Source organism: Pseudophryne corroboree, chromosome 9 (genome assembly GCF_028390025.1).
Source record: "Pseudophryne corroboree isolate aPseCor3 chromosome 9, aPseCor3.hap2, whole genome shotgun sequence".
Lineage (NCBI taxonomy): Eukaryota > Metazoa > Chordata > Amphibia > Anura > Myobatrachidae > Pseudophryne > Pseudophryne corroboree.
This window is the reverse complement of record NC_086452.1, coordinates 71,682,457-71,826,635: the sequence shown is the minus strand read 5'-3', so window position 1 is coordinate 71,826,635 and position 144,179 is coordinate 71,682,457. Positions and strand designations below refer to the sequence as shown.

At 47.4% G+C, this 144,179-nt stretch overlaps 1 protein-coding gene and 1 pseudogene across 1 annotated transcript; one reads left to right on the top strand and one right to left on the bottom strand.

Moving 5' to 3' along the window:
• The first annotated feature begins 87,054 nt into the window (after positions 1-87,054).
• Positions 87,055-125,019, top strand: LURAP1 (leucine rich adaptor protein 1). Its single transcript, XM_063939510.1, has 2 exons — positions 87,055-87,609; positions 120,858-125,019. Exons 1-2 carry the CDS (start codon positions 87,409-87,411, stop codon positions 121,515-121,517), a joined length of 861 nt encoding a protein of 286 aa, XP_063795580.1. The 5' UTR covers positions 87,055-87,408; the 3' UTR covers positions 121,518-125,019.
• On the bottom strand, positions 109,753-109,871 carry LOC134963385 (5S ribosomal RNA; annotated as a pseudogene).
• Positions 125,020-144,179: the final 19,160 nt, after the last annotated feature.

The following is a 144,179-nucleotide window of genomic DNA, read 5'->3' as shown; positions in this document are numbered from 1 at the left end:
AAATTTGAACCTTAATGGACCCTAATTTTAGGCCCATAGACAGTCCTGTTTGCAGGAAATGAAGGAAACGACCCAGTTGAAATTCCTCTGTAGGGGCCTTCTTGGCCTCACACCACGCAACATATTTACGCCAAATGCGGTGATAATGTTTTGCGGTTACGTCCTTCCTGGCTTTGACCAGAGTAGGGATGACTTCTTCTGGAATGCCTTTTTCCCTCAGGATCCGGCGTTCAACCGCCATGCCGTCAAACGCAGCCGCGGTAAGTCTTGGAACAGACAAGGCTCCTGCAGTAGCAGGTCCTTTCTTAGAGGTAGAGGCCACGGTTCGTCCGTGAGCATCTCTTGAAGTTCCGGGTACCAAGTCCGTCTTGGCCAATCCGGAACCACGAGTATAGTTCTTACTCCTCTCCTTCTTATGATTCTCAGTACTTTTGGTATGAGAGGCAGAGGAGGGAACACATACACTGACTGGTACACCCACGGCGTTACCAGAGCGTCCACTGCTATTGCCTGAGGGTCCCTTGACCTGGCGCAATATCTGTCCAGTTTTTTGTTGAGGCGGGACGCCATCATGTCCACCTTTGGTTTTTCCCAACGGTTTACAATCAGGTGGAAGACTTCTGGGTGAAGTCCCCACTCTCCCGGGTGAAGGTCGTGTCTGCTGAGGAAGTCTGCTTCCCAGTTGTCCACTCCCGGAATGAATACTGCTGACAGTGCTATCACATGATTTTCCGCCCAGCGAAGAATCCTTGCAGCTTCTGCCATTGCCCTCCTGCTTCTCGTGCCGCCCTGTCTGTTTACGTGGGCGACTGACGTGATGTTGTCCGATTGGATCAACACCGCCTGACCCTGAAGCAGAGGTTTTGCTTGACTTAGGGCATTGTAAATGGCCCTTAGTTCCAGAATGTTTATATGAAGAGACGTTTCCAGGCTTGACCACAGGCCCTGGAAATTCCTTCCCTGTGTGACTGCTCCCCAGCCTCTCAGGCTGGCAACCGTGGTTACCAGGATCCAATCCTGAATGCCAAATCTGCGGCCCTCTAGTAGATGAGCACTCTGCAGCCACCACAGGAGAGACACCCTTGTCCTTGGCGACAGGGTTATCCGCTGATGCATCTGCAGATGCGATCCGGACCATTTGTCCAGTAGATCCCACTGAAATGTTCTTGCATGGAATCTTCCGAATGGAATCGCTTCGTAAGAAGCCACCATTTTCCCCAGGACCCTCGTGCACTAATGCACTGAGACCTGTCCTGGTTTTAGGAGGTTCCTGACTAGCTCGGATAACTCCCTGGCCTTCTCCTCCGGGAGAAACACCTTCTTCTGGACTGTGTCCAGAATCATTCCTAGGAACAGTAGACGTGTCGTTGGAATCAGCTGCGATTTTGGAATATTTAGAATCCACCCGTGCTGACGTAACACTACCTGAGATAGTGCTACTCCGACTTCTAACTGTTCCCTGGATCTTGCCCTTATCAGGAGATCGTCCAAGTAAGGGATAATTAAAATGTCTTTTCTTCTTAGAAGAATCATCATTTTGGCCATTACCTTGGTAAAGACCCGAGGTGCCGTGGACAATCCAAACGGCAGCGTCTGAAACTGATGACAGTTTTGTACTACAAACCTGAGGTACCCTTGGTGAGAAGGGTATATCGGGACGTGGAGATAAGCATCCTTGATGTCCAGAGACACCATATAGTCCCCTTCTTCCAGGTTTGCTATCACTGCTCTGAGTGACTCCATCTTGAATTTGAACCTTTTTATGTAAGTGTTCAAGGATTTCAGATTTAAAATTGGTCTCACCGAGCCGTCCGGCTTCGGTACCACAAACAGCGTGGAATAATACCCCTTTCCTTGTTGCAGGAGGGGTACCTTGATTATCACCTGCTGGGAATACAGCTTGTGAATGGCTGCCAAAACTGCCTCCCTGTCGGAGGGAGACTTTGGTAAAGCAGACTTCAGGAAACGACGAGGGGGAAACGCCTCGAATTCTAGTTTGTACCCCTGCGATACTACCTGTAGAATCCAGGGATCCACTTGCGAGTGAGCCCACTGCGCGTTGAAATTCTTGAGACGGGCCCCCACCATATCTGAGTCTGCTTGTAAAGCCCCAGCGTCATGCTGAAGACTTGGCAGAAGCAGGGGAGGGCTTCTGCTCCTGTGAAGCGGCTGCATGGTGCAGTCTTTTTCCTCTTCCTCTGCCCCGGGGCAGAAAAGAGTGGCCTTTTGCTCGCTTGTACTTATGGGAACGAAAGGACTGAGTTTGAAAAGACGGTGTCTTTTTCTGCTGATGTGGAGTGACCTGGGGTAAAAGGTGGATTTTCCAGCCGTTGCCGTGGCCACCTTTTATTCTAAGCAGCTCAGGAGAGCCACCTAGATTGCACCCTTCTCGGCCGGGCACAAAAATCTAACTGAGGCTTGGAGGAGGGTCATAGGGGGAGGAGCCAGTGCACACCACCTGATCCTAAAGCTTTACTTTTTGTGCCCTGTCTCCTGCGGAGCCGCTATTCCCCATGGTCCTTTCAGGAACCCCAGCATCCACTAGGACGATAGAGAAAAGATATTACCTGGACACAATGTACTCAATACAGGTTGAGTATCCCATATCCAAATATTCAGAAATATGGAATTTTTTGAGTGAGAGTGAGATAGTGAATCCAGGGGCGTTTCCACAGAGGAAGGGACCTGTGTGCACCTCCGGGTGGGCCCCCTCCTCTGTACGGCGCTGTAGACTCCGGCATTGTGCCAGTGTCTACTGCGCATGTGCAGGTCTCCGGAATTATGGCGCCCGCCATGATCCGGAGACCAATTTGGCTACCGTGCATGCGATTTCAGCCGCAATTGCAGGTCCTGGCGCTGGACTCCGGAACGGTAAGTGTTAAAATGGGTGCGGTGTGAGCCCCCCCCTGGACCCAGGGGCCCGTGTGCCACCTCACCTATTGCACCCATTACAGAAACGCCAATGAGTGAAACGTTTGTTTTCTGATGGCTCAATGTACACAAACTTTGTTTAATACACAAAGGGGTAAATTTACTAAAATGAAAATTCTATTTAAGATGGGATGTTGCCCATAGCAACCAATCAGATTCCAGGTATTATCTTCTAGAAGGTGCTAGATAAATGAGAAGTAGAAGCTGATTGGTTGCTATGGGCAACATCCCATCTTAAATAGAACGTACATCTTAGTAAATTTACCCCAAAGTTCTTAAAAATATTGTATTAAATGACCTTCAGGCTGTGTGTATTAGGAGTATATGTAACATAAATGCATTCTGTGATTAGATTTAGCTCCCAGCGCCATGATATCTCATTATGGTATGTAATTATTCCAAAATACGGAAAAATCCGATATCCAAAATACTTCTGGTCCCAAGCATTTTGGATAAGGGATACTCAACCTGTATAAGCAATAAAATAAGATTTTACTTACCGATAAATCTATTTCTCGTAGTCCGTAGTGGATGCTGGGACTCCGTCAGGACCATGGGGATTAGCGGCTCCGCAGGAGACAGGGCACAAAAATAAAAGCTTTAGGACTAGGTGGTGTGCACTGGCTCCTCCCCCTATGACCCTCCTCCAAGCCTCAGTTAGGATACTGTGCCCGGACGAGCGTACACAATAAGGAAGGATTTTGAATCCCGGGTAAGACTCATACCAGCCACACCAATCACACCGTACAACTTGTGATCTGAACCCAGTTAACAGTATGACAAACGTAGGAGCCTCTGAACAGACGGCTCACAACAATAACAACCCGATTTTTATGTAACAATAACTATGTACAAGTATTGCAGACAATCCGCACTTGGGATGGGCGCCCAGCATCCACTACGGACTACGAGAAATAGATTTATCGGTAAGTAAAATCTTATTTTCTCTGACGTCCTAGTGGATGCTGGGACTCCGTCAGGACCATGGGGATTATACCAAAGCTCCCAAACGGGCGGGAGAGTGCGGATGACTCTGCAGCACCGAATGAGAGAACTCCAGGTCCTCTTTAGCCAGGGTATCAAATTTGTAGAATTTTACAAACGTGTTCTCCCCCGACCACGTAGCTGCTCGGCAGAGTTGTAATGCCGAGACCCCTCGGGCAGCCGCCCAAGATGAGCCCACCTTCCTTGTGGAATGGGCCTTGATAGATTTAGGCTGTGGCAGTCCTGCCACAGAATGTGCAAGTTGAATTGTGCTACAAATCCAACGAGCAATCGTCTGCTTAGAAGCAGGAGCACCCAGCTTGTTGGGTGCATACAGTATAAACAGCGAGTCAGATTTTCTGACTCCAGCCGTCCTTGAAATATATATTTTCAATGCCCTGACAACGTCCAGCAACTTGGAATCCTCCAAATCGCTAGTAGCCGCAGGCACCACAATAGGCTGGTTCAGGTGAAACGCTGAAACCACCTTAGGCAGAAACTGAGGACGCGTCCGCAGTTCTGCCCTGTCCGAATGGAAAATCAGATATGGGCTTTTATACGATAAAGCCGCCAATTCTGACACTCTCCTGGCTGAAGCCAGGGCCAGTAGCATGGTTACTTTCCATGTAAGATATTTCAAATCCACCGATTTGAGTGGCTCAAACCAATGGGATTTGAGAAAATCCAAAACTACATTAAGATCCCACGGAGCCACTGGGGGCACAACCGGGGGCTGTATATGTAGTACTCCTTTTACAAAAGTCTGGACTTCAGGAACTGAAGCCAATTCTTTCTGGAAGAAAATCGACAGGGCCGAAATTTGAACCTTAATGGACCCTAATTTGAGGCCCATAGACAATCCTGTTTGCAGGAAATGTAGGAATCGACCCAGTTGAAATTCCTCCATCGGGGCCTTCCTGGCCTCACACCACGCAACATATTTTTTCCAAATGCGGTGATAATGTTGTGCAGTCACCTCCTTCCTGGCTTTTACCAGGGTAGGGATGACCTCTTCCGGAATGCCTTTTTCCCTTAGAATTCGGCGTTCAACCGCCATGCCGTCAAACGCAGCCGCGGTAAGTCTTGGAATAGACACGGTCCCTGCTGAAGCAGGTCCCGTCTTAGAGGTAGAGGCCACGGATCTTCCGTGAGCATCTCCTGAAGTTCCGGGTACCAAGTTCTTCTTGGCCAATCCGGAGCCACGAGTATCGTTCTTACTCCCCTGTGCCGTATAATTCTCAGTACTTTTGGTATGAGAGGCAGAGGAGGAAACACATACACTGACTGGAACACCCACGGTGTTACCAGAGCGTCCACAGCTATTGCCTGAGGGTCTCTTGACCTGGCGCAATACCTGTCCAGTTTTTTGTTGAGGCGGGACGCCATCATGTCCACCTTTGGTTTTTCCCAACGGTTCACAATCATGTGGAAGACTTCTGGATGAAGTCCCCACTCTCCCGGGTGTAGATCGTGTCTGCTGAGGAAGTCCGCTTCCCAGTTGTCCACTCCCGGAATGAACACTGCTGACAGTGCTATCACATGATCTTCCGCCCAGCGAAGAATCCTTGCAGCTTCTGCCATTGCCCTCCTGCTTCTTGTGCCGCCCTGTCTGTTTACGTGGGCGACTGCCGTGATGTTGTCCGACTGGATCAACACCGGCTGACCCTGAAGCAGGGGTTTTGCCAGGCTTAGAGCATTGTAAATCGCTCTTAGCTCCAGTATATTTATGTGAAGAGACATCTCCAGGCTTGACCACACTCCCTGGAAGTTTCTTCCCTGTGTGACCGCTCCCCAGCCTCTCAGACTGGCATCCGTGGTCACCAGGACCCAGTCCTGTATGCCGAATCTGCGGCCCTCTAACAGATGAGCACTCTGTAACCACCACAGAAGAGACACCCTTGTCCGTGGAGACAAAGTTATCCGCTGATGCATCTGCAGATGCGATCCGGACCATTTGTCCAGCAGATCCCACTGAAAAGTTTGTGCGTGGAATCTGCCGAATGGAATCACTTCGTAAGAAGCCACCATTTTTCCCAGGACTCTTGTGCATTGATGCACAGACACTTTTCCTGGTTTTAGGAGGTTCCTGACAAGTTCGGATAACTCCCTGGCTTTCTCCTCCGGAAGAAACACCTTTTTCTGAACCGTGTCCAGAATCATTCCCAGGAACAGCAGACGTGTTGTCGGGGTCAATTGAGATTTTGGAAAATTCAGAATCCACCCGTGCTGTTGCAGCACTACTTGGGTTAGTGCTACTACGTCCCCCAGCTGTTCTCTGGACCTTGCCCTTATCAGGAGATCGTCCAAGTAAGGGATAATTAATACGCCTTTTCTTCGCAGAAGAAACATCATTTCGGCCATTACCTTGGTAAAGACCCGAGGTGCCGTGGACAATCCAAACGGCAGCGTCTGAAACTGATAATGACAGTTTTGCACCACGAACCTGAGGTACCCTTGATGTGAAGGGCAAATTGGGACATGCAGGTAAGCATCCTTGATGTCCAGGGACACCATAAAGTCCCCTTCTTCCAGATTCGCTATCACTGCTCTGAGTGACTCCATCTTGAACTTGAATTTTTGTATGTACAGGTTCAAAGATTTCAGATTTAGAATAGGTCTTACCGAGCCGTCCGGCTTCGGTACCACAAATAGTGTGGAATAATACCCCTTTCCCTGTTGTAGGAGGGGTACCTTGACTATCACCTGCTGAGAATACAGCTTGTGAATGGCTTCCAATACCGTCGCCCTGTCTGAGGGAGACGTTGGCAGAGCAGACTTTAGGAACCGGCGAGGGGGAGACTTCTCGAATTCCAACCTGTAACCCTGAGATACTACCTGCAGGATCCAGGGGTCCACCTGTGAGTGAGCCCACTGTGCGCTGAAATTCTTGAGTCGACCCCCCACCGCCCCTGAGTCCGCTTGTAAAGCCCCAACGTCATGCTGAGGGCTTTGCAGAAGCCGGGGATGGCTTCTGCTCCTGGGAGGGAGCTGCTTGGTGCACTCTCTTACCCCTTCCTTTGCCTCGGGGCAGATATGACTGTCCTTTTGCCCGCTTGTTCTTATAGGAACGAAAGGACTGCGGCTGAAAAGACGGTGTCTTTTTCTGTTGGGAGGGGACCTGAGGTAAAAAGGTGGATTTCCCGGCTGTTGCCGTGGCCACCAAATCCGATAGACCGACCCCAAATAATTCCTCCCCTTTATACGGCAATACTTCCATATGCCGCTTGGAATCCGCATCACCTGACCACTGTCGCGTCCATAAACTTCTTCTGGCAGATATGGACATCGTACTTACTCTCGATGCCAGAGTGCAAATATCCCTCTGAGCATCTCGCATATAAAGAAAAGCATCCTTTAATTGCTCTATAGTCAATAAAATACTGTCCCTATCCAGGGTATCAATATTTTCAGTCAGGGAATCCGACCAAACCACCCCAGCACTGCACATCCATGCAGAGGCGATGGCTGGTCGCAGTATAACACCAGTATGAGTGTATATACTTTTCAGGGTAGTTTCCAGCCTCCTATCAGCTGGATCCTTGAGGGCGGCCGTTTCAGGAGACGGTAACGCCACTTGTTTTGATAAGCGTGTGAGTGCCTTATCCACCCTAGGGGGTGTTTCCCAGCGCGCCCTAACCTCTGGCGGGAAAGGATATAATGCCAATAACTTCTTTGAAATTAGCAGTTTTCTATCGGGGTTAACCCACGCTTCATCACACACTTCATTCAATTCCTCTGATTCAGGAAAAACTACAGGTAGTTTTTTCTGACCCCACATAATACCCCTTTTTGTGGTACTTGCAGTATCAGAGATATGCAAAGCCTCCTTCATTGCCGTGATCATATAACGTGTGGCCCTACTGGAAAATACGTTTGTTTCTTCACCGTCGACACTAGATTCGGTGTCCGTGTCTGGGTCTGTGTCGACCGACTGAGGTAAAGGGCGTTTTACAGCCCCTGACGGTGTCTGAGACGCCTGGACAGGTACTAACTGGTTTGCCGGCCGTCTCATGTCGTCAACTGATTTTTGTAACGTGCTGACATTATCACGTAATTCCATAAACAAAGCCATCCATTCCGGTGTCGACTCCCTAGGGGGTGACATCACCATTACCGGCAATTGCTCCGCCTCCACACCAACATCGTCCTCATACATGTCGACACACACGTACCGACACACAGCAGACACACAGGGAATGCTCTTATCGAAGACAGGACCCCACTAGCCCTTTGGGGAGACAGAGGGAGTGTTTGCCAGCACACACCCAAGCGCTATAAATATATAGGAACAACCCTATAGAAGTGTTGTTTCCTTTATAGCAGCTTAATATATCAATATCGCCAAAAAAGTGCCCCCCCTCTCTGTTTTTTTACCCTGTTTCTGTAGTGCAGTGCAGGGGAGAGTCCTGGGAGCCTTCCTCGCAGCGGAGCTGTGCAGGAAAATGGCGCTGTGTGCTGAGGAGATAGGCCCCGCCCCCTATTTCGGCGGGTTCTTCTCCCGGTGTTTGTGAGACCTGGCAGGGGTTAAATACATCCATATAGCCCCAGGGGCTATATGTGATGTATTTTTAGCCAGAACAAGGTATTATCATTGCTGCCCAGGGCGCCCCCCCCCCAGCGCCCTGCACCCTCAGTGACCGCTGGTGTGAAGTGTGCTGACAACAATGGCGCACAGCTGCAGTGCTGTGCGCTACCTCATGAAGACTGAAAAGTCTTCTGCCGCCGGTTTCTGGACCTCTTCACTTTTCGGCATCTGCAAGGGGGTCGGCGGCGCGGCTCTGGGACCGGACTCCATGGCTGGGCCTGTGTTCGATCCCTCTGGAGCTAATGGTGTCCAGTAGCCTAAGAAGCCAATCCATCCTGCACGCAGGTGAGTTCACTTCTTCTCCCCTAAGTCCCTCGTTGCAGTGAGCCTGTTGCCAGCAGGACCACTGAAAATAAAAAACCTAATAACTTTTTCTAAGCAGCTCTTTAGGAGAGCCACCTAGATTGCACCCTGCTCGGACGGGCACAAAAACCTAACTGAGGCTTGGAGGAGGGTCATAGGGGGAGGAGCCAGTGCACACCACCTAGTCCTAAAGCTTTTATTTTTGTGCCCTGTCTCCTGCGGAGCCGCTAATCCCCATGGTCCTGACGGAGTCCCAGCATCCACTAGGACGTCAGAGAAATAATGAATACAGCAACTACAATACACTATATGTCAACGCTGAATATAACATTAATAGCACTTCAATATATACCTGAAGTGCATGTATTTCAAACCCAGTGTCAATTAGTTGTACCCACTCAGTTAGTTGGAGTACTCTGATGTTGATGCACTTATAACTTTCCTCTTATTATCCAAAAGGAGTGATAGTCTATGTGGTACTGTATAGTTAACTTTCAATCACCTAAAAATGTGTTCCTTGTATGAACTCTCCTTAGAGATTACAATGCAAGGTGTAAAGTTCCTGACTCAGTGGCGCACCCAGGGGGGGTTTCCGAGTACCCAGAAACCCCCCTCCACTAAAAAAATAATTTTTTTTTTATTTTATTTTTTTAGCTGCATGAGTATTATTAATGACTGTCTAGCGTCCTCTGCAGCCTGCTGTCTTCCTGGTGGCACTTGCAAGTGCAATAAAAGTTTACTTTATTTTATTTATAGTACATATATATCCATGTGCATACATATATACACATGTATATACATACATACATACATACATACATACATACATATAAACACACACACATATGATATATATATACATGTGTATATATATATATATGTGTACTGTATGTGTGTGTACATATATATATATATATGCATGTTTAATATGCTATGTATATGTGTATATGTATGTGTGTGTGTGTATATATATATATGTATATAAATATATGTGTAGATATATGTATATATATATATATAGATATATATATATATACACACACACGCACACACACACACAGACACACTAGTTTTACGGACCCAGCATATACTGGGTCACCTCAGTCCCCACCCCCGTGATTGGCTCCGCCCAGTTCTGGGAACCCCCCCATGCAAATCCTGCGTTTGCCACTGAGACTGGGATTATTTCAAATAGTCCTAGTATAAATCCAGACGCAATGCAACAGTGTCTAAATAATTAATATTATTGGGTGGAGATTGGCCAAATATAGTCCCCTGATGAGGAAGATATTAGTCTCTTTCCTAGATTTCTACCTGATCTCTTCTCCTGGACTCTGGCTTGTCTCAAGGGGAGATTAATGGTCATAAGGCAATGCAAGGTGCTGTGTTAAATAGAGATGAGCGCCTGAAATTTTTCGGGTTTTGTGTTTTGGTTTTGGGTTCGGTTCCGCGGCCGTGTTTTGGGTTCGAACGCGTTTTGGCAAAACCTCACCGAATTTTTTTTGTCGGATTCGGGTGTGTTTTGGATTCGGGTGTTTTTTTCCAAAAACACTAAAAAACAGCTTAAATCATAGAATTTGGGGGTCATTTTGATCCCAAAGTATTATTAACCTCAAAAACCATAATTTACACTCATTTTCAGTCTATTCTGAATACCTCACACCTCACAATATTATTTTTAGTCCTAAAATTTGCACCGAGGTCGCTGTGTGAGTAAGATAAGCGACCCTAGTGGCCGACACAAACACCGGGCCCATCTAGGAGTGGCACTGCAGTGTCACGCAGGATGTCCCTTCCAAAAAACCCTCCCCAAACAGCACATGACGCAAAGAAAAAAAGAGGCGCAATGAGGTAGCTGTGTGAGTAAGATTAGCGACCCTAGTGGCCGACACAAACACCGGGCCCATCTAGGAGTGGCATTTTTGTTCTCCATATTTTAATAGGCACAACTAAAAGGCACCTCAGGTAAACAATGGAGATGGATGGATTGGATACTAGTATACAATTATGGACGGGCTGCCGAGTGCCGACACAGAGGTAGCCACAGCCGTGAACTACCGCACTGTACTGTGTCTGCTGCTAATATATAGACTGGTTGATAAAGAGATAGTATACTCGTAACTAGTATGTATGTATAAAGAAAGAAAAAAAAACCACGGTTAGGTGGTATATACAATTATGGACGGGCTGCCGAGTGCCGACACAGAGGTAGCCACAGCCGTGAACTACCGCACTGTACTGTGTCTGCTGCTAATATATAGACTGGTTGATAAAGAGATAGTATACTCGTAACTAGTATGTATGTATAAAGAAAGAAAAAAAAACCACGGTTAGGTGGTATATACAATTATGGACGGGCTGCCGAGTGCCGACACAGAGGTAGCCACAGCCGTGAACTACCGCACTGTACTGTGTCTGCTGCTAATATATAGACTGGTTGATAAAGAGATAGTATACTCGTAACTAGTATGTATGTATAAAGAAAGAAAAAAAAACCACGGTTAGGTCACTGGTATATACAATTATGGACGGGCTGCCGAGTGCCGACACAGAGGTAGCCACAGCCGTGAACTACCGCACTGTACTGTGTCTGCTGCTAATATATAGACTGGTTGATAAAGAGATAGTATACTCGTAACTAGTATGTATGTATAAAGAAAGAAAAAAAAACCACGGTTAGGTGGTATATACAATTATGGACGGGCTGCCGAGTGCCGACACAGAGGTAGCCACAGCCGTGAACTACCGCACTGTACTGTGTCTGCTGCTAATATATAGACTGGTTGATAAAGAGATAGTATACTCGTAACTAGTATGTATGTATAAAGAAAGAAAAAAAAACCACGGTTAGGTCACTGGTATATACAATTATGGACGGGCTGCCGAGTGCCGACACAGAGGTAGCCACAGCCGTGAACTACCGCACTGTACTGTGTCTGCTGCTAATATAGACTGGTTGATAAAGAGATAGTATACTACTAATATTATATACTGGTGGTCAGGTCACTGGTCACTAGTCACACTGGCAGTGGCACTCCTGCAGCAAAAGTGTGCACTGTTTAATTTTAATATAATATTATGTACTCCTGGCTCCTGCTATAACCTATAACTGGCACTGCAGTAGTGCTCCCCAGTCTCCCCCACAATTATAAGCTGTGTGAGCTGAGCAGTCAGACAGATATATAATATATATAGATGATGCAGCACACTGGCCTGAGCCTGAGCAGTGCACACAGATATGGTATGTGACTGAGTCACTGTGTGCTGTGTATCGCTTTTTTCAGGCAGAGAACGGATTATAAATAAAAGTGGTGGTCACTGGTCACTATCAGCAAAACTCTGCACTGTACACTACTGAGTACTCCTAATGCTCCCCAAAATTAGTAAATCAAGTGTCTCTCTAATCTATTCTAATTCTAAACGGAGAGGACGCCAGCCACGTCCTCTCCCTATCAATCTCAATGCACGTGTGAAAATGGCGGCGACGCGCGGCTCCTTATATAGAATCCGAGTCTCGCGATAGAATCCGAGCCTCGCGAGAATCCGACAGCGTCATGATGACGTTCGGGCGCGCTCGGGTTAACCGAGCAAGGCGGGAAGATCCGAGTCGCTCGGACCCGTGAAAAAAAACATGAAGTTCTGGCGGGTTCGGATTCAGAGAAACCGAACCCGCTCATCTCTAGTGTTAAACGGATCCTCTCTTATTACTGACTGCCACTTTACTGTTCAAGCTTTAATAATTAAACAATTACTGTCAGTTGACTCAAACTGGTTTACTTCCATTTTATTGAGAACTCCCTGGAGGTGTGGAGACTGAAAGTACTCAAATGTCTATTAACTGTCAGGATGCTTGCTCCTAATGCTGACTCTAAGGGGTACTGTACATAGCGCTGCAGCGGAGCAGCTTTTCATGCACAATGCTGCAGGAACTGTGGGGGTCATTCCGAGTTGATCGCACGTAGCAACTTTTTGCTGCTTGTGCGATCAACTTGACGCCGCCTATGGGGGAGTGTATTTTAGCATAGCCGGGCTGCGATCGCTTGTGCAGCCCTGCTATGCTAAAAAGTTTCCTGCAAAACAAAACCAGGGTCAGACCTACTTACCCTGTGCGACGGATCCAGCGACGAAGGTCCCGGGATTGACGTCAGACATCCGCCCTCCAAACGCCTGGATCCACCTGCGTTCACCTCACCACACCTTGAAAACGGTCAGTTGACGCCCCGGAACGCCTTCCCGCTGTCAATCTTCTTGCGATCGCGCTAGCAATCACTTTCTTCTTTGTTCTAGCCGCTGCAGTCGCCAGGCAACGACGCGCGTGCGCATTGCGCCCGCCATGCTTGCGCATTGCGCCCGCCATGCTTGCGCATTGCGCCCGCCATGCTTGCGCATTGCGCCCGCCATGCTTGCGCATTGCGCCCACCATGCTTGCGCAGTCCTGTCCCGTTCACCCCGCAGCAATGAACTGCTGCATGCGAATGGGTCAGAATGACCCCCTGTGTTGCTTCCTGTTTAGCTAGTGTCTATCAAGCTGAGGTGACTCTTCACTGTTCTGTAGTGTTAAGGCAATGCACGACTATACCTCTCCCGAGTCTGTATGAGGACTTAGGCTAGGGATGGCTATCGACTATCGATGATTCAAAATCATCGATGGTCGATGACCGATGTTGAATACTTTTACCATCAATGGGGTTAAACCAGCTGGTTTCCCACCATCGATTGTTGAGTGCTACCGATTCTTTTTTTCTCCATCAAAGTGTCAGGGCTCGGAGCTTAGCCCTGCCCTCTGGCACTCACGAAGCCATGGCCCGCATTTCATTCTACAGTTATTCAGGGGTGACCATCGATGGGTAAAACCATCGATGGTTACCTTACAGATGGTTTTACACCATCAAGGTTATCAATTGATGGTACCATCAATGGTGACCATAAATGGATAACCCACCGATGGCCATTCCTAGCTCTGGCTGTCAGCAGCTGTCAATGGAACGCCGGGTACTGTATCTCCTCCAATGGGCTGTCTTGGAAATGACATCTCTCAGCACTACTGCGTGTCCTGGCTCTCTCCTCCTGGAAGCTAACACACACCAATGCTCAGCTTGTAATGATAGGAGTGTCGGTAGGTCTCACTCTAGGCAAAGTTTATTTATTTACTTAAACTGCTGTGTCACACAGAGTGACCTCTGCTCTGTGCTCCAGCCCCTCAGCGCTCTCCCAGCCGTCAATCAGCAGCACAAAATGTCCTCCCAACCATTACCTGGGGGCTCCACCAACTGCCTTGCACTTCAAACTGTTTCTTCCTGTACCACCTGACACTGCTCATGTGATTTGCTCCTGACATCATGAGCAGCTGCGAAGGATGCTGGCCATTTTCTGCATTATAGATTAAAACAACTTTGGCTGACATTATATTACCATACCTCCCAACATGTGGAGCCCGCAAAGAGGGACACTTCTTGCGCGGCGAACCCGCCATGTCCGAAAAGGGGCGTGGTTTAAAGAAAGTTGCGTGGCTTCGTGGGTATGCTGCGATCGCGAGCCACGCCTCCAATTTTTGTAGCTACCACAGCGCTCTGTGAGCTGCTGGCATGTCTCCAGTCACTCTGGGGCAGATGTATAAACCTGGAGAAGGCATAAGGAAGCGATAAACCAGTGATATGTGCAAGATGATAAAGGCACCAGCCAATCAGCTCCAGTATGTAAATTAACAGTTAGGATCTGATTGGCTGGTGCCTTTATCACCTTACACATATCACTGGTTTATCACTTCCTTATGCCTTCTCCAGGTTAATACATCTGCCCCTCTATCTCTCATGAATAGACCACTGCAAGTGCAGGATCCTCACAACTGTTACCCCCCCCCCCCCACCCCCACCGCAGGACACTGTGGCTCGCAGGTGGGACAGTCCCATAAAAACGGGACTGTCCCACAAAAATCGGGACATTTGGGAGGTATGTATTACCATAAATAATGATCTATACACATACATATTATTGGAGCATGAGGCAGGACATATAAGCTCTCTTTTTTTTACCCTCTGTCAGGCGCACCTCTGAGACTCTCAGGTTCAGGCGCAGTGCGCCTGTCAGGAAATCATCATTAGCAACTAATTAACTCAATTCTAACGCTCTTAAAGTGATCAGTGACCTTCATTAGGACGTACAAAGAGAGAAATCGTAGGTTTTACGGGCCATTTCAGCACAAAATCTGAAGCAAAAAAGAGAAAACACAAACATGAGTATAAGTTTGGGCGCAGCGTGCCTGAGAGGAACCCTGGACAAACCTACATATTTCCGCAAAATATCCACAATCTTTGTAATTTTCACTCATAAAATGAGCAAAATAAACAATTAATAGATGAAAATAAAAACGAACCTTCAAAAGTTGGAGGAGTTTGGGCGCAGTGTGCCTGAGAGGCCAGGAGGGTCACTTCTGCACTCCACGCAGGCGGCGGGAGAACTAACTAGGGGGGTTTCCAACAGCACCTAGAGATAGGAAGGTACTAGGAGGGACAGGCCCTTGCGCCCCCTTGGGGTGGAGAGGGGAGCGAGAACAGCTTTGCGGCGCCTGTCAGGCCAGCTGCGCCTGACTGAGGGTTAAACAAGTGTGATACCCATTTATCTATACAGAGGGCCATTTGCTGGGGTATCACACTATGCTTGTGCCTCACATGCCTAGTAGGCAATCCACCACTGTTCCTATGCCAATGCTACAGAATTCCTGGTCACCAGCCTTTTGTTTTTGTGCCTAGACACTGTGCACCGTATATGTGTCCCTGTCCACCCTACAACTTTAATGTCTCTTTCGAAGTATGGTACAAAAAAAAAAACTTACACAGCTTCATCCCAGTGGGATGTTTAATGGGCAGGAATCATCAGTATGAGGTTTCATCCTGGAGATTGGGCGCACAGGCACCTAGGATGCTAATAAGGTGCGAAAACCACACTTGATTGTTACTTTAATGGTCAGAAGATGGCGAGGTTTGTAGAGCTGGGTCACCTAACTTTTTGAGGTCATTCAATGTGTTACTGGGCAGGAGACAGATGGTACGGCAACATTTTTGGGCACATTGGGAATGTTGACTTTGAGGTAATAAGGCAGCATAGGAGCTATGAAGCAATAAGCCCTCCTCTAGATTAGTCCACCTGCCAAAGTGGGTAAACATGAACCCTATAAGCAGGTGTGTTTCGCTAGTATCAAAGCACCTCAAGGGTGTAGCTACCATAGGTGCAGGTAGTGCAGCTGCTATGGGGCCCAGTACCTGAGAGGGGCCCACCTTCCCTGTCAAAATTACATATGTTGTACAGTATACATTTTCCACCATTGGTAGAGTGCTGAAAATGGGGGTCAGGCCACCCCCCTTCCCATGAGGCCATGCCCACTTTTGCTGTTACGCGCCGACAGCGCACACAGTAGGAACATTCAATGCACTGGGTGCCACAAGGCATAGAGACGCAGCTGTTAGTAAGAACAGGGCTGCATGTGAAAAGGGCAGTGACATGATGTGAGGAGGGGGGAATGTAGGCAGCAGGAAACCACCAACAGAGTAATATTGTGAAGGAAGCAGTTTACCCCAGCAGCACAGAGTACTGTATATCAGGAGATGAATGACATGTTAGTAAACTTATGGGCCCTACACACTGGGCGATAATACTGAAAGATATGAATGATCTCGTTCATTAATGAACGAGATACCGTTTATATCTTTCAGTGTGGAGGCACCAGCGATGAACGATGCGCGGCCCCGCGCTCGTTCATCGCTAGTGCCCCGTCGCTTGTGCATGCAGGCCAAAATGGACGATCTCGTCCATATTTGCCTGCACTGCTATGGAGCCGGGTGACAGGGGGGAGTGAAGAAACTGCACCCCCCCCATCACTGCCCTCCCCCACCCCCCCCGCCGCCGGGTCACCCGTCATCCGTATCCGCCGTCAGGCAGCTCGGCGGCGGATCTGTCAGTGTGTAGGGCCCATTAGGGCTGCATGTGACAAGGGCAGTTACATGATGTGAGGAGGGGAATGGAGGCAGCAGGAAGACACAGACTTAAATGCAGAGTTCTGAAAAATAATACAGCCCTATAAAAACAATGGTATTTTTAATCCTAATGACTACAGCCATTTTTTCCAAAAACCACTCAGAAATTGTTTTTTTTTTTAAAGTTTGAATTAGATCAAGACATGCATTTAAAACTTATCCAAAATGATTTAATAACAAAAAAAAATTACATTGTGTGAAATATTTTTTCAAAAATTGTAACATCACAACTTTGATTTCCCCAGCAGTTGCTCAATCTGAGCAGCTGCCAGGCAGGCCCAGCGACAGGTAGGGGGGACAAAGGGGACACCCGTACAGGGCCCCAAGGATAAGGGGCACAAAAAATGGGTCCGTATTGCTTTTTAAAGTGTTTGTTCCAAATGCTTAATTTAAGTAAGAAAACAATTAATAGTCCCCCTCCCCCCCTCCTCCTTTTACTCCGTCACTTGGTGTTTCTATCATGGGTGCAAAGTGTGCAATGCCAGGGGGGTCCACACCACACACACTGCACCCATGTTATTGTAATACCTACCTTTCCAGAGTTCCACGACGGACGCTGCAGCCGCCACAAAAATCCCACCAAAAATGTCCGTCGCACATGCGCAGTGCGAAATTTGTCATCGGACCATGGCATGTGCCATGTTTCTGTAGACCTGCACAGTGTCGGAGCCTACAGAACCATGGAGAGGAGGGAGCCCACCCGGAGTCTGCACACGGGCCCCCTCTACTCTTAAAACGCCACCATCTCTGTGCTGTGCTGCCATCATTATGTATGGCGCTTTCCTGTCTGTCGCTAACTCCACCACCGAAGTCAGGTTGCCCAGCAGGAAAACCACCCGCCAGGCTCACTGACAGTCGCGAGTCAAAGACTCCACACAGAAGACCCCGCAGCCCCACCCTGAGTCCCTTTACATACAGTATTTGTGTGTGTAGAATATGTATGTATGCAGGGACGGATTGGGAATAGGGTTGCCACCTCTCCCTGATATAATGGATTCTCCAGGATTTGGTGGCAACCCTCCAGGAGGCTTTTCCCTTCACCCGGTTTCTCCAGGAATAAGGGGACCCTGGGAGCACCAGCAGTGCTACTTGGCAGCCGAGGAACTCAGTGAACTACAGAGACTGTCTCGCGAGATGATGACATCAAATCTCGCGAGACTGTGTTCAGCCCAGACTGAGCCGAAGCTGCCGTGATGCTGCCATCGCCAGCTCTTCCACAGCGTTTCCCCGGGCTGCGGTGGTGAAGTAACGCCGGCTCGGCTCATGTGAGAAGAGCAACGAGAGCTGACAGGCCTGTCACACGTATATTTATAATATAATGAGCATGCATGAAACAAACAGAGGCTCAAGTTATATATAGATATATGTATATTTTTTAATCACTAACAGACACCTTTTAGTAGTGCATTTGTTTGTTTAACCTGTTGAAGCTTGATATTGATTAGGTTGTGTGCAACACTTACACTTCCATGGTTCTTCCCTTTTTCACACAATCTAGTTTTAAGGCACCAAATTCCTGTAGTTACCGAAGCCCTGGAAAAATGTGTAGAAGTGGCCTCACATGGCAGCACTAGACATATATCATGTAATCATGGCAACAGCACCACCCCTCACATGTCAACTAACAAAACAGGACCCTCATGTGCATCGGTCTGTACGTATGTGTGTACATTTTATTTATATATATATATATATATATATATATACTTTTTTTTTTTAAATAAAGCCACCCGCTGCTTAGGTTGTAGGGGGTCCCAGAGATATCAGTATACCGGTCTCAAGATTTCTGTTGCTGGGCCCTGACCCTAACCCACACTCGTAAACTGACCCTAATGCCTTAACTTTAAAGGCCAGACTGAATGGGCCATGTGGTTCTTATCTGCTGTAAAATTCTATCTTTCCATGTATATGGTGTATTGCAAGAAAATATCTGCGAATCTAACGGTACCGTAAGTGCGATATATAACTGCACCTGCTCGTGGGGCAAGAACTTCTCCCCTGATTGAATTCAGCCCTATGCAGGGGCGGAACTGTGGGAGGCAGTGGAGTCGGCTGCCGCCGGGCTCCTGACCTCAAGGGGGCACTTCTCCTCCACTGTCTCCCGCTGACGATCGCTCGCTGCTACTTTTTAAAAAAATGATTCTTACAGACGGAGGAGCTGTGTCCATGACACGGAAGCTGCCTCCTGTATATACAGAGAGCTGGCACTGGCTGCAGCTAGGGGGAGCTCCAGAGAGCAGCTCCTCCCAGGCCCTTCCAGTTAAGCAAGCCAGCCGAGGGAAGCTCTCTGTTCCTCCATCAGGCTGATGATAGCCAAAGGTAGGCACTGGCCTCAAGCTGCACTGTGGTGGGGAAGGTGTAGTTGGGGGTGCTGGGGGGGCTTTGATAAATGTTGGAAGCACTGTGTTTTGTGTGTGTATTGAAAGAAGAAGATAGATATACACCATCTAGCGCTAAGGAGAATACCACATTCACAATATATTTTTCTATAAAACACCACACACAAACGTCTGCCACCAATAGGAAAAATAACACAATTGGTAGTACTTAACGTTTAGAAAAGTGGTCAACATATGGGCAGGTGTTTCTTAATCCATGGATATCGACAATTTTGTCATGTGAAAAGAAAAAAACGTATAATTGTGCAGATTATTTCAAGTAGATTGCGAGTTTTATTAAATGGATCCACTTACAAGTGTAGACTTTAAATTGAGCCTGATTGAGTTCCAAAACTGGCAGAATACAGCAACGGACAGGTGCATCGATTTTCAAAGTCGTAGGGGGACTTTCATGCAGACTCCATAATGAGAATGCACAATACCATAAGGAAGAAATATAGATAGTGCAAGTATGTAAAAACAATCCACAGTTTTAATACACATATACACTTACAAAAACTTGATAGAAATACAGCATAACGGGTGCCCCACTGGCAAGACAGCAAAGGTGAGTTCCTGATGTTCGAGGAATAATCCAGCTCTCACTTCCGGAATGTGAGTACTGTACCAAACCCAAGGTCTTTAAGCCGAGCGGGGTGTCCCTTCCAAAGCCACGCTAGACGCGTTTCAGACCGAAGTCCTTCCTCAGTAGCATGGCTCATAACCTCCCAGAACCTCCATATATTGAGAGAGAAACAGGTGCTCCAAATCGCTGCTAATCGCTGTCTTCCTCGTTTCCGGCATGTGCGACACAACCGGAACCGGAAGTGACGTCAGGATTTGCGTTCCACACAGACAGGAAGTTCTCCATATGCGTTCCACATATCGTGGAACCGGAAGTGGGGAAACATTTATCATTCCGCTTGATTAGAGATAGTTTAAATACATTCCATAATTCATTATTATGATAAGTAGTACAAACGGAAGTCCATGGGTAAATTCTGTACACAGCCGGAGCTAAATAATCATACAAAACATATAAAAAAAAAACCATATATATATTTATAAAAGAACATATATATATATATATATATATAAAAAGACATATTTAAAAAGGCATATATTTAGAGATTGATATCATCACGAATCCAAAAAGAATAAATCAATAGAGTAATAAATATTTATATATAAATATACTAATAAATATACGAGGTCTATTCATATTAGGTTAAAAAGCATTTAAGCTCGAAGTCGACATTCAAGCCCTTGGGTACAAGGGTGCTTAGAGAATGTACCCACCGCATCTCAGCTTGGGATAATCGTTTATCTATATCGCGGCTTCTGGGTTTAGGTAATATTAATTGAATACCCCAAAAATTCTTTATGAAACATTCCTTTGATTCGTGATGAGTGTGAAAATGTGCAGAGACATTGTGAGTTAAAAGGGATTTCCGGATATTATAAATATGTTCGGCTGCTCTCACTTTTAATTTTCTAGTGGTCTTACCCACGTAGAACAACCCGCAAGTACATTGTAAAAGATACACAACGTTTTTAGAATGGCATGTAATAAATTCGTTAATTGGATATATTTTATTATCAATATTTAAACTACTACATTTTTTCTCTTTGATTTTCACAGTCTTACACATAAGGCAATCTCCACATCGATGGAAGCCCTTTGTTCTGACACTCTGTCGGACCTCTGTTGTTAAATTACTTTTTACTAAATGATCTTTTAAAGAGGGTGCCTTCCTATAAACAAAGGTTGGTTTATTAGGGATTGCACTACCTAAGATTGGGTCTTGTTGTAGTAGTTTCCAATTATTACTAATAACCCTTTCTATCTCGCGGTGACAATTACTATATTGGCTAAAAAAAGCCCATTCATGTTTGTTATATTTTGTGTTATCCTGTTTTGTTTTAGTTTTCAAAAGATCCTTTCTTTCAACTCGATTTATTTTATCTCTAGCATTTTGCAAAAGATCATCAGAGTAACCCTTTGCACTTAATCTCAATGATACCTCATCTAATTGCACCTCGCATATGTGATCGTCTGTGCAATTACGTTTAATCCGAGAAAATTGCCCAAATGGGATAGCGGTCAGCCAGTTTTTATGATGCTGGCTAGAAGTGTTTATAAAACTATTTGAATCCGTCTTTTTCCTAAAAGTTTTGGTTTTTAAAAGGCCATCCTCAATATATATGTTAAGATCTAAAAAAGACACTTCTAGAGGACTACAGGAGAAAGTGAATACAATCGAAAATGAATTAGAGTTAAGATCTGTACACCACTGGTTAAAAAGATCCGTGCCACCTCTCCATATAAAAAGCACATCATCGATAAAACGATGCCAGGACACCAGGCCCGCCGCCAGCACGCCACCCTGCCATCGGGCGGGCCTGGTGTCCTGGCATCGTTTTATCGATGATGTGCTTTTTATATGGAGAGGTGGCACGGATCTTTTTAACCAGTGGTGTACAGATCTTAACTCTAATTCATTTTCGATTGTATTCACTTTCTCCTGTAGTCCTCTAGAAGTGTCTTTTTTAGATCTTAACATATATATTGAGGATGGCCTTTTAAAAACCAAAACTTTTAGGAAAAAGACGGATTCAAATAGTTTTATAAACACTTCTAGCCAGCATCATAAAAACTGGCTGACCGCTATCCCATTTGGGCAATTTTCTCGGATTAAACGTAATTGCACAGACGATCACATATGCGAGGTGCAATTAGATGAGGTATCATTGAGATTAAGTGCAAAGGGTTACTCTGATGATCTTTTGCAAAATGCTAGAGATAAAATAAATCGAGTTGAAAGAAAGGATCTTTTGAAAACTAAAACAAAACAGGATAACACAAAATATAACAAACATGAATGGGCTTTTTTTAGCCAATATAGTAATTGTCACCGCGAGATAGAAAGGGTTATTAGTAATAATTGGAAACTACTACAACAAGACCCAATCTTAGGTAGTGCAATCCCTAATAAACCAACCTTTGTTTATAGGAAGGCACCCTCTTTAAAAGATCATTTAGTAAAAAGTAATTTAACAACAGAGGTCCGACAGAGTGTCAGAACAAAGGGCTTCCATCGATGTGGAGATTGCCTTATGTGTAAGACTGTGAAAATCAAAGAGAAAAAATGTAGTAGTTTAAATATTGATAATAAAATATATCCAATTAACGAATTTATTACATGCCATTCTAAAAACGTTGTGTATCTTTTACAATGTACTTGCGGGTTGTTCTACGTGGGTAAGACCACTAGAAAATTAAAAGTGAGAGCAGCCGAACATATTTATAATATCCGGAAATCCCTTTTAACTCACAATGTCTCTGCATATTTTCACACTCATCACGAATCAAAGGAATGTTTCATAAAGAATTTTTGGGGTATTCAATTAATATTACCTAAACCCAGAAGCCGCGATATAGATAAACGATTATCCCAAGCTGAGATGCGGTGGGTACATTCTCTAAGCACCCTTGTACCCAAGGGCTTGAATGTCGACTTCGAGCTTAAATGCTTTTTAACCTAATATGAATAGACCTCGTATATTTATTAGTATATTTATATATAAATATTTATTACTCTATTGATTTATTCTTTTTGGATTCGTGATGATATCAATCTCTAAATATATGCCTTTTTAAATATGTCTTTTTATATATATATATATGTTCTTTTATAAATATATATATGTTTTTTTTTTTATATGTTTTGTATGATTATTTAGCTCCGGCTGTGTACAGAATTTACCCATGGACTTCCGTTTGTACTACTTATCATAATAATGAATTATGGAATGTATTTAAACTATCTCTAATCAAGCGGAATGATAAATGTTTCCCCACTTCCGGTTCCACGATATGTGGAACGCATATGGAGAACTTCCTGTCTGTGTGGAACGCAAATCCTGACGTCACTTCCGGTTCCGGTTGTGTCGCACATGCCGGAAACGAGGAAGACAGCGATTAGCAGCGATTTGGAGCACCTGTTTCTCTCTCAATATAAGGAGGTTCTGGGAGGTTATGAGCCATGCTACTGAGGAAGGACTTCGGTCTGAAACGCGTCTAGCGTGGCTTTGGAAGGGACACCCCGCTCGGCTTAAAGACCTTGGGTTTGGTACAGTACTCACATTCCGGAAGTGAGAGCTGGATTATTCCTCGAACATCAGGAACTCACCTTTGCTGTCTTGCCAGTGGGGCACCCGTTATGCTGTATTTCTATCAAGTTTTTGTAAGTGTATATGTGTATTAAAACTGTGGATTGTTTTTACATACTTGCACTATCTATATTTCTTCCTTATGGTATTGTGCATTCTCATTATGGAGTCTGCATGAAAGTCCCCCTACGACTTTGAAAATCGATGCACCTGTCCGTTGCTGTATTCTGCCAGTTTTGGAACTCAATCAGGCTCAATTTAAAGTCTACACTTGTAAGTGGATCCATTTAATAAAACTCGCAATCTACTTGAAATAATCTGCACAATTATACGTTTTTTTCTTTTCACATGACAAAATTGTCGATATCCATGGATTAAGAAACACCTGCCCATATGTTGACCACTTTTCTAAACGTTAAGTACTACCAATTGTGTTATTTTTCCTATTGGTGGCAGACGTTTGTGTGTGGTGTTTTATAGAAAAATATATTGTGAATGTGGTATTCTCCTTAGCGCTAGATGGTGTATATCTATCTTCTTCTTTCAAATCACTCCCCCTGAGTAATACGGATGCGTTACTCTGATATACTTAACTAGCTGCATTATAGGAGGTTTTTTTGCGCACAAGAAACTGGTAACACTTTGTATACTTTTGTGTGTGTATGTTTTGAGTGAGGTGTGTGTGTGTTTTTAAGGAAAGTTGTGTGTTCAAGTAAAAGAGGCATGTGTGTGTGTGAGAGGCATGTGTGAGAGGCGTGTGTGTGTGTGTGTGTGTGTGTGTGTGTGTGTGTGAATGAGAGGCATGAGTGAGAGGCATGTGTGTGTGTAAGTGAGAGGCATGTGTGTGAGAGGCGTGTGTGTAAGTGAGAGGCATGTGTGTGTGTGTGTAAGTGAGAGGCACGTGTGTGAGAGGCAAGGATTAAAGAAGGCATTTGAGCATTTTTATAGGACTATGGGGGTCATTCCGACCCATTCGCACGCAGCAGTTTCTCTCTGCGTTGCGAACGGGTGCGGAATGCGCATGCATGGCGGATGCTGTGCGCAACATTGCCCGGCAACAGAGGTTGCCGGGTTATGTCGCGCCTACCGACGGAAGCGGTTGCAGAGGCGACCGCTAAGAAGATTGACTGGAAGGAGGTGTGGCAGGGAGGATCCGGACCGTTGGAGAGTGTTTTCGGGGAGTGGTGAGTAAAACGCAGGCATGTCCAGGACAACGGGGGGCAGAGGAGTGACGTCAAAGCCGGGCCCATCATCGCTGGATCCATCGCACAGGGTAAGTATGTCCAGGGCTGGTCTTGTTTTGTGTGAATTTTTTTTAGCACAGCAGGGCTGCACAAGCGATCGCAGCCTGCTAAGCTAGAATACACTCCCCCATAGGCGTGGACTAGTTGATCGCAGCATCAGCAAAAAGTTGCTGGCTGCAATCAACTCGGAATGACCACTTATGTACAGAGCACACACCTTGTCTGGGTACACGCTACCTTACAAATATATGGAGGGGTGTCCATTTCTGAGTGTGTGTGTGTGTGTGTGTGTGTGTGTGTGTGTGAGGTATGTGTGTGTAAGTGAGAGGCATGTGTGTTTTTAAGTGAAAGCGGCGTGTGTGTTTTTAAGTGAAGGAGGCATGTGTGTGTGTAAGAGGCATGTGTGAGAGGCATGTGTGTGTTTTTAAGTGAAAGAGGTATGTGTGTGTTTAAGTGAAAGGCGTTTGTGTGTTAAAGTGAAAGCGCCGTATGTGTGTTTAAGTGAAAGAGGCGTGTGTGTGCTTTTAAGTGAGTGAGGTGTTTGTGTGTTTTTTATATATATCGGCACACCGCTGCACCAAAACATCTCCATCGAGACCTGCTGGTGGGTGAGGGAGCACAGTAGGTGTACTATAAAGGTATGCTGGTATCTGTTTTTATTGTAATGACTGACTTGGAGTGCGTCAACTTTTTATGTGTATGTATATTACTATTGGGAAAGGTACCTGAGCACGCAGCTACTGTTCACCCTGAGTGCCGGATAGCTACAAATGGTGTGTGTGTATATGTAGGGGGACACCAACATTTACCATGCTTCTGGGCGACTGGGACGAACTTACGCCACTGGCCCTATGAATAGAGGTTGTGTGATCCCTGTGCAGCAGTCACAGAAAGGATTAATCTCTGCAGTATGTCACTCAATTTACATTGCTCTTTTTTTGTTGTTGCAAAAGCTGAGCTGGGAGCTGTAACCCACAGACCAGCTGCAATAATTACTCTTATACATAATACAGTCATACAGAGAAGAGATTTCTCTGCACCTGAATATCAATGATTATTTTAAAGGGAACATTGGACTCAATAATTGGAACAATTAAGTATCTATATTTGATAATGCCGTCCGTGTTGGGTGCCACCCCCCAATTACAAGAATATGTTAAATAACGGAAAAGAAAAAGAATTGGGTTTAATTGGGTGCACTCCGTCCCCTAAATTAAATTATTGTTAAAATCCAGTTTATTAGTTTTAATTTAAAAACAGGTATCAGCACCAATACTCTGTTCAACAGCCTGTGCAGCTTATAAATCGTGATCAGTATTTATTTTTATAAATTGAGCGAAGTAAAGAAATTTAGGGGGAAAAAAAGGGGTTGTGAAGGAAATACAAGAAATGTCAATAAAGATTTAAAAATATGCTGTGTGTCACGTCTCTTATTCGCCTATTATATTGATTCCCATATGTATGCTACCAGTGAAATGTAAGCACAGAGTGAATATGTGTACTATGATGTTTACTCCACACACAGGAGAATAGGTACCAATTTGCAATATAGTATAGCCCTCAATGGCTACATAATAAGTGGTACTTGTAACTTAGTATCAATGGGGTCAATTCAATTCGGCAACAGTTGAATAGCACCGGGAGTTTGCTCCCGGCGCTATTCAATACAGCGACGACTGACCCTTAATTGTTGGGAATTCTTCTCTCATCCCCGGGGGATGAGAGAAGAAACCCGTCAAAAGTGCTGCCGCGCGGCCGGCGCGAGGCTGATTCTGTCAGGATTCTGTCGGGAATCAGCATCGCCGCGGGTAGATAAGTCAGAGAATGCCCGTTCTCCCGACAAAACTACCTGTTAAGTCGGCGAGAACGGGCCATCGCCGACTTAACTGGAGCTGAATTGAATAGAGTCAGGAGCTAATTCCCGGCGATATTAAACTGTTGCCGAATTGAATCGACCCCAATGATTACTATGGTTTCCTGGGTCGTGGCTTTTGAATCCAACGACTAATAAATATGATGTTTGCAAATAGTTTGTTATTAGCCTGTAATTATGTAATGTTTTCATATATAAATTCAAATAGTTATAGTTGGGATTATACTTCCCAGCACTGAGTCACGTTGTTTTTAATATTCAGGTATTATAACGATCCATATACACCAACAATGATGTTAATGATAGATCCCTATAACCATAGTAATGATAATATTACATTCAGGCTCCTGTAATTATGGAGAATGTTAGTCCAGACCTTATTTAATCCTTATAACCATGTTTTTTTTTCACTATACAGGCTTTGTTGTAGATTGTTACATTTTACATTAATAAGTAGTGCTTGTAACTTTGTATCAATGGTTAGTTATATTTCTTGGATTGCAATTTTTATATCAAACAGCTAGTAAGTGTATTATTTCCCATACGTTTATATTTGGCCTGTGATCATATAATATTAATATATATGGATTCAAATGCTAGGGATTATGATTCTCAGCCCCTAAAATTTTTATTATTTTAGTAGGTAGCTGCAGCTATATGTTGGTGATATTGCATGCAGACTTCTATTCTTATAAATAATGTTCGTTTAGATATACATTAAACAGGCTTTCTTCTTGATAGCTACACTTAATATTCACAAATAATTTTATACTCCTGAATACATATAATTTCTAATATCTAATTCTATTGCTGGTAGAGCATAATGTTCATGTTTGGTGCAACAAACTTTCAGTGGGCGTCCCCGCTGTGTGGGGCCGTTATGATCAGACATCCTGTGCACCGCTCGGGTCTCTTATGGCTTTTACCGCTGCTATCTTAATAAAGACCGCAGCGGGATGCGCATGGAGCTGTGTCATAACAATTGGGAATGTATGAATATATATGAAATCGTAGACGTACTCACTACTGCCCTGAGGAAGCCCGACATGGAGCGAAATGTGCATTGGTGGCCACTGTGTCACGTCTACGATTTAATATATATCGATTTAATATATATTTAATATATATATATATATATATATATATATATATATTTATCAGCCAGCGGCTCCGGAAGCAGCTGCCATGTGGGGGTTGCAGTTTCGATGGTGTACTGAAGATACGTCTAAATACGCACATTGACGGAATGCACTGGTTTAAACTCTGCAATTGTGCATCGGAGTGCCATTAACATAAAGACGCAGATTCGTCTGCGGCAAAAGTCGTGTCTGCACCTATATCTGAATCCTGCCCTTATGATCTCCACAGTCCACACAGCTTGTCCAGGTTTAAACAACTAAATGATGTTTTAATGACAGCCTAGCCCACATTCACTATACTTACCATCTCCCTGTACCCCCCCCCCCCAAACCCTCCCTCCATGCAGCCTAACCTCCCCTCCCCCGCAGTCTAACCCTAAAGGGGGGTACACATGGGAGATTTCTTCCGGAGATGTGTGCTGAGCAATCTATCACAGACTGCTCAGCAGGGCCGTTTCTTGGGGCAGGCGAGCAGTGCAACCGCACTGGGCGCCCGCCGCGGCACTAACTGTGGCTCCCTGCATCCCCCTCCTATTTCTCCCCGAGTAACCCGCTCGGGGGGCGGAGTTTCACGGAATGACACGGTTGCGTCGTTACGTCACGACGCAACCCCGTCACTCCGCGAACCCCCCCCCCCCGAGCGGAGTACAGAGGGGGATCCAAGTTAGGAAGAGGGAAAGGCCGGCACGAGGAGCGACTGGTGAGGCGGGCCGAAGAGCGGTAATCGCCTCTGTAAGTATTCTCTCTCTCTCTCTCAATGTGTAAAATGGGGACACCTGCCGTAATGTGTGAAATGGGGACTCTTGCCTGCCGTAGTGTGGGGATTTAATGTATCAAGGGCATTGCGGTGTGTGGCATAATATGGTGCAGGGGGCAGTACTGTGTGGGGCTTAATATGGTAGAATTTTTTTTTCCTGTGATGGTCGTGATCTGTTGGAGCAGGGTCAAAAACTGGATTGTGAGGTAGTCTTTTCAGACGAGGCCATGGCCATTTAAATGAGGCCATACCCATTTAGATGAGGCCACGCCCCCTTGCCGGGTGCACGCGCAAGTTTTTTTTTATCTAGGTGTGTGTGTGGGGGGGGGGCACATTTTTTTATGTCATGGGGGGGCGCATTTTTAAATCTCGCACTGGGAGCCAAATTGGCTAGAAACAGCCCTGCTGCTCAGCACACATCTCTCTCCCTCACTCAGCACAGCGCGATGTGTGCTGAGAGAGGGGGGGACGCGGGGACCACTCATTTCACACAGCGGTGAAATGAGCGATCTACTAGATTTGGCATGCATAGGCGTGCACATGGGGGGTGCCTGGTGCGCACAGGCACCCCCTAATGTCCGGCACCCCCCTCACCATTACTGGATTTACCTATGCTGTCAAAGCGGAGGCATAGATCCCGACGAGTCAGAGCGGATCCCGCGGCATGCCTGACTTGAGTAGGAGCCGGCACTACAGCGTTCAAGCTGAAAATAAACTACAGCTCCCAGCAGCCCTTGCTGCCGGAAGCTGGAGCTGTACTTTATTTTCAGTTTAACCAAGTTAGTTCGGCGGTGCGCAGGGGCGGATTGGGCCGGTCCAAATGTCCTCGACCGTTAGTAGCGTTCTGGCAAGGGTGTCGTACCCTTACCCCCCGCCACCCTGGTGTTGCACCCGCGCCGGCCCGCCCACCATTGCGCCGATGAAGGCCTGTGGTGTTCGGCGGCATGACTTCACTACAGCAGTGCAGCTCCTACCTTGTTAGGACGGCTGCTGGGAGTGCGACAATGAAGCTAATGCTACTGCCTGACCTCACCATCCTCCATCTCTTCTTGGCTCCCAGAAGGTGAGGCGGCTGGCAGGACACAGAGACATAGAAGGTGAGAGGGGACACACAGAGACACATAGAAAAGGATGGATGGACAGAGAGACATACTGTACAATGAAGAGGGGGTGCGGGGAAGTGACAGTGAAACATAGAATAAAGGGTGGGGGGACAGAGAGACATAGAATGAAGGGGGAGAGACAGAATGAAGTGGGGGAGGCTGTTCGACACAGAGTGGAATGGAGGGGGCAGTGAGAGACGCAGGTGGAACATGATGGTTTGGCAGAGAGACACTGTTGTGAGATGATTATGTTGCTGAGAGATGACACAGTAGAGACAGAGATGATGGTGTGCTGACAAATGACGCGGGGGGTAGATGATGATGATGTCAGGGGCGTATCTAGCCATTGGCCAGGATGGCACTCGCCAGGGGCGCCAGCTGAGGAGGGGTGCCGCCTGGTTGTGCCACCCGTGGCCAAGGGGCAGATTCACTATGCCCCTGTGTCCCCCACCTGCAGGGATGCCCGGCAAAGACCATAGAAGGCAGCAGCGGCAGACACTGTTCTTCTCGCCAGGGTCCGGCACCGCTCCGCAGTCTGCACTACAGTCAAGTAACTCTTTAAAACTACAGCTCCCAGCAGCCATTGCTGCTGTGAGCTTCCGGCAGCAATGGCTGCTGGGAGCTGTAGTTTTGCAGAGTTACTTGATTGTAGCATGGACAGCGGAGTGGTGCCGGACTCTGGCGAGAAGAACAGTGTCTGCCGCTGCTGCCTTCTGTGATTTTTGTCGGGCATCTGACGACGACAACACAGGTCAGCAGCGGCGGATTGGAATGCCCCCTTCCCTCCCGATGACTTCAGTGGCCGTGCTCCGCCCCACTTTGGCCGATTCCTATATCCGCGGCTGCGGCGATATGAGCTTCTGCGTATGCGCAGAACAGAAGCTCATTCAAACTGGAGCCGCGGCAAGTGAAGCGAGTGTGTTCTGAGGCAAGTGACCAGGGACAGCGAGCGCACAGAGGGGCCAGGCATCCAGGGCCAGGCAAACGGTGTAATAGCAGGGGGTGCCCTGGAGCCATACAAGACTTGGTCCCTAGGACCCAGCAGCCTGCAGCAACTGGAATCGAGACCTTGTCCTCAGACGGAAGCATGTGCAGGTTAGTGATGCCCCCCAAACTCCCGCCAGGCGGCTGTGGCTTGCACTGTATCCTCCCCCTCCCCCACTTGGCAGCTGCATGCAGGGAGGCAAGGGACACACATCATGGGAAGCTGAAATAGCTTGTGTGTCAGCATCTGTTTGTGTGTCAGCGTCTGTCAGTGTCAGTTTCTGTATGTCAGTAAGTCAGGGTCTGTGTTAACATCTGTCAGTGTGTCAGCATCTATCAGTGTATCAGCATCTGTCTGTGTCAGCATCAGTGTGTCAGCATGTTTCTGTGTGTCAGTGTCAGCATCTGTCTGTGTGTCAGAGTCTGTCTGTGTGTCTGTGTTAGCATAAGTGTGCCAGCATCTGTCTGTGTTTCAGTGTGTCATTGTCTATTTGCATGTCAGGGTCTGTGTGTCAACATCCGTGTCAGTGTGTAAGCCTCAGCATGTCAGCATCTTTCTGTGTGTCTCTGTCAGCATCAGTGTGTCAGCATCTGTTTATGTCTCAGTGTGTCAGCTGTGTGTGTCAGCCCCCTAGACAGAGTACTCCCCCTACTCCCCTACGAATGCAAGAACATACACAGTCCACCCCATTTTTTATTTATTTTTGTAGGCCAATGTGTTTTAATATTTTAAATGTGGAAGCCAATTTTTTTTTTTCTGTGGGGGATAATTTTATTTATTTTTCCTGTTTGGGGTCATTGATTTTTTTTTTCCTGTGGGGGCCAATTTGTTTGTTTTTTTGTAGAGGCCAATGTGTGTGTTTGTTTTCTGTGGGTGCCAATATATGGTTTTTTTTTATGTGGGGGCCAATGTGTTTAATTTTGCTGTGGATGCCAATGTTCTTTTTATGTTGGGGCCAATGTGTTTTTTTTTATTTCCTACGGGGGTCAGTACAGTATGTTCATTTTTTTTTTCATGTCGGTGGTCAATTTGTTTGTTTGTTTTCTTGTGAAAGCCAGTTTGTTTTTATTTTATTTTTTCTGTGTTGTTTAATATGTTTTCTTTTCTGTAGGGCCAATGGTGTGTGTGTTTTTTTTTTCTGTGGGGGTCATATATTTTTTTTCTTTGGAGGCACAGCATAATGTGAATAACGAACATTATTGTGCATTGTAATGTGAGTAAGGGACACTACTGTGTGGTGTAATATGAAATAAGGGTACAATTGTGTGGCCATGCCCCTTTTTGGCACATGCGACTTCCATATTTTAACTATGAGGGAGGGGGGGGGGGGGTGCCAGTCCCTTACTTTGCCAGGGGTGCTCGGACCCCTAGATACACCCCTGGATGATGTGACTGAGAGACAAAACGGGGGGGGGGGGGGGGGTGATAGTGTGGCTGAGAAATGCAGCGGGGAGATGGTATGGCTGAGAAGCAACGCAGGGAGGAGAGTATAGTGTGGTTGAGAGACGCAAGGGGGTGGCTCATACTGTGTTGCGTAAAGTGAATTTGGCCCATACCGTGTGGCGTAATGTCAATTTTGGCTCATACTGTGTGGCGTAATGTGAATTCAGCTCATACTGTGTGGCGTAATGTTAATTTCAGCTCATAATATGTGGCGTAATGTGAATTCAGCTCATACTGTGTGGTGTAATGTTAATTTCAGCTCATACTATGTGGCGTAATGTGAATTTTGGCTCATACTGTGTGTAGTAAAGTGAATTTCAGCTCATACTGTGTGGCGCAAAGTGAATTTCGGCTCATACTGTGTGGTGTAATGTGAATTTCAGCTCATACTGTGTGTAGTAAAGTGAATTTCATCTCATTTTGTGTGGCGCAAAGTGAATTTCGGCTCATACTGTGTGGTCTAATGTGAATTTCGGCTCATACTGTGTGGCGTAAAGTAAATTTTGGCTCATACTGTGTGGCGTAATGTGAATTTCGGCTCATACTGTGTGGTGTAATGTGAATTTCGGCTCATACTGTGTGGTCTAATGTGAATTTCGGCTCATACTGTGTGGCGTAAAGTAAATTTTGGCTCATACTGTGTGGCGTAATGTGAATTTCGGCTCATACTGTGTGGTGTAATGTGAATTTCGGCTCATACTGTGTGGCGTAAAGTAAATTTTGGCTCATACTGTGTGGCGTAATGTGAATTTCGTCCCATTCTGTGTGAAGAAGGGGCACTACTGTCAGGAGCTGGTGAGCATGGGGATATGTTTGACAAATGCTGGTGTCCTACATATATAGAGAGCTTGATGGCGTAGAAAGAGGCAAATGTGGCTCAGATGGCATACTGTATGAGTAAAATGTAAACTTGTGTTATATTAAAACTCAAATGTTCGGCCCCCTAAATCTCCTGTACTTTACAGAGTGGCCCACTCTAAATAAGGGTGTAGGTGCAGGGGTTGCAAGCAGTGTGGGATGGGGGAGGGGGGGCTGGGCGATGTATATGCACCTAGACTAGGGGTGGGCAAAATACGGCCCGCGGTCCGGATGCGGCCCGCGAACCGATCCTGCCCGGCCCGCTGCCTCCCACCTGCATGCAATGACAAGCGGCCCGACAGGGCCGCTTGTCATTGTCCCGGCCAGCTTCCAGCCCAGGTCACTAGCAGCGGCTGCGAGCTGATGCCTGCGGCAGCGGGGCTCTCTTAACCGCAGCCGGCACTATGCGATCTCTCCCCCCCTGCTCCCTGTCAGCGCAGCTCCTCCTCCCCCTGCTACTCTCACTCACCCAGCCAGGCAAAGCTCCGCCTCTGAGACAGGGTGAAGGACTGCTTGCTTTGCCGTGCGGAGAATGGAGGGCTCTCAGTAGCAGGGGTCTCTCGGGGCATGTGTCCTGGGCCCCCCTCCTTCAATGGGCCATCCCTGATTATCAGAAGGAAGAAAGAAGGAGGAAGTAGTGTCCCTGCAGGGGGCGGGGCTATCCAGCACGGAGCACAGCCCTGATGCTCCTGCACTTTATTATGCATGGCAGGTAGGATGATGGACTTCCAAAGAAGTCAAAGTTTTCATGCAGTGACATTCTTTCATTTAAGGTATGAGGGACCATAACTTATATTATGTCTGTGTAACTGTAAATGATAATGTGCCTGTAACTCTGTGTATGTGTCTGTATATGTATATGTCTCTGTGTAACTCTATATGTGTCTATAGCTCTGTATATGTGTCTGTAGCTCTGTATGTGTCTGTAGCTCTGTATACGTGTCTGTAGCTCTATATGTGTCTGTGTAACTCTATGTATACTGTATGTCTGTAACTCTGTATATGTGTCTGTGTAACTATGTATATGTAGCTCTGTGTATGTGTTGGATCAGTATGATTCACCGCCACTTGGGATCCCGTCGGTCAAAATACAGACGCTGGGATCCCGATATCTCGAAACTGACAGGGGTGAGTAAGGGGTGTAATCCCTTCTCACCCAACCCCCTAACCCTCCCTCCCCGCAACCTAACCCTTGCTGCCTAACCCTAACCACCCCCCATGGCTGCCTAAACCTAGGGCCCTTTCCCCAGTAGCCTAACCCTAACCCTCCGAGGGGGGTGCCCAACCCTAACCTCCCCTCCCCGCAGCCTAACCCAAACCCTCCCCCCCCCCCCACCCACAGTGTGTAAAAGAGAGCTCTACCTGCTGTAATGTAAAAGGGGCTCTACCTGGTGTAATGTGTGTAAGTGGCGCTACTGTGTGGCATCATTTAAATAATGGAGACTATTGTGCAGCCTAATATGAATCTGTATGATTTATTGGCCACGCCCCTTCCACACAAGCCACATCCCTATATTTTTGGCGCATGGAGGAGGAGGGGAGCTGCTATTTTGTGTGCGGCCCTCGAATACTGACAGGAAAGTGTCAAGTGGCCCCTCAGCTGAAATAATTGCCCACCCCTGACCTAGACCCACCACTCTCTAGTTCCGTCACTAGGTCAAGGATAGGTTGGGGAAGTGTAAGCAGCGATAGGGTGCAGCAGCAGCTAGGACTCAGGATTACAGTATGTTGTGGCGGACAGTCAGTACCAGCCGGTGGTCGCACCATTATGTTTTATTTCATTTCTCTGGGGTGTATTATATTTACTTGTATTATTAGTAACTAGGGAGCAGTGTCGGACTGGGGCATGAAGGGCCCACCAGGGAATGCAGTGGTAGGGGCCCATGTTTAGGGGTGTGGTCAGTCTCCAGTGGGGGTGTGGCCAGGTGCTACATTGGTTTGCCTAACCATTAGTGAGTGCATGGGCTGGGCCCCTTGACAAATATATAAATACTGCTAGTGCGTGCATGATTATGTACAATATAAATATTGGCAATGCACTGTAGAGAATACATCATAGTAATGTGCAGTATAAGGTAACATGGTGGTCATTCCGAGTTGTTCGCTCGCAAGCTGCTTTTAGCTGCTTTGCACACGCTAAGCCGCCACCTACTGGGAGTGAATCTTAGCATAGTAGATTTGCGAACGAAAGATTAGCAGATTTGCGAATAGACACTTCTTAGCAGTTTCTGAGTAGCTCCACACTTACTCTGCCACTGCGATCAGTTCAGTCAGTTTCGTTCCTGGTTTGATGTCACAAACACACCCAGCGTTCGCCCAGACACTCCCCCGTTTCTCCAGCCACTCCCGCGTTTTTCCCAGAAACGGCAGCGTTTTTTCAAACACTCCCATAAAACGGCCAGTTCCCGCCCAGAAACACCCACTTCCTGTCAATCACACTACGATCACCAGAACGAAGAAAAAACCTCGTAATGCCGTGAGTAAAATACCAAACTTCTTAGCAAATTTACTTGGCGCAGTCGCACTGCGGACATTGCGCATGCGCATTAGCGACTAATTGCTCCGTTGCGAAAAAAAATAACGAGCGCTCAACTCGGAATGACCACCCATATGTATAATGTATCATTCAAGAACACAGTCTGGAACCTGATCACTAGAGAAGGAGGAGAGCCCCCAGGCAGTGGGGCCCACGGGTGGTTTCCCCTGTACCCCTGTGGGCCAGTCTGACCCTGCTAGTGAGAAATTAGATTAAGCCATGTGATTTTAATGAGAGAATGTAAAATAGTGCTAGCAACGCCCAAAAGATGGTGCACCCCCTAATAAAATTAGCTGCGCACGCCTATGCATGCATGCATGCCAAATCTAGAGCCGGCGATAGCGACGTCTGGGCCGCGCATCGCTGTCGCCGACACCCCTACACACAGAGCAATGTGTTCTTAATTTCCAAGGAATCTAGTCAGATTGCTTAGAAATTAAGTGAACATCGCTCGGTGTGTACCCCCCTTAACCCACCCCCTAGTGCCTAAACCTATCCCCTCCCCCCACCCCCCAGTGGCCTAACCTTAACAGTCCTCAGCATACTTACAATCGGGATGCCGGCTTTTGGGATTCCGGCAACGGCATTACGAATGGTGTCGGGATAGCGGCACCGGAATTTCAACTGCTGCATCCCGACCGTCAGTAAGCTAGACGCACCCCATAGCAAAAACCTGCCCTGATTATCAGGGTCCATCAAACAGGGTGCTTCCTAAAATTCGAGGTCAAGCCAAGCATCCAATTCCAGATGCGTATGAGGCCCCTGCACTTCATACATGTCTCCCTACTGAGGAGGTGCAGGTGTGAGGCACATGGAGACACAATTTGCAGTAAAATGTGTACTCACTCCGCTGTCTGCACCACTGTGTTGGGAACCGGGCAGTGTGTGCTACACTCTCTGGAGGCCTGGAGCCACCTGGCCATTCTGGGAGAGTAGCCCAGTATGTGCATAAATGTTGGAAACCTTGGTGGTTTAACCCTGTGCAAATTTACTTCTAGGTGGTTGTTTAAAAAGCTAACAAAAATTCTGCTTTCACTGACAAGCCTAGAGATCTGCAGAATGCTGCTCGGAGCATCTGGCCAAATTCCTGACCAGCTGAAGTCTTAATTGGGCCCCTTAACACAAATAAAGGAAGTTATCCAAATAATGTAGAAATTGACTATTTGGGGGAGTATATATCATTCTCTGTGGTCATATTTGATGTGTTATATGATATTACAAGGATAGGACAGAATACAAATTACATATAGGGATCAATTCCTTTAGTGCATGGTCGGATTAAGGGTTGCATGGTCCTAGAGCTAAATATGATGAAGGGCCTATTGTGGGAAGGTGAGGAGGTATGATCAGTGCTGTGTGGGTGTGGCCAGAACTGTGTGGGTGTGACCAGTGCTGTGTGGGTGTGACCAGCGATGTGTGAGTATGACTAGAGCTGTGTGGGTGTGGCCAGGGCCACGTGGACATGTATACCCCTACATTATCAGTCCCAATGTCTCCTAAATGGTATCCGGACTCCAGGTCGACAGCACAAAGGTCGACACACCTTAGGTCGACGCCAATTGGTCGACACACCTTAGGTCGACATGGACAAAGGTCGACATGGACAAAAGGTCGACAGGAACAAGGTCGACATGAGTTTTTCACGATTTTTTTCTTTTTTTGAACCTTTTCATACTTAACGATCCACGTGGACTACGATTGGAACGGTAAAGTGTGCCGTGCGAAGCGGTAGCGGAGCGAAGGCACCATGCCCGAAGCATGGCGAGCGAAGCGAGCCATGCGAGGGGACGCGGTGCACTAATTGGGGTTCCCGGTCACTCTACGAAGAAAACGACACCAAAAAAACATAAAAAACTCATGTCGACCTTTTTCCATGTCGACCTTGTTCCTGTCGACCTTTTGTCCATGTCGACCTAAGGTGTGTCGACCAATTGGCGTCGACCTAAGGTGTGTCGACCTTTGTGCTGTCGACCCTCAGTCCCAGACCCCTCCTAAAATATGTAAATGTTTAAAAATTGCAGCATTTTGAGATAAAGTAGAAATGCAATTTTAACACTTATGATGTATGGCCGACCATATGCCCAGCAGGTTGGCAGATCGGCTTCTTATAACTTTAGTTGTAGATTTGTGACCCATTTTGCATTCATAGGATTGTGGGTAATCACTGCTGGCTGATCACCAAGCAGTGGCTGCTGTGTGGGAACAGGCCTGGCTGTTGTGCAAGAATTTGCTGGCAGACTCTCTGATGTGCTGCCAAGTCCTGTGTGCGTTGTGAGGAGTCTGTGATGATGAAGCTCATTCAGTGACTAGTGAGCAATCTGTCTCTGACTAGAAGAAATCAAAAAATTTCCATGTGTTTTCCTCTTTCCCTAAAATCTGCAAACCATTGTCACAGCTGTAGTGGTAAAACATGCAAGTATGGCTGCACTAACCGGCCAATCAAACTTATTTAGGTGTTTTATGGGCCTGGTTGGGATTTGTATGCAGACTTGATGGTTTGTGGTCTGTGTATGTGCAGAGTGGGTCTTACGATAACGTTCGCAGCACCCCTTCCCTTAGCTGCGGTTTTTAGGGGGTGGCAACCGGCACCGCTGTGCCAAACAAGGGCGTGTACAGCCTCCGTTTTGTAGGCATGTTGGGCGCAGGGTCTGCACTGTCGTATGCAAACTTCCTGTACCTGGCTGACTGGATCCGACAGACAGTCTAAGTAAGCTTCGACTTCCACAGACTGACAAGACCTGCTACCATACCATCGTGAGTCACAACCAAAGGTTGCGATGGTTATCCGTTGCTGTGTCCTCAGATGCAGCACTGGATCCCGTAGTTGCATGCAGGAGACCTCTATCAACTACAGATGCCTCCTGCTAAATTTGTATTGAAGTTGTATGGAATTGCACCACACATATTCTTATATTCTTCCATTTCAGGGGGAGCTGTTTCACTGGAGTCAGTGGCTGATATTCCATTTTATCTGAGCAGAGAAAACAGAATGGAAGCTCCCACTAGTGTTAAGAAATATAAATGTATATACAGCATGTGAAGGAGAATACAGTGGAAATAAGCAGAAAAAGATGAGAATGCATCATTGGAGTAAACCCAGCGTAAAGAAAACGCATCTCGGAAGCATCCAGTCTGGTTGCTTGGAACAGCCAATGAACGAAACCTCCAGTCATGAAAGGTCATTTAACAATGGTGGTCATTCCGAGTTGTTCGCTCGCTGAATTGTTAACAGGCTAAAATCCGGCAGTTCTGCGCATGCGTATACACAGCAGGGCGCACACGCTAAGCAATTTTACACAAAACTATGCTATTTTACTCACGGGCGAACAAAGCTTTTCAATCGCTCTGCTGATCGTAGTGTGATTGACAGTAAGTGGGTGTTTCTGGGCGGAAACTGGCCATTTTCAGGGAGTGTGCTAAAAAACGCAGGCATGCCAGCAGAAAACGCAGGAGTGGCTGGAGAAACGGGGGAGTGGCTGGCCGGACGCTGGGCGTGTTTGTGACGTCAAACCAGGAACTAAACGGACTGAGGTGATCGCAATCTAGGAGTTGGTCTGGAGCTACTCAGAAACTGCAAGGAATTATTTATTAGCAGTTCTGCTAATCTTTCGTTCACTATTCTGCTAAGCTAAGATACACTTTCAGAGGGCGGCGGCCTAGCGTGTGCAATGCTGCTAAAAGCAGCTAGCGAGCGAACAACTCGGAATGAGGGCCTATGTGCGACAGTGCTGGTGCGCCAACCTCTCTATTTCACAATTTACCCTAACCTTTCATCCATTGCATTCATCATTGCACACCTATGTCCTGGAGTTGAATTCCAATGGATTGAATTCCATCAGTGTCTTGGAGGAGATGTATCAAACCTTGGGAAGAGATAAAGTGGTGAGAGGTAAAGTACCAGCCAATCAGCTTATATCAGCCATGTTTCAAGCTGTGTTTGAAAAATGTCAGTTTGGAGTTGATTGGTTGGTACTTTATCTCTCTCCGCTTTATCTCTCTATAGCTTTGATAAATCTCCCCCTAGATTTCATAATTTACACGAGAATAGTCCATTTAACAGTTGTTTATAATGTGCACCATACTTACACCTTGTTCCTAACATACAGCTCAGGTCTTATCACATCTGGAACTGTAATTCCCTGTAAGGTGCTGCTAGAAGACTGGGAATATTCCCCATTATGGGGGTGATATGATGACTCTGTATCGCAGAACTATAGCAGATCACTCAGTGATACCATATACTGAGTTGACTTCTGTAACTCCTAATTAAATAAAACTCTACTATAGTACTGTAGTATAGATACTAATATTGAGAAAAAATACCTGTAACTCCAATCTGCAAGTTAAAAAAAAACTTAAACACATAAACATACATGACCCATATGGGTGTGATATAAAAGATAGACAGACATTAGGTCGACAGGGTCAAAAGGTCGACATGTAAAAGGTAGACAGTACAAAAGGTCGACAGGGTCAAAAGAACGACGGTCAAAAGGTCGACATGAAAATGGTCGACATAAAAAAAGGTAGACACCATGTTTTTTGCAATTTTGTGGTTTGTGTGGATAGTTTTGTCATCTGGGACCCCAAATTGTAGAAAGGCATACCCTCGCTTCACTCGCCATGCTTCAGGCTCGGTGGCTACCATTTTCCATGTCGACCTTTTGACCCTGTCGACCTTTTTCACCCTGTCGACCTAATGTCTGTCTAACATATGGGGGTAAATTTACTAAAATTCGTATTTGTACCAATTTGGAGGGAGATTCATCACGAATGACATCGAATGTGTGAATTTGCAACCTTTTGAAAATGTTAAGCCTCATTTACTAAGCTGTCGTATTTGTATTTTTCGTGTTTTCCGATGTCGATGTTATTCGTGGTTTTGTAAGGTAGAATGCGGCCGATTTAGTGGTTTTGCGGCCGTGCTGTGAGGTTTTTTTTTTACGACTGCGTCACATTTCTGTTACGGCAGTGTTTATCCGTTCCCGGCCGCGTTTTTTTTCTAAGTTTCGTTTTTGTCACTCGTCCGTGATTGCTTTGATTCGTGATGGAGGAGTGTCTGTGCTCATTACTATAAAAACGCCCCAAACCATCCGCACCTCGTGGGTTTAGCTAGTGGAGAGGTGAGAGGAAGGTGTGTTAGGAGTTGGTGAGTAGTTTGGAGTTTGTGGCGGATTTGAGGAGGTTCTTTTCGATTGTTGAGTGCTGTACTGTGTGTGTAAGTAGTCTTGTCATACTTGTTGTGTAGTTATTTAAAAGTCTGTCAAGTTTTTTGTCATTGTATTTTTTTTAACGTCTCTTGTCATTGTTTGTGAGTGTGTGTGTGTGTGTGTGTGTGTGTGTGTGTGTGTGTTTGTGTGTGTTTGGTGTGTAGTGGTAGTGGAGGAGTGTGTTTACTGTTTTTTTTCCTCAGTGTTATTTGTTGTTTGTCCTGATTATGTCCCAGTCAGAGGTGAGTGTGGTGGAGGAGGTGAGTGAGAGGGAGGAGGTGAGTGAGGTGGAGGAGGTGAGTGAGGTGGAGGAGGTGAGTGAGGTGGAGGAGGTTAGTGAGGAGGAGGGGGAGGTTGCTGCTGCGGCCTCCAGTAATAGTGATAGTGATGGTGTTGTGGCTCCGCAGCCACGCACCACTACAAAGACAGGCCGCAATGTTAAATTCAGCTACGCTGAGAATATGGCATTGGTGCGGGAGCTGATGAGGCATCATCGACAGTTGTTTGGCCATGATGCTGCAAAGGTGTCGTCACGCAGGAAGACTGTTCTGTGGGGGAAGGTCGTTGCGGCTGTTAATAGTGAGGGTGTGGTGAGGCGGACCGAGGGCACGTGTCGTAAGCGATTCTACGACATCAAGCGCCGTGTCAAGGCTAAGATGTCGAAGGAGGCTAAATCAGCCCGCCAAACCGGGGGTGGACACCCCTTCCGAGCGTCTTATCGGGATTGGGAGGAGCCTGTGCGTACTCTCATTTCGCCAGAAGTGGTTGGTGCGACTCATGTCCGGGATTTGGATCGGCCAGGGCAGGATGGTGAGTTTTTTTTTTTTTTTTTATAAAAATTTAAACATCTGTGCTTTGTCCTTAGTTGTCTGAAATGTCTTCTAGCTAATTGTGATTGTAAGTTGGTTCATTCTTCTAATGTGTTGGTGATGTAGTGCAGGCCTGGCCAACCTGTGGCTCTCCAGCTGTTGTAAAACTACAAGTCCCATCATGCCTTGCCACAGTTTTGCTATTATGGAATGCTAAAACTGTGGCAGGGCATGCTGGGATGTGTAGTTTCACTACATCTGGAGAGCCACAGGTTGGCCATGCCTGATGTAGTGTTAATATCAATTATGTATGTTTTTATCCTTTGTATTGTCAATTTTTCTGCTTGCCTTGGCCTTTTTCTGGTGTTTTATTTCAAAAGTAAATGTTTGTAGGTGTATTTTAAAGAAGTGTGATTATTATGTTTTATGCAAAGTTTTTTTATTTAACAATTTCAATGGATTTATGTTTATTGTGTGTTGTTCTGGGTAGTCCTTTGTGTGCTTGATGTGATTTTTCATGCATATTTGGTTTTGATGTTTACTATTTTGTGCAGATATTTGTGGGTAGTGTTTTCTTGTTAGCATCAAAAATTGGTAACTTAGTGTGCAATATTGTGGTTGTGTCAAGCTACGACGTTTGGGTTTTAAAAGTAGTATAATATTGTGCATTATGCGCCTTTGTGTATGTATTGTTTGGTGAAAATGGTTCTTATTTAAAGTATACACACCCAATGAAGTCAGGCAGAAAAGCATAAGCATCGTATAGTTTACTTCTCATCAGGTACCACATATGTTTACATCACAATAAGGAATTTGCATAAACATATCATCAAAATAGTATGTTCATGAGGACATTCTTCATATTTCTACAGTACGAAAGAGAAGCAGCACAGCCAGGCCACATCCAACACTGCCAAGAGATGCAGATGGTGGCAATGCAGGTAAGATTTTACTGTAAACACATATTTTGCAAACACATAGAAAAACAAAATGTTAATGTTTATCTTATCACATAGGTTCTTCTTCAGCAAACCCCCCTCCACTAAGGCGCCCATCACAGGGCTCGGTTACTGTGGCTAGTAGGCCAACCAAGAGACGCCGTCTTGAGGCTGAATCAGCAGCACCATCATCACCACCCCAACGGCGCATCTCCGCAGTGTCGGCCCTGCCACCACAAGCTATTTTGGCCAGCCCACAAAGTGAGGATCCACAATCCCCTCAGTTGTCTGGTGAGTAAACATAACAATTACCTGTAAAGCAGGTAAAAAACAGTGGATTAGATGTATTAACCTGGAGAAGGCATAAGGAAGTGAAAAACCAGTGATATGTGCAAGGTGATAAAGGCAGCAGCACAAAAAAAAATAACTGTAAAGTTACGTATTGGAGCTGTTTGCCTTGTGCCTTTATCACCTTGCACATATCAATGGTTTATCACTTCCTTATGCCTTCTCCAGGTTTATACATCTGCACCACTGTTTGTGCACAGCAAAAAAATAAAAACACATGAACAGTCATCCTTGTAATAATCACCAACAGCAAGCACATGGTGGTAAGGTTTTTTTTAGATGGTTAATTGTCAGATGTGATGTTGGCCATATCAACAAATATTTTTACTTTTAATCTTTGCTAAAAACACCTACATATATGTTAAGTCTCATCCAATTGTTTAGCATGGCCAACATCACCAGTTCTAAACATAGGGCACCTTAAGACTTTTTCACCCATTGTTAATGTTTACATTTTAGACCACTATTTCTCTGACGTCCTAGTGGATGCTCGGCACTCCGTAAGGACCATGGGGAATAGACGGGCTCCGCAGGAGACTGGGCACTCTAAAAGAAAGATTAGGTACTATCTGGTGTGCACTGGCTCCTCCCACTATGACCCTCCTCCAGACCTCAGTTAGATTTCTGTGCCCGGCCGAGCTGGATGCACACTAGGGGCTCTCCTGAGCTCCTAGAAAGAAAGTTTATTTTAGGTTTTTTATTTTACAGTGAGACCTGCTGGCAACAGGCTCACTGCATCGAGGGACTAAGGGGAGAAGAAGCGAACCTACCTGCTTGCAGCTAGCTTGGGCTTCTTAGGCTACTGGACACCATTAGCTCCAGAGGGATCGACCGCATGGAACTGGCCTTGGTGTTCGTTCCCGGAGCCACGCCGCCGTCCCCCTTACAGAGCCAGAAGCAAGAAGAGGTCCGGAAAATCGGCGGCAGAAGACTTCGGTCTTCACCAAGGTAGCGCACAGCACTGCAGCTGTGCGCCATTGCTCCTCATGCACACTTCACACTCTGGTCACTGAGGGTGCAGGGCGCTGGGGGGGGCGCCCTGAGGGCAATATATGACACCTTGGCTGGCAAATCTACATCATATATAGTCCTAGAGGCTATATAGATGTAAAATTACCCCTGCCAGTATTCCAGAAAAAGCGGGAGAAAGTCAGTTGAAAAAGGGGCGGGGCTTCTCCCTCAGCACACTGGAGACATTTTCTCTTCACAGTGCAGCTGGAAGACAGCTCCCCAGGCTCTCCCCTGTAGTTTTCAGGCTCAAAGGGTTAAAAAGAGAGGGGGGGCACAAAATTTAGGCGCAATATTGTATATACAAGCAGCTATTGGGAAAAATTCACTCAATATAGTGTTAATCCCAAAATTATATCGCGCTCTGGTGTGTGCTGGCATACTCTCTCTCTGTCTCCCCAAAGGGCTGTGTGGGGTCCTGTCCTCAGTCAGAGCATTCCCTGTGTGTGTGTGTGCGGTGTGTCGGTACGGCTGTGTCGACACGTTTGATGAGGCTTATGTGATGGCAGAGCAGATGCCGATAAATGTGATGTCGCCCCCTGTGGGGCCGACACCAGAGTGGATGGATAGGTGGAAGGTATAAACCGACAGTGTCAACTCCTTACATAAAAGGCTGGATGACGTAACAGCTATGGGACAGCCGGCTTCTCAGCCCGCGCCTGCCCAGACGTCTCAAAGGCCATCAGGGGCTCAAAAACGCCCGCTCCCTCAGATGGCAGACACAGATGTCGACACAGAGTCTGACTCCAGTGTCGACGAGGTTGAGACATATACACAATCCACTAGGAACATCCGTTACATGATCCCGGCAATAAAAAATATGTTACACATTTCTGACATTAACCCAAGTACCACTAAAAAAGGGTTTTATGTTTGGGGAGAAAAAGCAGGCAGTGTTTTGTTCCCCCATCAAATGAGTGAATGAAGTGTGAAAAAGTGTGGGTTCCCCCGATAAGAAACTGGTAATTTCTAAAAAGTTACTGATGGCGTACCCTTTCCCGCCAGAGGATAAGTTACGCTGGGAGATATCCCCTAGGGTGGATAAGGCGCTCACACGTTTGTCAAAAAAGGTGGCACTGCCGTCTTAGGATACGGCCACTTTGAAGGTACCTGCTGATAAAAAGCAGGAGGCTATCCTGAAGTCTGTATTTACACACTCAGCTACTAGACTGAGACCTGCAGATAGTGCTGCTGCAGCGTGGTCTGTAACCCTGTCAAACAGGGATACTATTTTGCGAACATAAGACGTCGTCTTATATATGAGGGATGCACAGAGGGATATTTTGCCGGCTGGCATCCAGAATTAATGCAATGTCCATTCTGTCAGGAGGGTATTAGAGACCCGACACTGGACAGGTGATGCTGACTTTAAAAGGCACAGAGAGCCTTATAAGGGTGAGGAATTGTTTGGGGATGGTCTCTGGGACCTCGTATCCACAGCAACAGCTGGAGAAAAAAAAATTTTTTACCTCAGGTTTCCTCACAGCCTTTGAAAGCACTGTATTATCAGGTACAGTCCTTTCGGCTTCAGAAAAGCAAGCGGGTCAAAGGTGCTTCCTTTCTGCACAGAGACGAGGGAAGAGGGAAAAAGCTGCACCAGTCAGCCAGTTCCCAGAATCAAAATTCTTCCCCCGCTTCCTCTGAGTCCACCGCATGACGCGGGGGCTCCACAGGCGTAGCCAGGTACGGTGGGGGGCCGCCTCAAAAATTTCAGCGATCAGTGGGCTCGCTCACAGGTGGATCCCTGGATCCTTCAAGTAGTATCTCAGGGGTACAAGCTGGAATTCGAGGCGTCTCCCCCCCGCCGTTTCCTCAAATCTGCCTTGCCGACAACTCCCTCAGGCAGGGAGGCTGTGCTAGAGGCAATTCACAAGCTGTATTCCCAGCAGGTGATAGTCAAGGTGCCCCTACTTCAACAAGGAAGGGGTTACTATTCCACACTGTTTGTGGTACCGAAACCGGACGGTTCGGTGAGACCCATTTTAAATTTGAAATCCTTGAACACATACATAAAAAAATTCAAGTTCAAGATGGAATCGCTCAGGGCGGTTATTGCAAGCCTGGAGGAGGGGGATTACATGGTATCCCTGGACATCAAGGATGCTTACCTACATGTCCCCATTTACCATCCTCACCAGGAGTACCTCAGATTTGTGGTACAGGATTGCCATTACCAATTCCAAACACTACCGTTTGGACTGTCCACGGCACCGAGGGTCTTTACCAAGGTAATGGCAGAAATGATGATACTCCTTCGAGAAAAGGGAGTTTTAATTATCCCGTACTTGGACGATCTCCTTATAAAGGCGAGGTCCAAGGAGCAGTTGTTGGTCGGAGTAGCACTATCTCGGGAAGTGCTACAACAGCACGGATGGATTCTATACATTCCAAAGTCACAGCTGGTTCCTACCACACGCCTACTGTTCCTGGGGATGGTTCTGGACACAGAACAGAAAAAAGTGTTTCTCCCGCAGGAGAAAGCCAAGGAGCTGTCATCTCTAGTCAGAGACCTCCTGAAACCAAAACAGGTATCGGTGCATCACTGCACACGAGTCCTGGGAAAAATGGTAGCTTCTTACGAAGCAAAATTCCATTCGGCAGGTTCCATGCAAGAACCTTTCAGTGGGACCTCTTGGACAAGTGGTCGGGATCGCATCTTCAGATGCATCGGCTGATAACCCTGTCTCCAAGGACCAGGGTATCTCTACTGTGGTGGCTGCAGAGTGCTCATCTTCAAGAGGGCCGCAGATTCGGCATACAGGACTGGGTCCTGGTAACCACGGATGATGCCAGCCTTCGAGGCTGGGGGGCAGTCACACAGGGAAGAAATTTCCAAGGACTTTGGTCAAGTCAGGAGTTGTCCCTACACATAAATATTCTGGATATGAGGGCCATTTACAATGCCCTAAGTCTGGCAAGGCCTCTGCTTCAAAACCAGCCGGTACTGATCCAATCAGACAACATCACGGCAGTCGCCCATGTAAACCGACAGGGCGGCACAAGAAGCAGGATGGCGATGGCAGAAGCCACAAGGATTCTCCGATGGGCGGAAAATCACGTCTTAGCACTGTCAGCGGTGTTCATTCCGGGAGTGGACAACTGGGAAGCAGACTTCCTCAGCAGACACGACCTACCCCCGGGAGAGTGTGGACTTCATCCAGAAGTCTTCCAACTGTTGGTAAACCGTTGGGAAAGGCCACAGGTGGACATGATGGCGTCCCGCCTAAACAAAAAACTAGATATTGCGCCAGGTCAAGGGACCCTCAGGCAATAGCTGTGGACGCTCTAGTGACACCGTGGGTGTACCAGTCGGTTTATGTATTCCCTCCTCTGCCTCTCATACCAAAGGTACTGAGAATAATAAGAAAACGAGGAGTAAGAACGATACTCGTGGTTCCGGATGGGCCAAGAAGAGCTTGGTACCCAGAACTTCAAGAAATGATATCAGAGGACCCATGGCCTCTACCGCTCAGACAGGATCTGCTACAGCAGGGGCCCTGTCTGTTCCAAGACTTACCGTGGCTGCGTTTGACGGCATGGCGGTTGAATTCCGGATCCTAAAGGAAAAGGGCATTCCGGAAGAAGTCATTCCTACGCTGATAAAAGCCAGGAAAGAAGTAACCGCAAACCATTATCACCGTATTTGGTGAAAATATGTTGCGTGGTGTGAGGCCAGGAAGGCCCCAACAGAGGAATTTCAGCTGGGTCGTTTTCTGCACTTCCTACAGTCTGGGGTGACTATGGGCCTAAAATTGGGTTCCATTAAGGTCCAGATTTCGGCTCTGTCGATTTTCTTCCAGAAAGAACTGGCTTCACTGCCTGGAGTTCAGACATTTGTAAAGGGAGTGCTACATATTCAGCCCCCTTTTGTGCCTCCTGTGGCACCTTGGGATCTCAACGTGGTGTTGAGTTTCTTAAAATCACATTGGTTTGAGCCACTTAAAACTGTGGATTTGAAATATCTCACGTGGAAAGTGGTCATGTTATTGGCCTTGGCTTCGGCCAGGCGTGTGTCAGAATTGGCGGCTTTGTCATGTAAAAGCCCTTATCTGATTTTCCATATGGATAGGGCAGAATTGAGGACTCGTCCCCAGTTTCTCCCTAAGGTGGTATCAGCTTTTCACTTGAACCAACCTTTTGTAGTGCCTGCGGCTACTAGGGACTTGGAAGATTCCAAGTTACTGGACGTAGTCAGGGCCTTAAAAAGTTATATTTCCAGGACGGCTGGAGTCAGGAAAACTGACTCGCTTTTTATCCTGTAGGCACCCAACAAAATAGGTGCTCCTGCTTCTAAGCAGAATATTGCTCGCTGAATTTGTAGCACAATTCAGCTGGAGCATTCTGCGGCTGGATTGCCGCATCCTAAATCAGTAAAAGCCCATTCCACGAGGAAAGTGGGCTCATCTTGGGCAGCTGCCCGAGGGGTCTCTGCTTTACAATTTTGCCGAGCTGCAACTTGGTCAGGGGCAAACACGTTTGCTAAATTCTACAAAATTGATACCCTGGCTGAGGAGGACCTTGAGTTCTCTCATTCGGTGCTGCAGAGTCATCCGCACTCTCCCGCCCGTTTGGGAGCTTTGGTATAATCCCCATGGTCCTTACGGAGTTCCCAGCATCCACTAGGACGTCAGAGAAAATAAGATTTTACTCACCGGTAAATCTATTTCTCGTAGTCCGTAGTGGATGCTGGGCGCCCATCCCAAGTGCGGATTGTCTGCAATACTTGTATGTAGTTATTGCCTAACTAAGGGTTATTGTTGAGCCATATGTTGAGAGGCTCAGTTATATTTCATACTGTTAACTGGGTGTAGTATCACGAGTTATACGGTGTGATTGGTGTGGCTGGTATGAGTCTTACCCGGGATTCAAAATCCTTCCTTATTGTGTCAGCTCTTCCGGGCACAGTATCCTAACTGAGGTCTGGAGGAGGGTCATAGTGGGAGGAGCCAGTGCACACCAGATAGTACCTAATCTTTCTTTTAGAGTGCCCAGTCTCCTGCGGAGCCTGTCTATTCCCCATGGTCCTTACGGAGTGCCCAGCATCCACTACGGACTACGAGAAATAGATTTACCGGTGAGTAAAATCTTATTATTTGTTAACGTTTTGGCCAGACCACTGACTGCCTTGAACAATGTATGAGTGTATTGGTCAACACATTTATTGTATTGTGTGTGTTGTTCCAAAGGAAGCTTCGTACCCAATATGTAAATGTAGTAATTTGTATTTGTTAGAGTTCTTCGTGTTCGCACATTAATTATGGCTCAGAGTCCAACAATTCCCTCAAACTTATTACAACTGAGTATTGAACGTTAGAAGCCACATATTTATACAAAAAGGTGAACAACATAGTTAAGTTTAGGCCACAATCTATTTATCAATTCCAACATGAATATTTAGAAGTAATGCATGTTGACGTAAAGCTATAGTAAGACCAATGCTAAATAATTACTAAATAGTGGCTTTCTTCAACCCCATACAGAACCAGCCATCATGACCGAGGATGCCCAGCAGGAAAGTGACCAGCAGGAAACCTACACACTACACCTGCAGCCAGAGCCGGCCCTAACCAATATGATGCCCTAGGCAAGACTTTGGCTGGTGCCCCCTAGCACCACCGCTGGTTCCGCCTCTGACCTTGCATCTCTTTCCCAGCACCACCACCCCTCATCCATAGCAGTCCTTATTTTGGGGTTTGTACCCCCTGTATTTTAAATAGGAACAGTTCGCACATTTGGCGCACAGCCCAAAAAAGGGGTGTGTTTTTGCTGGCAAGGGGCATGGCCACACAATAGTAACCCCAATTCCAATTACGCCACACAGTACTGCAACTTTATTCACATATGACCATGCGATAGTGTCCACAATTCATATTACATCCCACAGTAGTATCACTTTACCTTATAAACATTACTCCTCGCAATAGAGCCCCTTATTCACATTACATCACACCGAATTGCTCCTTATTCACATTACACCACACCCTATTGCTCTTTATTCACATTAGACAACACAGTAGTGACCTTTCTATACGCAACGCCACATAGTAGAGCACCTTATACACATAATGCCACACAGTAATGCCCCTTACACATATGAGACACATTATTAACTAGGTGCTTCATCGCGCCCTATGGGCGCTCTTCACACCGTCGCAAGGGGCTACGCCCCCTTAACCCTTGCATGCCTTTCTGGGGTTCAATATTTGTATTATATGGAGTATTACCTGCATTCCTTTGTTAGTGGTTAAATATTGCACAATGAAAGGGCGTGCGATGGTGAAGGAGGCGCAGCCCCTTGCGACGGCGTGAACAGCACCTGCAGGGCACGATGTACAGAATGTAGTGGGTGCGGGGGGGACTGCGGATGGGGGAGGGTGTCTGTAGATGCTGTGGGTGGAGGGGGGGGGCGGATGCGGGGGGGGGCCCGGATGAGGAAGGGTCGGGAGGTGCTGCGGGTGGGGGAGGGGCAGAGGAGTGGGGGCTGCAGATGGGGGAGGGTCCGGAGGCAGTTGGGGGAGAGGCTGGGGTGCCACGGGTGGGGGAGAGGCAGGTGCGGGGATGTTGCGGATGGGTGAAGGGTTCCGGAGATGCTGTGGGATGGGAAGGGGCGGGGGTGGGGTAGGGGATCTGGAGGCGCCACGGGTAGGGGAGGGGCAGGTGCAGGTGGTGCGGCGGATGGGGAAGGGGGTCTGGAGGCACTGCAGGTGGTGGGGGGGCAGGTGCGGGGGTGCCGTGGGTGGGGGAGGGGTGGGTGAGGGGGGGACTGCGGATGGAGGAGGGTGTCTGCAGATGCTGCGGGTGGAGGGGGGGCAGGTCTGGGGGGAGACATATATGGGGGGTGGATGGTGGAGGGGGTCTGGAGGTGCTGTGGGTGGTGGAGGGGCGGGGGAGTGGGAGCCGTGGGTGGTGTAAGGGGGTGTGGAGGCACAGCGTGTGGGGGAGGGGTGGAGTGCCGCATGTAGTGGAGGGGAAGGTGCGGAGGTGTGGTGCATTGGGGAGGGGTCTGCAGGCGCTGCGGGTACTGTACCTGCCAAAAAGGTAGTTGGAGGGTATGCAGTAACAGGGCCAGGACAGGGGTGACAGGGTCAGAATAGGGGTGACGGGGCCAGGACAGGGGTGACAGGGCCAGGACAGGGGTGACAGGGCCAGGACAGGGGTGACAGGGTCAGAACAGGGGTGACATGGTCAGAACAGGTGTGACGGGGCCAGGACAGGGGTGACAGGACAAGGACAGAGGTGACGGGGCAAGGACAGAGGTGACGGGGCAAGGACAGGGGCGACGGGGCCAGGACAGAAATGACAGGGACAGGATAGGGGTGACAGGGCCATAATAGGGGCGGCAGGACCAGGTCAGGGGTGACAGGGCCAGGATAGGGTTGATAGGGCAAGCACAGGGGTGACAGGGCCAGGATAAGGGTGAAAGGGCCAGGATAAGGGTGACAGGGACATGACAGAACACAGGGCATGGGAGAGATTGGTATTAGGGACAAAACAGTGGTGACAGTGACAGACAGATGTGTATTACCGGAGTCACTGCTGCTGGCACACTCCAACCTGTTGGGATCTGCTGCTGGTGGAGACTTGGCATGGCTGACTCTCTCAGGCTGGAGTCCTGCTTCCTCTGCCCGTCCGCATCCCTCCCCCCCCACTCCTCAGTCACACACTGCGGACCTCGCGCGGCTGCCGGGCACTGTGGTAAGGGGAGACTGGGAGTGATTGGTTAACCCCCAGGAGACGCTGCGGCTGGAGGGAGGAGGGGGTCATAGCATGCACGCAGTGCAGACCTCGCGGCTGCCGGGCACTGTTGTAAGGGGAGACTGGGAGTGACTGGTTAGCCCCCAGGAGACGCTGCGGCTGGAGGGAGGAGGGGGTCGGAGCCTGCAAGCAGTGCGGACTTCTGCAGCACTGCCCGCCAGCTAAAGTGTGTGAAGGAGCTGGGCGCACCTCACTGCGGGCGGCAGTGCTGCAGATAGCGGTGGGGTTGCCGGGGCTGGAGATAACAGAGGCAGTACGGAACCTGCATAGCGGCAGGTGCCCCACCAACTGCAGCTAAGAAGCGTGGAGTGTGCCAGAAAGTGACGCTCCTCCGCGCCAGAGAGCCCCTGCTTAGTATGCTGATGTGGGGGGTCAAGCACACAGTGAGCCGGTGCCCGTCTGTCTGTACAGCATACCCCCTCACACACCCCCATACCTCCCAACTGTCCCGATTTTCTCGGGACAGTCCCACTTTTTTGGGTCTGTCCCGCTGTCCCACCCGCGGGCCGCAGTGTCCAGTGGTGGGGTGGGGGGGGGGGGCAGTTGGGAAGCTCCTGTACTCGCTGTTCTGCTTAGCAGAGCAGCGGTGAATAGACGCTGTGCACATGCGCACAGCGTCTATTTAGTGGAGGGAGAGGGAGAGGGGGCATCAGGGGTTACGGATTAAGGGGGGGTTCCGGCAGCAGAGCCAGATTAAGGAGGGTGCCCAGGGGGGGTACGTACCACGGGCCCCACAGTTTTAGGGGGCCCCCCGGCTGAAGTAACTCTGTCCCAGCTCTGAAGCTCCCCCGTCCTGCCAGTAACAGCAGCAGCATTGTGCTACAGTCAGCACACGCTGCTGCGTGTTGGCAGGTCTGTGGTGTTGCAAGGAGGCAGCAGCCACCCTGCTTTCTTCTGCCTGTGCGGATGTGTAGGGGGGAGCGACCACCCCCTCTGTATTTACCCCTAGTTGAGGGGCCAAAATCCCATAAAAAAACAAAAACAATTCCCGGAATTTGCATAAGGGGGCGTGGCCACGCGGGCGCAATTAGGCCACGCCCCCAAACCCACAGCAGGCACAGCAATGAGATAGGGCCCCCCTGTCTCAAGTGCCCTGTGCCCCCCGGACTCATAGGAGGTCATTCCGAGTTGTTCGCTCGGTAAAAATCTTCGCATCGCAGCGATTTTCCGCTTAATGCGCATGCGCAATGTCCGCACTGCGACTGCGCCAAGTAAATTTGCTATGCAGTTAGGAATTTTACTCACGGCTTTTTCATCGTTCTGGCGATCGTAATGTGATTGACAGGAAATGGGTGTTACTGGGCGGAAACAGGCCGTTTTATGGGCGTGTGGGAAAAAACGCTACCGTTTCCGGAAAAAACGCAGGAGTGGCCGGAGAAACGGAGGAGTGTCTGGGCGAACGCTGGGTGTGTTTGTGACGTCAAACCAGGAACGACAAGCACTGAAATGATCGCAGATGCCGAGTAAGGTTGAAGTTACTCAGAAACTGCTACGAGGTGTGTAATCGCAATATTGCGATTACTTCATTCGCAATTTTAAGATGCTAAGATTCACTCCCAGTAGGCGGCGGCTTAGCATGAGCAAATCTGCTAAAATCCGCTTGCGAGCGAACAACTCGGAATGACCTCCATAATCCGCCCCTGGGGGGAAAGCCAGCAGCTTTTCACTGAAGAAACCGGGAAGCCACGCCCCCTTTTCGTTGGCCACGCCTCATTTTCACCACGCATGTGTCTCTCTTTCTGCCTGAAGAAAGCTGGGAGGTATGCACCCCTGTCTGCCTGAAGAAAGCTGGGAGGTATGCACCCCTGCCTGTGCCATGCCTATACCATCTGCTTCTGCTCCTATAGATTTGCCCAGATCTGTGACTCATTTGACTAACTCCGCCCAGTGTTGTGACTCCGCCCAGCATTAGCAAATGAGGCACAAAGTCACAGATCTGGGCTATTATATAGGAGATGTCCTTATAAACATAATGCACCTTACACATTATGACAACCTTTATGAATGCCCTTTTACACATAATGTCCCTTACACATATGCCGCACATTATTAATGCCCTTATACACATAATGACACACATAGTGCCCCCTACACATATGTTGCACATTATTAATGCATTCTTACTTGACACACATAATGCTCCTTGCACATATTCCGAACACAACTGCACAACCAACCTACTCACATGCACACAACACTCACACTGCCACTAACCCTGTGACCTCTGCCTCTGCTTGAATACAGATGTGTCCTCATAAATCTTGCCTCAATGCTAACGTCGGGCACATTTTTTTAATGAAAAATGCATCTTATTTGCATTGCTATGTGGCTAGGGTGCACAATCAGCTTCTGCTGATTAAAATTATATGCAGCATGCCTATATACTGTGCGAGACTGTGGCTGCATCTGCATATGAAATGCTACACACAGAATATAGGCATGCCGCATATCATTTTAATCAGCAGAAGCTGCTGATGCCCCTAGGCATATCAAATGCCCTAGGCAATTGCCTAGTTTGCCTATGCCCGGCTCTGCCTGCAGCCCATCGATCCTACCCAGCCAACCACGCCGCAGGACATACCCCAACCACCCCAAACATCCCACAGCCCCCAATCGAGCACACCACCCCAGACACAAATGGGCCCTGAGTTTTGGAGCCGTTGGGCCACACAACAGGATCAAAACTATGCGTGCCTCAACAGCCACAGCCAATACCTGGCAAGTCTGCCCCATCATCTGCCTAGACTGAGTCGAAACTCAGGCAGACTTATAGTTCAGGTGGGCAGAATTGCCAATTCAATGGAGCAGATGAGGGCAGACAACTCCCAAATGCAAGCCAATCTCCAACGCATCATGGATGAACAACAGCGGCAGCACCAATCCCTAATTCAGCTAATCCAACACAATCAAATTGTAAACGACAACCTGTCCAGAATAATAGCAAGCAACACTGCCGCTAATACGCAACTGCCTGCAAGCCTCAATATATTAAGTCAAAGCCTTAATGTGTTGGCATCACACCAAGTCAGCTCTAGCTCGGGGACAACTACAACAAGCCAGACACCAGTTCAATCCCCAGTTAGACGCTCCAGTAGAACCCGGACCAACGAGCCAGCCCAATCCTCGGCACCCAGAACACACCAAAAAAAATAATAATCAGGCCTGCAGCTAATAGTTTATTAATTTAAAAATTATGTTGATTTGTTACAGCAAAAATGCCTGTGTTGAAGGTAATAAATTGTTCACACGGAATATGTGTATTGTTTCATTAGCTACAGAAACCTCCGGCACATTAGTGTCTTGGCCCAGATGTCTATTGGTATAAATATTTTGGCTGCCCCTAGGTGGCCTCAGCTCAACGTGTGTGTAATCTATGGCACCCAGCACATTGGGCATGGCCGCAAGCTCAGAGAAAGCTACCCTGACTGCATGCCACTGCGACTCCTGGGTAGGGAAGCAGAGAGAGGCATCTATGTGGCCATCCAAGACATCCAAAACTTGAGTGGACCTTCAGAAATTAAAGGTGAGTGTCATGACCTGTAATCAATACAATACTGTGTTCTATTACATTACAGAAGCACCACTTAGACATAGACGTGTATGTATGTTTTAACTCACCTGAATTAAATATTTATAAAAGGTGGCCTGTGAGATACTAATGACATCGCCAGTCACAGGCTGGAAGCTGCCAGTAGCCATAAAGTGCAACACAGCCAGGAGTTTGTGCAGGCCTGAGACAGAGCGAGAGCGTGCTGTCTCAGGGTCTTGGTTCAGTTTGTCAAGGTCATACAGACGGAAAATGTTATTTACATTTAGTCGGACCATCTGTATAACCTGGTCATCAGACAATTTGTTAAAGTTTAAACGCCCACTAAAAAAACCAGGCATGCCCAGCCTACGCGGAACCTGTACAACCTGCTGACCATGTTCATTTTCCTGGCCTTGGTTTATTGTAGCCTCATGGAGCAGTGTCAGGTATCCCCCAGCAAACAAGACAGCAGTACTACACACAGTAGCAGCCATTTCAGAGTGAGAGAGGAGAAAAATGTGTTTGGGCCCCTTTTAAAGGTCCAAAAAGTCAGGTGTGAGTAATGTAGAATTGGCAACACATGTAAATACGCTTCTCAAAAGCAGGTCTATTTTTTTTTAGGCTTTTTGTACGATTAGTATTTTATCACGGCCGCACATGCATTTTCACGGTATTGATTTCAAATACGAATGCTTAGTAAATGACCGAGTTCAATACCTAAACAGCCGTGTTTGACCGATGGTGTATTCATTTGTATTTTTACTATACAGCTGTAATAAAAATACGAATGCCCTCATCACTGCCGTGATTTGAGTATAGTAAATTCCTGAGATGACACTTTGAAGAAAAAACACCATCTCGGTCAAAATCGGGAGCTTAGTAAATATACCCCAAGGTGTCTATCTATTGACTGTCTAACTAGACACTGTCTATCTATCAACCGGATACCGACCCATATAATCAAACCTGTTTTCTTCTATTTAGAGAAAATGATTTAAAAAAATTCAATTTCTTTACTTTATTGGTTATATTTTTCTGTTTAAACAGCTTAAAGTCTAAATACATGATTATTCACTAGCAGAAAGCTGTGGCCTGCGACCTCAGGTCTTACCTGTGCTAAAATAGAAAGAGGTACACTGGGTTGCTTGCTGTATTGGATGAGCAGCTGAACATATAGGATCTGCACCTATAGATTAGGAAAATGTAGAAGACACAATAAGAGCACCTTTATACAACAATAGAATTCATCTCAATATCTATATATAATATCAAATTGTTTATTATGCATATACAGTACTGTATCGTACATCAAAATAAATGAATGGCCATTGGGTATCGGAGAATGAGGACTCATATATGCCTTTATACTGTAGTAGACTACTGTCTACGTCCACCACTGATTGAGTTCGGTCTCTCTGGGTTTGGGTAATTGGTAATCAATGGTTCCTTATAGACCTTATGTATTCTCAGTCGCACTCTGCTGCAAACGCATTAGTGCCTTTTGCCGAAGTTGCGTCTATGAATTTATGCTCCTGCTAGTATCAGCCCCTCTCTGGGATACAGCCCCACGTCTGAATGTGGGAGGGCTGTGTGCGTTTGCGCTCACAAGCCTCGGATGCACCAGCCCCATGCTCCATCAGAGTATGGCCTCCAGTGTACACGATTAAGCCTAAAACTACTCCTACGACCATAGGCGGATCCAGGTGGGGCACTCGGGCCCGTGCCCCCCCTGTCGTTTCTGACTTAATTTTATTTTTAAAAGGAGAACAGCAGCAGCACTACTGCTATTTCCGTCAGTCAGATTTGATAAAAGAGCCGGCAGGCACTAGGACCCACCGCTGCTCTAACAGCAAGTCTGTGTGGTAACCAATGGGGATGCTGGAGCTGCAGCTCCAGCCTCCCTCTGCTCACACTGCAACCTACCTCCCCCACTGCCAGCCAGCCAGAATCCAGCCCAGGCGCAGGGTTCAAATGCCAGCATCGAGTAAGACTGTTACTTATGACGGCGCAGAAGGCTTCATTAGTCCTCACTGCACCACACAGTTTCCCAGCACTTCCTCCTCCACTTCCTTTACCACCATGCTAGGTGCAGTCACACTCAGCCTCAGCTTTGAGAAGGCGGCCCGTGTGATTGTGACAGGGCTATCCTGCAGATGTCTTATGCTGCTTGTTGTAGATCCAGCAGGCTGCTTCTGCTAATCAAAGATGGGCAGTTCGTGTCCTGCAGTCTGAGTCTCACTGCAGTGCCCAAAACAAGGTATGCTGCACCTGCCACCACCAACTAAAAACTATAATAATTATATTGTGCTGGGGTGCCTTCCAGGCTCCCATACCATATAGAACAGGTGACCAACATTTCATGGCCTAATCAGCCTTTTCATCAGGGTGATACATTGGCAATAAACCAGGATGCGCTCCTACAGCCAATCATTACCTGATGGCGTATTCTGTGAGGCCACGCCCCCTGTGATACCACTCCTCTTGTCTGGGAGCACGCGCGCCTTAGGTGCATGTAAATATAATTATTACAGTTCCCCTATCATGGTGCCCCCCCTTTCATTTTCTTCTGGATCCGCCCCTGCCTACGACACTCTGTAACATGTCCATAAGAAGGTATAACATCCAGCATGCAGTAAAAAGGTAACAATATTCCCTATAAATGGTATAGATAGCCAAGTATAGAGTTACTCCACAAATTCCAAAAAGTTATAATAGGGAGACCGGCGCGTTTCTCTGCAACACAGTTTCTTCAGAGAAATGGCCCTCATTCCGAGTTGTTCGCTCGCTAGCTGCTTTTAGCAGCATTGCACACACTAGGCCGCCGCCCTCTGGGAGTGTATCTTAGCATAGCAGAATTGTGAACGAAAGATTAGCAAAACTGCTACTAAACAATTCTTTGCTGTTTCTGAGTAGCTCCAGACCTACTCACAGATTGCGATCAGCTCAGTCCGTTTAGTTCCTGGCTTGTCATCACAAGCACACCCTGCGTTCGGCCAGCCACTCCCCTATTTCTTCAGACACTCCCGTGTTTTTCCCTGACACGCCTGCGTTTTTTAGCCAACGCCGTGAAAACGCTGAGTTGCCGCCCAGAAACGCCCCTTTCCTGTCAATCATTTACCGAACAGCAGTGCGACTGAAAAGCATCGTAAGAACACCAACAAATCTACTACGTTTTGTGTTAAATAACTTAGCGCATGCGCACTGCATACCATGCGCATGCGCAGTTAGAAACAAATCGCAGCATAGCGAAAATCGGCAACGAGCGAACAACTCGGAAAGACCCCCCATGTCAAATACTCAGTTGGATTTAAATAATCTTTGTTCTATAGACAGATTTTAAAGTTGGACTATTATGTTTCTACATTATATGGATCTTCGTCTATAAAACTGTTATGCACACCAGTGCCAGCAGGAAAGTACTGGTGTCAGAACTGTTATGCACTCCAGTGTCTGCAGGAATGTACTGGTGTTTGAACTGTTATGCAAAACAGATGGACTCACAGACAAACTGGGGGATATGACATAACGTACACAGAAGGTGATAGGGTAACAAAATACACACAAAGTGAACAGAGAAGCCCAGAGGCTAAGGAACTGGGTATCTCCCTTGTATTAGAACTGCTAAGATGGAAAAAGCAAGATGTTGTGTTTTAATACGTAGAGTACCCGAAATGCTGTTGCTAAGGGCAACAGCAAAACCCTAAAGGGTTACCAACGGGTGTGGCAGTAAACTCCTTGGTCAGAGATGGAATGATAGACACAAGGAGAATCTCCACAATCCTAATTCTCACTTGCAGTGCACAGGTTTTAGCTTACTGCCACTAAACTGACCCCTGACACCTAGCACAGTGAGACAGGATTAGACAGGCAAGTCTTAGAATACAGCCGCAAACTTGCTAAGTTCACAGAGTAGTAACAGAACCCCAGCAAGCTAAACGACTGACTCCAGTCTTACTGCTAGGTCTGGATTGGCAGAGTGTAATACCAAATTCCCAGGCCTATTTGCAGTAAGCAACAAACAAATACAAAGCTACACAGTACTGGCTAACGTTCATGAACTGACTAACCAACAAAGATTCAGCAGCATCTGCTTACCCTGAAAAGAGGCCTTATAAAGCAGGTGCTGTCCACGCCCCACTCAGACCTCACAGACTGTGAGCACAAAAACCAGCACCGGATCCCCTGCCGTGCACAGAGCCTATAACCACTGCACAGCAAAAGACCCGAACCGGAGTATCAGCTGCGCTCAGGTTACTCCACTAGCACTTGTCTCCCGGTTGCCATGACAACGTGGCAGCACAGGGCAGGAGACCCTAACAGTACCCCCCCTCTGACGAGGGGTCAAAGAACCCCTACCACCGGGTTTATCGGGGAACTGCGAGAAGAAAGAGCGTATCAGTCTGGGGGCATGAAGATCACAACTGCGCACCCACGACCGCTCCTCCGGGCCATACCCCTTCCAGTGCACCAAAAATGACAGCCGACCCCGAACCACCTTGGAGTCAAGAATCCTTTCAACAACAAACTCCCTCTGGCCACGTATCAGAAGAGGGGAAGGTCTTCCACTGGTAGAAGGATTACTAATCGCCCGTTTTAAAAGGGAACAATGAAATGTTTTATTGATACCCAAAGAACGGGGCAGATCTAACTGAAATGCCACCGGATTGATAACCCTGGTGATCTTATAAGGGCCGATGAACCGGGGCCCTAACTTATGAGATGGCTGTCTCAACTTCAAATTCTTGGTAGACAACCAGACGAAGTCTCCTAATTTGAAGCTGCAGGGTCTTTTCCGCTTATCAAAAACCCTTTTGGTCACTAATGACACAGACACAAGGGCTTTCTTCACTTTCCGCCAAATACCTCTAAGGACCGAAACCACAGAGGAACCACCAGGCGTGGAGTCCAGGGGGTCAAAAGAATTGGCCTTAGGATGATGCCCATACACACAAAGGAAGGGAGAGATCCCTGTAGCAGAGTGAGCCGCGTTGTTATAGGCAAACTCCGCCATGGACAGATGAGCAACCCAGTCAGTCTGACACTTGGAGACATAACACTTGAGGAACTGCTCCAAGGACTGGTTCACCCTTTCAGTCTGCCCATTAGACTGCGGATGGTAGCCTGACGACAAGCTGACAGAAATCTGGAGATCGGAACAAAATGCCCTCCAGAATTTGGCCACAAACTGGGATCCGCGGTCAGAGACCACATCAAGTGGCAACCCGTGGAGACGCACAACATGCAGCATAAATAATTCAGACAGGCGTCTGGCTGATGGCAGCCCAACCAGTGGAACGAAGTGCGCCATCTTCGAAAACCTGTCAACGACAACCCAGATGGCTGTCATCCCCGAGGATTTGGGCAAGTCCACCACAAAATCCATTGAAATGTGGGTCCATGGCTTAGATGGGATAGAGAGTGGATGTAATGGGCCAACAGGAACCCCTCTAGGAGTCTTATTTCGGGCACAGATGTCACATGCCCGAACCCACTGATCCACATCCTTAGCCACCGAGGGCCACCACACCGCCCTAGATAGCAACTCCCGAGTTCTGGCAATACCCGGGTGACCTGCCGACTTCTTGGCATGGAATTCCAGGAACACTCGCTGTCTTAACCTAGGAGGCACAAACAAAAGACCTACCGGAAGGTCTGGAGGAGCCTGCTCCTGTGCTCTAAGGACTAATGATAAGAGGTCCTGGGTAATGCCCACTTTAATACATGATGGGGAAACAATGGGCAACGGCTCCTCGGTGGTCTCCTGGATTGGAGCAAAACTCCGCGAGAGCGCATCAGCCTTGATGTTTTTTGACCCAGGGCGATATGTTATCAAAAAATTAAAGCGAGCAAAAAACAAAGCCCATCGTGCCTGCCTGGCATTGAGACGCTTCGCTGACTCTAAATATGCCAGATTCTTATGGTCAGTGAGAATTGAGACCACAAACTTAGCCCCCTCAAGCCAGTGTCTCCACTCCTCGAGTGCCTCCTTAATAGCCAACAATTCCCGGTTACCCACGTCATAATTCATCTCGGCAGGCGAAAATTTACGGGAAAAGTAAGCACAGGGATGAAGGCGATTATCAGACACTCCCATCTGAGAAAGCACTGCCCCAATACCCATCTCAGAGGCATCCACCTCCACCACAAAAGGACGCTCTGGATCTGGGTGTCGCAGCACCTTGGCCGAAACAAATGCCCTTTTGAGACGGGCAAAAGCCGCTTTAGCCTCACAAGACCAGTGAGCAACATCCGCCCCTTTCTTAGTGAGTGCCACCAAGGGCGCCACTATAGACGAAAATCCAGCGATAAATCGTCTATAAAAATTCGCAAAGCCCAGGAAACGCTGAAGCGCCTTCAAACTAGTGGGCTGCACCCAATCCAGGACTGCCTGTACCTTGGAACCCTCCATTTGGAAACCTTCTGGGGAGATAATATATCCTAGAAATGCGATTTGCTGAACTTCAAATTCGCACTTCTCCAGCTTCGCCCCAAGCCGGTGGTCTCTGAGTTTCTGGAGGACTAAGCGTACATGCTTCCGATGTTCCTCCAGGGAATGGGAGAAGATTAGGATGTCATCTAAGTATACAACTAAGAATCTATCCAAATATTCCCTGAGCACATCATTCATGAAATCCTGGAAGACTGCCGGGGCATTACAGAGCCCAAAAGGCATCACCAAATATTCATAATGCCCTGAGTGGGTATTAAAGGCAGTCTTCCATTCATCCCCCTCTCTTATTCGGATTAGATTGTACGCACCGCGTAGGTCAATCTTAGAAAAAATGGTGGCAGTACGAAGCTGGTCAAACAAGACCGAAATGAGAGGCAGTGGGTATGAGTTTTTAATCGTGATACGGTTCAATTCCCTGAAGTCGATGCAGGGTCGCAACGAACCGTCCTTTTTACCCACGAAGAAGAACCCCGACCCAACTGGAGACTGTGAAGGTCTGATAAATCCCTTAGCCAAGTTCTCCTGAATGTACTCTGCCATAGCCTGAGTCCCAGGACGTGACAGGGAGTACAACCTGCTCTTGGGAAGCTTAGCATTTGGCAACAAATCAATGGCACAGTCATAGGGGCGATGGGGAGGTAGTACCTCTGCAACTTTTTTGGAGAACACGTCCGCAAAATCTGCATAACACCCTGGCAATCCTGGCAAACTTAGCTGCGAGAGCCTGACTGGAAGGCTCAAGCAACTCCTGAAACAATCAGTACCCCAACTAAGAATCTCCCCAGAGACCCAGTCAAATTGAGGATTGTGGGCCCTTAACCAGGGTAACCCCAACACCAATGGGGCAAAAGTACAGACAGTCACATAAAAGGACAATTTTTCAGAGTGTGTGGCTCCAATAAACAAAGAAATCTGGCTAGTGCAAGAGGTAATTTTACCTTGGGATAATGGTTCCCCGTTTAACCCACAAATCTCAATTTCCGATGCCAAGGGTACTAAGGGAACAGAGTGTTTCAGGGCGAATTGGCGGTCCATAAAAACCCCGTCGGCCCCACTGTCCACAAAGGCCTCAGTCTTGACAGTTTGACCGAGGATCTTCAAGGTCACCGGAATGATAAAAGTCTTCTTGGGAAATTCTGACTTCTGGCCTGACAGGATATTTCCCATCACCCTCAGGCCCTGAAGTTTTCCGGCTTTTCTGGGCATGATACTACCACATGACCTTTATTCCCACAGTACAAACACAACCCCTGCTGTCTCCTCCGCGTCTTCTCACGCGAGGAGAGGCGGGTAGCCCCAATCTGCATAGGCTCCTCAGAAAATTCCTCAGAGTCTGAGGTTCCCTTGGGAAGGAAGGAAATCTCAGTCTCCCTTTCAAGCCTACGCTCTCTCAGCCGTCTATCCACCCGGATGGATAACTGCATGAGCTGATCCAAGCTATCAGGCAAGGGATATTGTACCAGTTGGTCCTTTATCTGGTTAGAAAGACCTCTTCGGTACTGGTGTCTCAGGGCTGGGTCATTCCACTGGGTATCATGGGCCAACCTCCGAAACTCCGTACAGTAAACCTCAACTGGCCTTCGCCCTTGCTTAAGGATCGAAATCTGAGCCTCGGCTGAGGCCGTCTTGTCAGGGTCATCATACAACATGCCCAGTGCCGTAAAAAAAGCATCAACACTTTTAAGCGACGGACAGTTAGGCTGCAACCCATATGCCCAGACCTGTGGGTCTCCTTGTAGCAAGGAAATCACTATGCCCACCCGCTGAATCTCCGACCCAGAAGACTGAGGCCTAAGCCGGAAGTATAGCTTGCAGCTCTCCTTGAAACAAAAGAACTGCGAGCGATCTCCAGAAAAACGATCCGGGAGATTTACTTTCGGCTCCTTAACCCCTGCAGGTGCTGCTGCTGCGGGAGCTCCGCCAGCAGCCTGGGAGGTGTGCATTTTAATGGACAAGTCATTAAATTGTCGAGTCAGGACCTGCACCTGATCGACCACCTGTTGCAACATATTTTGAGGGGTATGCTCCATATTCCCACAAAATTTCAACAGGAGTATTTGGCTGCTGAATATGTTATGCACACCAGTGCCAGCAGGAAAGTACTGGTGTCAGAACTGTTATGCACTCCAGTGTCTGCAGGAATGTACTGGTGTTTGAACTGTTATGCAAAACAGATGGACTCACAGACAAACTGGGGGATATGACATAACGTACACAGAAGGTGATAGGGTAACAAAATACACACAAAGTGAACAGAGAAGCCCAGAGGCTAAGGAACTGGGTATCTCCCTTGTATTAGAACTGCTAAGATGGAAAAAGCAAGATGTTGTGTTTTAATACGTAGAGTACCCGAAATGCTGTTGCTAAGGGCAACAGCAAAACCCTAAAGGGTTACCAACGGGTGTGGCAGTAAACTCCTTGGTCAGAGATGGAATGATAGACACAAGGAGAATCTCCACAATCCTAATTCTCACTTGCAGTGCACAGGTTTTAGCTTACTGCCACTAAACTGACCCCTGACACCTAGCACAGTGAGACAGGATTAGACAGGCAAGTCTTAGAATACAGCCGCAAACTTGCTAAGTTCACAGAGTAGTAACAGAACCCCAGCAAGCTAAACGACTGACTCCAGTCTTACTGCTAGGTCTGGATTGGCAGAGTGTAATACCAAATTCCCAGGCCTATTTGCAGTAAGCAACAAACAAATACAAAGCTACACAGTACTGGCTAACGTTCATGAACTGACTAACCAACAAAGATTCAGCAGCATCTGCTTACCCTGAAAAGAGGCCTTATAAAGCAGGTGCTGTCCACGCCCCACTCAGACCTCACAGACTGTGAGCACAAAAACCAGCACCGGATCCCCTGCCGTGCACAGAGCCTATAACCACTGCACAGCAAAAGACCCGAACCGGAGTATCAGCTGCGCTCAGGTTACTCCACTAGCACTTGTCTCCCGGTTGCCATGACGACGTGGCAGCACAGGGCAGGAGACCCTAACAAAAACGTAGTCTTCATAATAAGAATTTTAGCTCCCATATAATACATTTAAGGAATTGAAGAACCTTCTCGATAGTACCCAATATACTGTAACCTATATATAGTTTTTCATTGAGTTTGCAGTTCCTAAGGGCAGGAGTTGTGCAGACTGACAGTGATACATGAGGATGGGACTCTAATGTACACTAGCTACTTGCAAATGTGCTCAGTATTATTTCATATCCACCAGTTCTGTATTATACTGTATATTATTTATGAAAATATAAGCTTTAGACAATGGGCTCTTTAATATGCACTAGCCACTAAAGATTGTGTTTTGTATTGTAATCTAGCCACAAAAGAATGGACTGTTAACTGTACACTAGCTTCAAGAGATTAGATTACGTATAGTCAACTAGCCACCAGAAAATGTACTCCTTTATATATACAACCAGATACTGGGTAATGTATAGTAACCTAGCCACCAGACATTTGGTAATGTATTGTAACCTAGCAATCAGAGAATTGATTTCTTACTGTACACTGGCTACTAGATATTAGATTATGTATAGTCAACTAGCCACCAGAAAATGTACTCCTTTATATATACAACCAGATACTGGGTAATGTATAGTAACCTAGCCACCAGAGATTTGGTTATGTATTGTATGTAACCTAGCTATCAGAGAATTGATTTCTTACTGTACACTGGCTACTAGAGATTGGGTTATCTAAAGTAACCTAGCCTTCAGAGGTCCGGTTGTTTATTGTAACCTAGCTATTACAGAATGGATTTCTTACTTTACACTAGCTAGTAGAGGTTAGGTTATGCATTGTAACCATGCTTTTGCAACTCATGGATGGATGATGGATGCTGACCCGTAGTTTAGAATTGGCTGAGACCCAGAACAGAGGCGCAGAGTCTAACATGCTAGTAGTTTTCATCAGGGACCTCCGCAAAGGGATTTAGGCTCTGTTGCACCTGACACACGGGTCGCGGCCCTCTGTCTGGGTTCCTCTGTAAGGAGGTGATATGCACTGGAGTTTGGAGCTGGAGATTCGCTGTGAGGCATATAGACACAGAGTTGTCAAGACCAAATGGGAAACACAGGTACAGAGACAGGAGCCGGGAACAGAACACGGAGGTGGTGGGATCCGGGAACAGAATACATGAACCAGGAACAGAACACAGAGGTGGTGGGATCCGGGAACAAAATACAGGAACCAGGAACAGAACACAGAGGTGGTGGAATCCGGGAACAAACTACCGGAACCAGGAACAGATCACAGAGATGGTGGGAACCGGGAACAGAACACATGAACCAGGAATAGAACAAAGGGATGGTGGGAACCGGGAACAGAACAAATGCGTGGCAGGGACCAGGAACAAAACACTGGGGTGTCAGGACTTCAGTAGAATTTGCACAGGAAAGCACTAGGCTAGCGCTGGAATATGGTATGTGAGTCTGTACTCTGGCACGTGCCAGTGCTCAGATACTGCCTTTTATAGGGAAGACTCGAGGACTGTTTGAAAATGGACGTCATGTTTGGCGTCTCTTCAACATCTGGAACAGAGCGACATGCACATCCTATGGGAGCCATAGCAACCTGTTCACACCCATAAGTAGGGAGAAACTGGTAGTGAGTTTACTATTTTGGGTGCCACCGACCACCCGCCTGCCGTGGAGACCCTGCAATGCTGAACCCATGCTGTGACACTAGACACCTGAAATTGCGTTATGTATAGAATTCTAGTGACCAGGTATCGTGGTTCTTTATTGTAACATAACCATAAAAAATGGACTTTTAACTATATGCTATTTACCAAAAATAGTGTTATGTATTGTAAGCTAGGCACCAGGTATCGGGTTATGTATTGTAATTTGGTGTGCTATATATTCTAGTCACCAACATATATGCTTCAAAACACATTCTAGTTTAAAGAGACTTGGCTCTGCAATGAATACTCGCCACTTGGCAAGAACTGTACACTAGCCACCAGAGTCTATGCGCTGTATTGTATACTGGTCTCACTGTATAGTATACTGGTCTCTGAGTCACTGTAATGGTGTATTACATATGTTCCCAAACTTTTTGAATCACGGCGCCCTAGAGTATCAGAATTTTTTTATGGCATCCCTAGGCCAAAAAGTTTCTTATTGACAAATTTAGAAAGAAATATAAAAACAAGTCAATTGTGTTTATATGTCATCCTTATGTTCAATTGTGTGATAAGATATACGATTATGATTGGCAGCCACCTGCAATGGTTTTGCCTATTACATTGACCATAAATAATTTTAATAAGTCCTGGAGCAGCAATCCAAGACACCATGCAAGTGTCCCAAGGCACATAGTTTGGGAACCACTGGTGTATTATGTATAATCATTTGTATTTTATTGTGGTGCCCCTAAATTGCTGAATGTTGCCCCCACAGTGGCACCTGGACTTACCCGTCATACCACCTACCTCACATATATATATATATATATATATATATATATATAGTGTTGCTCCACGGTGGCACTCAGCATAAGAAGACTAGCAGGTTATAGCAGTGTGAATTTCTATTATTTTAAATAACCATCTACATACCGGCGTTAATATATACTGCAGACGCAAGGTGCATTTTATTACCATATATGAAATTAGTGCGCTAAATGTCGCAGCACTATGTCCCTTAAGAGAAAGCAAGAGGTCCAATGCTCGATATATATGTATTTGATATTAAAAGTTATGCATGCAAAATAACATATTTACAGTATATCATTCGGTATAACATATATAAATATAAGATAGGGTTACAGAGTTACAGTGTTACATAAGAAATAGCTACAGCCAGTATACATCACCCTATCCCATAGAACCTTCTTCCATGTCTTCCTCTCAGGTACTAACTCTCTAAGCCCCAGCAACTACATATATCAAACAGTGCGAGTTAACAGGTTGTTGGTTTCGGTCTCCTTCCATTGGTCCAGGAGAGGGAGGTTTCTCATTCATTGTGTGTTATTGGTCAGTTCATATGTATGCAATGTCCAGTTTCAAGTCTCAGGAAGTCCTTTGTTCTCGTAGAATGTGACTTTATATTTCATATATTTGTTCATAACTAATCGTTGCAATGTGCTACAATCTACCCATAGCTATCGAATTAATCCACACATTCCCCTGACCATTGTGACACTAAGCATGATATAATAAACTTATTCCGTCCCAATAATACATAATATATCTGATTTTACACTCTATTATATAAACACAATATAATACAATTCCTGAGTGTGCTATAGTTCTTGTATAGATTGAACGGAAGTCCTTCCAAATGGATATATCTTTTACTGTAGAAGATGAGGTTTTCTGGATTCATACAGTGGATAACCCCTCACCAAAGAGTCACCCAAACAAACAATTAGAATAAAATTATTTAATAACAAAATAAATTCATAAAAAGCCTTATACAGAAGGTCTTATGAAATATTATACATGAAGATTTTTTGGTGATTCCATAAATATCCAGTAGGTGATATAGATGTACAAACTCCCTCACCTTAACAAGGTGTAAACTTGACACAAGGGAGCGTTATCATCAACTGGATTACTGATTTATAGCTGATAAACCCAACGCGTTTTGTCTGTTTGACTTCATCAGGGGTAGCAAAAAAGAGTATTGGGATCAAAATATTACATCAATGGTTCTGCAATAAGGATGTTTAAAAAGCGACCTTTATATAAAGGCGAGCTCTTCATTTATAGAAGGAAAAAATGGACCTTAAAAAGTGGTTTCCCACTTAGACTCTAATAAGAGCCTTCTCATCTTTAGTACTGGATCAACCTAGACGCATGAAATGATTCAGTGCACTGGATTAAAATTTTATAAGAATATACGGAAGCATCAAAAGGTATATCCAGAGTAAAGATAATTATTATAAAACACTGGAACTTCCAGAAGGACCCACAGTTGTATCATAAAGGATCTCCCAACCTGCAACCATGGGTGTGGAAATTTCAGAATAATCAGACATTGACTATAGTTGGGGTAGACAGGGAAGAGGATGGGACATTCTCTATATGCACTCGGCGGTCGTGAGACCATTGGTTGGATGTGGGACGACATTCAACCTATAGAGTATGCTGGGACAGTACTATAGCCTATGTCTCCTACCCCCAATATAGAGATCCTGGGCAGGTACACATTATATCCCCTGTACATAAAAAAATAATAATAATTATGTGTATGTGTGTGTGTACCCTACGTTGTGTACTGCGTAGCAGTGATAATAGAAAAGCTCCATTCGGCGGTACTCTGGAATAATCAGCAAACACCGGTTTTATACCATATCAACGTTTCAATGGTATAAGGTCCTGATGATAATGCTTATAGCAGTGAAACGTTGATATGGTATAAAACCGGTGTTTGCTGATTACGCCTGAGTGCCGCCGAATGGAGCTGATAGATAGATAGATATAGATAGAGAAAGATAGATAGATAGATAGATAGATAGATACCTCAGTTGGTTATATATAAATTATCCACCCCAGAAGTACTGCTTGTGGAACAACAAATACCAGGTTCGATTGTCTCTTAATTTTCTCCTCTAAATACCCAGCACTGGATCTGGTGCACTTAAGACCTTCTTAATTAGGTTGGCGTCTTCCCCTTATTCCCGTATCCACCGTCAGGTAATGTGTGCAACTCAATTAAAAAGAAGGGGTGTGCACCACAGTGCATAAAACCACAAATGTATTAGTACAACCACATACAATTAAGTATAGAATCACGTACTAACAGTGGTGGTATAAACCACCGCAAGTAACATCAGCATCATTGGTTCGGCCCTCCAACACAGTTCAGACCTTTCATGTGGCCCCTATCGAAATTAATTGCCCACCCCTGGTATATGGTATAGGTTACATTTCTTTTTCATATATTTTTTTATATTATTTTCTATAGTTTGTATACCGTCTGTAACTGTATCCACATCCACATATGGCGGTGGTGGTGTATTTGCTTTCTCTTTTTTTCTTTTCTTTTACTTCTCCCCATTGTTGCTACGAGTTCAAACAGCTATTATGTTTTCGTTCTTATCTTATATGACTTTGGTCAAACATATTTGTTTTCATACTACCTGCAATACCTCAGGATCAAAACCACCAATCACTGGAAATTATATTCACTCATTCATCGTCATTTTTACCCAATCATTAGAAAAAAAAGCTTCCGTGTCAGAAACCATACTTCCTGTCAATGTTACTTGGGTTTTGTTCCACTAGAATTCCGGGTGAGAAACAACTTATCGATCACCCCATCTAGCAGACTTACACCGGAACTTACTTCCTACACATAATATAACCAGCGGACCCAGTGGCGTAACTAGAAATTTTTCTCCCCCAAGCCAAAAAATCCTTCGGCGCCCCCCCCCCGCATACCCCCCGTAATTGGCACTAGCAAAGGTAGAAAAATGCGCGCGCCTCAGGCGCGCGCCGGCAAAAAGGGTGTGTGGCTTTGTCGAAATGGGCGTGGAGGGCGTGGAGGGCGTGGCATTGCAGGAAAAGACTACCTTATACCCCAGTTTTGCAACCTGCATGCCCAGACGTTGGCCACCACAGGAAAGAAAAATAATCCTGATTCATGCCCCTTACATTATTTGTCATTTTTCCTCCTTATAGTAATGCCCAGTATACATTATTCCACATACTGCAATGGCCCTTAGACATTATTCCACACACAATAATGCACATGACACAATATGCACACACTGTAATGCCCCAGACACATTATGCCACACACCGTAATGCCTGTGACACATTATGACAGGAATCGCAATGCCCGTTATACATTATGCTACACACTGCAATGCCCCTGATACATTATAGCACATACAATGTCTGTGACACAGTATGACACACACCACAATGATCCTGAGACATTATACCACATACCACAATGCCCGTGATATAGTATACAACACACCGTAATGCCTGATACATTATGACACACACCGTAATGCCCATTACACATTAAGTTCTACAGTAAGGCTTCTAATTACTTTTAAATTACCTGCTCGTTGCCAGGGGTTTCATGCTCTTGGTTCCATGCACGGTGCCAGGGGTTTTCATGCTCAGGGTGTCATGCTCGTTGCCAGGGGTTTCATGCACTGGGTGTCATGCTCGTTGCTAGGGGGTAGTGCTTATTGCTAGGGCCATGCTCCTAGTGCCACATATGCCCCCAGTGCCAGATATTCCCCCACAGTGCCAGGTATATGCCCCTAATGCCAGATATTCCCCCACAGTGCCAGGTACATGCCCCCAGTGCCACATATACCCCCCCCCCCCCAGTGCCACATATGCCCCCTCAGTGCCTGCTCCCCCCAGTGCCAAATATTCCCCCACAGTGCCACATATGCCCCCTCAGTGCCTGCTCCCCCCAGTGCCAAATATTCCCCCACAGTGCCAGGTATATGCCCCCAGTGCCAGATATTCCCCCACAGTGCCAGGTATATGCCTCCAGTGCCAGATCTTCCCCCCACAGTGCCAGGTATATGCCCCCAGTGCCAGATCTGCCCCCACAGTGCCAGGTATATGCCCCCAGTGCCAGATCTGCCCCCACAGTGCCAGGTATATGCCCCCAGTGCCAGATCTTCCCCCCACAGTGCCAGGTATATGCCCCCAGTGCCAGATCTTCCCCCCCACAGTGCCAGGTATATGCCCCCAGTGCCAGATCTGCCCCCCACAGTGCCAGGTATATGCCCCCAGTGCCAGATCTGCCCCCCACAGTGCCAGGTATATGCCCCAAGTGCCAGATCTTCCCCCCACAGTGCCAGGTATATGCCCCCAGTGCCAGATCTGCCCCCCACAGTGCCAGGTATATGCCCCAGGTGCCAGATCTGCCCCCCACAGTGCCAGGTATATGCCCCCAGTGCCAGATCTGCCCCCCACAGTGCCAGGTATATGCCCCAAGTGCCAGATCTTCCCCCCACAATGCCAGGTATATGCCCCAAGTGCCAGATCTTCCCCCCACAGTGCCAGGTATATGCCCCCAGTGCCAGGTATATGCCCCAAGTGCCTGCTCCCTGCTTCCCCCCCCCCCCGTGTTGGAGGGACACGGAGCGCATCGCGCGTCTCTCCTGCGTCCCTCCTGGCTCTCCCCCCGGCTGGTCTAATAAAAGAAGTGCCGGTTCGTGAGCCAATCAGAGCTCACGAACGGCACTTCCTTAGACCGGCCGGGGGAGAGCCAGGGAGGGACACAGGAGAGATGCGCGATGTGCGTTCCGTGTCCCTCCAACACAGCAGGGAGGGAGAGGAGACCGCAGATTGACATGCGGACGCTCGTCCGCATGTCAATCTGTTCTAAGTCAGTGGCGCCCCCGCAGCCCCTCGCCCCCAAGCCACCGCGAGGACTGCGGGGGCAGTAGTTACGCCACTGAGAGGACCCTTTCGGTCCCTTATCTTTAGCCTGAACCCTAGCTGCAGAACGTCTCTCGCTTATGCATTTAGCACCCATCGTGGGCCTTTTAACACGATCACCAAATGGACAAAATGAGCAGACGGTGAAAGTCCTCCGAGTTCTTTCACCAACTCCTTCTCAACCGAGTATACAACGCCCCACCAACTGATGACACGCGTATATCAGAGAGGACCCTATCAGACCCCTCGGGCACTGGGAGTACGAAATGTATTAACTGAGTAATACCACGCCTTTCCAGTGGAGTTTACAGGCATTCTACTTTTGGGTTTCTATCCGCTGGAATTCCGGGTGAGAAACAACTTATCCCATCCCCCCATCCAATGAATGTCCACCAAGAATCTTCCTGGGAGAGCAGTGAAGTTCTTAACTCTTTACTCAATCACCTCTGCGTATGCTAACACAGCACGTATGATGATGCTATTTGCGGAAAATGACGTAAAAACTATCATGTGCGATGTGTATCACATAAGCAGAGATGCGGTCAAATCGCACGACTCACGAATACTTGTTATTTGTGTGCCTTACGATTATGAAGACAATTTTACTTTTCACAGTAGGCTATGGGGTATATTCAATTAAAGTCGGATCCATTCCGACATGTATTTTTCGGAATGGATCTGACAACCCCTATTCAATCCCATCTTAACTCGACTTTTTCAAGTCGAATTTAGATGGGACGCTGAGAGGAGGAGAAGGGGGGCGAGCTGCGGGGGGGGGGGACAGCTGGCGGGCATACAGGGAATATCAGCGCTACTCCAGCAGGATGTCAGCCGCCCGGCCTCACGGCAGCTTCCATCCAGCTCCAGCAGCATGCTGGAGCCGGGTAGAAGCTGCCGTGAGGTCGGGCGGCTGAGTGACATCCAGCTGCAGCGCTGCTGTAGCACTGATCTCCCTGTATGCCCGCCGGCTGCCCCCCCGTCTCACTGTGGCTCCCCCCTCGCCTCCTCTGGGTCCGCATCTCAGTCCGACATCATTTTGATGTCAGACTGAGATGGTCAAAAAGGGGGCCAAAACCTGTCGGATTTGGCCCAGTTTTCGACATCAACACGTGGATCGGCAGCTATTCCGCCGATCCACGTGCTTTTCGACAAGTCGAATTTATCGACTTGTCGAAAAATGTAACAAAATATTGAATAAAAAACTGCTGTCTTTTCGACAGACAGCAGTTTTCGACTTCTATTGAATATACCCCTATGTCTCCGTCACCTGGAATGCTTTATAAATGGGCTAACTCCACACCTGGATGGTTTACCATACCTCGTCCGAATGGAACCTTACTTTGTTCTATATTTAACGTGTGGTTGCGAGCCACCACGCCACTGGAGCCTCTCCTGTCTCAGTGTCAACCTACGGGATCCCGAATTCCGGGGTTCAATCCACTCACACTTACTTTCAACCCACACAAATTCACAATATTTTTCTGTACAGAAAAAGGAATAATTTACCAGTGATTGATAATATCCCCCTAGAGGTATTACATTTCAATTCATATGGCTATTTACTATAATTTAAATGCTATGATTCAGATTGGATAGCAGAACATACAATGATATAAATATACATACACTTATATAATAATAATAATAATTATAATAATAATAATAATATAAAATATATATATAAATATATATGTATACACACACATTAAGTTATTATACTCTATGAAACCCTCACACAGCATATATATTTATACACATATACTGAATGTAGTTTCCATAGCAGCCTAATTTGCATCTCAACCGATGCCCACATGCTCTACTCCTGTTCCAGAGTAGTAGAACAAGTTCATTAGCATTTCAATTGTCTAGGACTTGTAACAGGCACAGGTTCTCATTTTACAAACTCATTATCTCTAGTTCTAAGACAAATCATGAAAACCTTTCTCATCTGAGTGGATTTTTATTACATCAAGCTAATTATTAATCTCACTAGGTCTAATTGAAACACTATTTATAATTGACTATGGCATGGGTTAGTTAAATTCATTGGTAGCTTTTAAATGGTGATGGATTTGTACATATATCGTTTACTTGTGACAAAGGTTACAGATTGTTTAACATTACAGACAAGGAGGCGTCAGCGCAGCGACATGCGTAATAATGTAATACAGCACTGATCACAGGGACTGGATCAAGTGATGGAGTAAATGGAGATGGGAGGGGTTTCTTACTTAAAAGTATTATTAGGTCCAAAAAAAACATTCTCTCACAATGTATTACTTCTGACCCTATCCCCTTGTCTTTATTATTACTAGAGATGTGCACCGGAAATTTTTCGGGTTTAGTGTTTTGGTTTTGGGTTCGGTTCCGTGGCCGTGTTTTGGGTTCGAACGCGTTTTGGCAAAACCTCACCGAATTTTTTTTGTCGGATTCGGGTGTGTTTTGGATTCGGGTGTTTTTTTTCAAAAAACCCTAAAAAACAGCTTAAATCATAGAATTTGGGGGTCATTTTGATCCCAAAGTATTATTAACCTCAATAACCATAATTTACACTCATTTTCAGTCTATTCTGAACACCTCACACCTCACAATATTATTTTTAGTCCTAAAATTTGCACCGAGGTCGCTGGATGACTAAGCTCAGCGACCCAAGTGGCCGACACAAACACCTGGCCCATCTAGGAGTGGCACTGCAGTGTCACGCAGGATGGCCCTTCCAAAAAACACCCCCCAAACAGCACATGATGCAAAGAAAAAAAGAGGCGCAATGAGGTAGCTGTGTGAGTAAGCTAAGCGACCCTAGTGGCCGACACAAACACCTGGCCCATCTAGGAGTGGCACTGCAGTGTCAGGCCGGATGGCCCTTCCAAAAAATACTCCCCAAACAGCACATGACGCAAAGAAGAAAAAAAAGAGGCGCAATGAGGTAGCTGTGTGACTAAGATAAGTGACCCTAGTGGCCGACACAAACACCTGGCCCATCTAGGAGTGGCACTGCAGTGTCACGCAGGATGGCCCTTCCAAAAAATACTCCCCAAACAGCACATGACGCAAAGAAGAAAAAAAAGAGGCGCAATGAGGTAGCTGTGTGACTAAGATAAGCGACCCTAGTGGCCGACACAAACACCTGGCCCATCTAGGAGTGGCACTGCAGTGTCACGCAGGATGGCCCTTCCAAAAAACACTCCCCAAACAGCACATGACGCAAAGACAAATGAAAGAAAAAAGAGGTGCAAGATGGAATTGTCCTTGGGCCCTCCCACCCACCCTTATGTTGTATAAACAGGACATGCACACTTTAACCAACCCATCATTTCAGTGACAGGGTCTGCCACACGACTGTGACTGAAATGACGGGTTGGTTTGGACCCCCACCAAAAAAGAAGCAATTAATCTCTCCTTGCACAAACTGGCTCTACAGAGGCAAGATGTCCACCTCATCATCATCCTCCGATTCATCACCGTGTACATCCCCCTCCTCACAGATTATCAATTCGTCCCCACTGGAATCCACCATCACAGCTCCCTGTGTACTTTGTGGAGGCAATTGCTGCTGGTGAATGTCTCCACGGAGGAATTGATTATAATTAATTTTAATGAACATCATCTTCTCCACATTTTCTGGAAGTAACCTCGTACGCCGATTGCTGACAAGGTGAGCGGCGGCACTAAACACTCTTTCGGAGTACACACTTGTGGGAGGGCAACTTAGGTAGAATAAAGCCAGTTTGTGCAAGGGCCTCCAAATTGCCTCTTTTTCCTGCCAGTATACGTACGGACTGTCTGACGTGCCTACTTGGATGCGGCCACTCATATAATCCTCCACCATTCTTTCAATGGTGAGAGAATCATATGCAGTGACAGTAGACGACATGTCCGTAATCGTTGGCAGGTCCTTCAGTCCGGACCAGATGTCAGCATCAGCAGTCGCTCCAGACTGCCCTACATCACCGCCAGCGGGTGGGCTCGGAATTCTGAGCCTTTTCCTCGCACCCCCAGTTGCGGGAGAATGTGAAGGAGGAGATGTTGACAGGTCGCGTTCCGCTTGACTTGACAATTTTCTCACCAGCAGTTCTTTGAACCCCTGCAGACTTGTGTCTGCCGGAAAGAGAGATACAACGTAGGTTTTAAATCTAGGATCGAGAACGGTGGCCAAAATGTAGTGCTCTGATTTCAACAGATTGACCACCCGTGAATCCTTGTTAAGCGAATTAAGGGCTCCATCCACAAGTCCCACATGCCTAGCGGAATCGCTCTGTGTTAGCTCCTCCTTCAATGTCTCCAGCTTCTTCTGCAAAAGCCTGATGAGGGGAATGACCTGACTCAGGCTGGCAGTGTCTGAACTGACTTCACGTGTGGCAAGTTCAAAAGGTTGCAGAACCTTGCACAACTTTGAAATCATTCTCCACTGCGCTTGAGACAGGTGCATTCCACCTCCTATATCGTGGTCAGTTGTATAGGCTTGAATGGCCTTTTGCTGCTCCTCCAACCTCTGAAGCATATAGAGTGTTGAATTCCACCTCGTTACCACTTCTTGCTTCAGATGATGGCAGGGCAGGTTCAGGCGTTTTTGGTGTTGCTCCAGTCTTCTGTACGTGGTGCCTGTACGCCGAAAGTGTCCCGCAATTCTTCTGGCCACCGACAGCATCTCTTGCACGCCCCTGTCGTTTTTTAAATAATTCTGCACCACCAAATTCAAGGTATGTGCAAAACATGGGACGTGCTGGAATTTGCCCAGATTTAATGCACACACAATATTGCTGGCGTTGTCCGATGCCACAAATCCACAGGAGAGTCCAATTGGGGTAAGCCATTCTGCGATGATCTTCCTCAGTTGCCGTAAGAGGTTTTCAGCTGTGTGCGTATTCTGGAAAGCGGTGATACAAAGCGTAGCCTGCCTAGGAAAGAGTTGGCGTTTGCGAGATGCTGCTACTGGTGCCGCCGCTGCTGTTCTTGCGGCGGGAGTCAATACATCTACCCAGTGGGCTGTCACAGTCATATAATCCTGAGTCTGCCCTGCTCCACTTGTCCACATGTCCGTGGTTAAGTGGACATTGGGTACAACTGCATTTTTTAGGACACTGGTGAGTCTTTTTCTGAGGTCTGTGTACATTTTCGGTATCGCCTGCCTAGAGAAATGGAACCTAGATGGTATTTGGTACCGGGGACACAGTACCTCAAACAAGTCTATAGTTGGCTCTGCAGTAATGATGGATACCGGAACCACGTTTCTCACCGCCCAGGATGCCAAGGCCTCAGTTATCCGCTTTGCAGCAGGATGACTGCTGTGATATTTCATCTTCCTCGCAAAGGACTGTTGGACAGTCAATTACTTGGTGGAAGTAGTAAAAGTGGTCTTACGACTTCCCCTCTGGGATGACCATCGACTCCCAGCAGCAACAACAGCAGCGCCAGCAGCAGTAGGCGTTACACTCAAGGATGCATCGGAGGAATCCCAGGCAGGAGAGGACTCGTCAGAATTGCCAGTGACATGGGCTTCAGGACTATTGGCATTCCTGGGGAAGGAGGAAATTGACACTGAGGGAGTTGGTGGGGTGGTTTGCGTGAGCTTGGTTACAAGAGGAAGGGATTTACTGGTCAGTGGACTGCTTCCGCTGTCGCCCAAAGTTTTTGAACTTGTCACTGACTTATGATGAATGCGCTGCAGGTGACGTATAAGGGAGGATGTTCCGAGGTGGTTAACGTCCTTACCCCTGCTTATTACAGCTTGACAAAGGCAACACACTGCTTGACACCTGTTGTCCGCATTTCTGTTGAAATACTTCCACACCGAAGAGCTGATTTTTTTGGTATTTTCACCAGGCATGTCAATGGCCATATTCCTCCCACGGACAACAGGTGTCTCCCCGGGTGCCTGACTTAAACAAACCACCTCACCATCAGAATCCTCCTTGTCAATTTCCTCCCCAGCGCCAGCAACACCCATATCCTCCTCATCCTGGTGTACTTCAACACTGACATCTTCAATCTGACTATCAGGAACTGGACTGCGGGTGCTCCTTCCAGCACTTGCAGGGGGCGTGCAAATGGTGGAAGGCGCATGCTCTTCACGTCCAGTGTTGAGAAGGTCAGGCATCGCAACCGACACAATTGGACTCTCCTTGTGGATTTGTGATTTCGAAGAACGCACAGTTCTTTGCTGTGCTTTTGCCAGCTTAAGTCTTTTCATTTTTCTAGCGAGAGGCTGAGTGCTTCCATCCTCATGTGAAGCTGAACCACTAGCCATGAACATAGGCCAGGGCCTCAGCCGTTCCTTGCCACTCCGTGTGGTAAATGGCATATTGGCAAGTTTACGCTTCTCCTCCTCCGATTTTATTTTAGATTTTTGAGTCCTTTTTTTACTGATATTTTGTGTTTTGGATTTTACATGCTCTGTACTATGACATTGGGCATCGGCCTTGGCAGACGACGTTGATGGAATTTCATCGTCTCGGCCATGACTAGTGGCAGCAGCTTCAGCACGAGGTGGAAGTGGATCTTGATCTTTCCCTATTTTTGGAACCTCAACATTTTTGTTCTCCATATTTTAATAGGCACAACTAAAAGGCACCTCAGGTAAACAATGGAGATGGATGGATACTAGTATACTTATGGATGACGAGTGACTGACGACACAGAGGTAGCTACAGCCGTGGACTACCGTACTGCGTCTGCTAGTATAGAGATGATAATGATATAAAAAATATATATATATCACTACTGCAGGTATATATAATATAATGACGGACCTGCTGGACAGTGTCAGCAGACTCCTAAACTACTAGTATGAAGAAGATAGAAAAAAAAACCCCACCACAGGTAGGTATACAATTATGGACGAGCACTGACGACACAGAGGTAGCTACAGCCATGGACTACCGTACTGCGTCTGCTAGTATAGAGATGATAATGATATAAAAAATATATATATATCACTACTGCAGGTATATATAATATAATGACGGACCTGCTGGACACTGTCAGCAGACTCCTAAACTACTAGTATGAAGAAGATAGAAAAAAAAAACCCACCACAGGTAGGTATACAATTATGGACGAGCACTGACGACACAGAGGTAGCTACAGCCGTGGACTACCGTACTGCGTCTGCTAGTATAGAGATGATAATGATATAAAAAATATATATATATCACTACTGCAGGTATATATAATATAATGACGGACCTGCTGGACACTGTCAGCAGACTCCTAAACTACTAGAATGAAGAAGATAGAAAAAAAAACCCACCACAGGTAGGTATACAATTATGGACGAGCACTGACGACACAGAGGTAGCTACAGCCGTGGACTACCGTACTGCGTCTGCTAGTATAGAGATGATAATGATATAAAAAATATATATATATCACTACTGCAGGTATATATAATATAATGACGGACCTGCTGGACACTGTCAGCAGACTCCTAAACTACTAGTATGAAGAAGATAGAAAAAAAAACCCCACCACAGGTAGGTATACAATTATGGACGAGCACTGACGACACAGAGGTAGCCACAGCCGTGGACTACCGTACTGCGTCTGCTAATATAGAGATGATAAAGATGATAGAGATGAACAAAAATATAACACTACTGCAGGTAAATATTTATATAATATAATGAATGACGGACCTGCTGGACACTGTCAGCAGAATGCGTTTATAGAATAAAAAAAAAAAAACACCACAGGAGTGTTTAACTTTTTCAGGCAGACAATATACTGGTGGTCACTGGTCAGTCACACTGGCAGCAAAAGTGTGCACTGTACTCCTGCTATAACTGCACCCCAGTCTCCCCCACAATTCAGCTGTGTGAGCAGTGAGCACTCAGCACAGTCAGATATACATAGATGATATTATCATGCAGCACACTGAGGCTGAGCACAGATATGGTATGTGACTGTGTATCGTTTTTTTTCAGGCAGAGAACGGATTATATTAAATAATAAATAAAACTGGTGGTGGTCACTAGTAACTATCAGCAAAACTCTGCACTCTGAGTACTCCTAATGAGCCCCAAAATTACTAAGTTAGTAGTAAATCAACTCAAGTGTCTCTATCCTAACGGAGAGGACGCCAGCCACGTCCTCTCCCTATCAATCTCAATGCACGTGTGAAAATGGCGGCGACGCGCGGCTCCTTATATAGAATCCGAGTCTCGCGATAGAATCCGAGCCTCGCGAGAATCCGACAGCGGGATGATGACGTTCGGGCGCGCTCGGGTTAACCGAGCAAGGCGGGAAGATCCGAGTCTGCCTCGGACCCGTGTAAAAAGGCTGAAGTTCGGGGGGGTTCGGATTCCGAGGAACCGAACCCGCTCATCTCTAATTATTACCATGGCTAAATTATCTCTTTCATATGAACTGGATTGAATGTTCCTTAGATGCGGAATCAAAAGCACAGTCCTTTTTTGATATTTGGCTACCTTTTTGACGTAGCTATTGTTATGGTTTAATTCGCATCATATTGTGTGCCATTAATGCTGTTGCCCACTTATCGTAGAATCTTTCCCTTATATACCTTCCATGACTATATTTATCATGTATATACCCCCTGCGGAATGTTTTCTTGTTTCACATGAAGTCTTTGCTGTAATGTCATTATGTATGGTATATTGGTATATTTTGTTTCTAATAAAATATTTTTGACCCCCCCCCCCCCAAAAAAAAAAGGTTTTATTAGATGCTGCGGTCCCGTTTTTTGTGCCCCTGATCCTTAGGGCCCCCTGAACCTCGGGGTCCTATACAGATGTCCCCTTTGTCCCCCTAGTTGCCAGGCCTGCGGAGAGCAACGCAATGACTGCTAGATAATGTCGAGAATATAGTAACTACCATATAATGAAGAGAATATTATATTAAGCACCATATAAAGCAGAGAGCAGCAGTGATCACCATATAATACAGGGAACATCGCAGTGACCTCTATATAATACAGAGAGTATCACAGTGACAGCCAGATAATACAAACAGCATTGCAATGATGGCCAGATAATATAGAGAGCATCGCAGTGGCCACCATATAATGCTGACAGCATTGCCACTACAACCATAAACACACAAGAGCACAATAACCACAAAATAATATAGGGAGCGCTTCTGTAATACTGTATACTGAGACTCACATCCAGTATATAGTATTACAGAAGTGCAGTGGCGCAGCTGTCAGTGACTTATACTGAGAATCACATGCTTTTCAGTGACAGACCTTGCGAGTGGTAAGCCCAAGAGCAAAAATATGCTCTGGGCCCCTCCTACTCTGCCACACAGATAGAGGGAGTGGGTGACAAGAGAATTAGTGGGTGACAGATCCAAGGCAGTTGGTGACTGGGGAGTCACTGGGTGTCAGGTAAAGGTGGCTGGGAGAGACAGAGGGTGACAGGGAGAGGCAGTGGGTAGCAGGAAGAGGGAGATGGATGATTGAGGAGGCAATGGGTGAAGGGGATAGGCAGAGAGTGGTAGGTGGTGACTAGGGAGTCAGTGGGTGGGTGACAGGAAGAGGCAGGGGGTCATGAGGGTGAGGCAGAGGGTGGCAGGTGTTGACTGGAGAGTCAATGGGTGAAAGAGATGTAGAGGGTGACCGGGAGAAGGTGGCAGGGAGAGGCAGTGGATGACAGAAAGAGGCAGATGGGTGACAGCGAGACAGGCTGTGGGTGGCAGAGAGGCAGGTAGTGACAGGTAGAGGTGGCTGGGAGACACAGAGGGTGAAAGCATGAGGCAGTGGGTGACAAGGGGAAGTCAGTGGGTGGCAAGGTGACAGTGGGTGATGGGAAGGCATACGGTGACAGGGAGAGACATAGGGTGACAAGGGGAGGAAGAGGGTGACACGGAGAGGCAATGGATGACCGGGTAGAGATAGTGGGTGACCAGGGACAAGCAGTGGGTGACTGGGGAGAGGGAGTGGGCGACAACTACAGTGTTCTCCCCAGAATTTGTTTGAAGCTTGGCAGCATTATGAGGTAGGCAGGAAGGGGAGCGGGGTGGGGGTGTTAAACCATGAGCTGTGGGAGAGGGATGGACCTGATGTGTCCATCATGTGACAGGGGATTCTGGCGGCCCCCTTTAGCTTCGCAAATGACAGGGGTCTGAAGGGCAGCAGCATGTCTGTTCCATCAACAGCCTCGGACACACTGCTGCGTGTGCGTGACAATATAAACACAGCCTGCTGCTGTGGCTGGGGACAAGGCGGGACTCACTCCTGGGACTTTACTGGCAGAGCGGCTGTAGGACGGGGGATAACTTTCTTACTTCTGGGGCCAGGGAAGGGTCCACTTCACATCAGTGTCGCTTGGCTTGACTGGTCCTGCATACAGGGGCAAGGCTGTTTCTTCTATCTGCCTGGCTACCATCATCATCCCTCCGACACCGACTCCCCCTCGGCACTCATCCAGGCCCCGTCAGTCAGGAGGCAGAGAAGAGGAGCCGGGGAGTGATGACAGGGGATGCCCCCATTGCCCCTCCTTCTGGCCTTCGTCAAGAACGCGTTCCCACTTTCAGGAGCCTCTTACATCTAGACGCTACCCTTACATCATGGGCGGCTTACGGAGTGGTGCGGCAGCGTAATGAGTCAGTGTGACTTATTATAAAGCTGCCGACTAAGGGCCCCTTTATAGCTGCACCGCCTGCATGGCCGCAAGTTCTGCCACTGATGCTTTACAAAGGATTTCACCATTGGTAATATGCATCTCTCAGTGACATATACTGAGACTTAAACCCAGTATACAGTATTACAAAATTGGTGTGGCGCAGCTCTCAGGGGTGGATGTATTAACCTGGAGAAGGGATAAAGCAGTGATAAGCGCAAGGTGATAACGCACCATCCAATCATTACGGATTTGAAAAATGACAGTTAGGAGCTGACTGGCTGGTGTGTTATCACTTTGCGCTTATCACTGCTTTATCTTTTCTCCAGGCTTAATACATCTGCCCCAGGGACACTTACTGAGAATTACATCCACTATACAGGAATATAAAAGTGTTGGCTGTGTTATGTATATTATTGCAGCTGGGCTGTGGGTTACAGCTCCCAACTCAGCTTTTGCAAAAATAAATTGTAATTTGAGTGACAAGCTGCAGAGATTAACCCTTTCTGTGACTGCTTCACCGGGATCATTCAACCTCTATTCATAGGGCTCAATTCAATTAGAAGAGAAGTTCTTGCCCCACGAGCAGGTGCAGGTATATACCGCACTTGGATTCGCAGGTATTTTCTTGCAATACACCATATACATAGAAACAGGTTGGGATTGCGATCCCGGCAAAGAGTATCCTGATGCTGGTATCCCAGCTGTCAGTTTGCCAGTGGGAGATGGGGGGGGGGGGGGGGCAATCGCAACGAAGCCCCTTGCGGGCTCGCTGCACTCGCCACGCATCAGGCTCGGTAGCTCTCTACGCTCGCCACAGGTTCTGTTTCCACTCTATGGGTGTCGTTGACACCCACGAGTGGGAATAGTCCCTTTTAGTCGGTATGCCGACTGTCGGAATGTGTGGTGGTCGGGATGCTGGGGCCGGTATACTGACCGGTAGTATCCCGACCGCCGGTAACATAACTACATCCCCATAGAAACATAGAATTTACCGCAGATAAGAACCACATGGCCCATCCAGTCTGGCCTTTAAAGCCACGGCATTAGGGTTAGTTTACGGATCTGGGTTAGGGTCAGGGCCGGCAACAGAAATCTTGAGGCTGGTACACTGATATCCCTGGGACCCCCCCCACAACACCCACTTGACCACCCCCTGTTAAAGCAGAGGGTGGCTTTAAAAAGTAGTATATATATATATATATATATATATATATATATAGAGAGAGAGAGAGAGAGAGAGAGAGAGAGAGAGAGAAAGAGAGGTAGATAAAATTGACACATATACACACACATACAGTATATATATATTCTACACACATAAATACTATATGTAAAGGGGCTCAGCGGTGGGGCTGCGGGGGGCTTCTGTGTGGAGCCTTTGACTCAGACTGTCAGTGAGCCCGGCAGGTGGTTTTCCCACTGGGCTACCCGACTTTTCGGTGGTAGAGTTAGGGACAGACAGGAAAGTGGCAGCATAGCGACATTCGTAATGAAGGCAACACATAACAGACCACAGAGATGGGTGTTTTAAGAGAGGAGAGGACCCATGTGCAGACTCTGGGTGGGCCCCATCATCTCCATGGAGCTGTGCCGGAGTCTACTGTACATGCGCAGGTCTCCAGAAACATGGCACCTGCCATGGTCTGGAGACATATTTCATACTTTGTATGCACAGCGGCTTTTTGGTGGGACTTTTGCAGCGGCTGCAGTGCCCGACGTTGGAAACCAGAAAGGTATTACAACAACATGGGTGCAGTGTGTGCAGTGTGGGCCCCCCCTGGACCGCACACACTGCACCTATGACAGAAACGCCAATGCACAGTCAGAAACCAGACCAAGTGACGGAGTAAAAGGGGGGATGGGGGGGGGGGGGGACTTTTAATTGTTTTCTTACTTAAATTGGGCAGTTGGAACAAACACTTTAGAAAGCAATATGGCTCCATTTTTTTTGTCCCTTATCCTTGGGGCCCCCTTGAACCTTGGGACACTGTATAGGGGATACCCCTTTGGCTCCCCAGACCTCAGTTTCTCAAGGTGCAGGTGCACAATTCAGAAAGCCCAGAGTTATAAATCTCCACTGCAGGTGCAGAATGTGCAGGCCTTGTTTTCTTCTCCTTTGGAGGGAGCTGATCCCTTTCAGAATGTGGGCAATTGTGGTGAGACACAAGCCCTCACACCACAATATATAGATATATACACAGTGTCGGCTGCTGCCCCTGGGCTGTCCTGATCAGCCCTCCCCCACGCACACTGTCGACGGTGCTGCAGCCCAGGGGTGTCAGTCTACAGCAGCGACGACTCCTACCTATTGCAGGTAGGAGGGCTGCCGCTAGCCATGACAGACAGGAGAGAGCCAGCCCCAGCAGCTGGGTCCTGGTACCTGCTCAATGTGCAAACCCCTGGCTTCTATGGACTGCAGTGGCTGCTAATCCAGCTCTCTGCTAATCGCAGCCTAGTCTGACAGTCCCAGAGGAAGAAAACACCTCCCAATGGGAGTGCCTGTACTGCAGATGACTGGCAGGTAGGACTTCCAATAGGAAGTGACCGCCAGTTACAGTGAAGCCACTGAGCCAGTGCACTCCCATAGACTGCAAGTGGCTCAGTCGAGCTCACTGAAGCTGTGAATTTTACTTGGGGGGGAAACTGCACTCCTGTAGCCCTTAGGTAAAATCCGCCACTGGTAATGTATGAGGCCGCCCCCCCTACACGTCCGCAATTAGGTTGTGGGGGGCATTGGATCTAAGGTTAGCCCCTGGCAGTGCACCCGTCAGGCGGTCAGCGGCCATTATGTTTCAGAGCGGCTGCGTCTGATGTCATGAAGCCGCCGAGAGAACAGTCCCGGCCTGCCTCAATTTTCCCAGCGCTGCCCCTGCAACGCTGTATCTCCGCTCTTGCAACAGCCGTGCCTGTCAATTATATTGCGTCCACAATCTTCAAAGATACGGTCGCAATGTGTAAGGTCACAAATGCGCACAACGGCTGGTGCGCGTGCGCAGACCACCTGGATGCAGCCATTACGAGCGACTGCGTGGCTGTGTTGAATTCTGAATCGGGCCCTTAGACTCCGAAGTGTTACATATTTCATATTTGGCCAGGCAGGTAAAAAATTTATATTGAACCCGTCACGCAGCAAAGTTGGCCTTGGGGTCAGAGGGATATGAGAGTGTTCAAAGTGAACACACATATACGTTTTGAAGAGGGGTAATAATTGGGTAGGATAGTTTTGGGAGGTTATGTTGGTGTATCAGGAATATGATAAACTAGTCTGAAGAAGTGAGTTTTCAGGGAACGTCTAACAATTTGAAGATTAAAGGGAAAAAAATGTGAATTCCGGGGGATCGGTATTTGATCCCAGCGGACAGGATGTTGGCACTCACGATACCAACGGCTGCATCCCAATGATCACGATACCAACAGGGGTGAGGAAAGTATTCTACCTCCCCCCCTACCCCTCCTTATCCACAGCCTAACCCTAACCTCCCCCTTAGTGCCTAAACCTTACCCCCCCTCTCCACAGTCTAACCCTAACCTCCACCCTCTGCACCAAACCCTAACCCAACTGCAGCTAAATCTTAACACTCCCAGCAATACTTACCTTGGGGATCCTGGCTGTCGGTATTACGGTGTGGGGATGCTGACCTGGTCGGGATTCCAGCCTCGTGTTCTGACGGCATCGGTTTTTCCACTGCCGGTATAATCATTCTGGATGTTGATAAATCTGGCAGCATCACATCCCCCATAAAAACCTATGGGGGATTCAGCTGCTCGTGGGAATGGAGGGATCAAAGCAGGTATCGGAGATATCTGTGGCGGACCCTCCTTCGTACATTCTGGGAAAACTTGATATTTGTGGCTAACCCCTGAAAAAGGCTGTTTTCGGGGAAATAGCCAAAAATATACAATGATAAATGGCCCCCTAATAACATCGGACATGTGCGGAAACAATCGGGATCACGTACATCTCTGATTCGCTTACTTCACTTTGCATATAGCACAGGGCTAGTCCGCCCCACATGTCAGGCCCTCCCCTCCCCCCCCCACATGGGTGCGAAAGCATCGCACGGCGGCGATACTTTTGCACCCACCAAGTAGCTCCCTACCCGTGCAGCCCAGCTGCGTTGGCAGGCGGCTACCCGACACGTTCCGGGTCGCAGCTGCTGTGTGTGACATCACGCAGCCGCCGCGGCCCGCACCCGCAACGTTCCTGACACGCCTGCATTGTTCAGACTGCGTCCCACCAACAGCGTTCTGACACCGTGCGCACTCCAGATCACTGCCCTTGCAGCAGTCGGGTCTGAATGGGTGTAGTATGGCTGAGCAGTCAGCATACCGACGCCAGGATCCAGGCACCATACCGACGCTGGGATCCCGGCGGGGAGGGGCGAGTGCAGCAAGCCCCTTGCGGGCTCGGTGGCGACCTGCGATCGCCACGGGTTCTATTCCCGCTCTATGGGTGTCATGAACACCCACGAGTGGAAATAGTCCCTGTTGGTCGGCATGCCAACTGCCGGGATAGTGAGGGAGCGGGATGTTGGAGGAGGTCATGTGACCGTCGGTCTCCCGACCGGTGGTCACATGAATACCACGTGGTCTGAATTAGGCCACTTTTCCCACCACTCTGTATTGTGATTACACAGGTTGTGACCCACATACACTAATGACATTAGGAAACAGCAACATAAAATAGCCTACAGTGATAATGTTCCTCTGCAGCCTATGGGGAGAAACTGTTGTGTGTAAATAGATCTGATACATTATCTCCCAGGGTTTATTCGGGTAATAATAGCCATTCCCACGCACGCCCCCTGTAGGTAATAGATGAGTAACTCCCTCCCCGGCTTGTGCAGAGACAGCAGTGCGTGCGCGTTTATTGCAGGCAATACGGGGGGCGAGCTGTGGGTTGGAGCATCCTGTCCTTCCGCAGTCTGTTCTCATTCATGCAGGTGGAGGCGACAGCTGAGCCCCCCGGAGCCGTCCGCAGCCTGCATGGGAGTGGGGGGTCCCGGGATTTGGGTGCCCTGCACATTGCCGTAGCGCCAGCTCCTGTGGGCACAGATCGCCACATTTACAGGCGATGGATCCGCCTGCAGCAGCCAAGGGAGAAGCACCCCCTGACCTGAGGGACCTGGAGACCAAAGTGGGCAGGAAGACCCCCGAGGGCCTACTGAGGTGGATGAGAGAGGACCCTGTCCTGAGGGTGGGGGAAAGTGCAGGGCAGCTGCTGATGGGGAACCAGGGGCTTGGAGACAAGATCGAGGCATTAAAACTGGAATTGGTGAGTCCACAGATCACATGCAGGCTGTATGCTATGCTGATATAGGGTGATCTCTGTGCACCTATATATCTTCCTTATGGACACAAGGTTGCACCTGTACCTTCTCTATGCAAAGGGTTCAACCTATAGCACCTACATCTCCCCTAGGTGTATAGGATTACACCTACAACACCCCCAGGTGTATAGGATTACACCCACATCTCCCCTAGGTGCATACTTGCCTACCTGACCCTCTCCATGAGGGAGAAAATGCTCTGTTCCCGGACTTTCCTGGTAATGTATGATTGCCATCACCTGTGGTGAGCTAGATAATTGATAAGAAAGGTGTTTCACCACAGGTGATGGCAATCAAACATTACAAGGAAAGTCCAGGAACAGAGTATTTTCACCCTCACGGAGAGGGTCAGGTAGGCAAGTATGCCTAGGTGTATAGGATTACACCTACATCTTCACATAACATATAGGGTGTCACCTACATCTCTTCTAGGTGTATAGGGTTACACACACACTTACTGTACATCTCCACAGAACATATAGGGTGTCACTTACATCTCCCCTAGGTGTATAGGATTACACTCAGACCTACATCTCCACAGAACATATAGGGTGTCATCTACATCTCCCATAGGTGTATAGGATTACACCCACATCTCCCCTAGGTGTATAGGATTACACACAGACCTACATCTCTACAGAACATATAGGGTGTCACCTACATCTCCCCTAGGTGTATAGGATTACACCCACATCTCCCCTAGGAGATGTATAGGATTACACCCAGACCTACATCTCCACAGAACATATAGGGTGTCACCTACATCTCCCCTAGGTGTATGGGATTACACCCACACCTACATCTCTACAGAACATATAGGACACTGGCGTTTCTATAATGGGTGCAGTGTGTGCAGTCCAGAGGGGGCCCCCACCGCACCCATTTGTAAAATACTTACCCCTCCGAAGTCCAGCATCCGCAGCGCCGCTAGAAGACAGTGAAAATAGCCCAGCGGCCATGTTCACGGCGTTCTGCGCATGCGCTGCCGCCGCGCCATTTTCCCTCTAGTGCTCAGACTCTACGGCGCTCCGGGCAGAGAGGAGGGGGCCCGACGGAGGAAGCTGAACACGGGCCTCCTCCACTCTTAAAACACCCCTGATATAGGGTGTTACCTACATCTCCCCTAGGTGTATAGGATTACACCCACACCTCCCCTAGGTGTATAGGATTACACCCACATTTCTCTAACGTCCTAGTGGATGCTGGGGACTCCGTCAGGACCATGGGGAATAGCGGGCTCCGCAGGAGACAGGGCACATCTAAAAAGCTTTTTAGGTCACATGGTGTGTACTGGCTCCTCCCCCTATGACCCTCCTCCAAGCCTCTGTTAGGTTTTTGTGCCCGTCCGAGAAGGGTGCAAACTGGATGGCTCTCTTAAGGAGCTGTTTAGTAAAGTTTTTTTTTAGGTTTCTAATCAGTGATTCCTGCTGGCGACAGGATCACTGCAACGAGGGACTTAGGGGAGAGACTTGCAACTCACCTGCGTGCAGGAGGATTGAAGTTTTAGGCTACTGGACACTGAGCTCCAGAGGGAGTCGGAACACAGGTCAGCCTGGGGTTCGTCCCGGAGCCGCGCCGCCGATCCCCCTTACAGACGCTGAAGAAAGACGGCGGAACGGAGGTCCGGAAACAGGCGGCAGAAGACTTCACAGTCTTCAGAGAGGTAGCGCACAGCACTGCAGCTGTGCGCCATTGTTGCTACACGGCTCACTGACACGGTCACGGAGGGTGCAGGGCGCTGCTGGGGGCGCCCTGGGCAGCAATATAAATACCTATTTGGCAAATAAATACATCACATATAGCCATTAAGGCTATATGTATGTATTTAACCCAGGCCAGTTTTCCTAATAACCGGGAGAAAAGCCCGCCGTGAAAGGGGCGGAGCTTATTCTCCTCAGCACTCAGCGCCATTTTCCTGACCAGCTCCGCTGGTGAGGAAGGCTCCCACTCTCCCCTGCACTACAGAAACAGGGTTAAAGAGAAGGGGGGCATAAATTGGCGATATAATTATATATTAAGAGCCCATATATAGAAACAACACCTTCTAGGGTTGTTATATACATTATGGCGCTTTTGGTGTGTGCTGGCAAACTCTCCCTCTGTCTCCCCAAAGGGCTAGTGGGTCCTGTCCTCTATCAGAGCATTCCCTGTATGTGTGTGCTGTAGGTCGGTACGTGTGTGTCGACATGTATGAGGAAAATGTTGGTGAGGAGACGGAGAAAATTGCCTGTAATGGTGATGTCACTCTCTAGGGAGTCGACACCAGAATGGATGGCTTACTTATGGAATTACGTGATAATGTCAACACGCTGCAAGCCGGTTGACGACATGAGACAGCCGGCGGACAAATTAGTATCGGTCCAGGCGTCTCAGACACCGTCAGGGGCTTGTAAAAACGCCCATTTACCTCAGTCGGTCGACAGACACTGACACGGACACTGACCCCAGTGTCGACGGTGAAGAAACAAACGTATTTTTCCTTTAGGGCCACAAGTTACATGTTAAGGGCAATGAAGGAGGTGTTACGTATTTCTGATACCACAAGTACCACAAATAAGGGTATTTTGTAGGGTGGGAAAAAACTACTTGTAGTTTTGCCTAAATCAGATAAATTAAATGAAGTGTGTGATGATACGTGGGGTTCCTCCGACAGAAAGTTATGGGCGGTATACCCTTTTTCCCGCCAGTAGTAAGGGCGAGTTGGAAAACACACCTTAGGGTGGACAAGGCGCTCACACGCTTATAAAAAACATGGCGTTACCGTTTCCAGATACGGCCGCCCTCAAGGAGCCAGCTGATAGGAAGCTGGAAAATATCATAACAGTATATACACACATACTGGTGTTATACTACGACCAGCAATCGCCTCAGCCTGGATGTGCAGCGCTGAGGGGGCTTGGTCGGATTTCCTGACTGAAAATTTTGATACCCTTGACAGGGACAGGATTTTATTGTCTATAGAGCATTTTAAGGATGCATTTCTATATATGTGTGATGCGCAGAGGCATATTTGCATTCTGGCATCAAGAGTAAATGTGATGTACATATCTGCCAGACGAAGACACGACAGTGGTCAGGTGAGGCAGATTCCAGACGGCATATGGAAGTATTGCCGTATAAAGGGGCGGTCCATTGGACCTGGTGGCCATGGCAACAGCTGAAAAATCCACCTTTTGTTACCCCGAGTCACATATTGGCAGAAAAGGACACAGTCTTTTCAGTCTCAGTCCTTTCGTCCCCATACGGGCAGGCGGGCGAAGGCCAGTCATATCTGCCCAGGGGGAGAGGAAAGGGAAGAAGACTGCAGCAAGCAGCTCATTCCCAGGAACAGAAGCTCCTCACGGCTTCTGCCAAGTCCGCAGCATAACGCTGGGGCCGTACAAGCGGACTCAGGTGCGGTAGGGGGTCATCTCAAGAGTTTCAGCAACACTCGCAAGGGAACTCCGGGATCCTACATGTAATATCCCAGGTGTACATTGGAAATTCGAGACGTCTCCCCCTCACACAATTCACAGGCTGTAATCCCAGCAGGTGATAATCAAAGTACCCTTCTTACAACAAGGAAGGGGGTAGTATTCCACACTATATTGTGGTACTGAAGCCAACCGGCTCGGTGAGATCTGAAATATTTGAACACTTACATACAAGCGTTCAAATCAAGATGGAGTCACTCGGAGCAGTGATAGCGAACCAGGAAGAAGGGGACGATATGATGTCACTGGATATCAGGGACGTTTACCTACAGGTCCAAATTTGCCCTTCTCACCAAGGGTACTTCAGGTTCCTGGTACAGAACTGTCACTATCAGTTCAGACGCTGCCGTTTGGATTGTCCACGGCGCCCCGGGTCTTTACCAAGGTAATGGCCGGAATGATGATTTTTCTTAAAAGAAACATGGACGCTTTCCTGATAAGGGCAAGGTCCAGAGAACAGTTGGAGGTCGGAGTAGCACTATCTTAAGTAGTTCTACGACAGCACGAGTGGATTCTAAATATTCCAAAATCGCAGCTTTTTCCGACGACACGTCTACTGTTCCTAGGGAAGATTCTGGACACAGTCCAGAAAAACGTGTTTCTCCCAGTGGAGAAAACCAGGGAGTTATCCGAGCTAATCGGGATCCTCCTAAAACCAGGAAAAGTGTCAGTGCATCATTGCACAAGAGTCCTGGTAAAAATGGTGGCTTATTACGAAGCAATTCCATTCGGCAGATTTCCCGCAAGAACTCTTCAGTGGGATCTGCTGGACAAATGGTCCGGATCGCATCCTCAGATGCATCAGCGGATAACCCTATATCCAAGGAAAAGGGTGTCTCTCCTGTGGTGATTACAGAGTGCTCATCTTCTAGAGGGCCGCAGATTCGGCATTCAGGATTGGATGCCGGTGACCACGGAGGCCAGCCTGAGAGGCTGGGGAACAGTCACACAGGGAAAAAATTTCCAGGGAAGTGTGATTAAGTCTGGAGAATTCTCTCCGCATAAATAAGCTTAGAGCAATTTTATAATGCTCTAAACTTAGCTAGACCTCTGCTTCAAGGTCAGCCGGTATTGATCCAGTGGGATAACATCACGGCAGTCGCCCACGTAAACAGAAGGGCGGCACAAGAAGCAGGAGGGCAGTGAAAACTGCAAGGATTTTTCGCTAGGCGGAAAATCATGTGATAGCACTGTCAGCAGTGTTCTTTCCGGGAGTGGACGACTGGGAAGCAGACTTCCTCAGCAGGCATGACCTCCACCCGGGAGAGTGGAAACTTCATAGGGAAGTTTTTCAACATGATTGTGGACCGTTGGCAAAGACCAAAGGTGGACATGATGGCGTCCCGCCCGAACAAAAAACGGGACAGGTATTCCGCCAGGTCATGAGACCTTCAGGCGATAGCTGTGGATGTTCTGGTAACACCGTGGGTGTACCAGTCTGTGTATGTGTTCCCTCCTCTGTTTCTCATAACCAGGGTATTGAGAATTATAAGACATAGAGGAGTATGAACTATACTAGTGGCTCCGGATTGGCCAAGAGGGACTTGGTACCCGGAACTTCAAGAAATGCTCACAGAGGACTAAGGGCCTGGGGAGCTAAGAAGGGACTTGATTCAGCAAGTACCATGTCTATTCCAAGACTTACCGCGGCTGCGTTTGACGGCAGGGCGGTTGAATGCCGGATCCTGAGGGGAAAAGGCATTCCATAAGAGGTCATACCTACCCTGGTCAAAGCCAGGAAGGAGGTGACCGCACAACGTCATCACCACATGTGGTGAAAATATGTTGCGTGGGTGAGGCCAGGAAGGCTCCACGACGAAAATTCAACTAGGTCGATTTCTACACTTCCTGAAAACAGGAGTGTTTTGGACCACAAATTGGGGTTCATTAACATTTAAATTTCGGCCCTGTAGATTTTCTTCCAGAAAGAATTGACTTCAGTTCCTGAAGTCCAGATTGTAAAGGATGTATTGCATATACAGCTTTTTTGTGCCCCTAGGGGCACCGTGAGATCTCAACATAGTGTTGGGATTTCTTAAAATCATATTGGTTTGAACCGCTCAAATCTGTGGATTTGAAATATCTCACATGGAAAGTGACCATGCTGTTGACAAATATCTCACATGGGAAGTGACCATGTTGTTAGCCCTGGCCTCGGCCAGGCGATTGTCAGAATGGGCGGCTTTGTCTTACAAAAGCCCATATTAAAATTTTCCATTTGAACAGGACAGAACTGGGACTCGTCTCCAGTTTCTTCATAAAGGGGTGTCAGCGTTTTCACCTGAAACAACCTCTTGTGGTGCCTGCGGCTACTAGGGACTTGGAGGACTCCAAGTTACTAGACGTGGTCAGGGCCCTAAAAATATATATATATATATATATATATATATATATATATATATATATATATATATATATATATATATATATATATATATATATATATATATATAGTTAGGACGGCTGGAGTCAGAAAGTCTGACTTGCTGTTTATACTGTATACACCCAACAAGCTGGGTGCTCATGCTTCTAAGCAGTCTATTGCACGCTGGATTTGTAGTACAATTCAGCTTGCACATTCTGTGGCAGGCCTGCCACAGACGAAATATGTAGATGCCCATTCCACAAGGAAGGTGGGCTCATCCTGGGCGGCTGCCCGAGGAGTCTCGGCATTACAACTTTGCCGAGCAGCTACGTGGTCAGGGGAGAACACGTTTGTAAAATTTTACAAATTTTGATACTCTGGCTAAGGAGGACCTGGAGTTCTCTCATTCGGTGCTGTAGAGTCATCCGCACTCTCCCGCCCGTTTGGGAGCTTTGGTATAATCCCCATGGTCCTGACGGAGTCCCCAGCATCCACTAGGACGTTAGAGAAAATAAGAATTTACTTACCGATAATTCTATTTCTCGTAGTCCGTAGTGGATGCTGGGCGCCCATCCCAAGTGCGGATTGTCTGCAATGCTTGTACATAGTTATTGTTACAAAAATCGGGTTATTACTATTGTTGTGAGCCATCTTTTCGGAGGCTACTTCGTTTTGTTATCATACTGTTAACTGGGTTCAGATCACAAGTTGTACGGTGTGATTGGTGTGGCTGGTATGAGTCTTACCCGGGATTCAAGATCCTTCCTTATTGTGTACGCTCGTCCGGGCACAGTACCTAACTGAGGCTTGGAGGAGGGTCATAGGGGGAGGAGCCAGTACACACCATGTGACCTAAAAAGCTTTTTAGATGTGCCCTGTCTCCTGCGGAGCCCGCTATTCCCCATGGTCCTGACGGAGTCCCCAGCATCCACTACGGACTACGAGAAATAGAATTATCGGTAAGTAAATTCTTATTTTCCCCTAGGTGTATAGGATTATTATTTATTTATTACCAGCTATTTATATAGCGCGCACACATTCTGCAGCGCTTTACAGAGAATATTTGGCCATTCACATCAGTCCCTGCCCCAGTGTAGCTTACAATCTATGTTCCCTATCACATGTAGACACATTCACACTAGGAGTCAATTAAGCTACCAGTATATTTTTGGATTGTGGGAGGAAACCGGAGTACCCAGAGGAAACCCATGCAAGTACGGGGAGAATATACAAACTCCACACAGTTGGGGCCATGGTGGGAATCGAACCCATGACCTCAGTGCTGTGAAGCAGTAATGCTAACCATTACACTGTCCGTACTAACCCGTTACAGGAGAGATTGCATTAAGGAGATGTAGGATTACACCTACAACTCAGCAGAACATATAGTGTGTCACCTACATCTCCCCAGGGCGTATAGGGCGTCACCTACGTCTCCCCAGGGCGTATAGGGCGTCACCTACGTCTCCCCAGGGCGTATAGGGCGTCACCTAGGTGTATGAGGTTGCATCTCCCCAGGGAATATGTACTGACTACCGGCAGACGGGATCCCAGCTGTCATGATCCCAACACCGGGATCCCGTCCGCCAGTATGCCGGCAATGGGGCGAGCACTAGAAAGCCCCTTGTGGGCTCGTCACGCTGTGGGCACGGTGGCTTGCTGCGCTCGCCACAGGTTATATTCACCCTCTATTGGTTTCGTGGGTACCCACAGATAGAGAATAGCCTGTGTCTCCGGTATTCCGGCGTCGGCTTTGTGACCGACAAGATCCTGACTGGCGCTATCGTGATTGCCTCCCCTCCTCAGGGCGTATAGGGTTGCACCATCTACATGGGGCTTAAAAGGTTGTACCTACATCTCTCCAGGACATATAGGGTTGCACCTACATCTCCCCTAGGCGTATAGGGTGCCACCTACATCTCACCTAGGCATATAGGGTGTCACCTACATCTCCCCTAGATGTATGGGGTTGCACCAACATCTCCCCAGGGAATACGTACTGATTACCGGTGCACGGGATCCTGTCCGCCATTACACCGGCAGCAGGGCAAGCGCTAGAATGCCCCTTGGCAGGTTATATTCTCCCTCTATGGGTATCGTGGACACCCACAGAGGGAGAATAGCCTGTGTTGCCGATATTCTGGGGGTGGCATCTCACCGCCTGTTGGGATTCCGGCGTCGGCTTTGTGACCACCGGGATCCCGACTGGCGGTATCGTGATTGCTTTCCCTCATCAGGGCGTATAGGGTTGCATCTACGTCTCCCTATGGCATATAAGGTTGCATCTACGTCTACCCGGGGCGTATAAGGTCTCCCCCAAGCGTATGGTGTGCAGGTGGCTTCTGTGAACAGTGGCTGTGCTGTTTGTGGTGGACAGTGTGCTGGTTACTCCTGTGTACAGTGGCCTGAGCTGTCTGCGGTATGTGCAAGGTACATCTGTGTACAATGGCCGTGCTCCAGGTGACTCCTGTGTACAGTGGCTGTGCTGTCTGTGGTGTGCAGGTGACTCCTGTGTACAGCGACCTTGCTGTCTGTGGTGTGCAGGTGACTCCTGTGTACAGTGGCCTGAGCTGTCTGCGGTGTGTGCATGTACATCTGTGTACAGTGGCCATGCTGTCTGTGGTGTGCAGGTGACTCCTGTGTACAGCGGCCGTGCTGTCTGTGGTGTGCAGGTGACTCCTGTGTACAGTGGCCATGCTGTCTGTGGTGTGCAGGTGACTCCTGTGTACAGTGTGGCCGTGCTGTCTGTGGTGTGCAGGTGACTCCTGTGTACAGTGTGGCCGTGCTGTCTGTGGTGTGCAGGTGACTCCTGTGTACAGTGGCCGTGCTGCCTGTGATGTACAGGTGACTCCTGTGTACAGCGGCTGTGCTGTCTGTGGTGTGCAGGTGACTCCTGTGTACAGTGGCCATGCTGCCTGTGATGTGCAATGACTCCTGTGTACAGCGGCTGTGCTGTCTGTGGTATGCAGGTGACTCCTGTGTACAGTGGTCATGCTGTCTGTGATGTGCAATGACTCCTGTGTACAGCGGTTGTGCTGTCTGTGGTGTGCAGGTGACTCCTGTGTACAGTGGCCATGCTGCCTGTGATGTGCAATGACTCCTGTGTACAGCGGCTGTGCTGTCTGTGGTGTGCAGGTGACTCCTGTGTACAGTGGCCGTGCTGTCTGTGGTGTGCAGGTGACTCCTGTGTACAGTGGCCGTGCTGTCTGTGGTGTGCAGGTGACTCCTGTGTACAGTGGCCGTGCTGTCTGTGGTGTACAGGTTACTCCTGTGTACAGTGGCCGTGCTGTCTGTGGTGTGCAGGTGACTCCTGTGTACAGCGGCCGTGCTGTCTGTGATGTGCAATGACTACTGTGTACAGTGGCCGTGCTGTCTGTGGTGTGCAGGTGACTCCTGTGTACAGCGGCCGTGCTGTCTGTGGTGTGCAGGTGACTCCTGTGTACAGCGGCTGTGCTGTCTGTGATGTGCAATGACTCCTGTGTACAGCGGCTGTGCTGTCTGTGGTGTGCAGGTGACTCCTGTGTACAGTGGCCGTGCTGTCTGTGGTGTACAGGTGACTCCTGTGTACAGCGGCTGTGCTGTCTGTGATGTGCAATGACTCCTGTGTACAGTGGCTGTGCTGTCTGTGGTGTGCAGGTGACTCCTGTGTACAGTGGCCATGCTGCCTGTGATGTGCAGGTGACTTCTGTGTACAGTGGCTGTGCTGTCTGTGATGTGCAGGTGACTTCTGTGTACAGTGGCCATGCTGCCTGTGGTGTGCAGGTGACTCCTGTGTACAGCGGCTGTGCTGTCTGTGATGTGCAATGACTCCTGTGTACAGTGGCTGTGCTGTCTGTGGTGTGCAGGTGACTCCTGTGTACAGTGGCCATGCTGCCTGTGATGTGCAGGTGACTTCTGTGTACAGTGGCTGTGCTGTCTGTGATGTGCAATGACTCCTGTGTACAGCGGCTGTGCTGTCTGTGGTGTGCAGGTGACTCCTGTGTACAGTGGCCGTGCTGTCTGTGGTGTACAGGTGACTCCTGTGTACAGTGGCCGTGCTGTCTGTGGTGTACAGGTTACTCCTGTGTACAGTGGCCGTGCTGTCTGTGGTGTACAGGTGACTCCTGTGTACAGTGGCCGTGCTGTCTGTGGTGTACAGGTGACTCCTGTGTACAGTGGCTGTGCGGTCTGTGGTGTGCAGGTGACTCCTGTGTACAGTGGCTGTGCGGTCTGTGGTGTGCAGGTGACTCCTGTGTACAGTGGCCGTGCTGTCTGTGGTGTGCAGGTGACTCCTGTGTACAGTGGCCATGCTGCCTGTGATGTGCAATGACTCCTGTGAACACTTCAGTATAACTGAGTAATTCTGATCATCCAGTGAGTTGTACCATAACAGTGTCTGCCTGCAGTGTGTTCATGATTGTAGCATTTCCCAATTCCTCCCACACAACTTGGTAGATCCTCCTTATAAGAGACCTGTCATGTGGAATGATTGTGCCTGTGGCAGGCAGTACTGTTCAGTATACCCAGGATACAGTGACGCTGTGCTGTGCTCACCCTATGGTTATCAGTTTCCTTATACATATGCGTCCTCCTACATCTAGCCTCAATCTGCCACACAGCGCTAGTTGCCTGGCGTGAGTGAGCCGCCAGCTCTGCTAACGGCGGGCGTCTTTTTTTGCTGAAAATGCATCTTAATCGCAACACAAGGAGACTGTGCTGAGTAGTGTGATATACTTGTATATAGTGTGTGGCTGAGTCTGTATACGGAGCACAACAGGGAAAAAAGCTACTGCTGTTACATTGTAGCACTCCATATACAGAATCAGAGAGACTGGGCAGGATGTACTAACATATGGCAGAACATTCCTTCACACTTTGCATAGATACTAATCGCATATTTACTAACATATGTGATTAGTATTGCAAAGGACCGCTTTCCCGATAAGTGCTATCCTGTGCAATAATCGGCCGGCACCCCAGCAACTGTTCCCGGGGCTCAGAGAGTGCAGCCTCTGTGGTGTGTATGGGCTCCTTCTCCCCTGCTGCCGGAAGGTGAGGTCGGAGGGTGCGGGGGCCCTGAGCACCAGGGGGCCTGGCACATGCATCCTCTGGGAGGCTGCCAGCAGGTGGTGAAGGGGCGTGCTCTGTGGTGCTGTACTGGCTCTGTGGGGAGATGCGGAAACAAGCCAATAGGCTTCTATAGGGTTACACCAGCAAAAGCTGGTGTTAACCTCTGCACACCTTGTGCCAAGCTGTAGTGCCCCCACTGCACACATTGTGTCTCGCTGTAGTGCCGCCTGTACACATTGTGCCACACTACAGCAACCCCCCCCCCCCATGTAGGTGCTCTAGTGTAGGTGCCCCTGCACACATTGTGTCTGGCTGTAGTGCCCCCTTTACACATTGTGCCACGCTACAACAACCCCCCCCCCCCCCCCATGTAGATGCCCTAGTGCAGGTGCCCCTGCACACATTGTGCCATGGTGTAGTGCCCCCCTGCGCACATTGTGTCATGCTTTAGTGCCCCCATCCCCCCCCAAAAAAAAACATTGTGCTTCCAGGTAAGTGCTGTAGTATAGGTACAAACCTATATGCCTAGGGGATATTTAGGTGCAAGCCTAGACTGCATTGCCACTGTGCACGGGGACTTATGCTCCCTTGAATGTTATATAATGGCCAGAGGACTTCTTGATGCTGTAACATAGGGGGTAATTCAGACCTGATCGCTAGGCTACGTTTTCATACAGCGGGCGATCAGGTCTAAACTGCGCATGCGTATGCACCGCAATGCGCAGGCACATCGCACGGGTGCAAAGCGGATCGACTTTGTGCAAAGGATCCATTCGCACGGGTGTTCGCAAGGAGATTGACAGGGAGAAGGCGTTTGTGGGTGGCAACTGACCGATTTCTGGGAGTGTTTGGAAAAATGCAGGTGTGTCCAAGCATTTGCAGGGCGGGTGTCTGACATCAATTCGGGCCCCGGACAGGCTGATGTGATCGCAGCAGCTGAGTAAGTCCTGGGCTACTCAGAGACTGCACAAGATCTGTTTGTACCGCTCTGCTACACATACGTTTGCACACTTGCACAGCTAAAATACACTCCCCTGTAGGCGGCGACTATCCGATCGCAGCAGTGCAAAAATCGCTTGCTAGCGATCAGGTCTGAATTAGGACCATGGAGCATGGTCAGAGCTGTCGCATAATGGTTGGGTCTGTAAAGTGTCTGCTGTGTATTCTCCAGATACGGGCGGTGGTGAATTATTACAAGAATTTGCATTTTGTGCCTTTATTAGTGCACATATTGTGGTTATATAGTATATAAATGATGCAAGAAAGATACAGAAAATTACTCACACTCTATAATAACTACTGGCATTATCCCACAGAAACCCTACATTGGGGTCGATTCAATTCACTGACAGTTGAATAGCGCCGGGAATTAGCTCCCGGCGCTATTCAATACAGCGCCAAGTGACACTGAATTGTCGGGAATTCTTCTCTCACCCCCGGGGGATGAGAGAAGAAATCCGACAAAAGTGCTGCCGCGAGGCTGATTCTGTCGGGAATCAGCATCGCGGCGGGGAGTTAAGTCGGAGAATGCCCGTTCTCCCGACAAATCAACCTGTTAAGTCTGCGAGAACGGGCATTCGCCGACTTAACTTGGGCTGAATTGAATAGCGCTGGGAGCTAATTCCCGGCGCTATTCAACTATCTGTGAATTGAATCGACCCCATTGACAGATCATGTTTCACAATGGAATTACGGGTGAGACATACCGCTCTCCCCATTTTCTTCCTGTTCACCATCTCTGCGTCCACAATACAGAGTTTCCTAGGCAGGATGAAACACGGCTCCATAAACTTGTCTTGATTCCTAGGAAGGTAAAATAGCTTCATTATAGGACATCATTCACTGGTTGGTGCCCTGTAACCCGATGCTGTAAAGACGCTGCGTAGAGCTGGGTGTAAAGTATTGGGTAACTGGAGATGAAATATGGGCCTAATTCAGAGGTGATTGCTGCTACAACAGCACTCTGAAGCCCTTTACACAGTGCACACGTGCGGCAGGCTTACTGCGCATGTGCACCCAGTGAGATGCGAAAGCATCTGACTGGTGCGATTGCTTCTGCCTGATTGACAGGCAGAGGCGGTAGCTGGGCGGGAGGAGGTGTGCCAACGGCGTTAGGACGCCGTTGGTGGAGCACGGTCTGGACGACACAAGCGTGTACGGACCGTTGCGGGGGCGGGCCCTGGCTGCGGCGTGACGTCACACACAGCCACTGTGACCCTGAACACGGCAGGTAGATGCCTGCCAGCGCAGGTAGGAAACTACTTGGCGGGTGAACGATAATGCCCAAACGGACAATCAGATCAAAATTTGGATTGCATCACAAGTGGGTATAATTTAATAAACTTCAAAAATGGTCCTGTCGCTTTTTCCCGTATCTGCTACGGGCGCTCCTCGGGTAACGCCAAGAACCATGGATTAATATTTACTTACATTAAAACGTCTCTAATTTACATCTCTACAGATTTACCAAATTATTAACACTCATTTATTTTTACAACCGTGAAAATCAGAAACACCCGTGCGAAGAACAGGTAGAACAGCTAGTCTAGGCATAAGGGTATTTTCTCTATCGTCCTAGTGGATGCTGGGGTTCCTGAAAGGACCATGGGGAATAGCGGCTCCGCAGGAGACAGGGCACAAAAAGTAAAGCTTTAGGATCAGGTGGTGTGCACTGGCTCCTCCCCCTATGACCCTCCTCCAAGCCAGTTAGATTTTTGTGCCCGGCCGAGAAGGGTGCAATCTAGGTGGCTCTCCTAAAGAGCTGCTTAGAAAAGTTTAGCTTAGGTTTTTTATTTTACAGTGAGTCCTGCTGGCAACAGGATCACTGCAACGAGGGACTTAGGGGAGAAGAAGTGAACTCACCTGCGTGCAGGATGGATTGGCTTCTTGGCTACTGGACATCAGCTCCAGAGGGACGATCACAGGTACAGCCTGGATGGTCACCGGAGCCTTGCCGCCGGCCCCCTTGCAGATGCTGAAGTAAGAAGAGGTCCAGAATCGGCGGCAGAAGACTCCTCAGTCTTCTAAAGGTAGCGCACTGCAGCTGTGCGCCATTTTCCTCTCAGCACACTTCACACGGCAGTCACTGAGGGTGCAGGGCGCTGGGAGGGGGGCGCCCTGGGAGGCAAATGAAAACCTATTTTGGCTAAAAATACCTCACATATAGCCTCCGGAGGCTATATGGAGATATTTAACCCCTGCCAGAATCCGTTAAAAGCGGGAGACGAGGCCGCCGAAAAAGGGGCGGGGCCTATCTCCTCAGCACACAGCGCCATTTTCCCTCACAGAAAGGCTGGAGGGAAGGCTCCCAGGCTCTCCCCTGCACTGCACTACAGAAACAGGGTTAAAACAGAGAGGGGGGGTACTAATTTGGCGTTAGAAATATATAAAACAGATGCTATAAGGGAAAACACTTATATAAGGTTGTCCCTATATAATTATAGCGTTTTTGGTGTGTGCTGGCAAACTCTCCCTCTGTCTCTCCAAAGGGCTAGTGGGTCCTGTCCTCTATCAGAGCATTCCCTGTGTGTGTGCTGTGTGTCGGTACGTGTGTGTCGACATGTATGAGGACGATGTTGGTGAGGAGGCGGAGCAATTGCCTGTAATGGTGATGTCACTCTCTAGGGAGTCGACACCGGAATGGATGGCTTATTTAGGGAATTACGTGATAATGTCAACACGCTGCAAGGTCGGTTGACGACATGAGACGGCCGACAAACAATTAGTACCGGTCCAGACGTCTCAAAAACACCGTCAGGGGTTTTAAAACGCCCGTTTACTTTAGTCGGTCGACACAGACACAGACAGGGACACTGAATCCAGTGTCGACGGTGAATAAACAAACGTATTCCTTATTAGGGCCACACGTTAAAGGCAATGAAGGAGGTGTTACATATTTCTGATACTACAAGTACCACAAAAGAGGGTATTATGTGGGATGTGAAAAAACTACAGTAGTTTTTCCTGAATCAGATAAATTAAATAAAGTGTGTGATGATGCGTGGGTTCCCCCCGATAGAAAATTATGGGCGGTATACCCTTTCCCGCCAGTAGTTAGGGCGCGTTGGGAAACACCCCTTAGGGTGGATAAGGCGCTCACACGCTTATCAAAACAAGGGGCGGTACCGTCTATAGATAGGGCCGTCCTCAAGGACCAGCTGACAGGAGGCTGGAAAATATCATAAAAAGTATATACACACATACTGGTGTTATACTGCGACCAGCGATCGCCTCAGCCTGGATGTGCAGAGCTGGGGTGGCTTGGTCGGATTCCCTGACTAAAAATATTGATACCCTTGACAGGGACAGTATTTTATTGACTATAGAGCATTTAAAGGATGCATTTCTATATATGCGAGATGCACAGAGGGATATTTGCACTCTGGCATCAAGAGTAAATGCGATGTCCATATCTGCCAGAAGATGTTATGGACACGACAGTGGTCAGGTGATGCAGATTCCAAACGGCAAAAAGGTGTATTGCCGTATAAAGGAAGAGGAGTTTTTTGGGGTCGGTCCATCGGACCTGGTGGCCACGGCAACTGCTGGAAAATCCACCGTTTTTACCCTAAGTCACATCTCTGCAGAAAAAGACACCGTCTTTTCAACCTCAGTCTTTTCGTCCCTATAAGATCATATCTGCCCAGGGATAGAGGAAAGGGAAGAAGACTGCAGCAGGCAGCCCATTCCCAGGAACAGAAGCGCTCCACCGCTTCTGACAAGTTCTCAGCATGGCGCTGAGACCGTACAGGACCCCTGGATCCTACAAGTAGTATCCCAGGGGTACAGATTGGAATGTAGAGACGTTTCCTCTTCGCAGGCTCCTGAAGTCTGCTTTACCAAGGTCTCCCTCCGACAAGGAGGCAGTATGGGAAAAAATTCACAAGCTGTATTCCCAGCAGGTGATAATTAAATTACCCCTCCTACTACAAGGAAAAGGGGTATTATTCCACACTATATTGTGGTACTGAAGCCAGAAGGCTAGGTGAGACTTATTCTAAAAAAATTTTTTGAACACTTACAAAGGTTCAAATCAAGATGGAGTCACTCAGAGCAGTGATAACGAACCAGGAAGAAGGGGACTATATAGTGTCCGGGGACATCAGGGATGCTTACCTCTATGTCCCAAATTTGCCCTTCTCACTAAGGGTACCTCAGGTTCGTGGTGCAGAACTGTCACTATCAGTTTTAGACGCTGCCGTTTGGATTGTCCACGGCACCCCGGGTCTTTACCAAGGTAATGGCCGAAATGATGATTCTTCTTCGAAGAAAAGGCGTCTTAATTATCCCTTACTTGGACGATCTCCTGATAAGGGCATAGTCCAGGGAACAGTTGGAGGTCGGAGTAGCACTATCTCGGATACTGCTACAACAGCACGGGTGGATTCTAAATATTCCAAAATCGCAGCTGATCCCGACGACACGTCTGCTGTGCCTAGGGATGATTCTGGACACAGTCCAGAAAAAGGTGTTTCTCCCGGAAGAGAAAGCCAGGGAGTTATCCGAGCTAGTCAGGAACCTCCTAAAAACAGTGCATCATTGCACAAGGGTCCTGGTAAAAATGGTGGCTTCCTACGAAGCAATTCCATTCGGCAGATTTCACGCAAGAACTTTTCAGTGGGATCTGCTGGACAAATGGTCCGGATCGCATCTTCAGATGCATCAGCGGATAACCCTATATCCAAGGACAAGGGTGTCTCTCCTGTGGTGGTTATAGAGTGCCCATCTTCTAGAGGGCCGCAGATTTGGCATTCAGGATTGGATGCTGGTGACCACGGAGCCCAGCCCGAGAGGCTGGGGAGCAGTCACACAAGGAAAAAATTTCCAGGGAGTGTGATCAAGTCTGGAGACTTTTCTCCACATAAATATACTGGAGCTAAGGGTAAATTTATAATACTCTAAGCTTAGCAAGACCTCTGCTTCAAGGTCAGCCGGTATTGATCCAGTGGGAAAAACATCACGGCAGTCGCCCACGTAAACAGACAGGGCGACACAAGAAGCAGGAGGGCAATGGCAAAAACTGCAAGGACTTTTCGCTGGGCGGAAAATCATGTGATAGCACTGTCAGCAGTGTTTCATTCCGGGAATGGAAACTGGGAAGCAGACCTCCACCCGGCAGAGTGGAAACTTCATCGGGAAGTTTTCCACATGATTGTAAACCGTTGGGAAATACCAAAGGTGGACATGATGGCGTCCCGTCTGAACAAAAAACGGGACAGGTATTGCGCCAGGTTAAGAGACCCTCAGGCAATAGCTGTGGACGTTCTGGTAACACCATGGATGTACCAGTCGGTGTATGTGTTCCATCCTCTGCTTCTCATACCTAAGGTACTGAGACTTATAAGACGTAGAGGAGTAAGAACTATACTCATGGCTCCGGATTGGCCAAGAAGGACTTGGTACCCGGAACTTCAAGAAATGCTCACAAGAGGACTCATGGCCTCTGCCGCTAAGAAGGGACTTGCTTCAGCAAGTACCATGTCTGTTCCAAGACTTACCGCAGCTGCGTTTGTCGGCATGGCGGTGGAACGCCGGATCCTAAGGGAAAAAGGCATTCCGGAAGAGGTCATTCCTACCCTGGTCAAAGCCAGAAAGGAGGTGACCGCACAACATTATCACCACATGTGGCGAAAATATGTTGCGTGGTGTGAGGCCAGGAAGGCCCCACAAAGAAATTTCAACTCGGTCGTTTCCTGCATTTCCTGAAAACAGGAGTGTCTATGGGCCTCAAATTGGGGTCCATTAAGGTTCAAATTTCGGCCCTGTCGATTTTCTTCCAGAAAGAATTGGCTTCAGTTCCTGAAGTCCAGAATTTTGTCAAGGGAGTATTGCATATACAACCCCCTTTTGTGCCTCCAGTGGCACTGTGGGATCTCAACGTAGTTCTGGGATTCCTCAAATCACATTGGTTTAAAACCAGTCAAATCTGTGGATTTGAAGCATCTCACATGAAAAGTGACCTTGATCTTGGCCTGGACCAGGCGAGTGTCAAATTGGTGGTTTTTTCTCAAAAAAGCCCATATCTGTTTGTCCATTCGGACAGGGCAGAGCTGCGGACTCGTCCCCAGTTCTCTCCCTAAGGTGGTGTCAGTGTTTCACCTGAACCAGCTTATTGTGGTGCCTTGCACCTACTAGGGACTTGGAGGACTCCAAGTTGCTAGATGTTGTCAGGGCCCTGAAAATATGTTCCAGGACGGCTGGAGTCAGGAAAACTGACTTGCTGTTATCCTGTATGCACCCAACAAACTGGGTGCTTTTGCTTCTAAGCAGACGATTGCTAGTTGGATGTGTAATACAATTCAGCTTGCACATTCTGTGGCAGGCCTGCCACAGCCAAAATATGTAAATGCCCATTCCACAAGGAAGGTGGGCTCATCTTGGGCGGCTGCCCGAGGGGTCTCGGCTTTTACAACTTTGCCGAGCGGTTATTTAGTCAGGGGCAAACACGTTTGTAAAATCCTACAAATTTGATACCCTGGCTAAGGAGGACCTGGAGTTCTCTCATTCGGTGCTGCAGAGTCATCCGCACTCTCCCGCCCGTTTGGGAGCTTTGGTATTATCCCCATGGTCCTTTCAGGAACCCCAGCATCCACTAGGACGATAGAGAAAATAAGAATTTACTTACCGATAATTCTATTTCTCGGAGTCCGTAGTGGATGCTGGGCGCCCATCCCAAGTGCGGATTATCTGCAATACTTGTACATAGTTACAAAAATCGGGTTATTATTGTTGTGAGCCATCTTTTCAGAGGCTCCGCTGTTATCATACTGTTAACTGGGTTCAGATCACAGGTTGTACAGTGTGATTGGTGTGGCTGGTATGAGTCTTACCCGGGATTCAAAATCCTTCCTTATTATGTACGCTCGTCTGGGCACAGTATCTAACTGGCTTGGAGGAGGGTCATAGGGGGAGGAGCCAGTGCACACCACCTGATCCTAAAGCTTTACTTTTTGTGCCCTGTCTCCTGCGGAGCCGCTATTCCCCATGGTCCTTTCAGGAACCCCAGCATCCACTACGGACTCCGAGAAATAGAATTATCGGTAAGTAAATTCTTATTATATGTAATACTTACTGCAAACTACTATGGATAAAGTCACCTTGGATATCTTTGACTACTTCTAATATCCTGCTCATTACAGAAGGTTGTACAGTATTACACACACAATCTAAGTATGTAATGAATGCAGGTTTATATACACGGCTGGGCCGTCTGTCATTAGTACTGCAGGGTAATCCCTGGCCCCTTACGTCAGGTAACAGGAGATGTCGCCTCACTGGATCATATCGCATATTAGGTTCTTCCTTTCTATTTTAGGCAGAAACTGCGGGGAAGGTGCCTGCTGTCCGCGCCTCCCCGGTGTAAGACTAATAGGATCATTCTTTCTTTCTTTCTGACCAGAATGTGAGACTTGCCTGAGTCCTGCACTTCCCTGAGTGTTGCTGTGTGCTTGGTACATTTCTATTGCTCATATACTCAGACCAAATGTACACTATGTAGACAAAAGAGATTGGACATTGGGCCTAATTCAGACCTGATTGCTGCTGTGCGTTTTTGCACGGCAACCGATCAGGTCTGAACTGCGCCGACGCCCCAGTGCGCCGGCGCATGCCAGACAGCCGATGGCTGTCTCAGCCCTGCGATCGCCTCTGCCTGATTGACAGAGGCGGTCGCTGGGAGGATGCGGGCCGGTGGCGTTTGCCCGCCATTTAGGGGGCGCGGTCTGGCCAACGCAGGCGTACCCTGACCGTTGGGGGGGCGCGGCGGCTGCGGGATGTCACACTCAGCCGGGTGCAGGAGCTGTGCTAGCTGGGAGCTACTCTTCAAGTACAAAAGCATCGCCGCTGTGCAATGCTTTTGTACTTGTGCGGGGGGTCGGGCTTGACATGCGGGGTGGACTAGCCCTGTGCTGGGCGTCCCCCCGCATGACTGTGTGACTGATCGTAGATGTGTTAAATTTAGCACATCTACGATCAGGTCTGAATTAGGCCCTTTGACAGCAAATAGATGAATGAGGTTTTATTGACGTCGGTGTAGGTCCACCATGTGCAGTGATTACTGCAGATACCGTTCTTGGCAAACTGTCCACAAGTTCCTGGACAACAGCAGGCGGTATGTTATGTAGTGCTGGCAGTGACCAACTGTGAAATGGAAGAAGTTTAAGTCGGTCTAGAACACCTCCCATCACTCCAATTCGTCCCAGAGGTTCTCAGTGGGGTTAAGATCTGGACTCTGAGTTGGCCAGTCCATCCGGGTTACCAGATGTTCTGTATACCAGTCCAGTGTTGTCCAGGAAACATGACATCGCGCAGCCTACGATGATCCCCTTTTATAGCGCGGTTAGCTCCTTCCGGCAAGCAATGTTGTTAGCAAATGACCTAATCAGTGCTCCTCTACCCGTTTTATACCTTCAGGAACACGTGTTTGCTGCAGGAGCACACCATTTGGTTGCGCAAGTGGGGGGGCAGTCTTTTATGTCTACATAGTGTAGGTGCAACCTTTACACTAATCCATAAAAACCAATCGGACACTGGCTCTCATTTCCTGACTTATACTAGACAGACAAAAGCTGATTTTATGCCGTACTCCAGTGCAAATGATATAGCTAAGTGCAATGATCTGTAACAGTCTCATGAAACGTGTTATACCCCTTTCAGATCTCCAATGCCAGATCCCAACCGGGAATTGGAAACGGGTCCTTCCCGGGTGGGATCTGGCATTGGAGCCTCTGCACTGGCTTCCCGACCCGGCAATATGCCGGGCCGGTTGCCATAGCGGCAGGGGTGGATGCGGCGCTGGGAGATGAGCTCATCTCTGCGCCGCCTCTCCCCATGTGGTGAACGGGTCCCTGGTCGCATCGACCCAGGAATCCGTTTACGCTGCCACTGACCCCGCATTCAGTCCAGGAATAACCCTTCTTATTACCCGGTTTGAATTACCGGGTCAGGCGACCCAGGAATTCTCCAAGACCCCTTGCACATTGCACACTGACCCGTGTCGGGTTATTTTTGCGATGTGAAAGGGGTATTAGGCAGTGTGGATCCCTAATGAAATGTAATATCTCTGTTGGGTCTGAAGACTATACATAATTTTACATGGTTTCCCCAGTCTGAGAATGCAGATTCACATGTAGCACCCTTACAGCTTCAATAAGTCACTGACCAGTTATATCCCTAATATTATTAAATATATTGCTTCATCTTGCATATCTTTTTTGTTTTTCTTTTTAAATTGCATCTGTCCTGCAGCCTGGTCCTGTGTTCCTGGTGCATTTCAGGTTGCGCACACCCATTTCATGGTCTGCTGCACTGCACACCTCCTATGCTCTGCTCTGTTTCTGCCTTTATTTGTAGTTTGGCGCAGCTCCAGGAGGTGCACATGGTGGAAGAGGTTAGAACGCGACACACCAATGTCTAACGTATGACTGATTTGCTAGCTCGGCCGTTTATCAATGTGAGCTCCTCTGTTCTTCATAAAATAGTGCTTGGTTATATCTATGATTAATCAAGAGAGTGAGGAGACATCAAATGTGTTCTGAAAGTGGCTGTCTGTATGGATTCAGTATAGGATCCTGACCTCAGCGGTCAGTAGACCGACGCCGGAATCCCGACGGGAAGTACCTCGACGGCGAGCGCAGCATGTCCCCTCGAGGGCTCGCTGCGCTCACCACACTAATCACCTCGGGAAGGGGGGTACAACCCCTAACTGGGGATTCCGGAACCCGAGACTTACAATGGGAGAAAAAAGAAGGCTCTTATGTGGGTGCACTCTTGGAAAATGTTTAAAACATAACTTTTATTGATATTATTAAACCAAAATTTCCCATCCCAAGGATCAGTGAGAGAATAAAGATTTTGTAAAAAACTTTAAAATGTTCTGGTCTCTTTATTTCAAAGAGTGTTCGGAAAGGTTGTAGACATTGGATTGTTGGGTTTCTGTATTGATGGGACCGGGGGGTGGTCAAAACAGAATATTTAAGAGAGTCCAAATAGACTTAACTTAGATTTAGTAGAATGGTAATCAATGGTCACCACACTAAGGATTAAATACCTAAATTATGTACAAATACAATCTTTATAGACAGAATTGGAGGCATTCAATTGCAATAAAGAATATAAAGACACTAATAGAGAAATACTGGATAGAATTAGTGGTGATACTGCTGTTGGTGTCTCGTATCGTTTGGAAAGGGAAATTAATTCCCGCTCTACAAAACCAGGTATTCGCAGGCAGTCTCCTTTCCTGATACTGACCCAGCCCAACGCTGTTTTGCTTCCAAGATCGGACGAGATCGGGCGCTGGCAGCGTGGTATGGTAGTAGAGATTTATGTGTACACCAATGAGAGTGCACCTATATAAGAAATTGAGAAGGAAAACAAGAGGAGATATAGGAGAGAGAAATGACTAGATAAAGAGGGTGAAAATATGTGAATCTGCTTTCCACGTTAGACACGGTTCAGAGATTCCCACAAATGTGGTACAGTGCACCAAGAATCGTGGATGAGAGTCCACGAAATGAGTGAATAGAGAAATATATAAGATAGACCGTTCCTCTCAGAGGGACTGTATGGCAGGCTGATAACTTCAATAGGGTAGTGGGGCGGTTTAACTGCTACAAATATTTATTAACACAAGGGACTAACAAGTCCTAATGGTACGGGGAAGACCTCCCTGGCATCTCCCCCTTTGACCCTAATGTAAATAGAAGATAAATTATATCTCACAGAAGAGAATAGGATTCAGAAAGAGGTATATCACCATGCATAAAAAAATATTGATTAGAATAACAGAATTCAGATTGTAAACAGATTCCCACAATATCAGGGAGAGCATGCTTGAAACATCATGACTAGATATAGGTTATTTTGGATCAACAGCAGTATAGTGCAAATTAATTGTACAATAGAAGAGTATACTGATATCAAAATAACAAAAAACGTTTGTCCCAATATCAAAGTGGGAAAGATGCTGAAAGAAATGCCTGTGTTCGGAATAGAGTATTCTGTCTATATTATTTTTGATGCCATAATTATCTGCAGACAATAATGAGACATAAGTAGTATAGAAAATAACGCTGACCTGGCCTCCGTTAAGAAACTGGAATTTGGCCCATATGTGGGAGAAACCCCTTATACACAAAAATCACACTGTTATATGGTAAGTGCAGATAGTCCGCTCACACTGTCATCTAATGGCACCATCTCTGTACCTGAGGCAAATTTGACCTGCTTACCTGGCCTGTTGGAGTGATTGGAGGATCGTAAGCCCCTTCTATCTTGTGGTCATGTCCCACAGATAGCAACACTTTAATCAGGGAAATTATTTAGCCCTATTAGCACTTACCATATAACAGTGTGATTTTTGTGTATAAGGGGTCCCTTCTCCCACATATGGGTATGACAATCCAATGTCTACAACCTTTCCGAACACTCTTTGAAATAAAGAGACCAGAACATTTTAAAATCTTTTACAAAATCTTTATTCTCTCACTGATCCCTGGGATGGGAAATTTTGGTTTAATAATATCAATAAAAGTTATGTTTTAAGCATTTTCCAATTCACATATTGTATCAACTTCTTTCTAAGAGTGCGCCCACACAAGAGCCTTCTTTTTTCTCCCATTGTAAGTCTGTGTACTTTCTGGCTCTGGGCGCACCACCAACTAGGACAGCATACTAAAAATTGGAATACACACTTTTTACTTCCCACTAAAAAGGGTTACTCACTGTCCAACTTTGGTATTTTCTCTATACATTGTTATTAACATTACATTTGATGCTACCTGTGCCGGATCGCCCTGTGTTTTGATTCCGGACCCCGGTCAGGATTCCGATGCTGGGATATCCTTGGCTGTCAGGATTCCGGCATCGGAATGACTATCTGTAAGACGTTTATCCTTATATTAAGGGAACACTGTGACTTCTTTTCCTGTTCAGATCCCTGCCCTGTGTTAACCCTAGAGTGGACATTATGGCCCATATTTATCATGCCTTGGGGAGTGATAAATAGCACAGTGATAAAATACCAATCAGCTCCTGTCACTTTTCAAACAGAGAAAAAAAGGGGGGTGTTGTAGGTGCACTATCTCTAGCATTACTGATATCATACAGCTTAGCATATAATAAATAGTGGAGTTTGGTTATGTATTGATCAATGCATGTAGCTGCAGTCACAGCAAGGGACTTCACTCTGCTGCAGTACCTAACACTATAGGGGTTCAAACCTAGGGCACGGGACCCCCCAAATCACCACAGCCAAGCAACCCCAGGGCACCACAGGGAATCATTATGTGTAGTGAGAAGTATTAAGGAACAGGTGAGAAAAGAGTGTTATGGGGTAAATTAATAAAAGGGAAAACGGTGTGACATGTATAATAAACAGTGAAAGTGCCAAATTAAATGTAATGCTGCGATGCCCTGTTGTCCCTCAGCCACGGCAGTCCAGAAGGCCATGCACCCCAGGAGCCACCCCATTGCTGACTTATAGTACAGAATAACACAGCATGTATTATGGCAGTAAAGAGCTGGTTGGTTGGTGCTTTATCACTGTGCAATTTACCACTCTCCGAGGCTTGATAAATCTGGGCTTTTATATAAACTTTTTATATTTCCAACATTTTGGCGTGGTGCTCCCTACCTCTGGAATTCTCCACCTCTCTGCAAAACTTCAAACAGGCCCTGATGACTCTTCATCATACCCAGCTTATCCTCACCCTCTATTCCATGCTCACTTCTACCCCATATGTATCCCCCCTTGTCTGTCTACCCATCCCCTTCAGAATGTAAGCTCTCACGTGCAGGGCCCTCTCCCCTCATGTGCTTTTTTCCCCCCTTACTTATACTATCTCTCTTACCCCATCCTCCCTACAACAGAACCTAAAGCCCAGTACTCACGGGCCGATCAAGGAGAGATGCGTGCTGAGCGAACCGCTCAGCACACATCTCTCCTGCCGCTCAGCACAGCGCGATCTGTGCTGAGCGTGCGGGGGGAGACGGGGGGGCCGCTCACTTCACCCAGCGGGTGAAGTGAGCGACCCGCTAGATTGGCCTGCATGCAGGCCAATCTAGCAGCGGCGATAGCGATGTGCGGGGCCGCGCATCGCTATCGCCGAGGGGGCTACACACGGAGCGATCCTGCCGATATTCTAAGCAATCTAGTCAGATTGCTTAGAATATCGCTCCGTGAGTACCCCCCTTAACCCTCTGTTTCTGCCACCCTGATGCTTATTTCTGTGTCATGTCCCCTGATGCAGCTATGTTTATATACCCTGTGCTTGTCCTACATTGTCTTGTACTGTAAGTCGCTGTTTTGTTTATGTACTTTGTTAGGCGCTGTGGAACCCTTGTGGTGCCATAGAAATAAACAATAATAATTATATTCCCAACCCATGCCGCATGATGTAGTACATCGCGTCAACCGGTCCCTCTTTCCCCGGATACCCAGGAGCAACAATAGTCAGTAAGTATGGTTCATGTCCTGCCACGAGGAGATGTCAGATCATTGATCTGTATGCACAGATACATCGATCATTGACATCAGCGGCACAAATTGTGTTGCTGGATATGGTTTTTTTTTAAAATTTCAACACAAAGGACTCTGGGCCTTATTCACTGATGTGCGCAATCCCAATTTTTCACTTGTAGTGAGATTTGTTCTCGCTGTTGGTGTATCACAATTGCTGAGATGATTGAGAAGCAAATATCCAGATTTCCTTTCCCAGAGAATATTTCCACTTCCCTGCAATGTTTCCACGCTTTACCCTCTCATCCGAGTATAAGCTTATGTCCTCATTCCCTAGAAATGTCTTTTCTCCCTAACCCTATGCTCTGTAATCTTCTTAGATGCACGGCTTTATCTCCGTAATATCGGTGAAGATGCCGCTGTGTCCCAGGCGGGTTTCCCAGACGGTTATATTTATCCCATCCTTAGAGAGCAAGTGTCAGGGGATCTTGCTGTATTAAATGTCATGAAAGGAAGATCATTCCCAGCTATTAATGGACAGCAGAAGAGTCTGTATATGTCTACTGTACTGAAACACGATGATTTGTTTTCGACAATGCCATTGTTTTTGTTCGACAATGCCGTTAGGTCGACATGTACTAGGTCGACGGGTCAAAAGGTCGACATGAGTTTTTGTTTTGTTTTTTACTTTTTTTTGGATTTTTTTCATACTTAACGATCCACGTGGACTACGATTGGAACGGTAATCTGTGCCGAGCGAAGCGAGCCATGCGAGGGGACACGGTGCACTAATTTGGGTTCTCCGTCACTTTACGGAGAAAACAACACCAAAAACAGTCAAAAATCTCATGTCGACCTAGTACACGCCAACCTAATGACCATGTCAACCTATTGTCCCTGTCGACCTAATGGCAGTGGTCGACCTAATGAGTGTCGACCTAACGACCGTAACCCATGACCTCATGTGCTGTGAGGCAGTAACGCTAACCATTGCATTGCATCCGTACCATATATATCCATCCATCGGTTAGTAATGATTTGTTTTCCTCTGGATTCTGTTATGTTTTGTTATTTTGTTTGTCATCAATTATACCCCTTTTCCACTGTAGCATGGGTCGCAGCCGTGTCACCTGACAGGGCTGCTCCCCGTGCTACAGCCCCCTTACACACAGCGCTCTCCAACCCGGCGTATTGCCGGGTTGGTGACGCTGCTAGTGACGCGGCAGGGGCGGCGCTGGGAGATCACATGATCTCCCAGCGCCGCCCTCCCTATACACTGTGAACGGGAGCCATGTCGCCTCGACACGGCTCCCGTTCACACTACAGCTTACCGGGTTGAACACGTGTTCAAGCCGGCAAGCTACCCGGGTAGGATTCCCGGATCACTTGATCCGGGAATTTGCAGGGGGACCCTTTTCCACTAGGGAAAAACACAGGTAAATGCGCGCCCTAGCGCATTTACCCGTGTTTTTAAAGCTAGTGGAAAAGGGGTATTAGTAACCGATGGATGGCTTCATATGGTATAGGGCGGTACGGATGATGCAATGGTTAGCATTACTGCCTCAAAGCACATGAGGTCATGGGTTACGGTCGTTAGATTGACAATGCCATTATGTCGACATGGCTGTTAGGTCGACATGCACTAGGTCAACAGGTCAAAAAGTCGATATGAGTCTCTCACTTTTTTTTCTTTTTCTTTTTTTGGATTTTTTCATACATAACGATCCACGTGAACTACGATTGGAACGGTAATCTGTGCCGAGCGCAGCGAGGCACCTGCGAGGGGACACGGTGCACTAATTTGGGTTCTCCGTCACTTTACGGAGAAAACGACACCAAAAACCGTCAAAAACCTCATGTCGACCTTTTGACCTGTCGACCTAATCACCATGTCGACCTAATGCACGTCGACCTTCCACGGTTGACCTAATGACTGTCGACCTAAGTTGTGTCTATCCAACAACCCATACCCCTGAGGTCATGGATTCGGTTCCCACCATGGCCCCAACTGTGTGGATTTTGTATATTCTCCTCGTACTTGTGTGGGTTTCCTCTGGGTACTCCGGTTTCCTCCCACGCTCCAAAAATATACTGGTAGGCTAATTGGATCCAAACAAAAATTAACCCTAGCATGAATGTGTGTGTACATGTGGTAGGGAATATAGATTGTAAGCTCCACTAGGGCAGGGACTGATGTGAATGGGCAAATATTCTCTGTAAAGCGCTGCGGAATATGTGTGCGCTATATAAATAACTGGTAGTAATAATAATTAGCGGTCTATTCATGAAGCTGTGAAAAGTGTGGAGAAGTAAGCCAGTGGAGAAGTTGCCCATGGCATTCAAGCAGCTGCTACGTTTAATTTTATAGAATGCACTTTATAAATGTTACCTCAACACTGATTGGTTGCCATGGGCAGCTTCTCCATTGGCTCACTTCTCCACTCTTCACTACTTCATGAATAGACCCCATAATTTTTTTATCGTTGCAGCTATCTCTTTTTTACTGTTGGGCAACCGCCATTTAATGTCGCTGGTAAGCACAAGCTGCAAGTGGCTGCTATCTTACCTGTATGTCTGCCAGCCATCAGACTGACCCCCCCTGGAATAGGAAGTCCCACCCAGTATGGCCACCCCTGTGTATAGACCATTTGAATAGTGATCCCGTCGCTCGACCTAGTAGCCAGATCATTTTATGCACAATCTACATTGCTGTTCAGACTCCTTATCCCGGTGTAAAGTCTGCAGAATTTTTTATTTTATGCCAGTGCTCCAGACTGTCCCGTTATTTCCCAATGTACTGATTAGTGTAGTCTCCGTTATGTCCCGCATGTGTTATGTATTATTATTGTTATAATTGTTATTTTCCTTAAATATGGAGAGCAGATAAGGACAGATAGGGGGGGGGGGGGGCGACATTCTGTTGTTTTTTGCGCACTGCTAGGTAATTGGTGCCCAACGGAGCTATTCAATTCTTTTGGGGTGCCTATTAGTTATGGCACTTGTTGTTCCAAAAAAACAGCAGGTTTGCACGTGTGTTGCAGTCTGATGTACTGGTTAGGGGGTCCAATAACTATGGACACCCTAAACTTTTTGCCTGAACTCATCGCTGTAGCAGCAGCAGTGTCTTCCCTTTGGGGTATACAAGGGGAGCCCGGGATTGATAACAACACATGCACCCCCTGAAGCACCAACGATGAACAGAGCCCTAAATATGAGGAAGCCGGGCAGTAGTTTTGTAAAAGAATTTTATGTTTGTTTATTGATTTAAATAATGAATCTATATTCTTTCTGTGGTGATGTGGTATCACTAGTACATTTCCACGGGTCACATACCGTTACCTAGAACAGTTCTGAGATTATTTCTTCCCAACTCGACCCTTTAATCCAAGTGACACGAGGCCGTGGACTGAAAAGCTTGTTACCAACTGGGGAGGAGGCCCTCAGGTGTAACCGTCTCTCTGCTGGATTATTGGAGAGACCTGGCGTCTCACGTGATACAGCCTCTAGGTGTAAAGCTGATATCTCATAAAACATAAACTCGCATTTGTCTGAATGTGACGCTGGCTTCTCATGACTGGAATATTGATTTACACAGTGCTATCTATCATATTACACAGCAGTGTCCACCTGCCGCTGACGGCCTTCGGTCCAAGATTTCTAGAGATCTGTGAAGGTTTTTCTGTGATGTCTACAGCCATGGCCAAAAGTTTTGAGAATGACACAAGTATTAGTTTTCACAAAGTTTGCTGCTTCAGTGGTTTAGACCTTTTTGTCCGATGTTACTATGGTATACAGAGTTAAAATTTACAAGCAAGTGTCATAGGCTTTTATTGACAATTACATTAACTTTATGCAGAGTCAATATTTGCCATGTAGAACCTTCTTTTTAAAGACCTCTGCACTTTGCCCTGGCATGCTGTCAATCAACTTTTGGGCCACATACGGACTGATGGCCGCCCATTCTTACCTAATCAGTGCTTGGAGTTTGTCAGAATTTGTTTTTCCATCCGCCTCTTGAGGATTGATCACAAGTTCTCAATGGGATTAAAGTCTGGGGAGTTTCCTGGCCATGGACCCAAAATGTTTATGTTTTGTTCCCCGAGTCACTTAGTTATCACTTTTGCATTATGGCAAGATGCTCCATCATACTGGAAAAGGCATTGTTTGTCACCAAACTCTTGGATGGTTGGGAGAAGTTGATCTTGGAGGATGTTTTGGTACCATTCTTCATGGCTGTGTTCTTAAGCAAAATTGTGAGTGAGCCCACTCCCTTGGCTGAGAAGCAACCCCACACATGAATTTTCTCGGGATCCATTACTGTTGACATGATACAGGACTGATGGTAGCACTCACCTTTCCTTCTCCGGACAAGCCTTTTTCCAGATGTCCCAAACAATCTGAAAGGGGATTCATCAGAGAAAATGACTTTACCCCAATCCTCAGCAGTCCAATCCTTTTGCAGAATATCAGTCTGTCCCTGATGTTTTTTCTGGAGAGAAGTGGCTACTTTGCTGCCCTTCCTGACACCAGGCCATCCTCCAAAAGTCTTCTCCTCACTGTGCATGCAGATGCACTCACGCCTGCCTGCTGCCATTCCTAAGCAAGTTCTGCACTGCTTCCCCGATCCCACAGCTGAATCAACTTTAGGAGACAGTCCTGGCACTTATTGGACGTTCTTGGACGCCCTGAAGCCTTCTTCACATCTATTGAACCTCTATCCTTGAAGTTCTTGATGATCTGATAAATGGTTGATTTAGGTGCAATCTTACTAGCCTAGCAGCATTGTCCTTGCCTGTGAAGCGTTTTTGTGCAAAGCAATGATGACTGGCACATGTTTCCTTGCAGGTAACCATTGTTAACAGAGGAGGAACACTGATTTCAAGCACCACCCTCCTTTTAAAGCTTCCAGTCTGTTGTTCTAACTCAGGGGATCATTCAGATCTGATCGCTGCTGTGCGTTATCGCACAGCGGGCGATCAGATCCGAATTGCGCATGCACCGCACTGTGCCGGCGCGTCGCACGGCTGCAACGGGAATCGCCAGTCAGCGATGGGGGTGTGCAAAGGATCCATTCGTACGGGCGTTCGCAAGGAGATGGCACCTGACCATTTTCAGGGAGTTTATGGAAAAACGCAGGCGGGATCAAGCGTTTGCAGGGCGGGTGTCTGACGTCAAATCTGGTCCCGAACAGCCTGATGTGATCGCAGCGGCTGAGTAAGTCCTGGGCTGCGCAAAGTCTGCACAAAATCAGTTTGGGCAGCTCTGCTACACATGCGTTCGCACACTTGCACAGTGAAAATACACTCCCCCTTTAGGCGGCGACTATCGGATCGCAGGACTGCAAAAATCACTGCTTAGCGATCAGATCTGATTTACCCCCTCAGTCACCATGACAGAGTGATCTCCAGCCTTGTCCTGATTCAGACCTGATCACTGCTGTGCGTTGTCGCACAGAGGGCGATCAGGTCTGTACTGCGCATGCACCGGACGACTGCAACGGGATGGTGTGAAAAAATTTATCGCGCGAGTGATCGCAAGGTGACTGACAGGAGGAGGCCATTTGTGGGTGGCACCTGAGCGTTTTGTAGGAGTGTCCGGGAAAATGCAGGAGGGACCAGGCGTTTGGAGGTAGGGTTTCTGACGTCAGCTCCGGCCCCGATCATCGCAGTGGCTGAGTAAGACCTGGGCTGAGCTGAGACTGCACAAACTCATGTTTGTGCATCTCTCCAACAAATGCGATTGCACACCTGCACTCAGCAAATACCCCACCCCCCTGTAGGTGGCGACTACCTGATCGCAGGAATGCAAAAAACGCACCCTAATGATCAGGTCTGAATTACCCCCTAAGTTCATTGTCATGGCAAAGAGGAACTTTGCAATTAATTGCAATTCATCTGATCACTCATGATAATTCTGGAGTATGTGCAAATAGCCATCATAAAAACGGAGGCAGCAGACTTTGTGAAAATTTAATATTTGTGTCGTTCTCAAAACTTTTGCCCATGGCTGTAGTCTGAGCTTGAGATACTTACTTACAGTATGAAGCATTCAATAACCATCCTATATAATAAAAGGCTAACACTGCTCCTCACCTCTAGATGACGCGGCGGAACAATTACATTTTTGCTCTGTTCATGCTCGCACAGTCTGACATTACTGGTATGTGGTTCTGTCATTTTGACAGGCTGGTAACTAGTGGTCTATATATCGTTAGGTGACCACCTAAATCAGAATTTACAGTAAAACAGTACAGTTGCATTTAATATATCCGGTTCCAGAGAGGAATAAAACTCCAACCAGTTTCAAGACAATGATCTACTCTTAATGCTGGACAAATGTAGATTAACTATTGGTAGACATACCTGGAACATCACCTTCTGGATCCCGTTATAACAGCATGGTGGTCCCTCATTGTTAACGTTTATAGGGGTATATTCAATTGAAGTCGAAAGCAGCCGTCTGTCGAAAAGACGTCAGTTTTCGAGTTTTTTATAGGTCGGAAGGGGTTCCGACCTAAACAGTATAACTCAAAATTTTCGACAAGCACGTGAATCGGCGGAATAGCTGCCGATCCACGTGCTTGTGTCGAAAACTGGGCCAAAACAGACAGGTTTTGCCAACCTTTTCGACCATCTCTATTCATCTTTGAAAATAGTCGAAGTGAGATGGGGAGAGCCGAGGCGGGGACGGGGAGAGCCAAGGCGGGGACGGGGTGAGCAGCGCTGGAGGATGTCACAGTTGCTGCTCACAGCAGCGTCCACCCGGCTCCAGCAAGCGAGACCTCGGCGGCTGTGATGCAGGGGTAGAGAGGAGGGACGGTGAGAAGCAGAGAGACTGGGGGGGAGACGGGGGAGAGCCGCGGGCAGACGGGGGAGAGCAGCGCTACAGCAGCGGCTATATAACCCGCTGCTGTAGCGCTGCTCTCCCCCGTCTGCCCACGCCTCTCCCCATCTCCCCTCCCGCATCTCAATTCGACTTTTTAAAAGTCTAATTGAGATGTCATTGAATAGCCCAGGTATGATCCATTCCGACAAATGAATGTCAGAATGGATCCGACTTCAATTGAATATACCCCATAGTGATTTTTATCTTTGTAAGAGCAATTTTTATTTTTTTATCCATTTACTCGCTGTATTAAATGTAAAGGTCCCATACATCTGACAGGTATCGGGACGATTCCCCATTCGCCTGAACCCTGTGTCGGGAGAACGGGGAAATCCAACATGTTGGAAACCCTCGGTTCGCCAACTCTGACCCAAAAATGATGGAAATCGGTGAGTCAGGTATTTTTAGCATATAACGTTTTCCTGATTACCCGATGGATCACAGTTCATCTATGTCCGCTGATTGGCAGAATGGGGAATCAGGCCTTATATGTATGGCCCGAATTACACCGATTGTACATTTTGAGTTCTCTGTATAACAATGTGAATAAATATATTACATATGAGTTGTGGATTTTCTGGCGATTTTATCCTGGCCGGTAGGTTGCTTATAATCTACGTATGGAGGGTTGAATTGGCTATAACATCTAATGGGGCCTATCGGACCCCTAATGACATCAAACAATACAACATTTCAAACGATGCATTTTGTGTTTGGAGACCTATAACAAAGCTCTATTATATGTTCTTGTGTAAATTAATGGTGAATGAGGGCATGTGCTGTTATTGCAAACCTGCACAATAGTTATTTATATACAAGAACATGACAGAAAATGGACCTTATAAGATTCTAGTCACCAAATATAAGGCATAACATAGACATAAAGTTGACACAAATATAAAAATCAATGTCTGCATGGTGTTGTCTTTGATATCCGCTCACATTCTATATTTCCATTTGCAGGCCTGTCTGAGGGCCATCGATGTTCAGATCCTTCAGCAGCTCCTGGCCGTTAACGAGGGAATTGAGGCTGTGAAATGGATCCTGGAGGAGAAGGGGACCTTGACCAGCCGTTGCAGCAGTTTGACCAGCAGTCAGTACAGTTTGGCTGAGAGCCAGGAGACCTCGCGCCGCGGTAGCTGGAACAGTCTGCAGGATCCCACAGATAAACTGGACAGTATTTCCATCGGCAGCTACCTAGACACGCTGGCTGACGACATGGACGAGTACAGTCTGAGCACCAGTGAACCTGTTGGTTCCTCCACCCCACATCGACATGGGCTCCCGCTGAGCATTGCTGACCCGGATGGTGACAAAGATGCATTTTCAAGGATGGAGCAAGTAGATTATATGGCGATGACCCCAATGGGGCTGAATAACGCAGACAAAAGTAAGTTGTCCAGGCAGCATGGCCTCGCGCAAGGTCCAATTCCGAATGGGTCTTTAAAACATGGGCCAGAGGCATGCGTTGAGGTCAGACCTTCAGAGACAAAGCCTAAAATGAAGTCTTGCCAGAATGGGAGGGTGGACTTGGACAAGGTGAAGTTGCCCAGCAAGGTCCACCTGGAGTACGATGCTCACTGGCGCTGGGTGCAATCTCAGGACGATGTGACATTTTTATAATCAGCGGCGATAACATGGCGCAGACCATGTGATCTCAGGGGCAGGATGTGCTTTGTTCTTGGCAGCCGAGTACTTGAGCTAATCGTCACCGGACGATGGGGATGGAACACTACAGCAGTGGAACTTTTTATTCCTTGTATGATGCTGATGTGTAAAAACTATGAACAGGTTTTAAAGCTAGAAATATATTCTCTTTTCTATAAGGTCCCCTAACATTATTCAGAGGTTTTATCTTATAATATTTTTTTCTGTTATGAAGTGATATTAATATATGTACATTTTCCAGACAAATGGAAATTATATAACCTGCATATGCAAATGGATGAAGCTTCTACTGTGTAATGGGAATCCAGAAATTATATTGATAGAACGCAAAAAAGAAAGAAAAAAAACAACAACTTTGCCTGATTTTATTGTATTTTTGTGGAAATAATCATTTTGACAGAAATTATGTGACACTGATAAAGTGGATTACCCTATGGTAGCTCTGGCCAACCTGTGGCTCTCCAGCTGTTGAAAAACTACATATCCTAGCATGCCCTGCCAGTAAAGCTATTATGGGATGCTAAAACTGTGGCAGGGTATGCTGGGATGTGTAGTTTCACAGCAGCTGGAGAGACACAGGTTGGCCAGACTTGCCTTATAAAACATCCCTTAAGTAAATTAATTAGAATGTGTTTATTAATAAGGTTGTAAAGTGGATGTGATGTATGCTTTAACTAGATATGTCTGTTGTACAATCTTGTAAACCCGGGGGATCATCCCGATTATTTGGAGCAGACTCATCTCAATCACCTGGGTTATACCAGGGTTACAGGACAAAACAATTGATATTTCTAGCAGGTTTTCAATTAAGAAACATTCTATTGTTTTTAGTGCACCCGATGGAGCTATTCAATTGTTCAGCTTTTCGGGTGCAACTGCGTGACGGGCGAGCAGAAATCCGAAAGCAGAAAGTGGTCTGTTTGGGCAAGCTACCCAGTACTTTGCACAGGTTTACCCGCTTTACACATCTAAACTTAGTGCATTTGGGCGCGACGAGCGAAATAGTTGATGCATTTGTGCCCGAACAGCAGAACAATTGAATGGCTCAGTCAGGCGCCCATTGCTAGCAGACTCGCTAAAAACAATTGAATTCACCCCTTATGATGTTTTAATATTAAGGGCTCCCCCTAGGTCACTATAACTTCCCATTAATGTAATATGTGCAGCAGATAAGTGCATGGGTCTGTTTTCACTTGAGAGACGCTGTTTTATGTTACGAACCTAAATGCAATTAATATGAATCATTGTGATCCAGGATCTTTCCAGAGACACTATCTAACTGCGTCTACAGGTTGCGTTTATAATGAACCAGCTTTGGTTTTATGGACAGATAAATTAACTAATTTAATATGTAAAAAAAAAAAAAATACTAATATAGTACCAGCAAAGTGCTTTCTACCCTCTTTTGAGTAGAGGGACAGTACTTGTATATCCTTTATTATGTACACTAATATAAATCTGGCAGATGGTTTGTGTATGGGGAGGGTCCATTGTTACAGTGACCACCATACGTTCGCCGCCGGCAGGCAGGGTATATTATATGGTGCCGTATGTTTTTATATTAGTTACTTGGTCTCGCCTTCCCTTTCATGACAAATAATTGGAGTCTGAATGAACCATTAACCAGTAAGCTCTTATGTCTCCACATAGCGGCATCTCGTCTTTACCAAACGTTCATTGTGCATTAATGAAACCGCTAGTAAATTTAAATAAAAAGTTAGACCAATCTATATGCAGAGACTGTCTGATATATATATTTATTTATACGTAAAAACATTATCCCACAGAATAGTCCTGAATTCTGTGAATATTTAAATCAGCCCTTAATAATAATCTTTTGTGCAATGTTAATTTTGAGAGATAGGATGTGACCCGTCTGCTGGGGAGGTTTTATCAAAGTTTGGAGAGAGATAAAGTACCAACCAATAAGCTCCTGACATTTTTCAAACACCGGGGCAGATGTCTTAACGGGGAGGCATATCCCGGCGCTCTGCATACTGATGCCGGGATACCGACAACTATTCTCCCTCTTGGGGTGTCCACGACACCCCTGGAGGCAGAATAAAGAGCGTGGCGCGCCACCATGCCCGCAAGGGGCTCTTTAGCGCTCGCCCCGCTGCCGGCATTCTGGCGTTTTGGATCCCGAGCGTCGGTATAACGTAGTACACCCATCTTAACCTGGAGAAGTGATAAAAGAAGTTTATAAAGCAGTGATAAGTGCAAGTTGTTAACGCACCAGCCAGTCGTTACGAATTTGAAAAATGACAGGAGCTGATTGGCTGGTGCATTATCACCTTGCACTTATCACTGCTTTATCCCTTCTCCAGGCTTAATACATCTGCCCCATTGCTTGTGAAATGGCAGTTGGATACTGTTTGGCTGGTGAATTATCTCTCTCCAAGGTTTGATAAGTCTATCACTGAGACTGCATTCGGTCATCTTTATTAAACCGACGATTCAATATGAATTTTATCTGTAAGGTTTTATATGTGAGTTGTTGTTTTGACTTTAGAGTTTTTCAGTTGTATCAATATTATAAACCTTTCTAAAGCCTGAGAGTGGGATGTACTAACCTCCCCCGCTGAGGTATCTGGCTTCTCTCTGCGCTCTTTGTGTTTTCTCCACGGTTACTGGTCTCCTCTTCGCTAGCCGTTGCTCACCCACGCTCCCCGCTTTTTTTTCTCCTCTCACTGCGGTACGCCTCATCACCGCCGCGGCCACGGAGTTCTGCGCTCTCCATAGCGCTTGGTCAGCGCTGCGCTCCCCCGGTCACTTGTGTCAGCTTCCTGGCATGCATCCTGTAGTTCCTGCGTCACATGACAGGGGGAGCGCAGTGCTGACCAAGCGCTACGGACAGCGCAGGTCTCCGTGGCTGCAGCGGTGATGAGGCGGACTGCAGTGAGAGGAGGAAAAATCGGGCAGCGTGGGGAGCAACGGGTAGCACCGGCCAGCGGAGAGGAGACCAGTAACCGCGGAGATAACACAAGTAGCGCAGAGAAAAGCCAGATACCGCAGCGGGGGAGGTTAGTACATCCCGTCCTGAAACACAATCACTAAATTCAGCGAGTGGGGAGGAAATCCTCATTTCCACTTAGGTGCTGCTTTATATGAGATTTTTGTGGCATTTAGGTAAATTTCCGACTCTATCTCTCGGCTCAGTTAAATCCGGAAAATGGTACTGAAGTTACTTTCCTTGTCCGGTAGACGTTCAATCCCTTTATTTATGTTGACCCTTTGTAAATGTTATTTTACAATGACCTGTCTCTGTAAATGTGGCTGATTTTGTGGCAGTTGCTGCTGATGTGTTTCCTTGATGTGCCGTGCTACATGTTCATTTACCGAACAGGACCGATGTGTCTTTCAGCGCAGTTTGCTTCTGCGTCACTTGGAAGCTGCAGTAATAGTAAATATTTCTGTCACTACGCAGCCATAGAATAAATCTCTCATCTGTATGTACGATACTGCGTGTTGCTTCTTCTTCTCACTTTACACCCATGTCTCTTGAGATGTGGAAACCAATCAGCTTTTAGTTTATATTTATCTAGCATAGCCTATAAAATGACAGAAGCTATATTATAATATTATTATTATTATTATCCATTATAATTATCTTTAAAGCGAGTTTCCACTTTCAGACACCACCAACGAAGGATTGAGAACAGGGATCTCATAACTATAATATGGGGAGTCACTGTCTACAGAGGAGGTGTCTTGATTAAGCTACGGGCGAAATGCGCATTGGAGTGAAGCGCTGGTAGCCCTGTATATGCTCCTGTTAATACTGTGAAATTATTTATGTCATGTGTAACTTATATTAAATATAGTAGTATAAACGTAGTGCGCAAGTGTTAACAAAATAGAACACTGCCCTTATTATGAGGTGTGCATTTAATCTTCAGTTCTTTACACTGTGAGATGGCTTAAGGTATAAGTAGCGCTGTGGGGACTACTATTCATAAAGATCTCCGTTCATATAGTGCTGCTAATAGCGAATCTGGCACACTGCTTCAAGCCACATGGATAAGGACACAATTATATGTATGCATCCAATGCACAACGCATGAACCAACAGTTCAGAGACACAGGATTTGTGTCAGCGTTTACATTGCTGTTACATCAGGGCGTGATATTAGAGTTCAATCCAAGCCCTTTTTCACTACACGACAGCTGCACTTATCCATTGTAGCTGTGTAATGGCTGTGACTCAGGGTGTGTACACACGGTGAGATTCGGACTTAACCGATTCTCACTGTGCGACGGGGGGCCGGGTCGGCACTTAGCCAGTATCGCAAGCACATAATGAGTGTGCTAGCGATCCTGGTACCGTGTGATTTTGGCTGTGTCAATCTTGACTATCTTTTCTATAGAGATAGTCAAGATTGACTTGCCTGCACAGTCTATTTTTTCTGCCGATGCCGACTGCGTGGGGCCGCGCATCGGATCGGGATCGCAAGGTTACTGTCACCTTGCGATCTGCACTATCTTTTCTTCCGATTCTGACTATATAGTCAGAATCGGAAGAAAAGATCTCGCCGTGTGTACACACCTTCAGTAAGATGTTTTACCACACAATCTGAAAGATAATTGTTTCAATTTAGAATTATCCAGCAGCGCCAAAAAGGACTATACCTATCAAGGCAGCAATTGGGATTGAATATAACTCTACATGCCTACAAGATAGGGAATTATTATTATACTTATGACATGTATCTAAGATTAGACTCTGTACATCAGTAGCACATATAGGAATGAGTAACCAGTCATATTGCTACAATATCGTTACAGTGTCTTACTTTGCTACTTTATGACAGTGTGAGACTGAATACAATATGGACACATTTCTTTAACCTCGTATGACTGTATGTGGGAAATAGACTACTGAATAGAGTGGACAGTCAAAATACTATTAAGACAAGATTATATACTGTCTAATCCAGTGGTTCCCAAACTGTGTGCCGTGGCTCCCTGGGGTGCCTCGGGACACTTGCAGGGGTGCCTCGGGTTGGTGGTCCAGAACCAATTCAAATTCTGCATGGTCAATGTAAAAAGCAAAGCCAGTGTTAATGGCTGCCAATCATAAAATATATTGACAATCAGAAGCAAATCTGGTCCCTCACCACATAAGTTACCCTAAGGATGACATATAAAGACAGTTTACTTAATTTAATATTTCTTTCTAAATTTTTCAATAAGAAACTATTGGCTTAGGGGTGCCGTGAAAAAAAATCTGATATTCTAGGGTGCCGTGATTCAAAAAAGTTTGGGAACCACTGGTCTAATCTAACTATTCAGTGAGAATTTTCCCCATCTTAATTATTAACCACACCTATATGGATAAGATTAAGCTCTAGATCTACGATTAAGAGCCAGTGACAGATCACTCCACAACTATAAAATTACACATTGATAGAATACTGGAGGAGTGATTTCTGTCATTCTTAGTGGATCATATGACAACAGAATTAGTGGCCGAGAGATATCACAAGACCACTTCTAGTCACAGTATACAGATCGATATCTGGATCGACTAACAATAGCAGGAGTCATTACAGATATCCCAGCGCCAGATTTTAATATTTCATTTCTTATCTATTTCTATTTTTTAATATTTCACTTTTTTAATTACAGTTAGGTGGGGAGTTCATTGCATTTATTTATAACTATTAAAAGTTACGTTTTAATGACCATTCTCTAGTTTATCAACTTAGTGCACCATAGGGCTACCCCTTTCTTCTTCTTGGTACAATGTATGTTTTTCAGGTAGCTGGTGGCATCCCCCCCTACCCTATACATACCCAGATTTTGAGGTTACCACATCAGACGGGGGTTCCAGTCGAATTGTACCTGTGCGGAAACACTTGTCCTGTTTACACGAGATGTCTTTGACAGTCAGTAGAACTACTTATATGTAAAAGAATACAAATAAAAAGTAACGGTATAGAAGTTGCCCATAACAACCAATGGGGTTCTAGCTATCAATTTATCAAATGTAACAGATAAATGGTGGCTAGAATCTGATTGGTCACTATGGGCATCTTTTCCACCAGTCCCTATAGTCAGATTCTAGCTATCATTTATCTGCTATGTTCTATCATTTGATGGCTAGAATCTGATTGGTTGCTAGTATGGGCAACTTCTCCATCTGTTCTCTCTAGAAGATTGATAAATCTCTCCCTTAAGTGAATGTTACCTTAATGTGATTCAGCTTTTCAGCAGGTCCAGTGATGCATCACAGACCGGACCAGGAGATTCCCGCCTATTCGCCGTAACAGATATGTTAATAGGGGAGGAGCCTGAACGCCAATAAATAAGGTTAGTGAGGATCTCTTAATAGCCTTAGACCAGGGGCAGGCAACCTGTGGCCCTCCAGCTGCTGAGGTACTACACATACCCGGACAGTTTTGCTGTTATGGCATGCTAAACATGCGGCAGGGAATTCTGGAATGTGTAATTCCACAGAAGTTGGAGTGCCACATGTTGCTACTCGTGCCTTACATTCGGTATCTGGTCTTGAGGTCGACAGTCAGTAGATCAGCATGGCAATGGTTGACACAGCATGTGGTTGACATGAGTTTTTTACTGTTAATAACTTTTTCATACGTTACCACCCACATGAACTACGATTGGGAACGGTAACCTGGACCTTGGCTGAAGCATGGTGAGTGAAGTCGTTGTACACTATTTGGGGGTCCATGTTCGAAAAGTTAAAAATTGACACCCCAAAAAAACCTTAAAAACTCATGTCAACCTTTTTGCATGTGCCAACCTTTTTGTTGTTTCGACCTTGTGAGAGTCGACATTTTGGACACTGTCAACCTAATGGACCATACCCCTTAGACTCACCAGGGAACCCACCAGAATGTCTGAACACAGGGAAGTTACATACACATTTATTAATCAATTATGTCCTTAAAATATGCTGGAAGTGCTGTTTCCACATGTTTAACTACTTACCTGGCATGGTCATTTTGAAAAATACTTTGTAAGTTACATAAAAAAATGTTTTTTTGAATCGACTATATGAACTGTCTTGAAGGGAAAAATTGTCAGTTAAGGGTGGAATTAAGTATCCCTTAACTGTACAAATGTAGAAAGCAGGAGATGTCTGATTATTTCTGTCCGCCAGCCCCCACAGCTGTCCCCATAGTTCTCAGTTGTAGTTAGTGGGACCAGTTCAGCTCAGCCTCTCAGCCCACGTTCTGTACCCTCCACAGTCACAGCAACCAGGCAAGTGTATGAGCGTCTGCGCTTATTTCACTTTGGGGGGAGAGGGTGTGCATTTATTTGTTTTTACACTGCAAGGTCCGACTTGGTGAGGATGAAGATGATCTATGTACAAGCGATTAAACACCTGCAAGTGTTCTACCTGCTGGCACTTCTGCTCTCAGGTACACACACTCGTTCTGTGCCCTGTTCCTTGCCTCTTACTCCATGGGGTAAATTATAAGAACTTCTATAAAATGAAAACTGGAGGTGTTGCCTATAGCAACCAATCGGATGGTTACTATAATTTCTCTATTGCATCCGAGAAAATGACTGAATCTGATTGGATGCTATGGGCAGCAACACAACCTGTCTGTTTTAGAAGCTTCAGTAAATCTACACCTATGGGCAGGATGCATCAAAAGGCATAACCTGCTTTCACTTATGCACCAAGCTCCGGAATTAATGAATAATGCGACTTTAGATGGCGTTACCCAGTAGAAGCCTAAGGGCGTCTTTTCGCGTTTTGCACTGAGAGGGATCCACCCTGATCCCCCCCAGTGTCCCTTGTGTGTCATACATTTCATGCACAGAAGGACTCCTGGGTCACAAACCTGAAAGTCTCTAGACCGCAAAAGACATCTCTTATCAGGAGAACTGGCCTTTTCTAAAATCTTCATGCATACGGTGTTAATAAACACCAATATACATGCGATTGTTTGCGGGATGCACCGCATTCACAATGCGATGTTTGATGCATCCTTGTAAGTGTAAGGAAACCAAAACTGCATGCAGATCAATATATTGGGGCCGCAGTACGGACATTTTTATTTATATGCGGAAACACCCACAAACCTCTAACTGTGCATGACATCCATTGTGTCTCATGTACAGAAACCTCTACAAATGCGATTCCTATGAATACAGAAAATTTCCACTCCCCACCCCCGCCAGTACTTTGACACATATTCCTGAAAGCATTTTATTAGCTGAATAGATCACAGTTAATGTTCAGATGAAATAAAAGCCTGTTCATTTTCTGTGACCTTGTCTGACTCCATATCACGCAGAGAGCTTCTATACCAGGGAAATGACTGACCCTTTATCGCATTTCTCTGAAAAATAAATGAGAATTAAACATGCAAAATGACGTGGAAGGAGGACAATGGGTATTCTGTCTGCAGTAATTGGATGGACAAAGGATCAATTTTGTCTTTCGTTAGTATGAGGGAGGAGGGAATATTGAGTTCAGGATGCAAAACTGCCCCCTATTAATTATCCGCCCGAGTCCTCTGGACACTGTAATCCAGGCATCTATATGATGACCCTTCTGTGACTGATTTGGGCCCCACTGAATGCAGCTACATTAGGAGTAATGGGGATCGATTAGTGAATTAGTCACATTCTGCGGATTCTCTCCCGTTGTTGGATTGGGCACTGCCTGCCTCCTAATATCTGCAGATGAGAAGGAAACAACAGTGATAAAACAAAACTGGGTAATAACACAGTCATAGCGGTAGGAAGGCCCTGCCCGCAAGTTTATAATCTATAGGGACATAGGCACTAATAGACAAAGGGGAACATTTACTAAGCAGTGAAAAGAGTGGAGAAGTGAGCCAGTGGAGAAGTTGCCCATGGCAACCAATCAGCACTGAAGTAACATCTATAATTTGCATACTATAAAATGATACAGAGCTCCTGATTGGTTGATTGGGAAACTTCTCCACTGGCTCACTTCTCCGCTCTTATCACTGCTTAGTAAATGTACCCCAAAGGTAGGTGCTATCTATTGCATAATGGTCCACCAGATTGCAAAGGTTCTTGGTGGGCTGTATGATGGAGTCACACAGCAATGTTGGACTGGGATTAGGATGATGGGAAAGTGAAGAGAGAGAAAACGTGATGATATGCGTGGACTGTACAGTGGAGATGTAATTGGACAGGAAACTTATGAAGGTTATGGGTGGGATGTACTAAACAGGGCCGGACTGGCCATTAGTTTTACCGGGGAAAGTCCCGGGGGGGCCGAATTGGTGTGTGTGGCCGCTTGTCATATGAGGCCCCTCCCCCCGCACGTCACCAACGCAATGTGTGTCCTAACTATAGTACCGCGGCCACTGGCCGCTATTAGGAGAAAAGGCCCTCCCCCACCACCACCCAGCTGTCCAGAAGAGAAGGTCTGCGTTCCAAACGTCATTTACGTCATCTGCGCGGACCTCGGCGGAAGAGACAGTGCGGCCGCGAGGATTCATCTCGTCGGTGAGTATGAGTCTTCTAACCGTCTCTAACCCATTTTCTATCAGGCAGAGGAGAGCCCTTGTGAAATACATGTGCTGCTGCGCGGTCACTTCTGTCACAGTGCGTGGCCTGCCGGCTCCATGCATTGACTCAACACTCTCTGTATATGTAAATTAAACCTCAATTAGGGAGTTATTGTTGAGGTAAATAAACCGATGCCCATCAGCAGGTGATTCAGGGGAGCCCCCAGGGTCTTTGTGCATCTTTGCAATACACAGTCACAGCAATATAGTATCACAGTGTCGGCTCCATTGGATTGTGTGTGTATGTATATACAGTATATATATATATATATATATATATATATATATATATATATATATATATGTGTACATATATATATATACACTAGAGATGAGCGGGTTCGGTTCCTCTGAATCCGAACCCGCCCGAACTTCAGGTTTTTTTACACGGGTCCGAGCAGGCTCGGATCTTCCCGCCTTGCTCGGCTAACCCGAGCGCGCCCGAACGTCATCATCACGCTGTTGGATTCTCGCGAGGCTCGGATTCTATCGCGAGACTCGGATTCTATATAAGGAGCCGCGCGTCGCCGCCATTTTCACACGTGCATTGAGAGTCATAGGGAGAGGACGTGGCTGGCGTCCTCTCCGTTTAGAGAAGAGAGAGACACAGTATTTTGGGGAGCATTATTAGGAGGAGTACTACTATACTGTATACTACTATACTACTTGCTGAAGTGATATTTATAGATTAGATAGTGTGACTGTAAGTGTATTATCTCACTTGTGGGGGAGACACTGACAGTGGGGAGCAGTTAGAGTCTGAGAGCAGGACTCAGGAGTACATAAAACGTACAGTGCACACTTTTGCTGCCAGAGTCAGTGCCACACTGCCATTGTTGTGACCACACTGACCACCAGTATAATAATATATTTTGTGATTGTCTGCTTAGGCCTCGGAGTACTAGTTGCAAGTTGCAACGTGACCTGAAGTGACCACCAGTTTAATAATCAATCACCACCAGTTTAATATATATATATATATATATAATTGTATATAATATTGTATACCACCTACCCGTGGTTTTTTTTTTTTTTTCCATTCTTCTTTATACATACTACTATAGTAGCTTACTGTAGCAGTCTGCGGTGCTGTGCTGACCTGACAGTGTCCAGCAGGTCCGTCATCAGTCATTACATAATAAATATATATAGTACCTGTCCGGCTGCAGTACTAGTGATATTATATTGATTTCATCTCATTATCATCCAGTCTATATTAGCAGCAGACACAGTACGTTAGTCCACGGCTGTAGCTACCTCTGTGTCGGCACTCGGCAGTCCATCCATAATTGTATACCACCTACCCGTGGTTTTTTTTTTTTCTTTCTTCTTTGTACATACTACTATAGTATAGTAGCTTACTGTAGCAGTCTGCGGTGCTGCTGAGCTGACAGTGTCCAGCAGGTCCGTCATCAGTCATCATTACCTAATAAATATATTATCTACCTGTCCGGCTGCAGTACTAGTGATATTATATATATATACATACATATATATATTGATTTCATCTCATTATCAATCATCCAGTCTATATTAGCAGCAGACACAGTACGTTAGTCCACGGCTGTAGCTACCTCTGTGTCGGCACTCGGCAGTCCATCCATAATTGTATACCACCTACCCATGGTTTTTTTTTTCTTTCTTCTTTGTACATACTACTATAGTATAGTAGCTTACTGTAGCAGTCTGCGGTGCTGCTGAGCTGACAGTGTCCAGCAGGTCCGTCATCAGTCATCATTACCTAATAAATATATTATCTACCTGCCCGGCTGCAGTACTAGTGATATTATATATACATACATATATATATTGATTTCATCTCATTATCAATCATCCAGTCTATATTAGCAGCAGACACAGTACGTTAGTCCACGGCTGTAGCTACCTCTGTGTCGGCACTCGGCAGTCCATCCATAATTGTATACCACCTACCCGTGTTTTTCTTTTTTTCTTTCTTCTTTGTACATACTACTATAGTATAGTAGCTTACTGTAGCAGTCTGCGGTGCTGCTGAGCTGACAGTGTCCAGCAGGTCCGTCATCAGTCATCATTACCTAATAAATATATTATCTACCTGTCCGGCTGCAGTACTAGTGATATTATATATACATACATATATATATATTGATTTCATCTCATTATCATCCAGTCTATATTAGCAGCAGACACAGTACGGTAGTCCACGGCTGTAGCTACCTCTGTGTCGGCACTCGGCAGTCCATCCATAATTGTATACCACCTACCCGTGGTTTTTTTTTTTTCTTTCTTCTTTGTACATACTACTATAGTATAGTAGCTTACTGTAGCAGTCTGCGGTGCTGCTGAGCTGACAGTGTCCAGCAGGTCCGTCATCAGTCATCATTACCTAATAAATATATTATCTACCTGCCCGGCTGCAGTACTAGTGATATTATATATACATACATATATATATTGATTTCATCTCATTATCAATCATCCAGTCTATATTAGCAGCAGACACAGTACGTTAGTCCACGGCTGTAGCTACCTCTGTGTCGGCACTCGGCAGTCCATCCATAATTGTATACCACCTACCCGTGGTTTTTTTTTTCTTTCTTCTTTGTACATACTACTATAGTATAGTAGCTTACTGTAGCAGTCTGCGGTGCTGCTGAGCTGACAGTGTCCAGTAGGTCCGTCATCAGTCATCATTACCTAATAAATATATTATCTACCTGTCCGGCTGCAGTACTAGTGATATTATATATACATACATATATATATATTGATTTCATCTCATTATCATCCAGTCTATATTAGCAGCAGACACAGTACGGTAGTCCACGGCTGTAGCTACCTCTGTGTCGGCACTCGGCAGTCCATCCATAAGTATACTAGTATCCATCCATCTCCATTGTTTACCTGAGGTGCCTTTTAGTTGTGCCTATTAAAATATGGAGAACAAAAATGTTGAGGTTCCAAAATTAGGGAAAGATCAAGATCCACTTCCACCTCGTGCTGAAGCTGCTGCCACTAGTCATGGCTGAGACGATGAAATGCCAGCAACGTCGTCTGCCAAGGCCGATGCCCAATGTCATAGTACAGAGCATGTCAAATCCAAAACACCAAATATCAGTAAAAAAAGGACTCCAAAACCTAAAATAAAATTGTCGGAGGAGAAGCGTAAACTTGCCAATATGCCATTTACCACACGGAGTGGCAAGGAACGGCTGAGGCCCTGGCCTATGTTCATGGCTAGTGGTTCAGCTTCACATGAGGATGGAAGCACTCAGCCTCTCGCTAGAAAACTGAAAAGACTCAAGCTGGCAAAAGCACCGCAAAGAACTGTGCGTTCTTCGAAATCCCAAATCCACAAGGAGAGTCCAATTGTGTCGGTTGCGATGCCTGACCTTCCCAACACTGGACGTGAAGAGCATGCGCCTTCCACCATTTGCATGCCCCCTGCAAGTGCTGGAAGGAGCACCCGCAGTCCAGTTCCTGATAGTCAGATTGAAGATGTCAGTGTTGAAGTACACCAGGATGAGGAGGATATGGGTGTTGCTGGCGCTGGGGAGGAAATTGACCAGGAGGATTCTGATGGTGAGGTGGTTTGTTTAAGTCAGGCACCCGGGGAGACACCTGTTGTCCGTGGGAGGAATATGGCCGTTGACATGCCTGGTGAAAATACCAAAAAAAATCAGCTCTTCAGTGTGGAGGTATTTCAACAGAAAAGCGGACAACAGGTGTCAAGCCGTGTGTTGCCTTTGTCAAGCTGTAATAAGTAGGGGTAAGGACGTTAACCACCTCGGAACATCCTCCCTTATACGTCACCTGCAGCGCATTCATAATAAGTCAGTGACAAGTTCAAAAACTTTGGGTGACAGCGGAAGCAGTCCACTGACCAGTAAATCCCTTCCTCTTGTAACCAAGCTCACGCAAACCACCCCACCAACTCCCTCAGTGTCAATTTCCTCCTTCCCCAGGAATGCCAATAGTCCTGCAGGCCATGTCACTGGCAATTCTGACGATTCCTCTCCTGCCTGGGATTCCTCCGATGCATCCTTGCGTGTAACGCCTACTGCTGCTGGCGCTGCTGTTGTTGCTGCTGGGAGTCGATGGTCATCCCAGAGGGGAAGTCGTAAGCCCACTTGTACTACTTCCAGTAAGCAATTGACTGTCCAACAGTCCTTTGCGAGGAAGATGAAATATCACAGCAGTCATCCTGCTGCAAAGCGGATAACTGAGGCCTTGACAACTATGTTGGTGTTAGACGTGCGTCCGGTATCCGCCGTTAGTTCACAGGGAACTAGACAATTTCTTGAGGTAGTGTGCCCCCGTTACCAAATACCATCTAGGTTCCACTTCTCTAGGCAGGCGATACCGAAAATGTACACAGACCTCAGAAAAAGACTCACCAGTGTCCTAAAAAATGCAGCTGTACCCAATGTCCACTTAACCACGGACATGTGGACAAGTGGAGCAGGGCAGGGTCAGGACTATATGACTGTGACAGCCCACTGGGTAGATGTATGGACTCCCGCCGCAAGAACAGCAGCGGCGGCACCAGTAGCAGCATCTCGCAAACGCCAACTCTTTCCTAGGCAGGCTACGCTTTGTATCACCGCTTTCCAGAATACGCACACAGCTGAAAACCTCTTACGGCAACTGAGGAAGATCATCGCGGAATGGCTTACCCCAATTGGACTCTCCTGTGGATTTGTGGCATCGGACAACGCCAGCAATATTGTGTGTGCATTAAATATGGGCAAATTCCAGCACGTCCCATGTTTTGCACATACCTTGAATTTGGTGGTGCAGAATTTTTTAAAAAACGACAGGGGCGTGCAAGAGATGCTGTCGGTGGCCAGAAGAATTGCGGGACACTTTCGGCGTACAGGCACCACGTACAGAAGACTGGAGCACCACCAAAAACTACTGAACCTGCCCTGCCATCATCTGAAGCAAGAAGTGGTAACGAGGTGGAATTCAACCCTCTATATGCTTCAGAGGTTGGAGGAGCAGCAAAAGGCCATTCAAGCCTATACAATTGAGCACGATATAGGAGGTGGAATGCACCTGTCTCAAGCGCAGTGGAGAATGATTTCAACGTTGTGCAAGGTTCTGATGCCCTTTGAACTTGCCACACGTGAAGTCAGTTCAGACACTGCCAGCCTGAGTCAGGTCATTCCCCTCATCAGGCTTTTGCAGAAGAAGCTGGAGACATTGAAGGAGGAGCTAACACGGAGCGATTCCGCTAGGCATGTGGGACTTGTGGATGGAGCCCTTAATTCGCTTAACAAGGATTCGCGGGTGGTCAATCTGTTGAAATCAGAGCACTACATTTTGGCCACCGTGCTCGATCCTAGATTTAAAGCCTACCTTGGATCTCTCTTTCCGGCAGACACAAGTCTGCTGGGGTTGAAAGACCTGCTGGTGAGAAAATTGTCAAGTCAAGCGGAACGCGACCTGTCAACATTTCCTCCTTCACATTCTCCCGCAACTGGGGGTGCGAGGAAAAGGCTCAGAATTCCGAGCCCACCCGCTGGCGGTGATGCAGGGCAGTCTGGAGCGACTGCTGATGCTGACATCTGGTCCGGACTGAAGGACCTGACAACGATTACGGACATGTCGTCTACTGTCACTGCATATGATTCTCTCAACATTGATAGAATGGTGGAGGATTATATGAGTGACCGCATCCAAGTAGGCACGTCACACAGTCCGTACTTATACTGGCAGGAAAAAGAGGCAATTTGGAGGCCCTTGCACAAACTGGCTTTATTCTACCTAAGTTGCCCTCCCACAAGTGTGTACTCCGAAAGAGTGTTTAGTGCCGCCGCTCACCTTGTCAGCAATCGGCGTACGAGGTTACATCCAGAAAATGTGGAGAAGATGATGTTCATTAAAATGAATTATAATCAATTCCTCCGTGGAGACATTGACCAGCAGCAATTGCCTCCACAAAGTACACAGGGAGCTGAGATGGTGGATTCCAGTGGGGACGAATTGATAATCTGTGAGGAGGGGGATGTACACGGTGATATATCGGAGGATGATGATGAGGTGGACATCTTGCCTCTGTAGAGCCAGTTTGTGCAAGGAGAGATTAATTGCTTCTTTTTTGGTGGGGGTCCAAACCAACCCGTCATTTCAGTCACAGTCGTGTGGCAGACCCTGTCACTGAAATGATGGGTTGGTTAAAGTGTGCATGTCCTGTTTATACAACATAAGGGTGGGTGGGAGGGCCCAAGGACAATTCCATCTTGCACCTCTTTTTTCTTTAATTTTTCTTTGCGTCATGTGCTGTTTGGGGAGGGTTTTTTGGAAGGGCCATCCTGCGTGACACTGCAGTGCCACTCCTAGATGGGCCCGGTGTTTGTGTCGGCCACTAGGGTCGCTTATCTTACTCACACAGCTACCTCATTGCGCCTCTTTTTTTCTTTGCGTCATGTGCTGTTTGGGGAGGGTTTTTTGGAAGGGCCATCCTGCGTGACACTGCAGTGCCACTCCTAGATGGGCCCGGTGTTTGTGTCGGCCACTAGGGTCGCTTATCTTACTCACACAGCTACCTCATTGCGCCTCTTTTTTTCTTTGCGTCATGTGCTGTTTGGGGAGGGTTTTTTGGAAGGGCCATCCTGCGTGACACTGCAGTGCCACTCCTAGATGGGCCCGGTGTTTGTGTCGGCCACTAGGGTCGCTTATCTTACTCACACAGCTACCTCATTGCGCCTCTTTTTTTCTTTGCGTCATGTGCTGTTTGGGGAGGGTTTTTTGGAAGGGCCATCCTGCGTGACACTGCAGTGCCACTCCTAGATGGGCCCGGTGTTTGTGTCGGCCACTAGGGTCGCTTATCTTACTCACACAGCTACCTCATTGCGCCTCTTTTTTTCTTTGCGTCATGTGCTGTTTGGGGAGGGTTTTTTGAAAGGGCCATCCTGCGTGACACTGCAGTGCCACTCCTAGATGGGCACGGTGTTTGTGTCGGCCACTAGGGTCGCTTATCTTACTCACACAACTACCTCATTGCGCCTCTTTTTTTCTTTGCGTCATGTGCTGTTTGGGGAGTGTTTTTTGGAAGGGCCATCCTGCGTGACACTGCAGTGCCACTCCTAGATGGGCCCGGTGTTTGTGTCGGCCACTAGGGTCGCTTATCTTACTCACACAGCTACCTCATTGCGCCTCTTTTTTTTCTTTGCGTCATGTGCTGTTTGGGGAGTGTTTTTTGGAAGGGCCATCCTGCGTGACACTGCAGTGCCACTCCTAGATGGGCACGGTGTTTGTCATCCAGCGACCTAGGTGCAAATTTTAGGACTAAAAATAATATTGTGAGGTGTGAGGTATTCAGAATAGACTGAAAATGAGTGGAAATTATGGTTTTTGAGGTTAATAATACTTTGGGATCAAAATGACCCCCAAATTCTATGATTTAAGCTGTTTTTTAGTGTTTTTAAAAAAAAACACCCGAATCCAAAACACACCCGAATCCGACAAAAAAAATTCGGTGAGGTTTTGCCAAAACGCGGTCGAACCCAAAACACGGCCGCGGAACCGAACCCAAAACCAAAACACAAAACACGAAAAATTTCAAGTGCACATCTCTAATATACATACACACACACACACACACACACACACACACACACACTATATATATATATATATATATATATATATATATATATATATATATATATATATATACATATACACACACTAGGTGATTCATCGCGCCCTACGGGCGCTCTTCACACCGTCGTTAGGGGCTACGCCCCGTTAACCTCTGCACGCCTTTGAACATACGCAGGGCGGTAGATAACAGAATCAGAAACACAGGGCAGTATAGAGGACATACAGAAATGGGTTCCGGTTGGGATAAGATAGAGAGGCGTAGGGGGAGAGAAAGGGAATGTACAGAAACGCTGTGCGATCAGTAAAGGATAGGGAGAGGCAGGGTGGTAGGGAGAGGATAAAGAGAGGGAAGGTGTTAGACAGAAAATACCGTTGCAAGGGGCTACGATTCATTATCCCCTGCACGGGCTTCAGCTGTGCTATAATTGTTATTATATGGAGTATTACCTGTTTTTTTTTTTATGGCAGTGGGTAAATATTGTAAGGGGGGAGGGCGTGCGATTGTCAAGGGGGCGTAGGCCTTTGTGAGGGCGTGCAGAGTGGCCGCAGGGCACAATGAATAACATAGTGTAGAGTGTAGTATATATTGCTAGTGTCTGCATTATGAAGTACCAGATGAGTAACAGCAATGCACTGTAGATAAGATACGAAGGTGCTGTGGCCACAGGTAGCAGAGCCGCTTATACACACAATGGCCACAGGTAGCAGAGCCGCTTATACACACAGTGGCCACAGGTAGCAGAGCCGCTTATACACACAATACCCACAGGGGGCAGAGGCGCTTATACACACAGTGCCCACAGATAGCAGAGCCGCTTATACACACAATACTCACAGGTAGCAGAACCGCTTATACACACAATACCCACAGGTAGCAGAACCGCTTATACACACAATACCCACAGGGGGCAGAGGCGCTTATACACACAGTGCCCACAGATAGCAGAGCCGCTTATACACACAATACCCACAGGTAGCAGAACCGCTTATACACACAATACCCACAGGTAGCAGAACCGCTTATACACACAATACCCACAGGTAGCAGAACCGCTTATACACACAATACCCACAGGGGGCAGAGGTGCTTATACACACAGTGCCCACAGGTAGAAGAGCCGCTTATACACACAATACCCACAGGTAGCAGAACCGCTTATACACACAATACCCACAGGTAGCAGAGCCACTTATACACACATTACCCACAGGTAGCAGAACCGTTTATACACACAATACCCACAGGGGCAGAGGCGCTTATACACACAGTGACCACAGGTAGCAGAGGGGCTTATACACACAATGGGCACCGGTAGCAGAGCCACATGTACACACATTACCCACAGGTAGCAGAACCGCTTATACACACAATACCCACAGGGGGCAGAGACGCTTATACACACAGTGCCCACAGCTAGCTGAGCCGCTTATACACACAATACCCCCAGGTAGCAGAGGCGCTTATACACAGTGCCCACAGGTAGCAGAGGTGCTTATACACACAATGGGCACAGGTAGCAGAGCCACGTGTACACACAATACCCACAGGTAGCAGAGCGGCGTATACACACAATACCCACAGGTAGCAAAGCTGCTTATACACACAGTGACCACAGGTAGCAGAGCCGCTTATACACACAGTGTGCAGAGGTAGTAGCGCCACTTATACACAATAGGCACAGGTAGCAGTGTTGCTTATACACATAATGGCCACAGTATTAGTGTTTCTAATTAATCCAATGTCCATTGGTAGCAACTATACTCACAAAAGTTTGGGGGGTTTGGAAAGGGGGTGGGTTCAGTGAGGTTCCTATCCGTGGGAATCACTTGTAGCGGCTGTGGATAGTGATTCGAGATGCTACGTGTGGTGGAGGGTTGGGTGTGGGAGGGGGTCCAGAGGTGGTGGGGGTGGCGGAGGGGTGGGTGCAGGGGCATGGATGGCGTAAAGGGTGCAGAGGTCCTGTGGGTGGGGGAGGGGGAGGTGTAGAGGGGGCGCGGATGGGGAGTGTAGTTGCTGTTGGTGGGGGAGGGGTGGGGCAGGGGGACTGTGGATGAAGGAGGGGGTATGGAGGTGATGTGTGTGTGGGAGGGGCGATGTAGGGGTGTGCGTTTGGAGGTGCAGGGGGGGTGAGCTTAGGTGATGGGTTTCAGAAGTGCTGTGGGTGGGGGAGGTGTGGGATGGCACGGATGGGGGATGTAGATGTTGTGGATGGGGGAGGGGTGGATGCGGGGGAGCTGTGGATGGGGGAGGGAGTCCGGAGGTGGTTCGGGTGGTGGTCCAGAGGTGTTGCGGGTGGGGGAGGGGCAGGTGTGGGAGGTCCGCAGATGTGGAGGGTGCCTGTAGAGAATGCGGGCGGGTAGGTGCTGTGGTTGTGGGAGTGGCGGGGGTGTTGCGGGTGGGGTACATGATCTGGATGGGGTAGGTGATGTGGATGTGCGGTAGCTAGGGGAGGGGCGGGTGCGGGGATGGCACGGATGGGGGAGGGGGTCCGTGGGTGCTGTGGATGAGTGAGTGGTGGGTGTGGGGTTACGGCGGTTGTAGTGGGCCTGGTGTGCTGCTGCAGTGGGTGGGGGAGGGTGCCGGTGCAGGGATACCGCAGTTGGGGTAGGGCGGTTTGTGCAGCTGCGGCGGGTAGGGGAGAGGCAGGGGAGGGGGTGCGGCGGTGGGGAAGGGGCGGGTGTGAGGATGCTGCGGGTGGGTTGGGGGGGCGGGAGGGGGTGTGGATGGGGTCTGTAGATGCTGGTGGTGGAGGGGCAGGTGCAGGAGGCGGTGGATGAAGGAGGGGGTCTGGAGGTGCTGTGTGTGGGGGAGGGGCGATGTAGGGGGAGTTGGGGTTGCAGAGGGGGAGGTTGGGTGATGGTTTGAAGAAGTGCTGGGGGTGGGGGAGGTGTCTGTAGATGATGGGGGTGGGGGAGGTGCTGTGGGTGGGGGACAGGTGTGGAGGGGGGGCAGGGGCTGGAGCAGTGGTGGTGCAGTTGGGTGGTGGGAAGCAGCTGCTGGGGTTCCGAGGGTTGGGGAGGTGGTGCGGGTGGGGGAGGGGTGGGTGCAGGAGGGGTGGGTGCAGGATGGGGCAGTTGCGGTGGTGGTGCGGGTTGGGTGAAGGGTGCAGCAGGGGGGAGAGGTGGGTATGGGGGAGAGGCAGGGTTGCAGCGGGTGAGGGAGGGGCGGGGGGTGCTGCAGGTGTGGGAGCTACGGGTGGGGGCGTGAGTGCCGTGGGTGGGAGCGGATGTGGGGGATGCGTTGGGTGCCGCAGGGGGGGCCAGCAGGTGTTGGTGCTGCGGGTGGGGGAGGGGGTGGAGTGCCACGGGTGGTGGGTGGATGCGGTGGGTGTCGCGGGTGTTGGTGCTGCGGGTGGGAGTGCTGCGGGTGGGGGGCGAATGCGGTTGGTTTGCCTGGATGTTGGTGCTACCGGGGGGGAGGGGGCGGGAGTTCCGCGGGTGGGTGGCGTGGGTGTTTGTGCTCTGGGTGGGGGAGGGGACGGGAGTGCCGCGGGTGGTGGGTGGATGCGGCGGGTGTTTGTGCTACGGGTGGGGGCGGGAGCAGTGGCGCCACAACGTGGGTGCGGGCCGCACCCGGGTGTTACCCTCTGAGGGGTGACACCAAAGTGCCGGCTCCTGTCACAGTGCAGAAGCCAGCACTGCAGATTCAGCAGTGTCCGGGTGAAGGCCGTATGCCCCGACCCACAATGTGCCAAAAACAGGGGGTCGGGACGCGAAGCCACGCCCCTTCCGCGAAGCCACGCCCCCTTTTCACCCGCGACCGCGGGTAAGTGTCGGGTGGATGCCGCGGGTGGGAGGCAGATGCGGGTGGTTGCCGCGGGTGGGAGGGGGGGCGAGTTGTGCCGAAAACGGGGGTCGGGACGCGAAGCCACGCCCCCTTCCGCGAAGCCACGCCCCATTTTCACCCGCGACCGCGGGTAAGTGACGGGTGGATGCCGCGGGTGGGGGGCAGATGCGGGTGGTTGCCGCGGGTGGGAGGGGGGGGCGAGTTGTGCCGAAAACGGGGGTCGGGACGCGAAGCCACGCCCCCTTCCGTGAAGCCACGCCCCATTTTCACCCGCGACCGCGGGTAAGTGACGGTGGATGCCGCGGGTGGGGGGCAGATGCGGGTGGTTGCCGCGGGTGGGAGAGGGAGCGAGAGCAGCTGCCAGTGCTCAGCATGTCCCCCTGAACTCTGCAGCAGCCGCTAGTCTGTGAGGCGGGTAGTGTGAGTTCCGCTCACAGTCAGCGGCTGCTCTGCATAGGCGTGCACAGCACATTTTATTAGGGGGTGCACGACTGGAGTGGTGTGCCTAGCACCGCCTACTGGGCGTGTCTAGCACCGCCTACTGGGCGTGCCTAGCACCTTATATTAGCAGTCAATGCAAACTAAATAATATAGGGAATTTGATTAAATAGAGTGTACAGTGAGGGCTGGCAGATGTTTATTAAACCTAATAAGCTGTAAGCCTGGGACCTCGCTGACATCTGTTCTGATCCTGATGATGTGATCCACGAAACGCGTTAGTGTGTGGCTTCCTGATGTCACCACAGCAGGCTCGTGGCTCCGGTTAGCTCACTCTGAGGTGTTCCGACACATATAGGTTCCTGGCTCTGTGAGACAAAGTAGTGTGGTGCAGGATCCTGACAGGAGCAGAAGGGAGCTGGAGCTTTGTCTGGTGAAGTATTATTGATTCAAATCATGTGGTAACCAGCCCACACAGTAGATTGTAATGGTACGGGAGGCTATAAGTGATCTGTAGCTTTGTACCTGATTATATTTTAACCAAATAAATCTTTTAATGCACTATGGAGCGCCTCCACTATTTATATTTTTTGTAGATGTATGTGACCCGGTGGACTACAGGATCGAATAGAGAAGTCTCGGTCCAAATAATTTTCCGGGTGTAAAGATTTTATCTCTCACCATTGAAAAAGTGTTGACAAATTATTGGAATAGATATTGTGAGCACAGTATGCATAAGTGTTATATATATATATATATATATATATATATATACATATATATATATATATATATATATACACATATATATATATATATACATATATATATATAATCAATGAAAACAGGCGGCACTCACAGACTTGTATTGTGCATAAAAGCCACCCCTCCGGGTGAGCTATTTATTGGACTTTCAATAAATAGCTCACCTGGAGGGGTGGCTTTTATGCTATGTTTTTGTTGATTGTATCATGGTGGGTCAGCAAACCCACAAGGAGGGCACCACAGCAAGTATCTAGCAGTTGGAGTGCCGGAGCTTACATATGAGATATATATATATATATATATATATATATATATATATATATATATATATAATAATTAATAACCCTTTATTTTTTTTAGTCATAATGTTATCCCCCTCACCCCCTGCCTGGCCTGAACTTCTATCTTTTCCCTGGTGCACACAGACACAGTGAGTGAGTGATTCTAGACTTGACTTCACTCACATTCTGAGGGTTCAGGCAGGATGAGAGACCACTACTATCCTCCTGACCT

Bases quoted from the DNA above. Each gene is read 5' to 3' on its own strand.
- LURAP1 (XM_063939510.1), top strand. From the start codon at position 87,409: ATGGATCCGCCTGCAGCAGCCAAGGGAGAAGCACCCCCTGACCTGAGG. The intron at 87,610-120,857 runs GTGAGTCCACAG...TTCCATTTGCAG, and splicing joins AGGCATTAAAACTGGAATTG to GCCTGTCTGAGGGCCATCGA.